Here is a 144,179-nt window from a genome sequence, read left to right as displayed (position 1 = left end):
GTCTAGTGCATGGAAGAGAGTCATAAAACCATTTTCCTTATAGAATAAACAAAATTAAACTTAGAACTACAGATGTAATGTAATTCCAATTAAAATCTAATGATGTTCCTCATAGAAATAGAGAAAGCAATTATGAAAGTCTTCTGGAAGAATAAGAAACCCAGAATAGCCAAAACAATTCTGAGCAGGAAGAGTGAAGCAGGAGGTATCACAATAACAGACCTTAAACAATACGACAAAACAGTAGTAACAAAAATGGCATGGTATTGGCACCAAAATAGACAGGTAGAACATTGGTAGAGAATAGAAGACACAGAGACAAACACACATCAATACAGTTACTTCATACTAGATAAAGGTGCCAAAAACATACAATGGAGAAAAGATAACCTTTTCAACAAATGATGCTGTGAAAACTGGATATCCATATGCTGTAAATTGAAATTAAACCCCTATCTCTCACCCTGTACAAAACTCAACTCAAAATGGATCAAAGACCTAGGAATTAGACCAGAGACCCTGCAAAAAAAGAAGACAAAGTAGACCTGAATCTTCATCATGTTGGCTCAGGACCGGACTTCCTTAATACGATTCCCAAAGTGCAATGAAAGCAAGGATCAATAAATGGAATGGATTCAAACTAAAAAGCTTTTTCTCAGCAAAGGAAACAATCAATAATGTCAAAAAAGAGCGTACAGAGTGGGAGAAATCTTTTCCATGTGCACTTCAGATAGAGCACTAATCTCCAAACTTTGTAAAAACTTAAAATTTTTACACCAAGAATACAAATAACCCAATCAATAAATGGGCTAAGGAACCGGGCAGACACTTCACAGAAGAGGATCTACAAGCAATCAACAGATATATGAAAAAATGTTCAACATCTCTAGTAATTAGAGAAATGCAAATTAAAACAACTCTAAGATTTCATCTTACTTCAACTAGAATGGTTAATCCTTTTTAATGTGCATTTTCTTTATTTTTGTTCTCCATTATGGGCTGTAATCCCCCCCTTGGATTTCAGATCTGTGTAATTTTTGTTTTAATCTGTAGATGGTTATCAACATAAAAGGCTGAGGACATTCTCTCCTGACATCTTTCTCACTTCATTCTCAAAACATTAATTGTAACACAACTTGTTCTCAAGAGAACTTAAAATATAAATGCGTGTCATACATTTGCATATATATATATATATATTTTAAAATATTCACATCAGTTACTGTTTATTTCAAATTATTTAGGTTCTTTTTTATTGTGATTCAGCTCGGATATAATCTTTTTACCACACCATCTAACTTCTTAGTATGCCACAGATTATTCTCAGTGTTCTTTCCGTTCTGTAAGTATACTCACAATTATTCTAACACAAATTACACTATATCATACTTTTATCTGAATCACAGTTTCTCTCTACTAAAATGCAATTTTCTTAAGGACAGTCATGCTTTATTGCTTGTAATTTATTTTAAGTTTCTAGGATATATTAAGCTCAAGTAAAATCTTTGTATGAATGATTGAACAGAAATAAAATGGAATGCATTCAATGTCTTTTAGTATGTAGCATTAATATCTATACCTTCTGGCTAATGAATTGTATGAAATAAAAAAAACAAAGGTCACATTTGAATTGAATTTATGATTTGATTTCCAAATATTATATTTCATTTTAATACATGTGTACTCATATAGATGTATATGTAGTCAATTAAGATAATAACTAGAGATAATATAATAGTGATTGTGAAAATCAGTTTGAAATTCTAATGAGTTTGGGTTTTTTTCTATCCAAAATATTGGAAAATTAATAAAATTTCTCTTAACTAGATTTTAGGCTAGGTTTGTTAGGAGTATATTAATTCTTTATTGTTGAAATCCTTTCTGCAATGCTACCAGTAGTTTTAACATCAAAAAGAAGAAGAACAAAGCTATTTTTATTTCTTTTGGACCAAAGAGGTGAACTATAAAAAACAGGATCAGGAATTTGAGTCTCTTGATTTCTGTTGTGGTCTTACTTAATCCTTAGCATTTGAAAAGATACCTTCTATCCTTCTCCATCTTCCATACCACTTTAGAAATGTTCACTACCCCTGCAAATGTTGGAAGGCCCCCTCTCCAAGAGGGCATGTGTTTGAGGCAACTGTTATCTGTGTTGAATTGAAAGAAATGAAAGCTTTAAAACTAGACAAATATCATACTGGACACCATGCTAGCAAGTATTGGTTACAATGCCTAACTCATAGATTAAGTATAAAATTAAGTAGGGTCACATGAGAGGATGAAGAATACCATCAGCAATTTATCAATTGTTCATTGTATTCCTTGCTTGACGATATCAAATAGTCATTATGCATTAAATGATTTAGAGTTAGATTAGGTGTGCTAAAATATGAAAGTAATATTTAATCTTTTGATCAAAATCATAATATTTAGAAGAGTACATAAAAAAAAAAAAACTGAGAGTACCATGGCAGAATCACTAGGGATTTAAGAACTTACCTTAGGAAAAATATATCTGCCTATGAATGTTAAGTAAATACACTGAATTTTTAGTTTTAAGTTGTTTTTTAAAATTTTTAATTATTTATTTTTTAATTTTTACAGACTGAATTTTGGTTCATTGCATGCAAATGGGGTACAACTTTTTGTTTCTATAGTTGTACACAATGTAGTTTCAAACCATTCCTGTAATCATACATGTACATAAGGTAATGATGTTTGTCTCATTCCACCATCTTTCCTACCCCAACTACCCCCTCTCCTTTCCCTCTACACAATCCAAAGTTCCTCCATTCTTCTCTTATCCCCTATTATATTCCACCCCTATTATGTATCATTTTCTACTTATCAAAGAAAACAGGGTGAGAGATAGGGGTTTAATTTCATTTTACTGCATTTGGATTTCCAGTTTTCCCAGAGCCATTTGTTGAACATGCTATCTTTTCTCCATTGATGTGGGGGAAAAAGCAGGCTTTTACATTGCTGGTGGAATTGCAAATTGGTGTAGCCACTCTGGAAAGCAGTATGGAGATTCCTCAGAAAACTTGGAGTTGACCCAACTTTTGACAAGTTATCCCACTCCTGGTTTTACACCCAAAGACTTAAAATTAGTATAGTATAGTAACACAGCCACATCAATGTTTATAGAAGCTCAATTCATAATAGCTAAATTGTGGAACCAACCTAGATACCCTTCAACAGATGAATAGATAAATAAAATGTGGTATATATACATAATGGAATATTATTCAGTCATAAAGAAGAATAATATTATGGCATTTGCAGATAAATAGATGGAATTGGAGAATATCATACTAAGTAAAATAAGCCAATCCCAAAAAACCAAAGGCCAAGTATTTTACCTGATAAGTGGATGAGGATATATAATGAGGGTGGGGGGTGGGGGGTGAGAGAAGAATGGAGGAACTTTAGATTACATAGAGGAAAATGAGAGGGAGGAGGGATGGGGTTATGAAAAATGGTGAAATGAGATAGACATCACTACCCTGTGTACATGTATGATTACAGGATTGGTAAGTATGAATCTACACCGTGCACAACCATAGAAATGAAAAGATGTACCCCATTTGTGTACAATGAATCAAAATGCAGTCTGTAAAAAAGTAAAAGCTAAATAAAAAAAATTATTTAAAAAAAAATACCCATACCATTCAAAGTAAAATACAGATTCACTGCAATCACTATCAAAAACCCAAGGGATATTTTATTTGAAAAAAATAATTTTAAAAGCTATACTAAAATTCACTAGAAATCACAAAAGAGCCTGAATAGTCACAGCAATTTTGAGGATTAAAATAAAACTTCTGATGTAATATTTTATTTTAAAATATCTTACAATCTATTGGAATCAAAATAGCATGGTCCAGACATAATTACAAGCATACAGACAAATGTAAGAGAATAAACAGCTCAGAAATAAGCCATGTTTATATATGATATGGTCCACTGATTTTCCACAAGGGTGTCAAGATTACATAATTGGGGAAGTGTAGTCTTTTCAAAAATTGGTCTTGGTAAAACTGGATATCCACCCACAAAGGGTTGAAATTGGACTGTTATCAACATCATGCAAGTTAATTAAAAAGATATTGAAGACTTAAAATCTGAAGCCATAAAATTCTTTAAAAAAAAAACTTGGGGGAAAACCTCCTTAAAAATTAGACTTGCCAATGATTCTTAGATATAACACCAAAAGCATGAGCAATACAAATAGAAATAGGCACATGGAATTACATCAAACTAAAATGATTCTGCACAGCAAAGGAAACAATCCACGAAATACAAAGTCTCAAAATAGGATCAAAATATTTGCAAATCATATATGTGACAAAGGCTTGACATATAGAATATGTAAGGAATTCATAGAACTCAATACCTAAAAGAACAACAAAACAAAATTCAAATGATTCAATTAAAACTGGGCTAAGAACTGGAACTGACATTTTCCTGTACAACACATATGATAATCAGCAGTTACATGAATATGAACTCAACATCACTAATCATCATGAAACACAAACCAAAAGCTTAAGGAGACATAATCTCCTACCTGTTAGCGGGGTTATTATCAATAGTAATAAAAACAACAACAACAATAAATTAAAACCAAGATATAACAAGGGCTAGGAAGAATATTAAGAACAGAAAACCCTTTACACAGTTAGTCGGAATGTAAACTGGTGACACTCATAAAGGAAATAGAATGGAGGCATTTAAAAAAAAAATAGAACTACCTTTAATATAACAACTCCAATTCTGGGCATATATACACAAGAGTTGAAATCAGGATTTTGATGAGATGATTTCATGGGTACCTATTTATCTTCCCAAATTTATCAAGGTTTTTTTTATTAGTTACATAGTATAGCTTTCTGCATGTCAATTATACTATTAGAAAGTGGTTTGAATTATACTACTCTGAAACAAAGTATAAACTTTGTGTTAAGAGTACCAAAATCAAGTAATTTTCAAAGTTCAGTTTGAGTTATATAGAAGCATATTAACAGATCTGTACAACTAGACTACCCTTATATTTTCAGAATATAATGTGCATGGAATTAAATTTATGATAAACAGAATTTGTCAGAATACCTCTTTGGATATCTCACATGTTTATTAATTAGGTTTAAAATAACTTTTTTTCTGATTACATTATGTGTTTACCATTAGATAAAGATAATGTGTGATTTAAGATAAAAACACAATATTGTTTGAAGCAAGGTCTTGAATACATATAACTTAGGAGCTAAAATTTTATTAAAATAACATTACATTATATCTTGGTTTAAAGAAATTTAGGATCATTTGAGCAAGTACCCTTTCTATGCAAATTTGCAATATACCTACCTTTGTTTTAATATATTTTTTAAAAACTTCAGAGGACCATACTTAGCTATAGGGAATCATGGCTATGGGTAGAAATTCTCTAGGAGCTATTCCTGATGAGTGAGTTCAGTTCTGATGATGTTTTATGCTTTTATTCCTCTGTTAGAGCTAAATATTAACATTTCTACCAAACGTTGCAAACTTCATAAGTTATTACAATTGTGAAAGGATGTTAATTAATCATTTCTGACTCATATTGTTGGTTCTGATTTGACTTGGTCATTAATATATAATTTGTCCGTTATAGGGTTTTAGCAGAAAGTAGGTCATTCTCCCTTATGTATTTGATTTAAATCATATTTTTGTTTCTCCTCCTATTCTATAACTGACTAATCCCTTGTTATTATCCATTTTTTTCATTCTATTTTAATATTCATATGTTCAGGCTTTATATTTTCTAATGCATGGTTGCCTAAATATATATTTTCAGTAAAAATAACAATCTAAAGAGACTTCCAGTTTACAATTCCTTTTATGTATTACTAGAAATATCTGCTTATATTTTGTGGTAGACTTTTAATCTGTGTACATAGCAGACATTGGTCTATAGTTATTTTTGTCGTAATGTGATTTTGGTGTAAGTGTAATGCTATATTCACAGAAATGAGTTAGAAAGTCTTCCCCTCTGCTTCTATTTTCTGGAATAGACTGGATAGATTAATATCATGGCTTCTTAAAAGTTTGGGAGAATTTACCAGTGAAATAATCTTGGTCTGGAACTTCCTTTTGGGGAAACGTAGTATTTATTTAATTGATTTTTAATAAATTTACCCTTATGCAAATTTATCAATTTCTCCTTGTAATTTTGATAATTTGTCTTTCAAATAATTGGTCCATTTCATCTATTTTTAGATGTCTACATGTTAAGTATATTCATTTCTTCTTGGATATTCGATCCCATAGTGATTTACATTATTATGTAATGCCCTTCTCTCCATCCGTTAATTTTCTTTGTCCCAAAGTCCATTTTCTCTGAAATCAAAATCTTGGCAGGAAATCATAAAGAGCTGATACCAGCAACAAAATATTTTTTTTTCCATTCTTTTTTTTTTATTGTAAACAAATGGGATACATGTTGTTTCTCTGTTTGTACATGGAGTAAAGGCATATCATTTGTGTAATCATAAATTTATATAGGGTAATGTTTGATTCATTCTGTTATTTTTTCCCTTCCCCCCACCCCTCCCACCCCTCTTTTTCCTCTATACCGTCCTTCCTTCCTCCATTCTTGCCCCCTCCATAACCCTAACTCTAACCCTAACACTAACTCCTCCCTCCCCCCATTATGTGTCATCATCCACTTATTAGCGATATCATTCGTCCTTTGGTTTTTTGAGATTGGCTTATCTCACTTAGCATGATATTCTCCAGTTTCATCCATTTGCCTGCAAATGCCACAATTTTATCATTCTTTATGGCTGAGTAATATTCCATTGTATATATATATATACCACAGTTTCTTTATCCACTCATCAATTGAAGGGCATCTAGGTTGGTTCCACAATCTGGCTATTGTGAATTGAGCAGCTATGAACATTGATGTAGCTGTATCTCTGTAGTATGCTGATTTTAAGTCCTTTGGGTATAGGCCGAGGAGTGGGATAGCTGGGTCAAATGGTGGTTCCATTCTAAGTTTTCTAAGGAATCTCCACAATGCTTTCCAGAGTGGCTGCACTAATTTGCAATCCCACCAGCAATGTATGAGTGTACCTTTCTCCCCACATCCTCGCCAACACCTGTTGTTGCTTGTATTCTTGATAATTGTCATTCTAATTGGGGTGAGATGGAATCTTAGGGTGGTTTTGATTTGCATTTCTCTTATTACTAGAGTTGTTGAACATCTTTCCATATGTTTGTTGATTGCTTGTAGATCTTCTTCTGTGAAGTGTCTATTCATTTCCTTAGCCCATTTGTTGATTGGGTTATTTGTATTCTTGGTGGAGAGTTTTTTGAGTTCTTTATAGATTCTGGAGATTAGTGCTCTATCTGAAGTGTGATTGGCAAAGATATTCTTCCACTCTGTAGGCTCTTTCTTCACATTGCTGACGTACCTTACAAAAATAGAGCAAGCAATTATGAAATTAATCTGGAAGAATAAGAAACCCAGAATAGCTAAAGCAATCCTTAGCAGGAAGAGTGAAACAGGGGGTATCACAATACCAGATCTTCAACTTTACTACAAAGCAATAGTAACAAAAACAGCATGGTATTGTTACCAAAATAGAAAGGTAGATCAATGGTACAGAATAGAGGACATGGACACAAACCTAAATAAATACAATTTTCTCATACTAGACAAAGGGGCCAAAAATATGCAATGGAGAAAAGATAGCCTCTTCAACAAATGGTGCTGGGAGAATTGGAAATCCATATGCAACAGAATGAAACTAAACCCATATCTCTCACCATGCAGGAAACTAAACTCACAATGGATTAAGGACCTCAGAATCAACCAGAGACCCTGCAGATTATAGAAGAAAAAGTAGGTCCGGATCTTCAACATGTCAGCTTAGGACCAGACTTCCATAGCACAAGAAATAAAAGCAAGAATCAATAACTGGGATAGATTCAAACTAAAAAGCTTTCTCTCAGCAAAGGAAAATATTTGGTTTTAATAAAAAATTGTAGGAAGGTGTCAGGATGTACAATAACATACAAAAATTAATTGCTTTTACATATTATAATAATGGACTACTAGGAATTGAAATGCAATTTAAATTTGAAGCTTAAAATGCATTGCCATTTATTATAAGCAACAAAAATGAAAACACCTTAAACTAATGTATAAGTCTATCAAAATATGGAAATGATTCTATGGGGAAAAGTACCGAACTCTTGTTAAAGTTATCAAGGAAGAACTAATTACATAAAAGGATAAGGATATTCCATTCGTGAATTAGAATATTTCATATTGTTTAGATGTGAATTTTTAATTCGTTCTTTACATACAAGTCAATTCCAACAAAATTCCAAGGTAATTTTGTATATATTAATAAACTCATTCTAAACTTACTGGAAAGATAGAATACCTAGAATACCAAGAAATACACTAGAAATACCTAGAATACCAAGACACTAAAAAAAACGTTATGGGGTTAACTCACTTCATGATTTACCAAAAAACTGAGGTCAAGACAGCATAGTACTTGAGAAAGAATAGGGACACAGATCAATGGAATACAATAAAGAAACCATAAATAGACTTCACAAATAAACTGAAATTTGACGGTAGCCCTAAGTCAAAGTCAATTCAAGAGAAAAGGGTTTATTCAACAAATTGGGCTGAAATAAATTGTCTTTATTATTTTTTTTTTTTTTATGAAGCAAGTCACAAACCTTACATCTTCATGGGAAAATAATTAAAAGTTGATTATAAATCTAAACACAATACAGAAAATCCCAAGACTCTGGAAGGAAACACAAGATAAAAATCTGAAGTGACTTCAGGTTTGGTGATGAAATCTTAGATAAAACACTAGATGCACAATTCATAAAACAAAAGCATCCATATACTTTTTTTTTAATTGGAAAAGTACTGCTTTGTGGAAAATAGTGATAAAGAATGAAAAGGAAATCAATTTTCGGCCCTTTGGCTGTTATTCAGAATAAAAACCAAACTGCAGAATGGAAGAAAGTATTGGCAAAATGCAGGCCTAATAAAGGATCATATGCAAAATATATAAGAATATCTGAGATTATACAATAAGAAAATTAACAATTCAACTGAAAAAAAAATGGGCAAAGGATGAAAATAAACACCTCACCAAAGACAATATGCAAATTGCAAGTTAGCTTGTAAAATTGTATGCACAATAACGGTCACTAAAAAATTCCAAACCAAAACTATAACGGGGTACATTATATTTATTAGAATGTTTAAAATACAGAAAACAGAGAGTGCCTCAGTTTGGCAAGGATGTGGATCAACAGAAACTTTCATCATTGCTGGGAAAAAATGCAAGAGAACACTATGGAAAAGTTTAATATCTCTTACAAAGTTGAAATATTTTCAGCATATGTTCCTGGGTTCAAGCTCATAATTTTTGGCTTATTTTTTTGTTATTATTTACCCAACTGATTTTAAAATTACATCCATGCAAAAATGTGAATATTTATTATGACTTAAATTATAATTGTTAAAATTTGAAAACAATGAAGACATTCTTCAACAGGTGAATGAATAAATAAAATATGGAGCATCTTTACAATGGAAAATTATTCAGTGATAAAAATAATGAGGTACCAAGCCATGAGAGACATAAATGAATATTAACAGCATAATGTAAAATGAAAGAATCCAGTCTGCAATAGTAGTTACATACTACAGTATTTCAGGTACAATAATTCTTTGTAAAACTAAAACTATAGAGATGTTATAAAAGTTGTGTGTTTGTCATAGGTTCAGGTGGGAGGGGTAAGGATTGACAGGTGAAGGACATAGGAAACTGAACAACAGGGGATTTTATGTTTTATAATATCTGAATGATATCATAAGCCCAGATGTATAATACTATACACATGTTAAAACCTACATAACTTTACAGCATGATGAGCAGATCTTAATTTGTACTATTAAATAGGAATTATTTAGGAGCTCAGGGGTCCTGAGACCAAATTCAGACTGTGAGATGAGAATCTAACTTCATTAGATTTATTGGAGAGGAACCTGTAAGAGTAAAGGCAACTGCCAACTCACATAAGCACCATCCTTTCTTAGATAAAGTCGTATTGTAGAGATGTGGTATTAACAGATCTGTCACTGCTATATATGGATCTTGAAATTGAAAAATTAAGTAAACAGTTTCCAGATTTCTTACTGTCTGTCTGGAGTTGCATTTCTCCTTTTGGAGTGGGAATCTGCATAGAAACAATGGATGCTCTCTTTGTGGTAATGGAATCAACTTGAAGATTTCACATAAAATTTTTTTAACAGCATGTAAGAACTATTAATAAACATGTACGTACAGTGGTGAGTATATATTTATGTATTTCTCTGCCCCATCAGTTTAAAAGAAACAAGATGGCAGGAGCAACAGTCCATATGGCATCCAGATCTTTGTTTTCTATGTCATTATGAAAACAGGGTATAGCAGAGAAATAGCTGATGATAGGTTTGGGGAATGAAGTGTATGAGGTGAGGCTGGAACATCTTGTAATGCCAGGAATTAAGGAGATGTCAAAATCAATACAAATAGACGAACGAAACAAACAACAGAAGATCTCATAATGATGTAATATGTCAATGGGACAAAAGAGACAGCTAAGAGATCACGATGGCCAAAGCTGGAACAATTGGAGCAACAAATATTGATATGTACACAAGTAAAGGGGAGAGAAAAGACACAGTTCCTGTGTCAAATTCCAAATAATTTCTGTACATGCTCTGTCCTCAAGGTTCCACAGTCTAAATCATCCTTTTTTGGAAATTTTTCTTTAAATTGCTACCACTTTATTCAGACACTGTTAATCAATCTGAATTATCTGACCTTGTTATCAATGATATCACTTATAACTTTACCCTGAACTTAAAGATACAAAATATCTACAATCTGCTACTTTCCATTTATCATCCATTTTCTTAAACATTGAAAGTTTGAGTTTTTGTTTTTTTATTAAACATGGAGTTGTTTTTGTTATGTTTTAATAATCATGCTGGTTAATCACAAAATGAAAGAATGAGTTCCTAAATAATGACATAGTAGATTTAAATGCATACTACACAATAAATGGCATAACCATTGTGTTATCAGTGTCCCTTTGTGCTCAACATTCAAGGGTAGCTCATCTTCTGTTTCAAGCACATGTGTATATATCAATGTGAAATGCCATTTCCCAAGGACTGGCCACGTAGTGGTCCTGAGGTCTCATTGATTTTGTAGGTCTCTACCCAAGTTAAGGCCTAACTTTCATTAAATACATTAAACATATTAAATACACCTCGCACCATCCTGAGACAAGAGGAGTTCTTTCTCACTGACTGCTCATCTCTCAAGCACACTTCAATACTTTTAACAAATGCTCTACACCTTTTATTGAAAATGACATCTAATTATGTTGAGTATGAAATGATCAAGAGAAACATGACTGTCTATCATATTTAGTCAAATACTATTGGGAATATACACTGTTTTATACATGTGCATTTTACACATTATAATAGGGGAAACCAGAAGAAGAAAGAGAAAATATCAGTCTTCCCAAACTCGCCTTGTGTATTTTTATTCAATGATTAATAGTAATATAAACAATATTTCACTGAAATATCCAAGACAAATATTAAACCAGAAGAGACAGCATGAGAACAGGAATAAATCATCATAATTCTAGGAAAATAAGAGCATAATTCTATTCTGTGTGTATGCCTTCTTTTCATTATTATTTTTCATTTTATATCTGAATGTTTTTGTTTCCTTCTAGAATTTTATTTTCTGACCATTTTTCATTGGTATAATAATTTTTAATGAAATTTATTTTAAATATGTTTTTATTTGTGCATATACAGTTTTAAACATTAAATTTACCAAACTTTATTCTAAGATTTGTTTCCAGGTAACTTTGTATTCTCCTTTCACTTAAAAATATCTTGGCACCATAATTTTTAAAGATTTTAAAAAATTTATCAGAGTATTATAAAGAATACTAATATCTATTAAAAGAACAAATTCAACAAGGAGTGTCAAGATAACATATAAATCTGTATAGAAAATTAAATTAAATCTTTACCCTGAAGATATGCAACAGTCCAATTTAGATTCATCATTTTTAAATATTTATTTTGTCTTTTTAGTTAACTATGCAAAATATTCACGTCCTTTCTCTTAGTAAACAACATGTCTTTTTTTTTTTCTTTCCTAAGCTATGCCAAAATGATGAAAGTATAAGTCCCTGCCTGTCTTATTTAGGTTTAGTTTCTCCACTGGGTGCAGATCTTAGATTTCTGTCCCTTGAGAGTCTCTAGTACCTGTCAGAGTTGTGGAGATGTTCTTTAGGCAATTAAGCTGATGGAGTTTTCCAGTGATATCCAATTGAACTTAGTTTCTGACTATAGAATTAAAACACTGAAAGGCTTTACTTTTATAAGAAAAGGTTACAGAAAGAGAAAATAAAACTTTTCTTCCCTTTTTATATCTTCTTGCAAACCAGGAAGATTTAGCGATAACGAGGTTATTGCCTGTCACTAGGTGGGAATATTTGACAGATTCCTTCAGTACTCTTTCATTCCAGCAGTGCTAGAATAGAAAATAAAGTATAGAATTTCAGGACAGCACTGAAAGAAATTGCTGAATGGCCTTAAAATGGGAAAAGTAGAAATGAGTTCACAGATAAGCACTACTTGTTGCAACTGAAAATTATAGTTAAAAAAAAAAAAAAACTATTATTCAAATATTCCGAATAAAATGTTTGATAGCAAGATAAAGGATAGGACCTGCTGTGTAGAATTTCAAATAAATATAATATTACTAAAGTAGAATTATTGAAACTATAAAAATTTATGTTTAAAAGATTATGATGAGGCAAATTGTATTTTTTTATATTTCCACAATGAAAAACATCATATGCTTTGTTCTTCCTGGACTACCCTTCTCCCTCCATAAGATGTTTACTTAATGATTCAGATGACTTTTGGACACTGAAAAATATAAGATTAAAATAAAGACTGCCATTCACTGGATAGAACACTTGACAACATTATTTTCTTATTTTAAGTTTCAGCTTAAATTTAAAATAGAAAACAAAGCCTACTACATAGAAGTGATATGTGGGCCACATGGAATTTTATGTGAAAATGCTTGATGCATTAAAATTATAGATGGAGTTAGAATAAAAATTATGAGACCGAATCAGTAGAATATAGATCAGTTATAAGATTTAAAACATATAGTCAGCTGTAAAATATCGTACCAGTTATTTTGTGTGGATACCTGCTCCACCCCAAAATCACATGTTGATGTCCCATCCCTGGTACCACTGAATGTGATCTTATTTGTCCAGAGGGTTTTTGTAGGTGGATTTAGTTAATATGAGGCTGTACATGAGTAAGGCAGGACCTAATGCAATATGATCAGTAGTCTCATGAAAAGGGGACTTTGGGACACACACACATATACGCACAGGAAAAATGCTATCTGATGACATATCTAGGTGAGGTTTCTACAAGCCAAGGAATGCCAGTGGTGTTCAGCAAGCCATCAAAACCTACGAGTAAGTCATGGAACAGATTTTCTCCCACAATTCTCAGAAAGTATCAGCATTACCAAGAGCTCCATCTTGGGTTTCTTATTCCCAGAATTATCATATAAAAAAAATTCTGTTGATTTTTGTCACTGCCATGGTTTGACTATGGTTCATTCCACCAGGGCTTGTGTGTTGGAAGCTTGGTACTTAATGTGATGATGGGAGGTGGTAGACCTTTAAGAGGTGGGATGTAGTGTGAAGTCCTTGGTTCATTGTGGGTGCTAACCTCTAAAGGGATTAGGTACTTCTTCTGGGACCCTGAGTTAGTTCTAGCTAGAAGTAGTTACCAAAGTGAGTCAGATCCCTAAACCACTCTCTGTCTGCCTAGCTTGTGATATGATCTCTCACTAGCAAATACGGTGCTGCCATGAGGTCATCTACATTTTGGCACTCATCAGAGGTCAAACCTAAAGGGGCTCAGGATCTTGACCTTTTCAACTTCCACAGATGTGAGCTAAACAAACCTTTTTTTCTTTTTTTTTTTTTTTTTCAAATTTATGAACTTACCCATCTTTAGGTATTTTATTTTTATAAAGAAAAATGGACTAATTGACCAACCCATTTGTGGTAAATTGTTTGGGCAACTCTGCCAAATTAATACAATTTGTCTATTGCAAATGTGTGATCTTCTTTAGAGACAAGTTGACCTTATTTTAAATTTATATACATTGTTAAAGTTTATCTAATCCATCTGTTGAATTGTGATCGCTTTTTATCATTTTTGACCTATCTTCATAAATATTTAGCTTCTAAGGTCTACCCCTCTATGATCACTACTGCACACTTATCTTTTTGATAACTTGATTATGAGGACAAATTTAATCAGCACATTATTTACTAACATGTAATCTATTTCTAATAATCTTTTCTAAGTATATACTCTTTCAGGGTATTTATTTTTTCTATCAATCAAACTTCTCTAACTTTTCCATTCCAAGTAACTAAAACTGATGTTTCATTCTACAGATATATTTTTTTTAAAAAACATGGATGAAATCAACCAAATTATTATACATGCATGTATGAATATATAACAATCAATCCCACTTGTATGTATAATTTTAATGTCCGATTTAAAAAAAAAATGAGAAAGGAAATCAATTAGAGTAAAAAGAAGAAAATAGTGGAGGAAAGAGTGGAGAAAGAAAGAAAGTGCCAGGGAATGAATTTAATCAAATTAAGTTATGGGCATGGATGGATGAATATTTCTCAATGAATCCCACTTTCTTGTAGGATCAAACACAACAATAAAATATTTAAAAATTAGTAAGATCATAGTGGGTCATGCTACTCTCAAGTTCAAAACAATTTCAATGAATTTTCTTCACATTTAAATGAAAATCATCAATCAATTGATGAAAATCATCAATCAGTCATTAATCAATGCCTTAAAATTGTTCTCAGGGTCTGCCCTGTTGTATTCACTGTCTTCCTTGCTAGTTTTATTACTTCCCTTTTCTTGCACCTCTGTATCCATTTCACCGAGCCATACTTCACAGGCATGAGGTGCACAACACCTCAGTATAGCATTGCCACATTGATCTAAAACAAACAGCTTTCCTTTTTGCACTTGACATTCAGAATAAACCATGAATTATGTGCAATACCATATTTGGGAAGTATTTAAACTGAAACAAATGCTGTTTTCCTGAAATTCATACATAGCAGTGTCCCATCTTTGACTTGTCAACCACCTTATTTGAGCTTTTGCACCAGTCCTGTCTCCAACCAGAAGCTGCTTTCTCAGATACAACTTGACTTGCTACCTTTCTTTCTTCCAGGCCTCTTCTTAATCCTCACTTTTTGTACAAGGCTAATTTTTGTTATTGTTGTTTTTGCCCAGCTACTTAAAATAGAAATCTAGTCAAACAAGGGTTTGCCATACTTTATGGTTTGTCTTTATAGGACTTATATTTAATATGCATGAGCTCATTTTGATCTCATCTTTTTTAAATGAAGTTTTAAGAGGACAAGATATTTTTGTTTATTTAGTTTTATTACTAGCACCCACAGCCAGGATCATTGGTATTTGCCTTCAAAATCATCTCTGTAGCCCATCTGTGACCTCAAAAAATGTTCAGTAAATTATTTTATAAGAAATGCATGAATGTTTGAGAACAATCATAGAATACAGGGCATTCTGTAGAGTAATACACATGACAAAGAAAAAAAAACATGGTTATGATTTACAGGAGATTGTAGTTTGGCAGGGAAATACACTGTGTATGTACAATTTCAAAATAAATACACTATATCACAATTAAGATAAGTGTTTAACTGGGGACTTCTAATGTTTTATAAGATATGATAAAGTAGGTGATTTATTCTCCTCAGGAGGGTAGGAAAGATTTCTGCTGCAAAGAGTTTTGAACCAAAATGTTTCTGAGAAATTCAAATTAGGTGTTTCAAGATGAGGGAAAATCATATGTAGTTTTACAGAACAGAGGACTGAAGAAAGCTCAGAATAACTAGGATAGAAAAAAGATTTTAAAAAATGCATTGAAATGAAGCTAACGAATTGTAAGGTATGTTACAAAGATTTGTATTTATCCTGAGAAAGATAAAAATATTTGATATTTAAAGTATTTGGAGAAGCTTAGATAATCAGATAATTTGGAGGAAAAAATGATTACCGGACCTGATGTGTCAAGGGCAGATGGTAAGGTGAATGCAAATGGACCACTGGAAGGATACTGTAAATGTCCCAAGGGGAGGTGTTGGTTTGAACTAGATGACAGAGGAAGAGAGGAGTAGTTTCAAGGAAGAAAAGTAGAGAGAACTTAGTGATAAATTAAATATTATGGTTGAAGGAAATATACATGTCAGAGTTCATTACTACTTCTTCAGCCTGCAAAACATAATGATAATAATGGTGCATGTCTATGTTTGTGCATGAAGTTTATAGAATCGTTAGTCAAAAAATAATTGTGCATACCAGAGTTTTATATCCAATCTCCATATAGTAAATACATATAAGTCTCATTTTTTATTCTTTTGTCTTAAAATTCTAAGAAGATGTTAAACTTTATGACCAATGCATTATTGTGAGTTTTTCTCTCAATGAATATATTGTGTGTGTTTCTATGTGGTATATTTTAAAAATAAGTATGTGTAAGTATATATTAAAACAGACATTAAAATAGAATCATGTCTAAATAGTTGATAAAGCTTAATCATAAGTTTCAATTGATTGAATCATATAGTTTCAATTGAACAGATTTCCTCAATAAAACATTTCCTCAATAAAACATTCCTCATACACAATTTCCACAATTTGTTTACTAAATACATTTTAAAATCCAAACTACACCATTCCTTGTTTGCTTCAACATTCAATAAGAATAGAGAAAATTAATCATTTCAACATTAAAGTAGTTTTTTTTCCTAATAATATTTCTCAAGAAAATTATTAGGATTTTGGTTTATGTTAGTGTTATTTTGAGAAATTTGCTCTCAGTAAACTTCTTGTTTACAATTTAAAACATTCCACCTAGATGTTCAAATGATTCATGGAAGTGTAGATTTAAAATAGTTGTTCTGATGTTCAGTTATGCATTCTTTGCACAAGATTTAATAAATCCATTAGTGGTTTATTAATTTTCAGAGCTTCCCTAACAAAGTGGCATGAACTGAGTGGATTAAAATAACAGAAATGCGTTGTTTTATGGTCCTTAATGCTGAAAGACCAAAATCAAAATGTCAGCATGACCATGTTTTCTTTGTAACCTGCCAGAGAATCCTTCCTTGACTCTTACTAGATTCCAGTGGTTTGAGCCAGTGTTGGGCATTTCTCAACTTGCATTCACATAACTCCAATCCTTGTATTTACTCTCACATGATTTTAACCTCTGGCAGTCTTCCTGTGGCCTTCTTTTTAGTGGAATATCAGTTGTTTTCGATTAGGGTCTACCCTAATGTTAACTAATTACATCTGCCCTGACTATTTCCAAATGAAGGCACAGTCTGAGGTGTGTCTGAGACATTACAGGAAAAAATCACTTATAACTGCACTTACACATCAAGTATATGTAATCTAAGTATTAAAAATACAAGTTTTGAACTAAATAAAAATACCAGACAAGGAATGGTCCCTGCTCTGATGCCCAGCCAGGCAAAGGTTAATCTTCTATGGTGGAAATTATCATAAAATTACAAGTTAAAGATGAAGATTCTCCAAAATAATTTCCTAAGAGAGAATATACTTGAAATTTTAAAAAAAGGAAGAAAGTAGTACATGCAATCATCCACACAGTGTAGAAACAGACTCATAAATATTTATATACTCAGAACAATAAGATGCAGAAAACAAATTATGCTTATTGTTCTCATGGAGACAGACAGACATGCACACATACTCAAATAGCATAAATTTTGAAATATTTTCAGGAAACAATTCGATACAATAAAACGCAAAAATTCTAAGTGTATAAAAATCTGAAAAACAAAAGGGATATATTGGCAGTTAGAATTCCAGCAACCCCACAACAGATCTTCAAAGTATGTGAAGCAAAAGCCAAAAGAACAGAAAAACAAAGTCACAAAAGACAAAGCCAGAATCACAGTTGAAGACATCAGAATTCACATCTAAGTTACTGATGGAAGAAATGAGATCAAGTAAATACCAGTAGAGAAGACATACTGTTTTAGAAAGCTTTTTTGCTATTATGACTAAAAGATCTGATCAGAATAATCATAGAAGAGGAAAAGTTTATGTGGGAGCTCATGGTTTCAGAAGTCTCAGTCCATAGACCACTGGTTCCTATCCTTGGGGCTCAAGGTGAGGCTAAACATCATGGCGGAAGAGAGTGGCGGAGGGAAGCAGCTCACATGATGATCAGGAAGCAGTTGGAGAGATGTCACAAATACATACCCCAAAACCACAGTCCTATGCCTTTAGTTACCACTTAATTAATCCCATCGGGTGATTAATCCACTGATTAAGGCTCTCCTAATCCAATCATTTCTTCTTTGAGCCTTCTTGCAATATCTCACAAATTAACTTTTGGTGAGGCCAACATCCAAACCATAACACATACATACCATTTACAATTTACTTCAGGTATTTGATATTTATAGAAACTCAACCAACCAAAGAATACACAGGAGTATCCCTAAAAATAGCCCATAAAACAAACAAAATAAGTTCTGGTGTGTTTTGGTAGGATAACAGCATTAAACTTGAAGGAATTATCAGAATGGTATCTGAAAGTTGTCAACAATTTGACAATTAAACACACTTCCATAAAACCCTACAGTCCAAAAATGATTGTATAAGTAAATTAGAATATTCCATATTTTGAATTGAATGAAAATGAAAAAAAACCACATCCCTACATTTGGGAAATGCCAATAGACAGTCTTCTGAGGGAAATGTATCACATTAAATGCTCATGTTACAAAAGAAGAAACATTTCAAACCAATCTTATGAGCTTCTACCTTAAGGCACATGGATCAAAAAAAAAAAAAAAAAAAAAGAGTAAAAGAAAAATATTAAAACAGACAGAGGTAGGAACAAATGAAAAGTAGTAGGAATAAAATAATACACATTATAGAAAAAATTCATGAACTTGAGAATACAAAAATAATTGAAGGAGTGAGGCTGTGGCTCAGTGGTCAAGCACTTGCCTAGCAAGTGTGAAGCACTGGGTTCTACATGATCTTATTTACCTTTCAATTGCAAAATCAGCTCTTTTTAATGGTTTTATTAGTACATTATAGTTATACATAATATTGGAGCTTTTGTACATTTTAAAAAATATGATCCTTTGACTTGAGCTTCCAGTCTAATCAAATTATAGTAGATTTTTTTCCTGTTGACAGATTCAGCATTTAAGAATTTGAGAACTGCTTACTACAGTTACTTCAAAATAAATACATGAGAATTTTTGTGGTCATTTGCAGACAAACAGAGACCAACAAAACACTTGAGTCAAGCATTCTCTGCTCAAGGCCACAATCTACCATATTTGCTTATTTATTTTTTTAGTTGTAATTCTTTAAAGAAAGTGTTCTATTGGCAATCTATTTAGTGCCACATCTGTCACATTTTTTGCCTTTTTAAAAAATTTTTGTCATTTCAATGTTGAAAATGACCCTCAAACACAGTGTTAAAGTGCTGTCTAGTGTCCCTAAGCACAAGGCTGCGATGTGCCTTAACAAGAAAATAACATATGTTAGGTAAGTCTCCTCTGTACATGAGTTATAGCATTGTTGGCCAAAAGCTCAGTTCATGAATCAACAATATGATACATCCAGCTAAAGGAGAAGTGAATGTGTTCTGTTCACGAGGCCACTCTGAAAGGGACAAAGCTGACATCTACAGGCTATGATAAAGCTATGGAAAATTTGGAAAAGTGGCTGCATTTATAGATTCATGAGCTGGTGACCAATAAAAAAGGCTTAGTGGACAATGTTGCTGTGAGATGGAAAAGCTAAAGAAATCTATGGTTATATCACCAAGGATCAGGAAAATGTTAGGCCATTCTCTCTAGTGCTAACTGGTTTGTAGTTTTCAAAATTTTTTTGTCAAAGTGTTGCAATTTATTATGCTATTTAACACCTTTTTAAGATTAGAGCCAACATAGCTGGACTCAGAATAGATCAAGAGTTTGCATAAACTTTTAAAGACTGACAATAAATTGAAAAATAATATCCAAATACAAAATTGTACTGTGTGTTATGGTTTGAGGGGAAAAGAATGTTCCCTTACTTGATAATTTTATCAGTTCCAAACATTTGATCATGTTATATACCAGATATACTAAGAATTATCTTAGAAGATTAACTGTTTTCTAAGTAATCTGCTAATTTCTGACCCACTGTCAGAAATTATTACATGTAAGAGCTCTGCTGCACTTGATTGCTGTGTTAAACTATTTGCAAAGTACAACCTTCAGATTTCTTTTGTTGAATCTTTTATTTTGGTCTTGACATTAGTTAATGCTCTAACTGCTTTTCTAAATACCTGTCATTAACAAAATAATGTGTTTTTGTTCGACTCCAAACTAATTTCATGGATATCATAAACCCCCAGATTATTTAAGGATCCACAATGCTTAGCTTCTTTCTTAATGCATCTGCATGAAATTTTCATTCTTTCCAACAAATACAACCCGAAGCTATTTTATCCATCAGTAGTTTCTGTCTACAGAAAATAAGATTGTTTTGTTTCACAGATTTAAATAAGACAGACAAACAAGACATGGTCAAAAGACTGGGGCACAATGCAGTTGCCTCTGCCTCACACTCATCAACAGACAGCAGAGTGACACCCTGCCCTCAAAAGCCTTGGACAGAGGCACTTTGCAAGTAGTTACTCTGTAGATCTGTTCTGAGAAGTGACTATCCTCCCACACTCCCACTCTCAGACTTTAAAAAAGAAACAAACATTTCAAAATTATACTATAGGTTGGGGTTCCTCTATTAATAGTCTAACTTGCTCTTTTCTTATTCATTCCAGAAGAGTAGGGCAGCCTGAAGGTTATTAGATGCTCATTAAGAAAAACCTTTAATGCAATCAACCAGGGGCAGAAAATAATGATACTCAGAGTTGTGACACAATATTTAGTGATCTTAGTCCACAAGTTGAGGTTAAGCAAGAGTTTTTAAAGCATTATGGTCCATCAAGATATCAGACAGTAATTAAAAGACAGTTAAAGTAGTGTCAATTTTTTACTTCTCAAGAGATCATGGAGAAATTAAAAAGAAGAGGAAGTGAAGTGGTTTTTAGACTTAAATTTAAGCTACATAAATCAAAGACTAAATTTGCAATCCCTAAACTTTCTCACTAGCACTTGATATTCTGTCTCTAAAATATCTGCATCTCATTGGTTTTCTGAAGGGTCAAAATTCTTTTGGTCTTGATTTTAGACCAAGGCTGATTATAAGTGGGCAGCATAAAAACCACAATATCAACTATTTAATGTATCATGCGTAAAACCATAGAAAAGAAACTAACATCCCACAGTTTTGCTTTCTATCTATTGAAACTAAAGGAAAGGAGGTAGCATTTGGAAAGCAGTAAGTCTTAATATGGACTGGGATTCACCATAGAGAGGACCTTTCCCTCCGAGGAGGGAGGTTGATGAGTTATACCATATTGAGGATGGATCTCTAGTTACTCTCCAGTTAATGCCCGTACTGTATAACTCCATGGTCCCCTCCCTTGCCATATTCCAAACCCACACCTTCAGAGTCCATTTACTCATTATAAAAGGACAATCGGGACAAAACTGCTACTCTGGTGCTCCCTTTATTTTGAGAGCACAACTAGTGTTTCTGTATTTCAGCTTCTGTTTTATTACTAGATTCACAGTTTAGAGGCAGTCTGTTAATTCTATATTTCTTGAATTACCTTTTTTGAGATATTCATTGTATCCTGATTATTAGGATATTCTTCATTTAAGCAACACAACTTAAGACTACAGTTTAACAATCCCCAAAGACACTTATATGCATAAGTAATAAGTGAAGTATTGCCAGTTGAAGAATTTCTGAAGGACTAAAGCTCTAAAATGCAATTTCTTAGTGTCTTATAAGTGGATGATAAAATGATTAAGGATAAAAAGTAATATATTAGTCCCCAGTAACTATTTATACATGTCACATGTGGCTTCTAAAATTAACTATGATTAGAGTTAACATTTCTCCTCTTAAGACAAAAATAGTTTAAGGTGCTTATAATACATACCATTAGCAGTGCTAAAGACAAATCCAAAAATAATTCGATTTGTTTGTAATTTGTTTCAAGCACTTTCTTTCTATAACTGATCTGATATCATATATCTATATGCTTTGTGTGAAATTCAGTGATATTATTTTTTAGCTTCTGGGATCAATAAGCTAAAATTAGATGGTCTGAGATGGAAAGAAAATCAGTACTCTGATAACAGACTGGAAACATTGCTTACAAAAGTACTGTGAGGGAATTATGAAGATCCTATACCTCTTAATGCTTTGAATGGTTGACCTTCAATTGCATATACATGAGAGTTGTTTTGCTAAATTTAAAAAATATTATTGAAATTAATTATATGATGCCATTGCAAACAAATCACTACTCTATGGTCATATTGAAATAGAGCAAAACCTCTGCTCCTGTTTCATTAAAGTGAGTTAGAAATCTTATACTAATTTGTTAGTAAAATGCTTAATATTTATCATATTTGAGGACCAAAAAACAAAACAAAACAAAAACCACAGCCCCCACTGAAACACAAAGCATACATGTTTCTTGTGAAAGTAGAGGGTATAATAATATACCCCAAAACTCATGTTCACCCAGAACCATATTAAGAATGGATCACCTGTGACCTTATTTGGAAATATGGCTTTCACAGAGGCCATTTAGGTAAGGATTGAGATGAAATCATAATGGATTAATGTAGAGGAAAGGGCACAGAAACACAGCAGGAGAGGAAGGGAATATGCAGACAGAGGCAGAGTTTGGGATGTGGTTCTGAAAGCAAAGTTTCACCTGGGGACCCAGAGTCTGACAGAGGCAGCAGAGATTCCCCTAGAGTTCTCTCTGAGGGAGCAGGGTTCTGCTGACCCTGATTTCTGACTTGGAACCTCCCATAGTGGAAGGGAATATATTCTTATTGTTTTAAGCCTCTGGATTTGTCATAACATATTATGGTAACCCTGGGGATCTAATACAAGTAGTTACTCAGTAGCAATTTTCCACTCCTTATTAGCCAAAAGGGGTTGATATCTTGGAGACAAAAGCGAAATTTTTAAAAAATTGATTCGAAAATAAAGCCATTAAAATAAGGTTAAGTTGATTTATAAAATAAGGTTGAGTTATAAATTGAATATTTATAAATATATACAGAATATGCAAAATAAAAAGGGTATGAAAAATGCAAGTATCATTGTGAATAGGAGAAAAATGAGAATAGTTTTTGAAGACAGTAGTGAATTTTCTAGTTTGTTTTTTAAAAGTCAAAGAATTCTCCATTGCAAAAAACGGTTAACCGTTATCTCATTTCCTATTTCAGTATCTAATCAGATACTTCAATCTCATCTTTAAAATTCTTTTGAAAATTTCTTCAACTTCCTTTTGCACAATTTAATCATAGAAAAATCATTCCATTTTTAGACAAACTTGTCAGTATTTTTTTTTTTTTTTCATTATAAAAATTCCCAACCCTGTTCTGCATTGGAAGTTCTTCAAATACTCATGGCTAAATCAGGTAAAAATTCACATTTCCTTCTAAAATTCTGATATGATATGATTCATTTTCTAGACTTCTCTTCAACTGGATCAAAATCTTAGGGAAACAATGTGACTCATCTGTGGATTTCTTAAAATAGGAATTCCAAAATTAAGCATTTTTCTTTGGATGCTTCCAATCAAAGTAGTAAAATTAGCTTGGCTTCAGTATATAGTATCTTTATATTACTTCAAATTAAATTGCATTAGTATTGTTGACAGCAAAGTTATTTCCATAATGCCAACACCACCACTAGTGTTCATTGTTTCATATGACTTTCTAAGTTATTTTTCCTCTAAATATTGCTTTTCAAACTTAAGGGCAACACTTCACATTTACCTTATTTTTTGTTTTGTGTGATTCTAAGGAATTTCCATATCTTCTTTTAACCTTACCAATTTTGTAATGCAAAATGTCTGTTGCTGGCTTTCTTATTTTATCAAATGGTAGAAGCATGTCTTCTACTTTAAACATAGCTATAATGTTATTAATTTTCCAATAACATTTCCATTTAGCTAGACTCTAGATTAATCTGGAAATACTAATGGGATGAGAATCTGAACTTTTTTTTTTAATGTAAACAGTTCTGAAACAAAAATAATTGAGAATTGCTGCATTGGTACAATATCTAATGATATATGTAATATTGAAAAATTTGGTGGTTTTGTTTCTCTTTTAGAAGAAACAACAGAATTAAAACTTGAATTAAATCACAGTATTATTCATTGTTTTATTGCTTATTTAGTTCCTCATGCCTGCCAGTTTCAAAATAAATTTCCAAATCATAGAAATATGGGAACAATCCATGTGCCCCCAAATTTGTGAAGAAATGTATAACCAAGTCAATGACTCCCAGCACTGAAAATTGGGGGAAAGATTGAAATGGAGCACAGATATTTCTTACTATTCCACAATGAGATAAATGGAGCTCATCAACTTGTTTATCACAGTTATCCATCAAATTACCTAATTTGTTCTCTCCATATATTTCTAACTTCAGGTTAAATATTTTCTAGAAAATCTTCATTCATAAACAAAAGAAATTTGGAATATCTTCAGAATTAATAGGGATTTTAGTGGTATACTAAAATAACAGTAATAATGATAATATTAAACCATCATTTCAATAAATAATAAATATATTAATCACATAAACCCTCCATGATCGAGGACTAGTTTTAGTAGTTCTGAGTTATCGTTCCTCATTAATTATCTCAGAAGCATGAAGTTTTCCTCAATTAAGGCAGCACAGTCCTGCTCCTAAATGCCCCTGAGAGAGAGCTATTATATTTAACCAGACTAAAAACAGTCCCCATTACCTGCTAACTGAATTCTAGGAGCATCCCTGTCTACTTCTGTAATGGCCCTAAAGTTGGTCTGGTATAATGTTCTATAGTCTAAAGGATGAGGAAGACCATCTTAATTAGAGTATAACATTCATCTGGGTTTGTTTAAAATTAATGCCTTATTAAAGATTTTAAGTCACCTGGGTATACATGTATTACTATAGTATGCTGACTTTGTTTTGGACAAATACCAAGGCATGGTATAGTTGGGTCTTATGGTATTTCCATTCCTAGTCCTTTGAAGAATTTCATAGTGTTCGTACTAATTCATAGTATGTGTTTCATCATATGCAGAAGATAGAAGAAAGGAAATAAAAGCAACCTCATAAAAATAGAAGAAAGACCAGTAATATGGAAGAAGGTAGTCAGGGATAGGGAAGATATGGGGAATGGAAAGCTATATATATATCTTAACATACTATAATGAATCCCACTAGTATGTATAATTATATTGTATCAGTTTAAATATACTAAAAGATTTTCAATCTTAAATTGTAATGAAGAAAACAACCTTGAACATAATCTTCTTATGAGGAAGATTCTCCTAAACTCTCAGTCATCTTAGGACATGAAATTCTACGTTTAGGGTTCTAAATTATTCCACTTCTGATTATCATAGCATCCTTTGACAAAACATTACCGCATTTGTGAACTAATAAACTTATATATCTTGGTGTAAAAAAGATCTGACAAAATTAGAACCTGAGACCCCATATTTGGGAACCTAGAGTCCTGGAAACCCCTTGTTCTCAGGACTTTCTAGACCTATATATAAAATTATTTTCATTAACCAGGTTCAATTAGAGATGAGCATTTACTGATCATTCAGGCATTTTTCCCCAAAAAATGTTTTGTAAATTATGTAATTTTATTCTTTTAGTTTAATTCTTTTTTTCCTTTTTTTTATTAAAAATCATAAATGTACATAGGGCAATGTTGTTTGATTCATTCTGCTATTTTTTCCCTTCCCCCCACCCCTCCCACGCCTCTTTTCCCTCTATACAGTCCTTCCTTCCTCCATTCTTACCACCCTCCTTATCCCTAACCCTAAACCTAACCCTAACCCTAACACTAACCCCTCCTATCGCCCCCATTATATGTCCTCATCCGCTTAATTCTCTGCCTTATGTCTTATTATTATTCCATTTCACTGAACCACAGGAAGTCAAATGGTTTGCCCAAGGTCATCCAGCACATAATCAACAATACATTCAATTTCTTTTCTACCAAGGGGAAGGGAATCCATCCTGGAAAACACAAAGAGGGAATTTCTTAGATTTTTTTGAGTGTTTGTTTGCTGTGATCATTCAGCTTTACCAGTGTCCAGGCCCTTTCACACTGCTTTTGTTAGTTCCTCCCTTTAGGAGGCAGAAAACATCTCCATGGCCCTAGAGTCTGTTTGCCTGAATCATGTGTTCTGACCAATAAGATGATAGTAGAGGTTCTGCAAGCAGAGATGTAAAAATGCAAATGTGCCATTTGATGTGCTCTTCTGCATCCTTGCACTGCCATAAAAAGGACATCCTCATGTGGGCCAACTTATCACAGAAGAGGATGAGATTCCTATACAGCAGAGCTGCCCCAATGAAGGTTCCCCAGCCAGGTCCAACTTAGAGCCCCAAGCCCTAGATGAATGAGCTCAGCTGAAAACAGCCATGCCTAGGCAAGAGAAGCCCTCCATCTCATCTTGCTCCCAGCTGAGCATGGATTCAAGAGCTATCATAAAGTAATATTTATCAAGTCTACTCAGTAACACAGCAAAGATGTTTGGTGAACTTGTTTTATATGCAACTCGGAAGGGTCATTCCAAGGATTTAAAAAAACAAGTCCTGTTATTTCTTTAGATTTTGATAGTAAACTGTTGGCAAATTTTGATTGATCACTAGTGGTTATTTTTCATTCAATTTTATCTAACCTAGACAACTAATTTATACAAAAATGGTGAAAATAAGTATTTTCACTATTACATATGCTAAACAGTTCACAGGTTATCTACCATCTAAGTCACATATTCCCCAAAGATATAGCATTAAGGTCCAGGTTAAGTTTTATAATCCTTGATATACATAGGCAAGGAAATTGAGGTATTGAAGGGTTAAGTTTCTTGCCCACAGCCAAATAACTGAAAAGTGAGAAAGTGAGAATTTAAAGCTAGGAAAGACTGACTCAAAGATGATATGATATTGCTTTAAAGAAAGTATGTAATTTTTATGCATACAGTGTGGGGTTTGGAATTCTAGTTCTTGGACATAAATAGCTAAAATATGTATTTTACTCCATTGAGTCTCATTTCCCTTGTCTGTAACATAGATATTATTATAACTATCTCGTGATTTTGAGTCAGTTTTTCCCATTACTTTAGCTGGCTTTGCAATATTTACCCTACAAATTGCATCTTCTCCTGGGAGGCAATGTGTCATGATGTTCTAATTAGGAGCATGATATGCTATTTCTGGATGGATTTCAAGTTTTGGAGAAATGAGAGAAATGAATAATGTTCATCATCACCCTCACCTAGAATTCCCATCACTTACATAACAGGTACAATATCCTCAGACAGCCTGTACCCGGGAAGTTGTGTACACTTGATTCCTAGAACCATTGCACTGGAATCACACTTCGGGTTACAAATCCCCTCTTATATTACTATCTTCCCACCACCACCATTTTATGCACATCAATCAATTGGTCTTTTTTTTTCCCCCTCTCTCTCACTCTCATATTATTATATTTCCAAAACCCAATCTTACTTGGCAGGCAGGAGTTGAGGGTGAAGTGCCCAGCCTAGACAGATTTCTATGTCTTGAGGAAAAAAAAAAAAAGAAGAAGAAGAAGAAGAAGAAGAAGGAAAACTTAATGTCCCTTCCTGCTGCTTTTCTCTAAAAGCTAATCTTTTCAAGAAAGCATAGCATTGGGTAGAAGAGAAGGAATACACAAAGAATAGTGCCAGGGTCCAGCCCTAGCAGGAGTCCATGGGTTCCACACTGGTAAACGGGGCGTGGGGAGAAGCGTCGGCGATGGATGGAGAATGAAAGGCACAGACTCTAGCTCTGGTGCAATCAATCCCACTTTATTCTGGGGAAGGCTGGGTTTATATACACTTTTCTTCAGGCCATGATGACAGGCTTGTGACTAATAAAATCAAAGAAGTTTCCAAAGCATAGGCAGAAATTGTTTTTACCGAAAGATTATGAGAAAACTGTAACCGTACAGATTATCCTTACTAAATCACAATTATTTTAAGAATATCTAACTATGTCAATGAGCTAATACAATGTTTATTTCCTTAATATCTAAACTCTATGTAACCTAAGATTATTCTTATTACTTTTGCAGTAAAGCGATAGACAAATAATGTCATGTGACCATCTCTACTAGGTCCATCTGGTTAATATCTAAATTGCTGAATTAAGGGTTACAGGAGGGCAGTGGTCCCAATGGTTATTATGTACCAATGTTTATTATAGGGGTGACATATTTTTTGTAGGAAGGAAGGAATGTTATGAAACCTTATCCTTTTACCTCACCACCACACATAAACAAAACCATCATCTGGATTAAACCACCCTGTAGGAGTCAGGGGGAGATCTATATCTGCCTTCTCTAAGGGCTTGCCTTTAAGGGGGTACCAGGGCTTGCCATTGATAAAATAAGCTGGTCCATATCTAGTAGCTACTGTGGGAGATGCTTTGTGCTTAGAACTTGGGGAAACATTGTTATCTATAAGTTTCTGTGCCCCAACAGGTTCTGGCTGTGTCAGTAAATGCAGTGTTTGATTTTTAACATAATAAAAACATTCTCCTGAAGTGAGGTTAACATCACAGGGTTTCAACATGTGTTTTGTCTCCGTGATGTTTTTCTGGAAATTTGTAGAATTATTCCCATCACCTCTAGCAAGATCCTCAAACTGAAGTGAGTAATATATTATTAGGTAAACTCCACAGAATAACATCCAAGCTAGGGAGGCATACATCTGGCTACAATCCTTTTAGGATGAGTCTCTGCAATCATCCTTGAGTGGAACTCTGTCAGCACTGCAAAGAGAGCCAGGTGCCCCCGCAGAGGTAGAGATGTATATGGGAAGAACAAGACGAGCCTAGAAAGAGATAAAGAAATAAGAGCAAAGAAGCAACAATGGTGTGTGCATCAGGGAGTGAGATATTGAGTGCTGGAAGGAAGAGGTCAGTGAGCTGTGCTGGTGGAGCTAATAGGATAGGATGGGAAGGTTGTTACACCACAGCCCATTCCTATGACGCAGGAATGGCAAAGAACTGTTCTCAAGGCACTTCATTATATTTTCCTAACTACTTAGATTGTTTCATACGCACACCATTATTTTCTATATATCTGATTTTCAAGTCATTCTTTTCTTTCTAGAGAATAACCCAAAGTACGATTAGTTTCTTACTGTTTAGGTGGAGTGTGGGCTCAGAGGCAGACCCTGTGTGAGTATCCAGGCATCTGCTGAGACCTCACCCCTTACACTGTCTTATTTTGTGCTGCTTTATTGAGACACTTGGTAAACGTCTGGGTTTTGTATGTTTTTTGACAATATCTTTCATTAGAATAGAAGCTTCTTGAGACCATGTGCTTTGCTAGGGTTAATGTATTTTCTGACTCAAAGAACACATTATTAAATACATACTGGTCAACTCACAGGACTGTGGAGTGAAGCATGCGCAGGTGATCTTTCTTCATCCTGCTCTCTCCCTCGTCCTCTAATTCATCCATGTGTAATATAAGAAAAAAACATGTCATGCAATTGTGTAGAAAAACGTATTTTTCCTTTTTAGTTTGAGGAAACATTTTGTTCAGCACATACGAGGGGGCATCAGCAGAACTTGTTACTAATTTGGAGTGAGATGAGACAGTATTTTGTACGATTATTAGATTGCACTGAGACTCACTATCTCACTGTTGTATCTCCTCTACCACTACAGTGAGGCCCTTCAATCATTGAAATAATGGAAATTGCTAGAAGATTGACAGAACAATCCCTGTGTGGGTCTCAGAACACCTCCAGTAAAGAATCAAACAATAAAGCAGTATTATCTGAGTCTCTGGGACTATGTCCATTCTCCCTGACATCTCATCAATATCAAAGCTAATATCGCTTAGTGTATAATATAATTTCCCTGTCTTTTATTTGTTTCTTTTTTTTTTTTCTCGTGTTGGCTTGAATAGCCTGAGGTTGAAACTGCATATTATGATAAACATTCCAGATTTCATCTGCCTTTATGACTGAAGACCCGTGACATTTCTCCATAATCAACTTAATTGGTCACAGTACTTTGAACAGAAGCAGCAATATCGGTTAATTAAAAAATAGAAATATGTTCATGGATTGTTGTCATTATATAAATGTTCACTTTTATCTAACAAACCTGAAATTATGTTGTTATAACTCAGGCCGTTATTGCAATATTCAGAAAACAGAATCAGAACATAGAATATTAGAAAGCTAGATTAAAGACTGAAAAATTGTTTTTTATAAAAGTTCATTTTCACTGAGTTCATTTTTTTTTCCTGAAATCACATTTTTTTGTAAGTATAGGAAGGAAGTACAATATCCAGCACTGAGTTCTAAATAGTAACTCACACTGTTACGTGTATTTCAATGTACACATAGAATATTAAGGATTACTGATGTAAAGGAGGAGACCTGTGGAGCTGTAGTGATTGGGGAAATCTGCAAGCCACCAGTTCTTCGGTCCTGGCAGGAAGGATTTTCGGCAAGTCATACATAATAGCAGTCAAAAGTTTATTAGATGGAAAAGGGAGAGGAAAAGGGGTACAGTCTCTAAGGAGAAAGGGAGAGAGTGGGTCCTCTCAGAGAAGAAAGAGACAACACCACCCCCACCTTCCAGTTTTATTGGGGGTTCCAGAGAATTTTCTAGAGAGTACCACCCGGGTCCACCTCTTCACTTTTGACAGGATTACATCAGACTTCCATGTCCCCCACTGCCCATGATCTTACTCAGAGGTTCCAAAGCACAACCCAAGGTGTCTGTGGGGGTACTATTACAATGACATGCTAAAGATCCAAAAGTTACTTGGGTCACCTTGACCAGTGCATCGTTCATACAGATTTTATGGTCAGTGGGTTTTATTTCTAATTATCTTGTCTTCCTAATTCCTGGAATCTTTAGTTTGTATAAGGTCAGACAAAGCTCCCTCCTGGGCTCCACCTCTTGCTCCTCTTATTGGCAAGGAAGATCTTTAAGCCTGCACTCCTCCTGCCCAAAGACTTGGGTTGTTTACTGAGGGTTGTAGCACATCCTACTGATTACAGCCAGGGCAGGGTCAGAGTGGCCTGAGGTAAAGAGCTTTACAAAAGAAAAGCTGGGGGATCAGCCCAGCTGCCCATAAACAAGAGGAAGTAGGCTGTGAACAGCTAGCCAAACTATGCCACATGGAATTCAGTATCAAATTGTGACTATAATTTAAGAAACTTTGAAATCTACACTATATTATACATATGTTGACTTAAATATTAAGTATTTTACTAAAATGTCCATTCAATTAGACATGAATTTGAATACCAATGACTCAACTGTTTATCATTTATCATTGTATGCTGCTGAATTCACAAAGGAAGTGTGAGATAATTTATTTAGCTAAAATTAAAATACTTATGGCAACGTGGGTCTATCCCAAGGAACTTTTTGAAGGTGTTTTTTTTTTTCTTTCCCTTTCTTTCTCTTTTTTTCTTCTTTTCTTCCCCCGCCACCTTCTCTTCTTCCTCCTCTTTCTTTGTGTGCTGTATTACAATCAGTGCTGCAATGAATATCCAACGAATGTGGCTCAGATTAGAGACTTCTCTTCAGGGGTAGCTTGTGCATGGGAATCCTCCCTCTCTTCAGAAGGATCCCACATCCTACTTAATATCTGCGAAGCTCAGAGCTGTACTTTCTCTGCTATCCTTGGATTCGAGGTTTGAGTAGTCAAAATGGTTCCTTCAACTTGGAATCAAAAGAAAAGAGCGACAAAGAAGGAGGTAGAAGAGAAAGAGGAGAAGGAGAAGAAGGGAAATGAAAAGAAGGAAAAGGAAGAAGACAGGGGAAGGAAAAACAAGGAGATCTTTTCTAAAGATCTACCACATGAAAGAAGACCCATGGAGAAGATTAACATATTTTCCTGAGTACTCAGTCTTTTTCTCCTTACTGGGAAATTCCAAAAATTTTTCTTAAAGGTGACATCAGGTGTCCACCACATTGCATGAGCATTTGAAGCAATCCATTACTTATCTCCCTGAGGCCCTGTTTTGTTCTCACAGTCAATTAAAATTATCCATAATCTTTGTCATTTCTCTTAATTGCTTGACATTCTAGTCATATGACAGAACTGTTAATGAAATTGTCTTCCCCCCCCCCCCCCGAATTGGATAGAAGAGAGCCACAGGCCATGAGCAGTATTTATACCTTGATCCAGTATGTGAATCTGGGTTTTGAGCTATTTTGACACCTACAACACAATTTTTTTTCTTGTAATATTTATAAATACAGAACTCAACTACTTCTGGGACTTCCAGATAGACTTTTGTTGTTCTTGTTTCTGGAGAAAATGCTATTGTTTGTTTTTATATAAAGAATTTAATATTACTTTTCAATGTATGTTCTTTAGTCATAATTATGAAAATGCTTATTTGACTTGTTGATAGTAGAAGTCTCACATGCTATGTGTTTGAACCTGTTCTGTTTGATTTTATTTTACCACCAATACTGGATTCATTTTCTTCAGTGAATGCTTTGTTTTTGTTATATTTATATTCAGCACAGTAGAAACTTTAATTTATCCCAAGTATTCATTACAACTTTTAGATTATCTGGCTATGTAAAACATCAAAATATTGTTTAATACAATGTATTTCAAACTAGACAAATTTATAAAAAGAGTACTCAGGAAAATATGTTAATAAAACATTAGAGGACCAAGATATTAATCAGGGAAATTGAAGGAAGATATTAATTGAAGCTGAGTTTTATTGCTTCTGGGCAAACACAGACTAGTTAGAATGAGGTATAAGTCTTCTGTAAAATGAAATTATACTTTTATAACTTGTCAGACTTCTTTGGAAAAAAATTACTGAATATGATTAATATGATTTTCTCATCTTTAGAAAGCCTGGTTTTAAATTAACATAGAAATCTTTTCCTTTTTTTTTTCCTGGTTATGGTTTGTAATTATGTATTTTCTTTTTTTTTAATTATTTTTTTAATTTGTTCTAATTAGTTGTACATGACAGTAAAATGCATTTATACATTTTGAAAATCAAAAATAAATGGAGTGGAATTTCACATTTTTTCTGATTATACATGTGGTAGGATCACATCAGTCATGCATTCATATATGTATATGAGGTGATAATGTCTGTTTCCCACTACTATCCTTCCTCCACCTCATACTCTTACCCTCCCTTCACTCCCCTCTACTTAATATAAAGTAGTTATTCTTCCCTAGTTCCCCCCGCTGCCTTACCGTGTGTGAATTAGCTTCCTTTGGTTTTGGGGGTTTGGCTTATTTCACTTTGCATGATATTCTCCAACTCCATCCATTTACCACCAAATGCCATAATCCCATTCTTCTTTAAAGCTAAGTCAATATTCTATACACACCATATTTTCTTTTTCCTCTTTTGGGTAGTGAAATTGAAAGCTAAAATAATTGTAAGTATAACTGAATTGGGTCAGGAAATCCAAGAACACTATCATTCATTTTCCTTAATAACATATGTGTCATGTAGAAGTTAAAAAATGTTAAATTATTGGGTGCATGTCCTATAACGGTAATAACTATATTTTAAATGCTTAAAACAGCTAAAATAATACTCCATATAGATATTTTATTTTATATGTATTTTTATTGTTCTATTATTATTTATTTTTGGGTACTGGGGTATAGAACCCAGTGGTGTTTATTAACCACTGAGAAACATCCCCAACCCTCTTTATTTTTTATTTTGAAATAGGGTCGCACTATGTTGCTTAGGATCTTATTAAGTTGCTTAAGCTGGTCTCAAACTTGCAATCCTCCTGCCTCAGCCTCCCAAGTCTCTGGAATAATAGACTTATGCCATGGTGCCTGGCCTATCATTTCTTTTAAATGTTTTATTAAATTACACATGTATATTTATACTTTCAAAGAGTGACTCTGAGGTAAAAATGCATTAACCACTCTTCGGGCTTGAAATACAGAATATTAAATACTCTTTAAAGTTCTACTTTGTCTAGCTGATGTTTCAGCATTTCCTTCTATTTACATTTGTCCTATTTGTATTGAACTATTTTCTCTAATCCTTTTTAGCTCTACCTTTAAAAAATGCTACTGTAACTATACAAGCAAGGTAGTCAATGAATATCTTATACCTAAAATCTAATTTTGTTGAAATACACAATAAATATAAGAATGTAGGCTGGTGTTTTGGCACACACCTATAAGCACGGTGGCTCTGGAGGATAGTGAATTCAAAGCCAACCTCAGCAACAGTGAGGTATTAAGCAACTCAGTGAGACCCTGTCTCTAAATAAAATACAAAATAGGGCTGGGGATGTGGCTCAATGGTTGAGTGCCCCTGGGTTCAATTGCCAGTATGCACCCTCCAAAAAGAGTGTAGTACACTGGAGAACTTTAATTTTAAAACTCCCTTTACACACTTTTTAAGCCAGTATTTGAGGGTTTGTTGGTTCCTGACTGCTCCTTTTCATGAAGACTTGTTCCAGTGAAATTGCATGTTAAATTTTTGTTCTCTGGTATATTCCTCAAAATCTTTTATTTACTTACAAATAAAATTGAGAAATATTCATCTCAGGCCAAAATATTTCCTCACCTAAAAACAAAAATGAATGCCCAAAGCTCTATAAGCTCGACCTGTTTAAAAATATCAACAAAAAACACAGAACCTCTGGTGGCATTCAAGGGCACCAGAGCAGGACTTGAGAGACAGATACTACAAGGAATATAGTGACTAGGGGTCTTCAAGGACCATATTCACTAACTCTCTGAACCAAATTCAAAAAACGTAATATTTACTTGGACTGAGGAGGCAGAATTCAGACTTTAGCAATGACAAAACTGGTGGGATTTGAGGACCCAAAATCCCAGGAATGAGGCAACTTCATTGAGTCTGTTTTGTGAACAATATTTCTTTGAATCTGTAAAATGTCTCCAAGTTTTAATGAGAAATATGAGGCAACCAAAGAAAAGTTTTAAAACACCAAAATTGAGAACCATGGTGCGAAAGACAAGGTTAAAACCAACAACTGAGAAAGTTCTATAGTGGATTCAAATGTTGAAGTTGTCATTCATGGACTGTAAAATAGTAGTAGAAAGACAATATTTCAAAAATTCCAAAAAACTTAAATAAATCCAAAAGAATTAAATATAAATTTCAGAACTAAGGTGTTCTAAAAACTATACTTAAGTATTCAACAAATGAATTAATAAAATATTAGGTACAGTAGAACAGAGAATAATGATCTGGGGATGAGGCTCATAAAAATATTAAGATTGAAAAAGTAGATAAACAACTGGGGATACCGAAAAGGGTAAGAGATAAATGGGACATGTGGAAAATTTTAACATATATATAGAGTATAAAAAAGAATAATAGAAAGGGAATGAGAAAGAAGAAATATCTTAAATAATAATGATGAGGCATTTACCAAAACTGATTAAAGACATCAAATTACATATTAAAGAACTTCCACAAATTCCAAGGAGGATGAATAAAGAGAAAACGTAACCTAATAAATATGTCAGTAGCAAATTGTTAAGAGTTATGAGAGACCATTAAGATAGAAAACAATGTCATCAAATGAGTAACAAGATTGACATCTGATACCAATATCCCCAATAAATATTAAATATTAATTCCACAATAACTCACTTGCTGTTATTAAAGTATAATTGGAGTATACCTGTTGTGTTTAGAGAAGAAAGACAGGAGACCAAAGTGACAGCATGATTGACTGGCATTTACTCTGAGATGGGTAGACATTAGAGGATTTTGAGCAGAGCGGTGACTTGTTCTGAATTAAACAGTATAATTCAACCCTGTGATCTTTCTAATGCAAAGAGAAAGACAAAAGGAGAATGACTCTTTAGAAAACCTTTGCTGCAATCCAGACTGGGTCTGTGTTTCAATAGCAAATGGAAGAAAAGTGGTTGGTTTCTGGCAATATTTGAAGGCAGGTCTCTTAGGATTTGTTGATGCAGATATAGGGATGGAGAAAATGGAGGACTCAATGAATATTTTAGGTGATGGTTGGGAAAAGGAAGAGTCATAAAACAAAACTGAAATTTAGATGAATGCATAGATTTTTATCATACTTGTGTAAAAATAGATAATGGGCAGCTTTCAATTTCTAGAAACAGTATTACACTGTTTCAGGTAATTTTATCTCAATTAAACTCTAAGTTAAAAAGTATCAGAGAACCTCAGTTATTGTGAACTCCTGATAAGGCCTTGTTTGTGTACTTCCTAATAATTTAGAATGTAAATTTTCCAATAATTAAGTTAAAACATTGTTCAAGTTAGATCCTGTTGAATTTCATGACATCAACAAAAGAGGCATTAACTCAAGTTGTCAGCACATAGAGAATTTGATAAGCAGTAATTAAGTGAACTTCAGCATATAAATTAGAAAGGTTGAAAGTAATTGGTATTTCTCTAGCAAAGCTACTTTAATTTATATCTATTTAAATTTATGAAAGTTTCACAGTAATTAAGATAATATGAAAAGGAACAGAATTGTTAATAATCCCTTATTTTACCAATAAGTAACAGTTATCCAGAGACATACATTAATTAAGAATATTAACTCTTACATATTTCCTTGATATATCTCTCCAATAAAATTTTATTTTAATGTTTAATAACTTATCAAAATTATTATGCATTATACTATGCATATTACAGTTGTAATGTATACTGTTAAGAAATAATGATATGTTGAAATTTTATTAACAGATTATAAACAGGTAAACAAAGAATCAAATGGTCTTAGGAAAATAAAAATATTATAATCCAACTTACAATACTTTTAGAGTAGAAGAGTTCAATAAAGACAAAAATACTATGCTATAGATATTTTATACTTGATAACTGAGTATAGATGCATAAAATTCTTTGCAAGAAGTGGCATGAATATTTGAAATGAAGGAGATTTGTAAAGTTTTATATGTATTTTTAAAATAAATATTGTTAGATATGAAATATGTATGGCATTGATTAATTTTAAAGGTTAATACTACAGTCATTGTAAAGTATCATAAACACATATGAAATTATATACTTTGTAGCATCTTAAGTTTTATGGCACATTTCATAATTTTCAGCTCCTTGAAATAACTTGGGGGGTGGGTACAGGGATTGAACCCAAGGTCACTTAACCACTGAGCCACATCCTCAGCCCTTTTTACATTTAATTTAGAGACAGGGTTTCGATGAATTGCTTGGGGCCTCTCCAAGTTGCCCAGGTTGGTTTTAAACTTATGATCCTCCTGCCTCAGCCCCCAGAGCCTCTGAAATTATGAGCCTATGTTACCATGCCTGGCAGGAAATAAAAATTTTTCAAGATTAATTTTGGGTGACTTTAATTACAATCAAAGTTTCTGATTTACTCAAGTTTCATATATTTTTTACTCCCCCTAAAATAACATACCGTATGACTTCAGGAACTGAGATTTTAGATAAAAGTATACTCATTATTACAAATTATTAAAACTAAGTAAGAGAAAAGAATAAAACGTTAAGGTACTAGACATCTCATTTTGGCTAGTGACAGTATATATTTTATCTATTGAGATATCATAATATGAGGAAACTAGATTTAGGTATTGTAGACTGCATTGGAAAAATAAGCACATATTTTCAGTTATCTGCTTTTTATTTTTTTTTAAAGTAGAAAGTGCTCGTTTCTCTTTTTCCAACTTATCAAAATGGCGACTAATAATTTTGTTTTTTAGAAGATGAATCCCAAGATAAAAGCTTTGATGAAATAGGCCCTTTTCTAAACACTTATTCTCTCTTCCATGCAGGGATAAATGCAGAGGTCCCTAGCGTGGTCTCTGTTGAGCCAACGTGGACTAAACGGCTTAGCCAGAGGTGATCCAGGCAAACTGCTGGGTTTTATTTCCTAATATTGCTAAGTAGTCAAGGAAATGATCTGCAAAATGTTTTATGTACTATTTGCTGTACTCACTGAAAACAATGCTATAAATAATATCTTTAGAGGTGCATGTAAAATCATGAATATTAAATGATGTTCCAGCTCCATGAATCTCACATTAGATAGCTTATTGGTAGAAAAAAATTTTTTCTCTAATAAACATAGCTTTGACTTATTTTGTTTATACTAGATCAGATTGTTATTTAAAATTCTCTGCTTATTATACATGAACTTCATAATTTAGATTTTCTTCATATGTAATTATGTGTTATAACATTTTTTAGGATGTTCTCTCGACCCAATTTTGAGGTCCGGGTTAGAAGCTGGTCAGTTCACCTTTGTGAGCAGTTGAATAAACCCACTTTCCTTGTTTGACTGTAATACTCTGTGCCATTATGCATTTACCCTAATAGTCCCAGGGTTGGTACTAGGCAACCAGCAACCATTCCTGAGTCTCAGAGCCTGTGACCTCATTAAAATTAACACACAGGGAGCCCAAGAAAGCTTGGTGACCCCATCCTGCTTGCTATACATAAGCTGCTCCCTAATTGGCCCAGTTGCTGTTGACCTGTCCCCCTGGTACAACCATTACATGACCCTATCTTCTCTCTTTTGGGCTACAAGTAACAAAGAATTCTGCCTTTCATCTACTTGAAGGTCAGTGTGTTACATCCACTATGAAAGGAGTTACTGCATTTAATAAAATATTTTTATAAATACTTAAAGGCATATACCAGTATCAAAAGAGGCAAAGACTAAATCACTTATTAGGGCATGTATTTCATCTATCTTTTGTGTGCATGTAATATTATTTTCTCATACTTTTTTTCTGATATGCAGTTTTGTGAAGAAATAAATCTCATTTTTAAGCAAGAGTAGAACTTTATTGAAAATAAGGTTGATTTAACTGGTAAAAAAAATCAAATAATTTTTTAATAAAATAGCTTTGTATCTTTCAACTTCATCAATAAAGGTGAATGTAGAAATTTGAAGCAAATATCTGATGTATAAATGAGGACTAAGTTAATACATCTCCAAAAACATATTAATTGAAAATAGATTCCTGTAGAGTGCACTTCTGAGGTAATTTTCATCAGTCTTAGTGAAGTGTAATTTATGTACATTAAGCTGCATCCATATAGAGTTCAAAATGCAATTAGTTCTGGCAGACATATACCACCATGAAACAGCCACCTCAGTTAGTGTGCACGACATTTATAACCCACCGAAAATGTTCTCATTCCTTCTGATCTCCCCTTCCTGTCTTCCTCCCTGGGACGACTCAAACACTAACTTGCTTTGTGTCAAAGGATGCTCATTTTTACCACTTATATTCAATATAGAACTGGAAATCTTTGTCTGAAATCCATTTATCATTTCTTCTAGTTCATATATTCTCTTCACAGGACTCGATTCTTATTCATTGGAAAACATCCTTTTCAATTCAAATTTTTTTGAACGAAAATATGACTTGGTGCAGAATTCTTGAGTTTATTTTTCTTCAGCACTTTGAATACTTATTTTAATGTTTTCTAGCTTCCATAATTTTTGGTATAAAGTTTACCATTAATCTTATCATTCAAATTAGCATCCTTTGCCTTAGATTCTTTTGCAGAAAGAGAATGATTTTCTAGGTATGATTGATACTTTATATTCTTTGACTTCCTCTAGCAATATGAAATCTGAATATTCTAGGTGAATTGGTCTCTCTTCAATGCTCCAAGAGGCCCTTCAAATTGTGGGTTGCTTCCCAGGAGGTAAAAGGTATAGGGGGATATATTCAATTCAGAAATACTGGCATTTGATTTTCATTCCATCATTCAGTTCATAATTTGGGTCTTCCTAAAATCTTCCTTCAAGTGTTCAATGCTATGTTAAGTAATCCTCTGCCTCCATTTGCATGATCTATTGTTTTCTATGTAACTTTCTGGCCCATCGATCTTCTTACATTGCAAAGCTCCAGTGTTATAATCCTGTTCAATATTTCTTTGGCTTTCATATTTTTTTTTACTGCAGTATACTCTTCACCCCAAACTGTCATAATTAGAATGTAAGCTCTACCAATGTTCACATCCTACATGCCCCATTACCGATGTATCCTTCTCTCTCCTTACCAACATTTTGAAACGTGGGATTTGCTAAGGACAACAAGGGAGCATGGGATGAGGAAAGGAAGGGAAAGGAGAGGTTACTGGGGTCCCAATTAGAACAAGATGTATTTCATGCTTGTATAAGTCTGTCAAAATGGATTCTACTGTCATGTATAACTAAAAAAGAATCAATACAAAAATAAACAGTACGAGAGGATAAAGACTTAGGGGATTGTCTATTTTAAGTAAGTGGTATAAGTTATGGAAAGATCTGGACAAAAGAGTATTCTTGACAATGGAAGAAAAATGAGCGTGGTAAATCTCCTTACAAAGTAATAAGGTTTGAGTATATGTAAGGAACAGGAAGAGATCCCTACCCAACCTCAAGAGGTGGATTTTTCTCTTTGTCAATTCACAATTTTCTCTTTGTGTGAGATCATCGCACAAACTAGGATAATAATTAAGCATCTTGTAGCGATGATAATAAATTGATGCATACTGTCTATTTAACTTCTGACATTTGATGTGATTACATCAATTCTATGTGAGGCATTGATGAAAGATTAGAGGTCATGCTCAACAGTATTGCCACTTTTACATGAAATATTATCATATGGATTCTGTTACAAGGCAGATAAAATCATTGCCAATATGTAGCAAAATCCAGTGTGAAGTCTCTGGATATAATATTGTTATACTACAATATCTGTGCATTCATGTTTTTGCAATTATTTGTTGAACCTGTTTTCAGGTCACAGGAATTTAAATATTAAGTATTTTTGCTAAAGCATATTTTTTGATATAAAGTAAAATCAATTTTATTGTATAGCAGTATAGCTCACATTAATAATAATTACAACCCAGCATCAGATCTTCAAATAAATCTTGGTTAAATTTCAAGGAAATACAAGGACTGTTATAAGGTTTTGGGAAATAGTCTTATTTGCCTTTTTTTTTTTTTGCAAATACTGTATCATACACATTCTTATGCACAGACACAATGATCTTTTTCATTGAGCAATACTACATAAATTTATGATATTACCATTGTTTATTTAATAGTAGCATATATGCATGCTTTTACATAGTGGCTGAAATTATGCCAAAGAGCAAGCTCTTTCTCATAGAATCTGTAAGTGGAAAAGAAATAGCAAATAAAGCTATGAGTATTATATATACGGGTTCTTTTTCTTTTAAATGAGGACCTTGTTCTTTTTTTAAAACTTTAATTGTAGATGGACACAATCTTTATTGACTTATTTATTTTTATGCGTTGCTGAGGATAGAACCCAGTGCCTCACATGAGTGAGGCAAGTATTCTACCACTGAGCTACAACCCCAGCCCTATAAGGTTCTTGTGTATGCTTTTGTAAACTTCCAGAGGTTATAATATTTGGTAATTATTACTATATTAATTTTCTTTAATAAACAATTCTAGAAAGCAAAGATTTTATTTATTTACATATAATTTTGATGCAAAAGAAATATCCTGAGACCCTACACCAAATAGAAGACAAAGTAGGCCCGAATCTTCATCATGTTGGCTTAGGAGCAGACTTCCTTAACAAGACTCCCAAAGCACAAGAAATCAAGCAAGGATCAATAAATAGGATGGACTCAAACTAAAAAGCTTATTTCTCAGGATACAATTAATAATGTGAAAAGAGAGCCTACAGAGCAGGAGAAAATCTTTTCCACACACACTTCAGATACAGCACTAATCTCAAAATTTTATGAAGAACTTACAAAACTTTACCCCCAAAATACAAAGAACCCAATCAATAAATGGGCCAAGGAATAGTACAGACACTTTACAGAAGAAGATAATTAGGTGATTAATAAATAAATTAAAAAGTGTTCAATATCTCTAGTAATTAGAGAAATGCAAATTAAAACAACTCTAAGATTTCATCTAATTAGAATGGCTATTATCAAGAACACAAACAAAAATAGATGTTGGCATGGATGTGGGGAAAAAGACACACTTTTACATTGCTGGTGGAGTTGCAAATTGGTGCAGTCACTCTAGAAAGCAGTATGGAGCTACCTCAGAAAACTTGGAATGGTCCCACCATTTGACCCAGTAATCCCACTCCTTGGTTTATACGCAAAGACTTAAAATTAGCATAGTACAGTAACATAGCCACATCAATGTTTATAGCAACTCAATTCACAATAGCTAGATTGCAGAATTAACCTAGATGCCCTTCAACAGATGAATGGATAAAGAAATTGTGTTATATATATACAATGGAATATTATTCAGCCATAAAGAAGAATAATATGATATTTACAGATAAATGGGTGGATTTAGAGAATATTGTACTAAGTGAAATAAGCCAATCCCAAAAACCCAAAGGCCAAATGTTTTCCTTGATAAGTGGATGATGATACATAATCCAGGTGAGGGTGTGAGGGAAGAATGGAGGAACTTTAGATTATGTAGAGGGAAATGAGAGGGATGAGGGGCAGTGTATGAAAGATGGTGAAATGAGACACACATCATTGCCCTATGTACATGTATGATTACAAGAATGGTATGAATGTACATTGTTCACAACCATAGAAATGAAAAGTTGTACCCCATTTCTGTACAATTAATCAAAATACAGTCTGTAAAAATAAAAATAAATAAATAAATATCCTGTCTTAAAATGAAATGAAAAGAACTAAATGCTTCAAGTACCCAAAGAAAATTGTTAAATTATTTTAAATCATTAAACTTTTTTACTAAATGTGTTTGAATTCTATGTGGAAAATTCCATTTAAGAGAAAGCCCTTATTTATTTATTTATTTTTTGCAAATTATGTTGGGCTATTTCTCATGTTTGTTTGAACCTAGCAAAATGTGCATGTGTGTTTCATAAGTGCTAGCCTAAAAACATCATATAGGCACTTCATACTGAATATTAAAATTCATTATCTGTATTGTTGATGCTTGAAACTGGTGTGAAGATTACATATGAATACACATGCAGTTGTATGTAAATGCTTTTCTTCATCACTAATGGTACGATGTGGTTTTTTTTTTTTCTAAATGTACTACCTTTCTCACTGTGAATCTGAAATATGAGATGAAATTATATTATTGAAAATATTAATTTCAGTACAGCATAAGAGAAAGGATATAGTATGTTTAAATTGGAATGTTTCTAATAGCACTTCAAGTCATAAAAACAAATTATACATTTGGTAAGAGGAATTTATCACATATAGAAATGCCTGTTTAAAGTGATAATGGGAACAAAATAATCTGTAATTCAACTAAAGAATAGCTGAAGGCTAACAAACATACTAAAGTGAATCTGTAGATATAGGAGATAGAAACACATAACTTTAAATAGTGATAGAAATCAGAACATTACAATAATATGGTACTTGTTTTTGAACTGTCTAAATGACATTGTTATTAACATACCCATAAAGTAATCAGTAAATTACCATAAGGATAGGTGTCTGAGATTCTGCAATTGATACATCCTTCTGGCACAAAGTTAAAATTAAAACAAAAATGATTTTTTTTTTTTTTTTGAAATTCAGGTAACACATTGTCTGCCAAACAGCTATCTGACTGCTTTAAAAATAATCAAATCTGGAGGGAAGAGGAACGATTGTGAATGGAAAATTGTTTAAAGAGCTGTATTCCAGTAGGACTAAGCAGGAAAATAAAATAAATGGGAAAGGAAGTAATCAAGTCTCTAATAGCTGGGAAACTAATAACCCAAGGATGCCCTTGCGACTCATTAGAGTGAGCAAGAGGAAATGAAAACCTGTATATAGATAGTCCAGTCAACATTTTTAATCCATGGGAATTAAAGCTACAGAGATATTGTAAAATAAATTCAGAGGAAATCCTGACATATCACTTTAGATTTTCATGTCTTCAATTTTCTTATATCTCATTTGCCTGGTTATCTCCCTGCTACCATCTAATATTAATATGCAAAAGAAAATTGAAAAAGAATCATGAAATCAACATTTGTAGAAATGTATAATGTAGAAATGTAGAACAAATAATCTCCAAGTAAAAATTTTGCTAGAAGCCTTGTATTTTGGTCTCTATTTCTGATTACTTAGGCATTCATTCAACAATCACCATTTTGAAATTCAGACTTGTTATTTCCATATTACCATGTGTCATCCATCCTTTTTTGATTAGTAAATGACCAATAATTCTCAGGGAAATTATATTAATCTTAAATGGTTGCTATTTCATTTTATTGTATTATACTCAATTGCTTATACATTTCTTTCATTCTTTCCTCTAAAATAATATAACTTACCTACTGTCCCTCCTATTATTTTCCTTATCTTAGCTAATATTTAACTAAACACTAGATGTTTATGTTTTGTTCTGTTTAAACTGCAAATATAATGTTTTGACAAAAGAAAGGTGTTCAGAATGCATTCGATTGATTTAAGGATATGCCACAGAATTATGAACCACACAGTAATAGATTTGGTTCAAAATCTTATTTTGATATATGTTTAAAATGCTTGGCATTATTCATCTTTTTAAAACCATTGATGCTAAAGCAATTAATATGGAACAAAAAGCAATTTTACTGATTACCTGACTGTATTAAAAGAACTCTAGCATTCAGGTTTATATATTTAAAGATGTGTGTCTCATAGGATGCATACCTTTATAAAAACAAAAAAATATGAACCACCAGGGATGTAAATGTACTCCAGAACTCTTAAAATTAGCCTCAAAGCTGAATAAATTCACTTTAGCAAAATTAATCACACTAGGCCAACATTTTTTCCTGGCTCCTGTCTACTCTCTCTGCTTGCTTCCTCTGTCTGCCTGTGTTTTTGATCACTGATTCTTATTCAGCTCTTGGTGATTTGTTGTGATTGACCTTGGTTTCCTTCCGGTATTCCATCTTTGGCATTGCTACTATATCATTTTTCCCTCTCTAATTCTATTACTGATCTCATTTGGAAGTTCCTTGTGTGATTATTTTATTACACTCTGCACCAATGTGTGTGAAAAAAATAATATCAGAAACAAATTAAATGAAAGATAGTTTGGAGATGTGTAAATAAGCTTATTTACAGAGGAACAAATTACATAATTGTGAATATATTTTCACACACCCCCGTAGACAGAGCAAGGGACACATGTTTACATCAGCCACACAGCCAGCTCTCTGTGGCAGCAGCAGAACCCTCTCTCCCATTTCATTACCTGAGTACACAGACCTTAGACAGTGGAAAGTGGTAGCCAGATGGGACTTTTTTCCTGGTAGGATATAAGCGATTTTAATGAGGCTTGAAAATTGTCACCTTCATAGGTGAATGTATTTAACATTTTTCCTACTTATTCCCTTGTAACTAGCTCTAAATCAGACAGTGCCTCTTGTCCTTCTGATGGTGTTCTTAATGATATTTTATACCTATATTATTCTATGTAGTTTTAAAAGAATGTCCTTATTTTCCAATCTTATTTTCCTAACATTCTGAAATAATATTTATACGAAATAGAATCATTATGATATTCAACAGTGGGAGAAAATCTATATCTACTATGTCAGGAAAAAGATCAGATGTTCACATTTTTGGTTCAGTGAATTTAAAAATATTATATATTGTTTCTCATTAAAATGCTTCAGATCATTCTTTTCTTATTGATTAGTCTTACTTAAATTTCAAAACCTGTTTTTAGATATTCTACTTGCTGGCCTGAATTCCAGCTGAATTCTTATTCTATGTTTTGCCCAATAATTTGATTTGTCATAAAGAAAAATTAATATATATTAGAAGTATAAATGTTACTTTATTGTAATAGTGCTCTAATATGAGATATAATGCTTTCAAGTGACAGTATTGTCACTTAATATTTCAGATTTTCATTCCTTTGCATACAAATGTATTATATTTATTGCCTAATTGTGCCTGTAACTGATATTCATGTATACTTTGTTCTCTTCTGCTCCTTTGTCTAGAGGAGTCTTGGCAAACTACAGAAACTCAATAAATTTTTTTTAAATGGAATAAAAAGAATGTACATCAATATCTCGTGCAATGAAACTTAAAATAATTAAGCATGTCAGCTTAAGAAATTTATAAAATTGAAAAGTACAATAAGGATATAAGAAGTTACTTATAAAAGACAAGTTTAAAGAGTAAGATCATTGACACACTTGTTGCACATTAAACTAGTTGATATGATGCTTATCATTAACAAGCATTCATTCAAAGACAATCCCTTTTTATGGTTTTCAGATAGTTGCACATTTTACATTCCTTTATAACAGCACCAGTACCCAGTCCTAGGTTTCTTTCTTAGAGATAATCTAACCCTTTTAGAAGTCCTTAGATCTCTCTCCTCATGTCACTCTGGGCCAAGACTGGACACATGCTCAATTTCCCAAGAAATATTGGAAGAAATAAATTAAAAAACGAGTACTCAAATCATCACAGAAACCTTTGTTTTTTTTTTTTTTAATGCTATGAGTTTTATAAGAGTAAAAAATGAGCAGTATATTTTTTAATAATAAATATATAGTGGACTTCATTACAAACAAGGTGATAGTCCTCTGTCCACTTCTTAAAGGATTAAGAGCGATTGGAGGATTATCTGTCATTTATTAAGCTTGTTCAAAAAATAGTCCTTTTCAATGTTTTTATATGAAAAATATTTGGATTTCAAAATAATATTACATTTAGTGATCAAGATTTTGTTCTCTGCATTAGAGCTCAATGGAAATCCAACTTTTGTAAAAATTTTAAAGAAAATAGCAAGTTATCTATCTTTTTAGAAAATATACACCATTGACAAGTAACATAAATAGTTCATCTTCACAGATCTACATGCTTTAAAAGAATGAAGAAAAAGTCAAAAGGTATTTCTATTAAGTCACTTGAATTCATCACATAGGCAACTGAATTTCCGAGGGGTCCCTTACTCTGTTCTAATTTATTCAGAGACTTTTTAGAAATGATTACACCCAAAAACATATCGCATAGAAATGATAATTTTGCTACATAAAGATCTCTTTCCTTGTAGAGAAAATAAATTACATAGGAAAATAGGTATATATTTCTTTAGATCTTTTGGTAGGGCAAGGAACTTTTATAAATCACCAGTTATAAGACTGAAAAATTAACATATAGATAATAGTAATATCTCTGCCTCTCACAGTATTGAATCTGAAAAAAAAATCAGTCAACACAAATCATTTTATTATTTTACCAGTACAATTATAATAAAGTTATTCTCAATGGACAAAATAACATATCATAAAACTATGTAGTTTCTAAAGACCATACTAGGTAGAAAGAGTAGTTACAAACTCTGTGAAGACAGAGACTCTAACTCTTCACTGCTAAGTCTTGATTGCTTACAATCACACTTGACCATCATAGCAAACTTCAAAAATAAGTGTTATATGAAGGGATGTGGAAAAAATTTCCCATCATAAGTCAATACTCCTACCAAATAACTACATGGAAATTAAATAAGAACAACATACATTGAATAACATACTCATTATGAATGACTTTTAAAGACAGCATTTTTTTTGCCCAATATAATAACTTTTGTTTTTAAATACAGCTAACCTATAGGAAATTATATCAAAATAATTATATACTTTAATTTTTATAATGCGAGCATTCATAAAATCTTCACTCTAAGAAACTCTTCATAAAATATGTTCAACCACAAGAATTTCCATTTGTTTCCTCCTAGCAATATTCTTTCCTTACTAAATTAACTATTATACTAATTTATGTTGACTATGCTTTTTTACTTTTAGGGTTAATTCACTTAAGTATGCATCTCTAAAACTGGTCTTTAGTTTTGTCTGTTTTTGAACTTTGTAGTTGTTGGAAATATTATCATCATGCATATTCTTGCATATGTCTTCTAATATATATATGTCCAAAGAGTTCAGTTTAATATATACCTAAAAATGAAATTGTTATATCATAGGCCACAGGTAGTTCAATATTAGTGATGTTTACTAAATAGTTTCTGCAATGGTTTATCAATATTCACTCATATTAGCAATGTATTAGCAATGCACAACCTGGACTCCAAGCTCATCCCTTGTGATACTAGTAATTTTACCTGTAAGGATATCTTTGTGTTTCATCATCTTTATTTCATTTGATTACTAATGCAAATACTTTTTCTACATGCTTATTTACAATTTGTATTTATAATTAAATGACTTCAGGACTTTTCCACTCTTTCACATCCTAAAAGTTAGAGCAACAAAATGTGATCCTTCAGTTAATTTTCTGCAATACTTACTTTGCTTCTTTGTGGTTCAAAGAAGAAAAAGAAAAATACAAATCACCAAGAACAACAAAAGTACAGAGATCACAGAAGAACAAATCTTTTAACAGTCCAATATATATAAAAGGTTATACCTACTTAGATCTTCCCAAACAAAATTGTACTCTTTAGCCTAATAGAGCATATAACTTTAGCCTTTGCTGTAGGATATATATTTTTTTTAATTCTATTTTGATAGACTAAATTTTGATTCATTATACACAAATGGGATACAACTTTTCATTTATATGGTGTGGATTCACACCGTTTGTGTAATCATACATGCACATAAGGTAATGATGTCTGTCTCATTCCACTATTTTTCCTCCTCTTCCTCCTCCCCCCTTATTTCCTGCTACACAATCCAAAGTTCCTCCATTCTTCTCTTACAGCCCTGCCCCTAAACAATCTTAAGAAAAGAGACAAATGTGGAGAAAAGAAAGTCTTGAGTTTCTACAGAATATTGAATATATATTCAAAATTAATAGCAACAATATGAAATACAAAATTAACATGCCCATAATCCTTGCCCCATAATGCCATTCTAGATTCATATTTTATTGATGAATGAGAAAGCTGATAATGTTTTATATAAAAATATATTCAGCATACTGTATCAGGTTGTTTTTTCTGATAATGAAAAATTAAAAACTACTTTGGTACAATATGAAACAAATGATTAACCAAATAATGGCATATCCATATGATGTTTATTGAGATATTATAAAATATTTGAAAAATAATTGCATTAATAAGCCAAATAAAAACAGAATTTTGCATTTTAGGATTATAGTAATATGAAGAAACTAATGGATAAACATATGGATTTTAATAGTCAATTTGTTTAGATTGTTTTCCCCAGCTGAATAATCTAAGTGCTGCTATGAAAATAATATATAGAGTTCAAATTTTAGTTGTGTTTAAGAAAATTTTTCTGAATGTGCTTAACTGAATCATGTGAAAGGTTTTATAAACCATGCTAAATTTTTGTCAACACATAAAAAGAAGAAAATTCCACCAGTGGACAACAACTTTGGGCGCCATCAATGGAATTCCAGCCTACTTGGCATATTTTCTTTCCAGGAATCTTTCCTTTATATAATTTGGGTTTCTTTAGTTCTACAGTTGTGTCAGCCAGCTCCCTATGATTCATCCTTCAAGAGAGTATCTTACTGGTTCACCTTCTTTGATTACATATTTACTGATAAAATAGTTAATAGATGTACCATAAAGTAAGAGAATATAAAGTAAGAAAGCATTCCAAAATTTTCATTATAGATGTTTTGGGGTTGTTCAATAAGGTTTGGGGTTTTTATTGAAGTACTTCTACTAAGTATGTAGATATACTAGACTATCATAGTTAGATAACATAAATTTTTAAACTCTTAAATATAACTCACCCCATCTTACTCCACTGTCAATAAGCAACTTAATATGACTCAGTTTGAAGAGAAAACTATACAAATAAATATGATAATTGTTATAAATGACTGAAAGCCAAACATAGGAAAATTTTTTTAAATTATAAATTGATAACACCAGTGAATTGTTCTTGTGATTTCAAAAATATATCCTTTTTGCAAGTTATACTCTGTGTCTATTCACTGTTCCTCTTAAGTCAATTAGACTAGTCTGCAGCTTAAATCTTCATGCCCTTACTGGCAATTGGGTCTCACCTCTATTGACAGTATACCTTGTGATTATAAGTTCAGATTAGTGCTTTGAAATGATCTTATATTGGGGAAAGCATATTATTAATTTGCTTAACCAAAATATTATTAAATGCCATTTTACGTCTAGGGAATTTAAAAGTACTGGAAGGATTTGTACAAAAGCATAATTGAATAAACTACTTTAAAATAAGGGAAGTGTGTGATTAATGCTTGTAAATATTAGTAACCTAACACAACTAATTTTATCCAGAGTAAAATTACTGTAGTAATTTTCTAAAATTGCTGCATCCCATTGTGATATGGCTTCATATTATACTATAGGAAATATAATAATTATTCTTATATTCTTATATTGCAACAAAGCAGTAGAAGTATATAGCAACTGTCCTATTTAAGAAGAATATGTAGAGGAAAAGATTTAATGTAGATAATTTTAGATATTAAAAAATAATAGATAATAATATAGTGATACCTAAAATAGTAAAACACAGCTGGTCTTTTGAACCAGAGTATCTGAAAAAATAATAAATATTTTACAATGAGTTGAAGAGTACATATAAAAATATGTTCCTATGTACACATATGTTAAATAAGATATTTAAGTCTTTATATACTTATCCAATAGTTTTATTTCAGTAAAACATGAATAAGTTTGCTATGTTCTCAAAAAAAAAAAAAGATAAACATGCACAATTGATGGTTAGCTTAAATTATGAGCTAAAATTTTAGCTGGACCTGTAAAATATAATATATTCATGGGGAATTGGTCAAAACCCAAAACTACAGAAAAGGCTAATTTTATCTATCTAATTTTATTGGCAAAAGTCTTCACTGTCCATGTCCTATAAAATTAATCTTTATTTTGTGTTTAAACTGTGGACCAGGAATATTGTCAATCCATATTCATTTCTCTGTCATGCATGTTCTTATTCTAATCTCTCCATACACTATAATAGTCATGACCTTTATAATTATTACTGTACTATTATTCATTTATTTGAAAAAACATTTGTCTTTGGTAAAATAAAGTATCTAATTTGACTGAATATTCAATGACTACATACTGATAGTATATTTAGTAGTTGTATGCTATCATAATTCATAATGTAATGTTTTTACTTATAATACCTTAAACAGAGAGAATATTTGTTGTAGTCCCCTGTAAATAGCTTTGCTAAAACTGAGTAAATACAGAATAAAATTTTATTGAGTTTCAATACCTGTGATATGTCAGTTTATTTTTTTCCAACAAACTAATACACAAACTAAACTATGACTATTTTATTTAAACACAAACTACCTTAGTGATTATTTACATGTTATTATTTATTTGTTCTTTTTAAGGTAATGTACCTAATGTACATTTGATAATGAACTTTCAAAGAAATTTGAAAATACTTATGAAGCTAAAATTTCTAATATTAAATAGTAAAGTAAGAGAAATTTCAAATATCAATAGAATTTCACATATATATATAAATCAACAATGGGTAACAAACTTAAGGAAAATTGGAATGTAAGTAGGGTAATATTTAGATGAACAGCAGTAAGAAATAATCTAATATGTAAAAAGAAAAGGATGATTATTATTTTTTAAATGTTTATGAGACAATGACTAAAAAATCTTCACCATATTATAAGATATACATGAATGATAAGAAGCACAGAAAAGAAAAAGCAATTATTAGTGAGAAAAGTGAAGCAGGAGTCATCAAAATACTGGACTTTAAATTACATTACAGAGCTATAGTAACAAAAATGGCATGCCAAGCACCAAAACAGACATGAAGACCAATGGAATAGAATAGAAGACACAAGGACAAACTCACATATATACATTTAACATATACTAGACAAAGACTCCATAAACATACATCGGAGAAAAGATAGCTTGTACAACAAATGGTGGTAGAAAAACTGGAAACTCATATGTAGTAGAATGAAATTGAATTCTTATCTCTCAACCTGTACAAAACTCAAAGTGAATCAATGACCCAGGCGTTAGACCAGACACCCTGTTCTTACAGGAAGAAAATGTAGGCCCAACTCTCCATCATGCCATCTTAGGAACCTACTTCCTCAATAAGACTTCTAACATAAGTAGTAAAATCAAGAATCAATAAATGGGATGATTACACACTAAAAAGTTTCTTAACAGAAAAGGAAACAATCAAGAATGTGAAAAAAGAGCCTACAGAATGGGAGACAATCTTTGCCACCTGCACCACAGATAGAGCATTAATATTCAGGATATACAAAGAACTCAAAAAACTTAACACCAAAAGTCAAATAACCCAATCAATAAATGGCAAAGGAACTGAATAGTCACTCACAGAAGAAACACAGTTAGTCAACAAAACTATGAAAAAATGTTTAACATCTCTAGCAATTAGAGAAATGCAAATTAAAACCATACTGAGATTCAATCTCACTCCAGTAAAATGGCAATTATCAAGAATACAAGTAAAAATAAATTTCTGGTAGGACTGCAAACCACTCTGGAAAACAATATGGAGATTCCTAAGAAAACTTGGAATGGAATCACCTTTTGACCTACTTATCCCATTCCTTGGTATATACACAAAGGACTTAAAATTAGCATACTACAGTTACACAGTCACATCAATGTTTATAGCAACTCAATTCACAATATGAAAGCTATGGAACCAATGTAGGTATGTAGGTGCCTTTCAACAGATGAATGGACAAAAAAATGCAGTATACACACACACACACACACACACACAACACACACACATACACACACACACACAATAGAATATTACTGTGCCACAAAGAAGAATGGAATTATGGCATTTGCCAGCAGGTGGATGGAACTAAAGACTATCATGCTAAGTGAAATAAGCCAGCCCCCAAAATCCTAAGGTCAAATGTTCTGTCTGATATGTGAATGCCAACACACAATGAGGGGCAGAAGAGTTAAGTGTAGAAAGATCATTGGATTAGACAAAAGGAAGGGAGGGAAGGAGAGAAGGGAATAAGAAAAGTAGTAGGATTAATTGAACATAACTTTTCTATGTTCATATATGAATAAACAACTAGTAAAATTCCACATCAAGTACAACCACAAGAATGGGATTCTAACTACAGTAAGTTACACTCCATGTATGGATAATTTGTCAAAATACACTTTACTGTCTTGTATATCTAAAAAAGAACAAACAAAATAAAAGAAAAAGAAAAAGAAAAAGAAAGAAATGACTTACAACTTATCTGTAATTATTTCTACAACAATCCCAAATTTCAAAGTTTATATTCAGTCAATTTGGTAAAGACAATAAAGATAATATATTTTTCATGCACGTGTGACATATTTTAAAAAATAAACAAGTATATGAGACTCGTGGAATTGACTTTTAAAAAGTCAGGTTTGCCTTGATCCAAGAATCAGAATCATGTTGACCTGATATCATTTTAAGAAAGTGTATGTTAGGTCAGACCCAGTGTCACAGATAGATCTGTAATTCCAGAGGCTCTGGAGGATGAGATGGGAGGATCACAAGTTCAAAGCCAGCCTCAAAGTAGAAATTAAAATTAGGATGGGGATGACTTAGTGGTTAATTACCCTGGGTTCAATCTCTGTATCAAAAATTATATATTTTATAAATATATAAATAAAATATGTATTATGTATATATATGTGTGTGTGTGTGTTAGCTTACAATGAACAGCTTACTTTGAATCTTGATAATTATTCTAATTACTTACCTGTGTTTTGGGGGAAATTATGTAAGTCACAAAAGCTTAGTATATAGCTTAATTTACATTAGTTCTAAGCTTTCAATTCTTTGAGGTAATTTTAAAATAAAAAAGAAGGAATAACAAACACTACATCTACAGATAAGGGGATAAATGATAGTAATTTTATAGATTAAATATAAAGAAGAGGTAATTTTGCATATTTCAACTTCATCTATATTTTAATTCTTTTGCCGTAAATGTGCAGCAACAATTATGTTTTTGAAAACATATAAAAATTATTCAGTAAATTCAAGTTGATAATAAAATGCTGACTGAAAATATTGTTGGCAAGATCTTTGTGTCCAATGTTTGGTTTCATTTTCATAGATGTAGAAATGTTTACATCACAAAACTAACCCTTTAATGACACTGCAAGCAAAGGGTATTAAAATAGAAAGGGAGACTGGTTTAATTTAACAAAGTTAAATATTTGAGTAAGGAAAAAAATGTTTCCAGAATCAGTTTCTGAAGGCCCCTCTTACTATCTTGTGAGCTACCTTTATAACCAGAAATACAGGAAAAAAGAGAGAAATTTCCTGACTGGCTCACTTTGGCAGTTGACTTATTGGCCTTTATTTACCAGCTTTAGCAAATTGGCTGAAGGGTTGACTGTTGTGATTGACTGAAACTCAGTTGCTTAGCTCAAAGAGCATACTTTTGTTTGATTACATTCTACTTGCACATTAAGCTAAGCTGTAGATCACTCTATGTGGAGGCCCTTTGGAGCAAACTCAGTTCGAGTAAGGAGGTTGGTTTAGCTTAATTTTGTCTGGTTCAACAGCACTTTGTAAAAAATATTATATAGCATTTATTTTCATTTATTCAGTTTCAAAGGCTATTACTATTCAAGAATACAATTGAACTACAAAGAGATTAACATGCCAAAAAGAATTATACTGTGAATTCAAACCTCATGTGACTACAAGTAATTTAAAATTTCAAATTATGATAAAAAAACACAAATTTTAACTCAGCCATGAGAGGCAAAGATATGCAGTTTTATATACACAAATAAAAATGGTAAAATGGAAATAAAATTCAGTTGAACCCATTGAGCTTATTGATACTATCAAACAAATGAACTACTCCTGTCATGTTAGTTCCCATCACAATATCTTGGCATTTGAAAAAATGGTGCATAGTAGCATTTTGCTAAAAAATAAAGACACATTATTGTAACAAGTAAGGGTAATAATTTCAAGAAAAACACATTAGAAAACAAATTTTGATAAACTTGTCCCCAAAATGATGTTAAAAAAATTATAGTTTGAAACTGGTATAGAGTTTGTTGATATAACATGCATTATACTTTTTTCACTATTTTTAGATAATATCTGTATGATATAAAAATTATTCATGCAATGGTGACTTGTGATGTGTAAAGTATTTATTTTATTGAACAAATGCTTAGGGCAACAATCACTTGTGCATAAAATTAAGTTGAGATTGAGCAAGGTAAAATGATGTACATCAATTTAAAAAGTTGCCCTAACATTAAACTGCACTGTATTCCTAATTTTTATTTGATATTTCAAGTGGATAAACAAAATAATAAAACTTAAAAATAATTGTTGATATTATATGCAAGTCATTTATCTAGGCAATACAAGTACAGCAGAAATATGATCCTATTCATTAAAACCTTAATGTATCTTTAGGTGCAATCACAAAACATGAGAAATTTTAAATGAAATAAACACAAACACAATACAAACGACAATCATATTTCCTTAAAATTTTATGTGTTTATTTTCATCACCAAAATATATCAAAAAAATCCCCATATTTTTTATAGAGGTCTAGCACATAAAATGTAACAACTGTATAATATTCTGTGTTAGGTGTCTATATAAATATATATCAGTTTATATTGTTATAAACTGATATATTGTTGTAAACAGTTATATTGTCTGTGTTATAAAGACACACTGCTATACAATTTCACTGCATAAAACTTTATTTTTATATTCGACTGTAGCTGTAGAAACTTTCATAGAAGTTAATACTTTTAGTAAAAGAAAATAGGAATTTTGAATTTGATATAACTTTCTCTAAAATAATTCTGATTTATTTTTGGTATACTTTAGTAAGTATATTCTAGTTAGTGCTTACAAATTATAATATATTTTTATTTATTACTAATGGGTTTCTGTATACCCTTGCTAGCATTATGTGTTGCCAAACTTTTTGTGCTTTCTTTTTTTATTAGGTTTCTGGCATAGCTAGAAGACTAGTTCACATGAGCTATCTCTTCTTGTATGAATTTTGGTAAATTTTGACTTTCAAGGAAGTGGTATTTTTTTTTCATTTAAATTTTTTTTTTATTTTTACAGATTGCATTTTGATTCTTTGTACACAAATGGGATACATCTTTTCGTTTCTATGGTTGTGCATGATGTAGATTCATACCATTCATGTAATCATACATGTATACTGGGTAATGACAACCTAGATGCCCTTCAACAGATGAATGGATAAAGGAACTGAGGTATTTTAACTTCCTTTGTGTAAGCATTTGTTTTTCCATTAGTTATTTTTATTTAGATGCCTAGTCAAATTACTTATATATGATAAAATTAAAATGAATTTGAATTATTAATGCTCAATATTTTAGCATATAATGTAATTATCAAAAATAAATGATGTTATCAACTTCTGTCCATTTTGTTTAGTTTTCATTTTTCTTGCCTAAAATCATAACACTACACAATATTGATACCATTTTCTTCTTGCTGTCTTTAAAATAATTGTTTCTAGATGTTCAACTTATAAGCATTATATTCTATTTCTGTAGGTATAGATACATATAGATGTAAAAACATAGCTAAAATATTTGAATTTTCAGAAAATACAAACTTTATTATGTATTTCCCTGGACCAATTCTATACAAACTCAAAACATTAAAGTATTGGAGAAAATCACTATCTATATGCTCTTAGCCAAATAAATTGCCTACCATCCTACTTTGTCTACAAGAAAATTCACAATTTTGTTCAAGATTCAATGAGCCCTTCCCTGGGGTGTGAATCATGATTAACCTAGTAGTCCATGTTCTTCATACTAAATTCCCAACCTCTTCTCCATGAAAGGTTGTGTTCAATGGGATTTGAGGGGAAGTTATTTAAGGTACTTCTGGTAATGACTTTTCTTGAAGTTGAAGAGTGTTCTCTCTTCCTTTTCTGTCATTGCTGCACTTAGTTGAAAACACTGGAGATTCAATAACTCTAAACTATCAGAAGAGAGTCAAGAGAAATTCACAGATTTTCATATTTTTTCTCTGCCTTGACCATTCATAGTTTCACTAATAAAAGAAGTATTTTAATATTTGTCCAGCTTTTACAGTAGTTCTGTGCAAGATAACTGGACCAAAACCCCAATCTATCATTTCCAGTAACATATATACACTGAATTTCATATTAAATAATGTGAGGGAGGAGGAAACTATATAGAAATTTGACACAAGTCCAGAGATTTGAAATAGAAAATAAATATAAAGAGAAATCTTTAAATTTGGGATTCCAAATATAGCAAAACTGTATTTATTCTTTGTCTATGTTTTAAGAATAATAGATAACTTATATTTCTATTCAAATAGATTATAATGAAATATTTTGAAAAAATCTTTAGGATTCAATTTTTCATGTTTCTTATTTCAATAAAATGGATTTTGGTCAAATAACTTCTCTAAATCAAGAAGACACAAATAGGTAATTGAGATCACCTGAAGATCTGGGTGATGAGCAGTATCTCATTTTGACTGGCTATAAAAATGTTGCATCCTATTATCAGTGAGATCATTTGTCCTTTGGTTTTTAGAAATTGGAACAAACAGAGAAACAACATGTATCCCATTTGTTTACAATAAAAACAAAATGTTGCATCCTAGACCCATTTAATAGAGATAAATTATGAAAGATAATTTTAACCTTTTGCACTTTACAAAGAGACTAAGTAAACGATAGTTTTGCTACTTTTCTTGTTGATAGTCTAAAGGATTCCTTAATACTAATCACAGTAATAGTTAAAAATAATAGTAGTAACAGTAATATAGGGAATTGTTTATATTTTTCTAACAAATTATGCTTAAAATATTTGTTCATAATGTAGAAATATATATTTAATACTTAATCTTTGTATTAAACCTTTATTTTAATGGATCAAAGCTATTTATATTTATGATTATCAACATGGAGCGCAGTTTGAGGGGTAGGATATCTAAGCAACAGACATTTTTAAGGATATCCAGCTTCTAATCTCTGGAATCCATGAATGTTACTTACACAGAAAACAGAACTGTAGATATGATAGAAAATCTTAGGAATATTTTATCCTGGCTATTTGGCTGTGTCCTGAATGTAGTCACAAATTTCCTTACAAGGAAGGCAGAATCTGGAGGGATGAGACGCAAGCTAAGAAATGAAGGCCACCACAGAATCAGGAAAATGTGAAAGAAATCCTCTCTGGGAGGCTTCTGATGGAAGGAGCCCTTCTGAAACCTTGAATGTAGCCCTGTAAGATTCATTTCAAACTCAGAGTCTCAAGAACTATGAGAACTAAGCTGCTATAAACATTGATGTGACTGTGTTACTGTAGTGTGCTGATTTTAAGTCCTTTGGGTATAAATGGAGGAGTGGGATAACTGGTTCAAAAGGTGGGTTCATTCCAAGTATTCTGAGGATTCTCTACACTGCTTTCCAGAGTGACTGCACCAATTTGCAACTTCACCAGCAATGTAAAAGTGTGCCTTTTCCCCCACATCCATGCCAACATTTATTATTGTTTGTGTGCTTGATAATAGCCATTCTAATTGGAGTTAGATGAAATCTTAGAGTTGTCTTAATTTGCCAATCCCAAAAAACCAAAGGTCAAATTTTCTTCCTGTTAAGTGGAGAATGATATATGATGGAGGTGGGGGATGGGGTGAGAGAAGAATGGAGGAACTTTAGATTATGCAGAAGGAAATGAGAGGGAGGGGAGTATGAAAAATGGTGGAATGAGACAGACATCATCACCCTATGTACATGTATGATTACATGAATGGTATGAATCTACATCATGTACAGCCATAGAAACGAAATGACGTACCCCATTTGTGTACAATGAATCAAAATGCAGTTTGTAAAAAATTAAAAAATAAATAAAAAAATTTAAAAAGAACAATGAGTGAGAAAACAATTTCTACTGTTTTTAACCCAACATCTTTGTGTAATTTATTTATTTTTTGAAGCAACAAAAGGAAATTAATACAGTTGTCTTGATTGCGAAAACAGTAACTTATGTTACTTTATAGAAAACAGTGACAGAGCCAGATGTGATGGTGCAGTGCAGGCCTCTAATCCCAGTGACTTGAAAGACTGAGGCAGGGGGATTGCAAGTTCAAGACCAGCCTCAGCAACTTAGCAACACCCTAAATAACTGATTGAGACTCTATTAAAAAAATAATAAAGTTCTGGGATATGGCTCAGTAGTTAAGTGCCCATAGTTTCAATCTATAGTACCAAATAAATAAATAAATAAATAAATAAAAAATAAAACAGTGATGAATTTTAGAATTTAGACAAGTGGAATATAAATCCAGGCCAAGGGACGAAAATATAAAAGTAAAGTATTAAACTAAAATATGTATTTTAGTTTTCTTCAGAGAAATTTATATTTGCATCTACATATAGATATAATAAATATATAGATACATTTAGAATCAAAATTATAGATATATATGAAAAGATTTTATTTTAAGAAGTTGATTTATGCGATTCCAGAAGCAAGTAAAGCAAAATGCTGAAGGAAAGGTCAGCAGGCTAATGATGCAAGAAGGAAACTCGGTTGCAGTTCAAGTCCAAAGGTGGTGTGCTGCAGAGTTCCTTCTTGCTTGGCAATATCAGTCTTTTGTTCCATTCAGGTCTTCAAACTTATCTGAGGTCTACCCACATTATGAAAGGCAATCTGCTTCTTACCTCAAACGCTACCTATTTCAATATAAGTCTCATCCAAATACACCCCACAAAAATATACAGAATAGTGTCTAATCAAATGCCTGCGCACCATGGCCTAGCCAAGTTGATACAAATTTGATTATTACAACAGGTAATTCTGAATCTCAGTCACTAACACTCTGTTTATACCACATTGTTAAAACTTGACACATTCTGTATAAAATTATTTTTTTGATCTTTGATCCTTTATTTTTTTTGATCAGGGATTAAAATCTGGGGTCCTTAACCACTGAGTCCCAAACCTAGGCTTTTTTATTTTTTATTTTGAGACAGGGTCTTACTAAGTTGCTTAAGCCCTTGCTAAGTTGCAGAGGCTAGCTTTGAACATGTGATCCTCCTGCCTCAGTCTCCCGAGCTGTGTGTACCACCACACCTGGTTACTTCTTTATTCTTTCTTACTGTGATACAACTTCCTTAATAGCAAGAACTGAGTATATTTATCCTAACATCCCTTATGCAATTGGACCGATTAGCTCAAATAGTATAGATGCATTCAAATAGACTCCTGATTCTTAGTCTTAGCTTCATCACTTACCAAGTATGAAACCATTATGACTCACCTAAAATTACTTGAAATTTATAATCTAGCATGGGGATAATGTTTGACATTTAAATTATTGATTATTTTATCTTGAAAATAAAAGAATATACTTGATTTATATGGGGTACAAAAGTGCTGGAAGGCTTGTTGGGCAATTTCATACACTCACTCAAGAACATGTGGAATAGTTTCTAAAGTGATATAGGGTATTCACACCAGAAGACTTAATGACCCAAGATCATTGCCTGTAAATCAACTGCAGTAAAGTGCTTAAATAACTGTTAATATAGGAGTATAAGGGATATTTCTTATCAAGATTAAGGATATCTACATTTTAAAATTCCCTACAGCTAGTATCTTGTATTCAATGATGAAAGATAACTGCTACTGGGAATTGTTTTGGTGTTTCCTTTTCAGTATCAGTTCTAATAATAATTACTATATAGCATAGATCAAACAATTGTTTTTTTTTAAACATTGATTTCATGTTTAACAAATAATTACAACATGCACATATAAAACAATATTGTCACCAGTGGCAAGAAAAGAAAAAGAAAGGGTAATAGATAAATGTGATTTAGAGTTCCCAAGACTGCACTTATATTCAGTGATTTTGCTATAAAGATTCACATCACTCAGAAAAGCTGTGATATTCATGCTTATGATCTACTTCAGTGAAAGGTTTTTAGGATTTGTGAGAGGCCTGCCACAAGCTTCCAATTGTCCTCTCCAACTGGAATCACAGAGATAGTGCTAAGTTGAATAATTGAGTATGAAGATGATAGAACATTGCCAACCAAGGAAGTCCACCAAGTCTTGAAGTCCAAGGATATACTGGGGATCAGTCTCATAGGCATGGTTGGTTTTCCAAATCATTCATCTTCAGTGTACAGCCTCTCCAAAGGTCAAACTGATACCTCATAAAATCCAAGGTTCCACTTTTGCTAACATAAACTAGAATGGTGAAAGAAACCTTCCATAAACCCTATTATTGCCACAAATTAACTGGCTTTGCCTATGGCCTCAGGCGAAAAGACTCTGCTGCTATTCAGGAAATTTCAAGAGCTAAGAGATTATATCCAAGGCCCACACAAGAATAAAAATTTCTTGTAGTGTACAACATTTGGATAACCCAAGTTTGCTTAGTTAATCCTTTTCTGAACAATAGAGGACCCAAAATAGTGTGGATTAGTATTCCAGAAAAATTGCTTAGTGATATTTTACAACCTTCTCCTTTTCTTATTTATAAATCAAACTGTTTTATACAGCTGAAGGATAGCAGTTTGACCTTGGTTGTTGCACTAATTGTCATGCAATATCTTGAGACTCATTAACATTATCTTACCTTTCCAGACCATCTGGTATTCAGTACAACTAAAAACAAAAGTACAAAAAATAGAAAAAAGAAGATCCTTCTTTATTTCTAGGTCACTCTGACATGATGGTCTAGTCTATTCTCATGTTTTTGCATATGCACTAAAAGCAAGTTCATGAAAAAAGACTTTTTAAAAAATTTGAAATGAGAGTAAATTTTATTTATTGATACAGAGTAACATGGGGAATCGGGAAATTTTTACTTTGGTAATGAAAATTCCTCACATCTAGTTCATCTTTAATGTTACATTTTTTCAACCAAACATCTGACTCAATGAAAATGTTGAAGAGAAATAGCAAAGGTACAAGGTCATCTTGAGAAATCAGTGTTGTAAAACCATAGGTATATTTTGTTTCTCTAATTTAGATTAAAGAAAAATTAAATATTAGTCTTTAAAAATGAATGATTACTTTTGAAAATTTAAAATAGGATCCTGTTTTTTTGCAAGAGAAACCTGAAAGCTATCAAGAAGCTCTTCATGATGGTATCGGTCTGATGAATTCTAGGTTTGTCCATCATTGTTGAATTTCTAAAGCTTTGTTTTATCAGGGAAGACCATACTTTCCAATTTGATGGAGATAATAATTTTTGCAAATTACAATATTTGTAGTCACAGTGTTATGGTTTGGAAATAAGTTATACCTCCAAAGCTCCTGTATTAATGCTGGGATGTTAAGAGTTAAATAATTAGATCATAAGAACTATAAACTAACAAGTCCATCCTACTTTGAATATACTGGGTGTTAACTTTAGGGAGGTAGGGCATAGCTGGTGGACATAGGTTAAACAAAGCAATTTTTAAAAGTGGATAGAATCTAAAATTTTGTTGGGAATAATCTTTATTTTTTGACATTTTACTGTCCCACAAATATGGAACCTTTAAAATCTCTGGCATTTATACACAGCATGCAAGTAGCTCTGTTCAGCTACAGAAAGTATCCCCACCAATTTCCAAATACCATTGAAGGAGTTGAAAATTCCAGTGAAAGAAGATACTAGTTTCCATGAAGTATGAGATACTCATTACCAATTTGCTCTGGTTAATTGTGTGGGGTTTTTTTGTTTGTATTTTGCATTATAGTTCCATCCGTACACCCATACATTAGGTTGAATTTCCGATAAGAATGAAATATTTGAACTAAAAGAGAAAAATAAAATAACTGCTAGTTTAAAATGATAGGATAAAGAAAATGTGGCTCTATGGTACAAATTAAAATAGGTTGTTTTTCTTGAAATATTTCAGATAGCTAGTGTTATCTCATAAAAAATGCCTGTGCTCATTTAAAAAATTCCTTCCCATCTAACCTAACCGGAAAGGGATAAACTAGAAACAGTAAATTTACAATTCACTTAAACTTCTATTTGCTTAATGATAAATCCAGCTCTGAAAAATATATTGATGAAGTGAGAGAAAAATTATCCAAAACAAAGAGTCAAAGGAATATAATACAAGTATTATCCAAGGAAACAGAAAATGTCTGTAAATCACAGCATCTATAGACAGCTATGTCTGCAACATCTTTTAACCATGCCATGATATTTGCTAGCCATGATTTTGCTATTTGTTCTTATTACAGACACAGATGGCCCCGGTTGATTTTTAATTTGTTAGGCTCAAAGTAAAATATTGTCTTCTCCAGAGGTTGGCCAACTTTAGAGTTTAAGGTCTTCCAAATAAATCTGTTTCGCACTTCAATTTAACCAAAGACTGGACACAAAAGTTAGCACATTCTCCTAGGTCTTCCAAGTTGCTCAGGCTTATATACCCATATTGCTTTGCCAGTCTTTTTTCCTTCTTGTAGTCTTCTTTCTTGAATCATTGAGGGATTGTGTGTGCATATGTGTGTGTGTGTGTGTGTTCTGTGTTGTTTAACATTTTCTTAGAAGCTCTTCATAACTCTGACAGAATGTTTTAATAGGAAAAGTGGAATGTATATCCTTTCTGCAAAGAAAAAAAAAACAAGCTTCCCTTTCTATTCCCCCTCTACAGTATTGATTTATTTCAAATGCTGCTTCTATTTGGAAAGATTTTTGCTGTCCTTAAGTATTATTTCAGTTTTTCTTTAAACATTTTTTAATATTGTGGGGTAGAGGCTTAGCCCTTTCACAATGAAGTATCACATTAGTGTAAATCCTTTGGCACTATACTGCAAGTTTTCAATGAAATGATAAAATTATTTCAACTATTAATAAATACTTTTAAAATGTTAAAACAATAAGGGAAGTAGGTTTTCTGCTTTGTGGACATGTCTGTGCTGGGGTACTATTTTAGTAGTACTGTTTGTCACCTGTGTCTACTTGTAAATATGTAATGGCATTGCACTGATTTATTTAATATGTTTTTTGTTGAAAGTCTGTTATGTTCCAGAAACTTTTGAGGTGTGGATAATAAGTAAAGAGCAGTGTTGAAATATTTGAACAAAAATAACTTAGTATCTTAAGACATAATACATAAGAAATAGACTGGTACAAAATAAAAAAAACTGTTGAATTCAAAATCATTCTACAGATGATTAAAATGATATTAAGAAATATAGGAGGGACAAACAGGCAAGAGAAGCTAACTTATACTTTTGATATGCAAGAGAAAAGTGCTTTTCTCATTTTATTTAGCAAATGAATGCACAAGTTTTTGATAACATATTTTCTTACTTTTGATTTATCTTATATTCAGTTGTGGAGAAGCTTCCTTTATAAAAATTTTTTTCCTTTGATATCTCTTTCAGTGTAAACTGTCATCTGCAATTACCTACTGATGAACAAATATATGCTAAAAAAACACAGGAACATGATCAAAGCTCAGTAGCTGTTGATATAAAACCTGATGTCAGTCACAGAGTAAATTGACAGAAAAAGGTAATTGTCTCACTCCTCAAAGTCTCCTGTAATACCTACCCTCCCACCACTGGTTTTGCCATTGAAATTCCACTTCAGATGGATTACAATGTCAGTAGTGCCCTCTAGAGTATGTGCTGGACCACCAACTACATATATGGTGACTGGCACATATATGTACATTAGGAATTAGCAGGACTGGTTCAGTGGCCCTAATATAGGTCTTTCTCATTTCCAAAGCTATCCTTAAAGTAGCTCTCCTCTCCACTGGACAAAATTGGAACAATTTAAGCAACAAACTAATCAAATAATATCAGACATAGGCAAAACAAATACCAAAAATATACTGATAAAAATAAATGATTGAATAAATTGGAGACGAATGTCTCATGCAAAAGAATCCCATCAGGCAGGGAAAAAAATCTACAACTTGGATCTGATGAACCTCACTCTTAACCCATGTGCTGTTTCTTCGGGCAAAAGGAAAAGGGAGAGTGAAAACTTATTTTCAATTTTGACTTCTTGCTTATACTATTATAAGAAGTGATTAACGTAGTGGCTCTTACTTTCATTTTGGCTAGTGGTTTTAATTTCCAACTCTGACATCTGGTGGCTCAGCTATCTTTACTTCAGTTGACTCCATGATTCACTTTTGTATTGTCCATATTCAAAGATATCCCTGCCTCATGGAAAAAAAATTGAACAAATTTCAAAAGATTAGTGTTTTATAAAACACCTAACTAATACTTCTTCAAAACTGTTAAGATTATCAAAAGCAAGGAAAGTCAAAGAAATTGTCACATAAGCCTAAAAGGACATGACAACTCAATGACATATGGTATTCAATCCCCTGTACTTGAAGAAATTTAGATAGGGCTTTTTTCAACACATGGAGTCTAATTAATATGATTATTTTACCATTTAAGTTCTGAGTGTTTAATTTGAAAACTCCTCTGTGTGATGAATTGATTACACTGTTTTTGTCAGTTTGTGGTCACTATAATGAAATACCTGAAGCAGGCTACTTAACGGAAAAAAAGAAAGAAGTTTATTTAGCTCAGAGTTCTGGAGGTTCAAAGTTCAAACAGGATAGGGCCAGTTCTGCAGTGAGGATCACCCTGTGACTGTATCACCTCATGGAACAGAAAGCAAGGATCAGAGTACATGTGAACACAGGCAAGAAATGTGCCTTTCACAGGAGCAGAGAGAAGACAGGAGGGGCAGAGCAAATGAAAACCCTGCAATACTCCAATGGCTTAGGGACCTCCTACCATGTTCCATCTCTTACAGGTCCTCCCAACGACCCCCACCCAGGGGACCAAGTTCCAACATGTGGACTTTTGGGGACACAAACCATATTCTTGCCTCAATACATGAGCCTTATCTGAAAATTAAGTAAAATTTATCCAATGAAATATTGAAAAATGACACATCAAGAAAAGTGTTTTTGCTTTGATTTTGGTCTGTTTTGTTTTGTTTCTAAGAAATGACGATATTCTGATTTAAGACCTATTTTAGTTATTGCTGCTTTTGAAAACATTTATTTCCTACAACAAACAAGCATACTTTCAACAAAAATTCTAAAAACTCATTTTTTGGGCATCATAATAGAACATAGAGAATGATATGAATCAATAAGTTTGTAAGGAGATGATTAAATAATTACTGATAAAGTGAAAGGTGAAAATTGCATATCTTATGACTCTCTCCATACTGAATATGTATATAGAGCTACAGATCAGCACAATTATTCTGAAGAAACTCCTATTTATCCATCTCATAGACTTCATAGAGTACAGATTGGAAAACTTTCTTATTTTTTTTTCCAGAGAATGAAGTTGAAAGCATAAAAGACAAAGTTTTTGTTACCCAGTGTCACAAAAATAAGGAATAGATATTTTCTTAAAGATTTCCTAGGAAATTGACCTCCACACTGGTAAATTTATAAACACCTAAGTGAAATGTAACCATATGAATATGTCTTCAACCTTATCTAGATTTAAAAATACAACTATTATTTTCTCTATATTAGTGAGATAGGATTAAATGAACAAATGTATGTATTTTATAATTTATGCATTTTTATAATTTTAATTAATTATAAAAAAATTGTACTCAACTCAAAATGGATCAAGGACCTTGTAATTAGACCAGAGACCCTGCATCTTATAGAAGAAAAAGTAGATCCAAATCTTCATCATGGCTTAGGACCAGACTTCCTTAACATGAATTTCAATCTTGATTGACATAAATCTCTCTCTCTTTTTTTTTTTTTCCAAAAGTGAGTCATACAATGAATAATTCTGGATACTATTACATATAGACTCTGAGACTTGGACATTTTCTGTCATCAAAATAAGTAGTAGATCCACTTTTAAATTCTTTTCTTCACTCTAGATTCTGCATATGAGAGAAAGCATTTACCCTTGACTTTCTGAGTCTGGCTTATGTCATTTGGTATAATGTTTTTAGTTCTATACATTTATCAGCAAATGACATAATTCCATTCTTTATGGCTAAGTAGAACTACATTGTGTACATATACCACATTTTCTGTGTCCATTCATCTTCTGATAGACACCTAGGCTGGTTCCACAACGAGGCTATCAGGAATTGTACTGCTATGAATTGGAATTCATATATTACTACAGCATGCTGATTTGATTTCCTTTGGATAAATATCAAGGAGTTTTGAGAAATCCTATTCCTAGTCTTTTGAGGAATCACTATACTGATCTCCATAGTGGTTGTACTTACTTTGAAGTATATGTTCTCTCACATGTAGAAGCTAGAAAGATAAAAGGAAAGAGAGGGTTATGAAAATAGAAAAGAGACCAGTAGAGTAGAAAAAGGGGATCTGGGGAGGGAAGAGGAAAGATAAAGGGGAAGTACAGGGGAATAAAATCAACTAAATTTAAGCTATATGCATGCATGAATATATAACAGTGGATTCCACTTTTCTGTATAATTACTATATACCAATGGGAAAAAATATATGTAAATAAATAGAAAGAATACAAGAATAGTAGAGGAAGGAGATCAGGGAAGAAGAGGAGGGAAAGGAAAGAGGAAGGAGTGCTGAATGAAGTGGAAAAATTATGTGATGTGCATATATGAGTATCACAAAGAACACTAGCATTTTGTATAATTAAAATGCACTAATAGAGGCTGGGGATATAGCTCAGTTGGTAGAGTGCTTGCCTCAAAAGCATAAGGCCCTGGGTTCAATTCCCCAGCACCACAAAACAAAAGGAAAAAAAAAAAAAAAAAAAAAAAAAAACCAAAAAAAATTGAAAGAAAGAAAAAAAAAGAAAGAAAATGCCTAATAAAAACAAACATCATACAGCAAAATAAAATAAGAAAAATAGATACAAAAGAGACACAATGGATATCAATGTACAAAAATTAAGAGTATTACAAAAAAGAAAGAGTAGAAACTGATTAAGGCTTAACTTACACACAAGTTGCTGAGCCATAATAACTTGAAGTTGCCAGTTTTTTCTTGAAACTGATCACAGTTTCATGTTGCAATTTGCTTTTGGTTGAAATCGAAGCATCATTAAAAAACTTTCTTTCAACATTTGGATTTATTTCATCATCATTTTGTCAGAAATGTAGCCATTGAGTTTTGTGTAAAAATTAAGACAAAATGTGTATTTCTTATTTTCAAAGTCCTTCTCTGTGAAATACAGAAATTCTGGAAGAAAAAATAAAGCAAAATATTTGGTACATATTTAAAAATATGCTTTTTCTGGATAGAGAATTTGTTCCTTTAAATATGTTTCTTAAAGTAAGCAAGAGGACAAAAAGATAAATAACACTGATCTATATTTTCGTCAGGACTTGGGGTTTTTAACTAAAATTTAATTACATAATCATATTTACTCAAGTTTAACTATATCACTTCATAAATGATAAGGTAGATGAAAATAACTAAATATGGGAAGATATGGTGCACATTCATCTTATGACTTTCCATGACTAGTGCATTGTTTTCTGAGGATATCTGTTCCATAGCCAGAGACAGGGCAAACTTCAAACCGGCAACTTTTTCTCCATCTCTGACCACTTTGTTCTGTTTCTTCTATTTTCTTCTATTATCATTTGCAGTTTCTCAGGGTTCAGAAAATCACTATTTCTTTTGACCTTTAATAACCCCACTAAAACATCTCATAGACCCTTTCAGTTGTTTTCACGAATTTTCTCTTAACGTGTGCCATTCTTCTTTAGTTTCAAGGTACATTTTATTTTCTGCTCTGCAGTTGGCTTTGTTCTGCTCTCTTGTATTTCTCATGAGGCTGCTCATTGAATTCCCTTATAACCCCGGCTTTCTTCTTGCGGACGCTGTCTAATCCCCTAGTACTACCTCTGCTCCTCCATGGAGAGCCTGTTGTGCTCTCACTTCTAGATGCACTAGTTCCCTTCATGCTATTTTTAAGGCCTTCACTGAAAGGTGCACCTGATGTTTGGTTTAGTGTGCTGCAATTCTTCCTCTAATATTTGGAAAGTATTCATACTTTAGAGGAGAAAGATAAGGAGATAAGGTCCTCTGGAAAACAAACAGCCCCCCAAAAAAAAAGCATATAGAACCAGAGGTAAAAGCAAATCCTTCAATAATACTGTCCCAGGTACACATAAAGTTATTGGAAGAATATTTTCTGTAGTAAAGACACAATGAGAAGGCGGTTTGGGTATTCTTTTTACTTTGATCTCCCTAGCCATTTTGGGTGGATCTCACTTGACAACCTCCTTCTAGCCCTTCCTAGAAGGACCTATGTGGCCATTCCACCTGGCAATTCTAACCCCACTTCCAGACTATCTTAAAAGTAATTTGTTACATGAGCCTATTTTTAGGTTAGTAGTGCTCTTGGTTATTTTTAACCCACACAATACTGATAAAAATCTGTGTTTTCCCTCAAGAAATGAACCAATGACATCAAAAAGGAAGACATATTCAAGTTATACGGATGCATACAGGTATTCTTGATGAGATACCATATTTATGAAAGCTAACTATAGCCATGAAAGAGAAAAAGAATATAGATGAATGAATTTTTATATAAACAGGATGAAATGATGTATATGATACACTTTTATTTGTCAAAAATGTATTTAGTGTTGAACACGTGTACAGCCATGTACCACATAATGAGGGGAACATTTTCTGAGAGATGCATTGTTAGACAGTTTCATTATTAAGCATATGATAGTGTATTTTCATAAATTACAATAACCAAGACAGGTGATATAATCTCATGGGATTATTATCATTTATGTAGTAATTCCTTGACCAAAATATCATTATTCAGAGCATGACTATATTTTCACTGTTTTATTGCAAAAGTTAAAACATATTACACATATCCATAAATTATATAGACCATTTCAAAATATTTAGCATATTTACATAAGAACAATGATAATTCCTTCTCTATTGTTAGAAATTTTAGAACATGTGCTGCTAAAGAAAAAGATTTTGGCAGTTTTCCTGTTTTTATACGTAACACTACACCAAGAAAGTTTGAATACCATTAAATATTCTACAAAGACATTAATACTATGATGGGAATTCCATCGCCTTTACCTTTTCCTTGCAGGGTTGTACTGGGGATTGAACTCAGGGGTACTCGGCCACTGAGACACATCCCCAGCCCTATTTTGTATTTTATTTAGAGACAGGGGCTCACTGAGTTGCTTAGTGCCTCACTTTTGTTGAGGCTGGCTTTGAATGCTCAAGCTTCCTGCCTCAGTCTCCGAAGCTACTTTGATGAATACATTTTGTTGTTTTTTATCAGCGAAGGGAGAAAGAGTTTGGGATATGTGAAGATAATTATAGACTTGGGAGAATTCCCATAACCTTTCAAAATTCCCATTATTTTATCATTTCTCTCTCAAACTCCCCATCTAAACCCTTCCCTTGCCTTCCCATCTCTTCTTATCCCTTCTTTTCCATCTTTGCTCTTTCACCCTGTTTTGCTCCCATGAGCAAAACATGTTTTTCACCATGTTTTGCTCTCTTATGATAAATAGAATAACATATAAGATACTCCCCCTAAGACTTTCAATCCCCCTGTTTTTCCTTCTATCACCTTCTGTATCTTGCACGTGAGTTACAGTGTCTCTGTACAGATACCATGAAGGATATTTTACTTTCATGAACTAAAGTAGAAATTTTTTCTTGTACCACACAACCATCAGCATGACTACATAGACACATTCGTAATCATTCATAAAGTTGTGGAGAACCAATGCGTCAGAAGATTAGGCTTACCACTACACAACAAAATCAAGAACAAATTTTTTTTTTAAGATATCATAAGGCTCCTCCCTGTTATCCATGCAGTTGAATACCTGCACGTATCTTTTACTTCCTGGCAACAAGAGATAAAGCAATGTAAAAAATGAAGGTGATTTGTATTTTGTAATATATAATACTTGAGCAAATCTGAAGGTTTTTCCCTATTACACAAAATAAAATCTTCCTTTGCTGACCTATGTTATACATGGTTCAAGTTTGGTCTTATTATTACATTTGGTTGATCTTATGTCAGCACTACTTAAATAGGGCAGAGAAAAGTAGCACTGGAAATGGAAGTTAAGTGAGTTGTACTCATTCTGGGTTTACCACAAGGTTTTATTTTACTTTGTATTTATTCATACTTTAATTATCAAAACAGAAGTTTATGTTAGAAGCAAATGTCGCTGTGGTCTATTGAACATTAGAATTTTGTCCTTTGCCTAATATTCAACAAGATGATTTTGTGTATATACAGAGACATATATTCTAATATTAGTGCTTAGATCTCCAATTTCTGAACTTTAGCTGACAAATTATGCTAATAATACATTTTAGTATGAAGACTGTGTGACTCTGTTCTTCCTGATGCCAGCATTTGAAATTTATATAGAAGTAGTAGTATGATCTTCTAGAATTCAGAATTTAAGAACTGAAAATAAGAGCTAGATTAAATTGAATGGACTCTAGGTCACTCTAGTTGTGAAATTTGAGAATTAGAATTGGTAGTGTAAGAAACAAAGTAGTCATGTTCAAACTCAAGGAAGTGTCAGATGTAACTCTATAATTCCTTAATTCTATAACTCTGGCAGTTATGGAACATGACAAGAAATGACCTGTTTTGTTTAAAAAATTAAGCATAATAATTAAAGAGTTGATATAGACAATTCTTTCTAAAAATGTGAATATACTTTTTAAACAACAATTTTATCATATTTTTGAATTTCCCCAAGATTTCAAATTAATTCAATATTTGAATAAAAACATTTTGTTTTATATCAATCTACCCATCCAAATATGTTAATTTATTCCAATTTTCTTAAAGACTTTCTTTCAGATATTCTAATCTATGTAAAATACAAATTTCAAGAAAAGTTCTAATGGTTAGCATGATGTCCTGTAGGCTTAATTTTTATTGCACTTTAGAGACTATCCAAAGAAAAATCAATGCAGAAGATCAATTATGGAATAAACCCTTTTATCCCCACCCATTTTTCTGCATCTATGAAAACATATATTTATTTATTCATTCATAGCTATTAAGTACATACCATATGTCAGTCAGTTTTTCAAGAAACCATATGACAAATTTAACACAACAGAAAAGGTATCTCTTCTCATGGACCTTATATTCTAGGTTGAGGAACTCAAGAAGAAAATATAAAATATTTCTCAAAAACATAATTTCTAAGAACAATAAAATACTACAGCAAACATTAATGGTGGGAAAGTATCAAAGGATATTTTCAAAGGATTCAAAGTTGCAAAGGATGAGGAACCACCCGGCTCCTCCTTCACTGCTAGTTGGAGCATAAGTAGGGAAATCATTTGGCAAACTGTTAGGCATTCTCTACCAAAGTTGAACATGAGTGAATTGGACAACCCAATAACTCCATTCCCAGGTAACACCTCCCAGAGATATGCATTCATATCTTTACCAAAAGATATATAAGAAAACAATCATAGCAGCATGACATGCAACAGCCCCTCAAAGGAGAACAAACAAATGCCCATTTATAGTATAATAAATAAATAAATTGTGGTTATTCACATCAGGGGGTATTATACAGTGATAAGAATGACTGATAAACAACTGTATTACCCAAAGGACACCACAACAAATGATCCTATTTATATGAAATACTAGGTAGGTAAGTCTAAACTGTACTGTTAAATGACAGGACAGTATCATGTTGGAAGTGGTAAATTCTGAGTTAAAAGGAAATCATTTGTTTGTTGGATTGCCGATAATGTTTAGCTTCTTCATTTGGATGCTGGTTTCTGGATTTGGGTGCTTCATTTATCCCTGACCATGATCTTGCTGAAAGCTGACTTTCTGCTTTCTTCCATAGTGCATTGTCAATAACATTCAAAAGTTATGTATCAGTGAGTTATGAAATATCTCTGCTTCATAATGTTTTAGGAGGTGATTTGGTCTCATTAGTTCTCACAACAGGGTGTAAATAGAAAGTGCTATTGAATAATGAAGCAAGTGAGATTGAGATTGCATCCCCAAAACATGAGCTGGTAACATGAATAACAAAAATAGCTTCTGGTGTTCCTCAATTCTAGTCTTTGAATTTGTAAAATTCACTGAATTATTGGTGTCCACATCTTATAGGTTTGTGTCTTTTAGTACCACATTTAACTTCAACCTAACATCAGTTTATATTTGAAATTTAGTCTAAGTATTGACATAAAAAAGTGGAATTGTCTATCTACTGCTTGTAATAATCTATAATATAAAGTATATTAAAGGATGTTTCTTTCAATATCACCAACAAAAATTATTTCTAACATTTCCCTGGTTGGATATATTGAGACTATGCTCCTATTGCTATGAGATTTTCCTCATTTTTTTTTTTTTTTGCAAAACTATATATGTCAAAGTCAAGTCTTATCAAGTGGAAACAGTTTTGCTTTTCAAGATTATTTTTTACAACTAAAATTATTTAATGTTCTCAATTCTTATGAAAATAAAATTATGAGTATCTGAAGATGACTTGAAAGAAATATAACTAAAATTAAGAGATTATGGTTCCAAAAATTTGAATTCATGCCACTCCTTGTAAAGCCTGATACAAGAACATGTGCATATAATATTGTAATCAGATTACACTTGAGGATATTTCTAAAGATAGTAAAAATATTTCTAATATGTTGAAAAATATTTATTGTCATAATTGATCATTGCAATTAATAGTTTAACATTTCAATGTATTTGAAAAATATTATACGCCCGAATATTGAAGTAATTGTTCATTGTAACAAAAAGACACAGTCAGAATCTTTGTGTGAAATTTGTGCATACATATTTTGTATTTTGATATTCTTAGGCCTGTGCAGAGTAATTCAAAGATAACTGGTTGTATTGCTATTAAATATGCACCCATCACAGCCAGTGCTATACTGTTCTCAAGTCTTTATCTTTACAGCCTCCAACACTTTCTACCCAAAATAAGTAGTTGACAAATGTTTGGTGAATAAATATAGCTGTACAAATGATTTAATACAACGACATGTGAAGTAGAATGATTTCTTATACAATAACTTTGATTAGGTTAACTGACCCTACTCAATTTTGAAAATAGTAGTCTCTTACATGATAGCACAAGAAATTTAGATTTTTTTATTCTCCTAACAGTGTCATAAAGATCATAGATGAAAAAATTAGATGCTCCTTAAATTATGTCATTAGCCAAAGTAACTTTCAGCTAGATTAAATTTTAAGGGGCAAAAAATTAGGGCTATGTAGAATATAATATGAATAAATACTTATCTAGAAATATGAGAGAAAAAAAAATCCCGTAATGAATAGCAAAGTAGTTCCACAAAAATAGATTGATTACCATAATTATATTTAAGTTAAAGGAATCCCACACTTCTCTACATTGTCAAATTTTATAAATGAATTTGGGAAATATGATTAAGAACATATATTAGAAAGTAAAGATTACTATCCTTATGAATTTCCATTGTAAAGAATTGTATGAAAAACTTGCCCTTGATAGAAGTATCAGAGAGGTAAATACATGAATAACATACAGAATTGTTTAAAGAAAAAGAAAAAAGAAAAAAAATGTAATAAGATTTTTTAAAAATTAAAAAGCAATGTATCTATTGTTTGTTTCTGTTTTCCTCTTTTCCCCCAGGTGTGTAAACTAAGAATATTTATTGCAACTTTTAAATATCATTCCATATCTTTAGTACACTGCTATTAAAATTTGCTGTCCTGGGATTTAATGAAATAGAATAATTCTTTATTGTTATTATATGTATTTGGCAAACTATAGTCAGAACACATGATTATTGTTAGAACAAGAGTTGTGAGAAAGATTAGTGAAAAGACCTGGAGGTGAATTGTTTAATACATGTAAAAAATACCAATCTTCACTCCTTTAGACACACACAGTGTATGTGTATATGTATGAAAATTTGAAATGCAAATGAATAAATCTGCAAAATTTACTTCCTGAAATTACATAACACTATTGGAATAAATTTTATGTCTTTATAAAAAATGAAAACTTTTATGACAAAATGATATGCTATGTTTTTCCTGGAAATCGTACACTTTACTCATTGTAAAACAACAAATAAAAAATGGTCAGTATAAAGAAACAAACAGAGTAAGTGAAAAGAATTCCCATCAGCTTCTTAATCTGAGAAAAGGGACATATTGCCTTAGCATATACACAGAACTGCATTTCCAGAGAAAGGAAAAGTAGTTTGATTACTTGTGAATTTGAAGGAAACATTATAAAAATGAAACAAATATAGGTTTGAAAATTTTGTAATTTCCTTATGAGACTAGGAAATCCATTGGCTGAATTGTTAGACAGCATTTGGAATGTTGAAACATTTTCTTGAAGAAGATCGTAGCGGTAACTATGATTGCAGGCATCTAGTCATAGAAGACCAGTGATTACTCTGAGTCTTGAGACAAACCATTTAGGCAGAAACGACTTCTACTAAAGAGAAAAAGATAGTATATACTGAAGCAATATCCCAGCTCTTATATCTGAGCACATTAAATTTGTGACAGGGTATAAATCAATACATAAAAATTAGAATGAAGTAGAAAAGCAGGGGTAGGGATGCTCAAGTCATAAATATTAGGAAATTAATGATGTGTATGCTTTTGTATATTTTTCTTGCTATACTTTGACAACCATAGTAATTTCTGCCCAGTATTCTTTTGAAAAAAAATTTTAAGAATGAGATTAAACATACAAAGTTATGTTTTTCCAATAATTGTTAATACTTTTCTAATGTAGTTCTCAATAAATATTAAATAGAAGCATAGGTAGTATTCACATAACATGATTTCATATATGGGTTTGAAATTCAAGTGAATGTATTAATGTCAAAATGGGCCAATTTAGTGAATGATGGTGACCTGAGAATAATTTCCTGGGACTTTTTTCCTACTCAACATTGTATTGTCAATTGAAACAAAATGAACTAGTGGTGAAAATATGAAAGAATCTACAGTCATTGAAGTCCTTAGTTACATGTAGGAGAAATCCATTATCCATTCACCTGTTAATGAGTACCTGAACTAGTTCCATAAGTTAACAATTGTGAACTACAATGTTATAAACACTGATATATCTCTATCACTATACTACAGGGATTTTAGTATTTGGGGATAAATACCAAGTTGTGGGATAGCTGGATCATATGGTAGATCCATTTCTAGTCTTTTGAGAAGTCTGCATACCGCTCTCCAAAGTGTTTCTACTAATTTTCAGTCCAATCAATAATGTATAAATGTACCTTTTCCCCCACATCCAAACCAGCACTTGTTACCATCTGTATTCTTGATAATTGCCATTCTAAATGGAGTGAGATAAAATCTCAATGGAGTTTTGATTTTCATTTTCCTGATTGCTGGAGATGTTGAACATTTTTTTTGTGTATTTATTGGCCATTTGTGTTTCTTCTTTTGAGACATGTCTATGTAGTCCTTTTGCCCATTTATCGACTGATTTATTTGTGTTTTTGGTGTTTGGGGAGTTCTTTAAATATTCTGAATACACACATATTTTTGCCAGGAGCAGCTGGCAAAAATCTTCTCCCATTCTGAAAACTCTCTCCTCATCCTCTTGTTTCCTTTGCTGTATAGAAGCTTTCAATTTGATGCTATCACAATAATTGATTTTTGGCTTTATTTCTTGAGCTTTAGGGGTCTTGTTAAGGAAATCCATGCCTGTTGCAATCTGCTGAAGTGTTGAGTCTAGGTTTTCTTTTAGCAGTTTCAAATTTTCTAGTCTAATTTCTAGATCTTTCATCTACTTTGTGTTGACTTTTTCACATGGTGAGTAATAGGGGTCTAATTTCATTTTTCTACATATGGATATCCAGTTTTCTTAGCTCAATTTGAAAAGTACTTTATTTGTTCATTTTGTTTGCTTTTATTTCACTTCCCAGCACTAAACTTAAGATAGCCAGTTTCATATTACAAGTTACATTTATTTCTCATTCACAATTACATGGAGAATCTTATATTTGTGGGAACAAAATTCATGTGCATATTAGATGTCTTGCATGGGAACGGGGCTCTACCATAAATCTTCTACAGTTCATGCAATCATGAAAAGTGAATTTCAAGTCAGGCATCAGGGTGCACACTTCTAATGCCAGCTACTAAGAAGGCTGAGGCAAGAGGATTGCAAATTCAAAGGCAGCCTTGGCGACATAGCTAAACCCTGCTTCAAAATTAAAAAAAATAAATAAATAAAAATTATAAAGGGCTGGGGATGTATCTCAGTGGTAGGGTGCGACTGAGTTCATTTCTCAGGATTGTAAAAAAGCCCAACCCAAACCAACCAAGCAATCTACCAACAAGTAACACACAACTATTTGTTGGGTTCTATTGATTGAATGCAGCATTCCCCTCAAAATTTGTATGTTGAAACCTCCTCCCCAATGTGTTGGTGAAAAATCTTTGGAAGGTCATGAGGGTATAACCAAGGAGTGCAATTAGTGCCCTTGTAAGAAGAGCTGTGAGGGAAATTCATTCTCTTTCTCTTTTTCTCTCTTTCTTTCTCTCTCCTCTCTTCCCTTTCTTCTCTCTCTCCCTCTCTCCCTCCCTCCTCTCTCTCCAGTGTGGGGATACAGCAAGTAGATGGCTTTTTACAAGCCAGGAAATGGGCTTTCACCAGACACTGCATCTGCCAGCTCCTTAGGCATGCATGGACTTCTCACCATTCCAAAGGGTCACAAATTAATGTTCATTATTTAAGCTACCTCCCAGCTTTGTTACAGCAACTCAAACTGAGACATGGAGTCAGTAGGAAGTTTGGTAAAAGCTGTCTGTTGATTGATGATCTCCCAGTACTGCTACTTTTGCATTAATTCTAGCCTCTGCAAATTCCTTCTTTATGACAACATAAACTTTGTTCTAAGTGTTCTCAGTGAAAGGTTATTCATGATTTACCCTCTACCATATGGTCACTAATGGTTAATTCATTCTCATATAATCTGTAGGATCATCTAATGCATGATAGAAACCACTGGTTTCCTCCATTGTCTTTGGCTTCTCATATGTTGACTAGGTGCATCAGGTTTTGTCTTGAATCAAATAATTAGCATGTTTAGTTCATCCAGATAATTACACATTTGTGATCATTTAATGCATGGACACTTTGGACCATAGAGTTATGGAAGGCTCAACTCTTCTAAATCTCAGGTCACTTGCGATGATGATTGAAAAGCCAACATTCTAATCAATCATTTTATTTAATAACTTTTATATAGGAATCTTCCTAAATATGGAAGATAAATGAACAGAGAGAAACTGAAGACATACATTAATTAGCTTAACTATTTTGCTTGGGGCTGGCCCTGCATGTAGCAGTGTATATTTTTCATTAAATAGAATAATAAAAAATCAAATGCAATTAACTGAACTAATATGAAGGGACAAGATAAATGCTATATCCTAATAGAATTCCAATGCTAACAACTTCAAGCCATAGCTGTCTTATTTGTGGACTAGAGCAAATAACGTTAAGCTAAAGAGCCAACTAATGGATGATTAATGTTCCTTATTAAATTAGATGAAGGAAAATAACAATGTTTAGTTGTTAGCAAGTCACTATAGTGGAGGAAAAAAAGAAACTTTGACAAGGATAATTTTTCTGGAGTTTTATTTTATAAAGATGGTGAATATAATTACCCAGAGAAATGGAAACTATTATTGACTGTACATTTTCCTTTAATTTTATATTAAAGTACAGCTTATTACTTAGGGTTGCCTTTGGAAATGACTAGCAGGTATACCCAGGTTAAATACTTATGTGTACATAATACACATTACACTTAAGATTTGATTTCAAGATTTTATGTTTATGGTAGTTTTATAGCTTTTGTAGATAACTATTAAAGGAAAATATGTGTCATAGTTTTATCCAAAGAGTTTGTTCTCATTATTTAATATAACCATTTTACATAACTCTTTTCTTTTTGATAGTGACCATATAACCAGATATAGAAAACTAAAACTTCCTCAATACTGTATCTGAGAATCTACTTTTATGCATAATTATATAATTTTAAAAAATGATGAGGAAAGTGTCCCAGATGAAGGCTAAAATGTCTTGATGCTAGAGGAATTTCTATGTTTATAACATCAAACAGTCCTTATAATATACACTAAATAAAATGAAATAAGTATATGCCAGTACTTCAATGTTAACAGACTCCTCTGTTTCCCTTTTCCCCCAATCTTCTGGATGTTATTTAAACAATGGGACTAGGAAATAGAAGTTGCCACTTTTTCTATTTAAGATGAGCTGACTAACCTCTTAAATTATATTGTCTATATCATTTTAAATATAATATGAGAGAGACTAACCAATTACTATTATTACTACTGTTACTATTATTATTATTACCTCATGACTCAATTCTCTCAACTAATATCATTACCATGGGTACTTCAAAAGCACTTATCTTTAAATAATCTTGAGAATTATAAAGCAAGTTATCTTTAAGTGTACTATTATATACATATGATAAATATATACATATATAGAAAAATATTTGCTTATATGTATATATGTATGTGTGTGTGTGCGTGCATGCGTGTGTGTGTATGTGTGTGTGTGTGTGTGTATATATATATATATATATACAAACACAAAAATCACATATACCTAAAGTTTCACTTATTCTATTCCAAATGTTTTTCATTTCTCTGCAAAGGTCTTTTCTAAAGGTATAAATATCATTTTGTCTGCAGAGTTTAACATATTTTGTAAGGTCAATATGTTGGAAATTACCACTTTTTTAAATAAAAAAGTATTTAATTCTCTATTTTTAAAAGATAATTTCTCTAGGTATACATCACTGGGTTGACAGATTTCTGTTTATCTGTTTCCTTTAGCAATCCATTGTTTTAGATCTAGTGAGATTGCTAACAGGAAATGTACCATAATTTTTATTTTTGACCATGTGTAGATAAGTTACCATCCTATCTTACCGAACATGAAAATTTATATTTCTTGTCCAAAGTTTTACTATAATATGCCTATGTTTAATTTACTGTTTTTGTTTTTCAATCTACTTTTCCTAATTTATGTTCTTGAAGGTTCTTGGATCCGTGCTTTGGCATCTGTTGCTAATTTTGATGACATTTTAGTCATTTTTCCATAATATTTCCTATGTTTCATTCTTCTTTTCTTTCCAGGATTCTAATTTCACATATGTTATAACATTTGATATTATCAGTGATGGTGACCTTTTTCTTTGCTTTTCATAGGTTTACTCTGATTTTCTTGAGTTTTAATTTGAAAAATTTCTACTGACCTGTCTTCAGATTTATTTTCTTCAGTTTTGCTTAATCTCCTGATGAAACTATTGGAAAGTGTTTTTTACTTCTTACGAAAACATGTATTTTTATATCTGGTACTTTATTTATTCAATCTGATAGCTTCCCTCTCTTTGCTTAAGTAGTCTATTTGATTTTGCATGTGGCTTACCTGCTCTATTGGTCTTTAACATACTAAAGTCTTGCCATTCCAACACATGTTTCATTATCGAGTCTGATTATAGTAATTGCTTTGTCTTTTCAGACAGAGTTTTGTTTGTTTTCTTGCCTTTTGGCATATTTTACACTAATCTATCAGAGGTCATAATGCTGCATGGGACCTCATGTATGGAGGAGGCAAAGAAGATTCTAGATGGAAAGTCAGAGGTAAAAGATGAACAGAGAACAAGATCTGTGGTAAATATGTGTGCACATTTTATGGCTACTGACTACTGCTGACATTAAAAGTAACATTGTATTTTTGCTTTAAAAGGTTAAGATTACACTATACAATAAAATTACATAGGGTAATAGATACAAAAGGAAAGGGTAAGAAGCTGATGTTGTTGAGGACATGAAATGATATTGCTTAAATGGATAAATTGATATCATGATATGTTATATGAGCTTGTTGTCATTTCTTTTGTAATTGTTACAACAGAAACAGAGTATAAACAGTCTGGCTGGTAAGTAGGAGAAGGAGAAAGAGAAAAAATTTATTTGACCCATAAAAGGGATAAGAAAATAGGGAAAGTTAAATAGAACATGTGAAACAAGTGAAAAGATCAAACGATTTTGGTCAATATAACCCCCAAATATCTATTTAAGTACCTATAGAAGGACTAAAACTCTAGTTAAAAGCCTAAATGTACAACCTACTGAAAATCTGACTGAGTCATCTGCACCAACACACACTTAATTCTTAAGGACAGAGAAGAGTTGAGAGTAAAAGAGAAATAGGGCGTCATGCAAAAACACTAGCTTTAAGAAAACTCGGCATAGATTTAATAATAGCAAGCAAAATAGAATTGTGTACTATTAATCCACACTAGAAAAAAAGCTGCATTTCACAAAACAGACATTGCAAATAGGTAGCAAATATATGAAACACACACACATAAAGACACACACACATTTTCAAGCTCATGAGTAAGAAAAATGTAAATTGTCACCACTACGAGAAACCATTTCAAACCTAGAAACAAAATTTAAAATTCTGAAAATGTTTTTGAGGCTCTGAAGAAAAGGATGATATTCTCTTTGTCTATAAGCTGGTGTTTAAATCACTATGACCTTTTATAGGAAACAGCCTTTCTATACTTTGAAAAATTGAAGGCTAATTTTATTACTATAATTGTGTGACCCATCAATTCTACAGCTAGCTATATACTGCAGACAACTTGAAAGAAGCACGTGGAATTAAAATGTCATTATAAGTAGACTTGTTCATATGAGCAAAAAATTGAAAATACCCAAATATGCATTCATGGATGGAAGGAATAAATGATCTGAGGGAAAATACTGTAAAGAAATGCAAACGGACAAATCATAGTCATGTTTCAAATTAGCACCTCTCAACTGGGGACCTGGGAGCCTCTGTAGATTCCTGAGATTCTTCCAGATGTCCAAGAGAGAAAAGAGAACTATTTTCTTGATAATACTTATGGATATCAATAATATTTTGTCCCTCATCTTCTAATAAACATATAGAATGTTTTTTAAGTACATGCCATGTGAGTACTTCATTTCTTCAAAGGTGAATGGATGTGTACTCATGTATTGGTGATATTTTGAAATTTTCAGCTTTTATTTTCAATATGATTATGGATAAGAAGCTCGTGTCAAATTTGTGTTTCTTATACTGGATTGGCATGTGAGCCTTGACTGCTACTTTCTCTCTCTATGACTGACATCCACATTTCATCTTGTAATGGGGAAGATAAAATGTACAGTCATCACACTGAATGCTCTACACATGAAATTGATGATTATTACTCAAATTCAGAAAAGTGAGTAAAGTTTGTTTTAAACTATTTGACCCTAAACATGTTTGCATTGTTTCTAGCAACTAAGATGTACTTAACTTATGGCAAACAAACACCTTAGAATTATTTATATAACATAGTAACATTGAGTTCATCCAAAGGTTTATTCTACTATGTGAATATTGTTAGGGTCTCAATCTAATAATGCATTCAAGCTAAATTTTCACTAAAACTCACTAGCTTGCAAATTAATGTTTGTTTTCCACAAACCAACTCTTTCTTCTGTTGGTTGTTCAGTCTATGGGCTCCTGACATTTCTTAGCTAAAATGTTTCTGGCATACTTATGTGGCTTTAGCTTAGGTACAGATAAAAAGAAAGAAATAACTCTTTGATGTGTTACTTAGTTGAAGACAGAGGATTTAAAGGTGGGTACAGACATATAAATAATACATTTTAAACATGGGGATTTTGTGATAAGCATGCTTATGATTTCTAAACATTATTCCTAAACTGTGTCATATGGATCAACTTCACATGACTGTAACCATCTAGAGTTGTAACTGTCAAGACCCTCTTCTGTCATTAAGTCCCCTGATGACTTATATTCTGTGCAATGCCAGATCTGTCGGCCTCTCCTTTCTCAGTATTACAGCACCTCAAAATTGTTTGTTATACATTAGGTATTGTTTGTTCTAGAACAAGCACAAATCACATACATTTTACTGCCTTACTTTAATTAGAACCTTGAATCTTACAGTAGGTTCATTAATATAATTTCAAATTAATTAAGGGAACATATAAAAGAATTTAGCATAATTCCTAGAACACATAGGAGCTTAAGAATGTTCTGTAAAAATCAATATTAAATTCATGATAATTTAAAAAAGAAAGATATCAAAGACCTATTAATTCTTCTTAAGTATTTATTTTTTTTACCTGTATTTACTTATTTACTGAAAGAGTTCACAAGATCTCTATTAAAGAATAGATTATTACTCATGCAGCTGCTTAGTGCCAGTTCCCTGGGCTCTAATCCCCAAGGGGTGATTGATAAAAGTCTGATGCTAAACTACACATGCACTGAGTCTGAATCCAGAGGAACCCCAAAGTTAGGAGAGGGAAGGCCTATTTAGAGACACTGTCACTGTGTCTCTTCTTCTGTTTAGAGAGAAAGGGACCTCAGATTTAAATACAAATAAATCCTCTAGAGGAAAGGTAAGAAATTCCCAGGTTTTTCTTACCTTTCCAGAGGTAGGAGAGATAATAATTGATAGCTATCTGGAAGAATTTGCTGCATCTTACTTCCAAGGCATTTTCTTTAAACGTATTCTCACATGCATTTTAGTCAGTCCTAATTGTACAAAAGATGAAAATATTAGTGTCGTATTTTCTCCTCCCCAAAATTATAATACAAAATAATTAGAAATGCATAACCACATTTATGGACCTGGATCTTTCCAGAGCATTATTGAGTCATTCATAGTAAATTGAAGCATTTTATGATCTAGATGAACAGTAAAACTGCTCAATTTAGCCCCATAGTTCACATGAAAACTCTGATGTCCAGAGATACATAAAAACACAAAAATTTGAATAGTCCCAAGTTAAATATTTATAAGGAAAATTCACATAATGCAAAAGTCTGCATTCTTATAATTACCAATTCAGAAATATGTATTGAATTTACATTTACAACTTAAAATCATGAAGGTCATCTTATTCTAGAAAGATCTTCTACCCCTTCAGAGCTTAACAACTAATGCACTGAAATTTTCTGAAATTAAGTGTGCCGATACATGCAATATGAACATTTGCATTTCTCATGTTGGAAAAGTACTACTGTAAAGAGAATTTCCATATTAGTCGATAAATTTTCTAGCTTTTTTTTTTTTTTGTCAGTGGTAGGTATTGTGCTCAGGGTCTTCCACATACTATTTGAGTTCTCTAACTGAAACTAATATTTTGTATCAATGTAAATCAGTTGAATCACAAATGTAATATAGGCTTAAGATTAGAGAAATTTTTTGACCAAATGCATTTTGTCAAGCTTAAAAATGTGTTAAAAATGTTTATATTTTATAGACTAGCATTTTCATTTTGTGAATTTATTTAGTGTTATGGTTTGGGTATGAGGTGTCCCCCAAAATTCATGTGTAAGATAATGCAAGAAGATTCAAAGGAGAAATGATTGGGTTGTGAGAGTCTTAATCAGTGATTTAATCCCCTGATAGGGATTAACTGAGTGGTAAGTTAAGTGGTAGGGTGGTGGCTGGAGGAGGTGGGTATTGGGGTGTGGCTTTGGGATATATATTTTGTATCTGGAGATTGGAGACTCTCTCTCCTTCCTGATGCTGCAAGCTGCTTCCCTCTGCCATGCTCTTCCACCAAGATATTCTGCCTCACCTGGAGCCCTGAGGAATGGATCCAGCTTTTTATGGGCTAAGGCCTCTGAAACTGTGAGTCCTCAAATAAACTTTTCCTCCTTAAAATTGTTCTTGTCAGACCTATTAGTCGTCTCAGCAAAAAAAAAAAAAAAAAAAAAAAAAAAAAAAAAAAAAAACTGACTAAAACATGTAGTATTTCTTTGGAATATTATTTTCCTACAACAAAATAATATTTACTGTTTAATGCATTTAAAGTTTGTAAATTTCTTCTGAATCATCACAAATGCTTAATTAATACACAATGTTAGTATGAAAAATCATTCTCATTGTACATTTATATTTAATATATGATGCAAATATTTGATTAATTAGATATCTAAATATCTAACAAGACAAGATTAAATAAAAGAACTTGCAAAAAGCATTTCTCTTTTCAATATTAACATGGTTTCTTAATTTTAATTATATGGAGAAGCTCATGATACAAAGTGATATTTTATTTTGTCCTGATGTTTAGAATTCCATCAGTTTACTTTTTAACTTTTTCAATATTGTGCTTTTGTCTTCTCTACATCTTATACTGGGAATGTACTTTTGGTGCTTATCTATCACAAAAATGGTGGGCTTTTTAAACCTAATTAGTCTGGCTCTGTATATTATTTTCCATAGGACATAACAATGTATCCTTCTGAGACACATTCTCCAAGTTTATCTTTTATCTCTTACACCTGTAGGGACTCTGTGGGAGCCAGTTTAATTCTATCATTCCCATAAAATCAGAGAGCTTCCATCCCTTAGGTTAAATATTAAGTAAATCATTAAAAGGATAAAGACACAGAGCTTGTGCTTACTAGAGTCAGTGCATAAATAAACATGAGGAACTTAAATGGAAAATCCTCAGGGTTCAGGATGTTAGGAGGTATTTAACAGTAAAAACCTGTTATTAACAAAGAAAAGTTCTTTAGAACAGCAGGGTAGCCTATTTTAGTCACTGAACTGAAAATTGTTCTCTACTAGTCAAAACCACCGTTCCTACAACCAGAGACATGCTTTAAGGAATAGGAGAGGAAGTAGAAGCCAGGAATGTACATCTCTCAGGAGGTGAAGCAGGTATTGGATAGGTCATGGCACGGAGAAGAGCTATAATCTTCTTAACTTTAACACTTATGTGAATCTGTGCAGTGGTAGTTGACACAGAAATATCAGAGCAATTTTTTTTTTCGAATTCAATGGAGAATATCACTTTCTACTTAGAGTTCTGATGCTTTAGGAACAGGGTGGGACAGAGTTACAATTTGCATATAGTGAGTCATTTTGTAATTACAACATTCTTAAAGGTGGGCATTTATTTATTTATTTATTTATTTATTTATTTTATTTATCCTTCATTTTTTACAGACTGCATTTTGATTCATTGTACACAAATGGGGTACATCTTTACATTTCTATGGTTGTGCACAAGGTAGATTCATACCATTTGTGTAATCATACATGTACATAGGATAATGATGTCTGACTCATTCCGCCATTTTTCATAACCCCCTCCCTCTCACCCTCTCATTCCCTCTACATAATCTAAAGTTCCTCTATTCTTCTCTCCATTTTAGAGATGAGAAACCCCAGACAAAAGTACATTTTCTTGTGTCACACAATGAGAAGTAGAAAAGAAAGATATCTATATTTGGCACTATTATGGGATAAATATACAGTGTTCTCATTGTGAGGAACAAGTTGAGTCTGGTAAAGTATGATTTAAAGTTTTGATGTGCTACTATTGACCTATAATAATTTTAAACCAAAAATTAATAATCAAATTAAAATAATTAAAAATAGCCATTTAAAAACCCAGGAAGGACCACCTTCCCCCACACCAAGCTAAGAAACTAGTCTCAAAAAACCTAAGTAGAAACTGGAGCCATTATCTATCTGAAATAAGAAAACACTGAAGCAGGGTTTTCTTGAAGACAAAGGCTAATATCAAAAATGGTCAGAGGTTCTTTAAATTATACTTTAATCATTCAATATTATAAAAGAATTCAAATTTGGGAAACAAAGAAAATGTCAAAAGTAAGAACTGACACATTCTATAGGACGTATTCTATTTGAATAAATCTGAAGGAGAAATATTAATCAGAATGTAAGTACTATAAAATAAAGGAAGTATTATAAGTAGGATTACTAAGTTATTATGCAATTTGTCAAGAAAAATTTATAACACTTAGCTAACAGGTATATATTAAGGAAGCTTCAAAATATAAAGCAACAACTGATTGAGCTAAAGGGGAAAAGTGTAATTTCACAGGATAGCAAATGTTCAACATGATTTCTCACTCATTGATGGATAATTTGGAAAAATATAGGCTCCTGAACTCAAATATTTGAGACTTCATATGTTTATGTGCATAGGGAATATATAAGAGCAAAACATTTATTTCAAATATCAGATACTAGTTATCCTCAAAAACATATTCTTAGACCACTAGAAACATCAAATAATAACTAAAATATATCAATTGAATAATATTAAAGAGATTTTAAGTACTCATATATGAAAAAAGAACTATTGAAATTTGAACTAATTAATCATGATTTGATGAATTCATATTTGATTCAGAAAAGGCAATACTCTGAATGTATTAAGTTTTAAAAGAGAAGAAAGGATGGCAGTTGACAAGGAAGATTCTAAATTACAATATTAAGAACAAATAAAACCCATTTCCCTGTCATAGAAGAAAAGAAATATGTACAGATGTCAAACTGCAGTAAGGAAAAACACAAAAGCAAAAGCACAAAGGCTTGTTTTTGAAAGGAAACAAAGGCTTGTTTTTGAAAAGGAATAAAAAATATTGCTTAGTTGACCATGAAAGAAAGAGCAAAGGTCCAAACAGAAATAATAGATTTTTTTTTTCCTAGTTCTCCAGCTTTCCTCTTCTATTCTGTTCCAAACTACCTCAGCCACTTCATTGTTGTACCCAGAAGTGGCTCTATTTTTTTTTAATATACTCAATGGAAAGATAATAGAATTGCTAGGATAGATATGCATATACAAACATTCACCCAGGGGTGTGTGTATGTGTGTATGGTGTGTGTGTGTATTAAAAAATCTTCCATTAAAAACACTCTCAACAACAACATACAAGCAATGCAATCTTAAAAATGGGCCAAACACCCTAACAGACACCTTAATAAGAAAGATATGTAGATGATACATAAACATATAAAAATAGACTCTCCACATATCATTGGAAATGCAAACTAAAACAATGTGATACTGCTACATACATATAAGAATGACCAATGGCCAAAATCTGGAATACTGACAATATCAAATGCTGGTAAAGATGTGAAAAACCATGAATGAGTGCTCTCTCACTCTTCCTCGCTCTCTCTCTCTGTCTCTCTCTCTCTCTCTCCCCTCTCTCTCTCTCTCTCTCTCTCTCTCTCTCTCTCTCTCTCTCTCTCTGGTACAAATGTAAAATGGTGCAATCACTTTGGAAGACAGTTTGGCAATTCATATAAAACTAAACATACCAACAGACCATTACAATATGACCCACAATTGTGCTACTTGGTATTTATCTAAAGAAGTTGAAAACTTATATGAACATGAGACACTGAACATGGATGCTTATAACAGTTTTATTCGTAATTGCCAAAAGTTAGAAGCAATCTAGATGTCCTTTAGTAGGTTAGTAGATAAATAAATTGGTATATCTGGACAGTGGAATATTATTTAGCACTAAATAACTAGAAGTTATCAATCCATGAAAAAGCATGTACAATTCTTAAATGCATACTTTATGGGACAGAAATCAATCCCAAAAGGCTATGTATTGTGTGATCCCAACTAAGGGGCCTCCCAGAAAAGATAAACTTCGGAGAGAGCAAAAAGGTAAGAGGTTGTAGGGGCTGCAGTCAGGGGAGGGAGGCAGGGGACAGAAGTCTTAAGGTATGGAAGCTACTGTTTCTAGAACCATAATGTTGGATACATGTTATTATTTATGTATTCAAACTCATAGAATACACAACACCAAGAGTGAGCCCTAATGTAAATGTTGTACTCAATCATTTTATGATTTGTCAATATGGCTTCATTAATTGTAACAAATATGGAGGCAGCTTTACAAGTGCAAGGAAACAGAGTCTATGGAAAATTCCTTGTTTCCTTTTCATTTTGCCATGTATCTAAAATTGCTCCTTAATAATGCCTTTATAAAAAATAAAAAATACCCTCTTACTCATAATATTTATAATGGGCTAAATATTTTCTCTTCTATTATATTCCATTTTACTTTTTAAAAATACTACCTATGACCCACTAAGCTGATCTGAAAACATGCAAATATGTAGTCACCCTTATTTGTAATCCTTCTAAAATCTCAGTTGCAAATATTTTACTCTAGAACCTTCACTCCTGTCTCTCCAGCTCATTCCCTTTATATTCACCCCTCCAACATGTATTTATTTATTTCTCCCAAGTAGAGGAGATTTCCACTATTGATTCAAACCTTCACATCTTCGTATCCACATAAGATCAAATTTAATTGCACAATCTCTCTAATCATATTCCTGTATGTGTGATAAACTATCTGTTCTTCTCTGTTCCCTGTATCTATCTGGAAGGATCCCAAGTTTTGCCAGATAAAAATTTTAACTTATTCTGTGCCTGTACCTATGCATATGTATTTGCTGAAACAAAAACACATAAATATTCTTAGATTCATGTTCAATTCTAAAGCATTAACTTTGAACATTATTACTACATTACCAAATGATAACCTTTTTTCTTAATTAATCAAGACAACAGAAAACCTCTGATGAGGACACCCCAAAACTGCCATCACCATGTCTACTTGCTTAAAAACTCTGCATTCTTCCTAATGTTATCTATAAACACCATATTTCTTATCTGTTTGCCAAACTTGACTCATATGCACTAACTATTCTTACTCCAATCAATTATAGATTTTAGAATTTTTTCCTTTCCTCTACTAAAGAAGTGTCAGAGTCTTGTTAGTCTTACAATTAATACTTTGAGTAAATCAATAAATTGTTATTGGCAATAATCTGCAATTAATAAAGTGAATAGAAGAGGAATTAACATTTATTGATCAGTTTTCAAAGTGTGTATATGCTGAGATTTTCAACACAAAATATGTTACTTAAATATGAATAGCATGGCTTAAAGATTAAATAGCCTAATTTTAGAAAGGATGAATTTGTTCAGTGAAATGCTCACTTTATTTGAACATTTTACTCCAGAGCTCTCTCATCAGTTCATTTTAATAATGTCACGGCAAGCAATCAATATGTTGTCTCTATGTTAATGGATAGAAAACTTGTCCCACCTCAGAATGCAAGCATATGATTTTATGATTTGGAATCTACTGAGAAATTGCAGTAAAATTATTGATGTTCCCATCAGTTTGGGTCTAAACCTATAATTAATAGCTTGTTTCCTGTCATTTCGATGGAGATAATCAAATTCTAAGCTAATTAGAGATAAGATATAAATTAGTATTCAACATAAAATAAAATCTGGTTTTAGAACAAAAGACTTTCAGAAGTTAAAAAAATAAGTTCACAGACTGGGACTGTAGCTCAGTGGCAAAGCACTTGCCTAACATGGGTGAGGCAGTGGGTTTGATCTTTAGCACCACATAAAAAAATAAACAAATAAAGGCATGTTGTTCATCTACAATTACTAAAAAAATTTTTTGAAAAAAGCGTGTTCACAATACTTGAGTTATGATTTAGGAAAGTTTCCCGTGAAAGTATGAAACATATTGCTTACTTTCTTATACTAACATGAAGCACAAGAAAACACAATTTATTATCCATTAAAATAACCATTAACTAGTGATGTAATCTCTCAGCAATCACAATCAGTGCTTTGGTGACTTTTAATTTTCACTTTGGATAATTTTGTGGTTTCACTGGCAATACATTCATTTCACGACTGGAAAATTTTGTGTTCTGTCTTAAAGCCTTGTCTGTTCTGTATGCTATGACAACAATTTCTAATACGTTTAATATCAGTTTTCACTTTGATTTAATTTGATATCTTATTTATATATATCTGTTCAGTGAAATGCTCACTTTATTTGAACATTTATCTCTAATATATAAATAAGATATCAAATTAAATATATATAATTACTTAAACTCATTAAAACATTTAAATTAAGCTACTTGGCATTATTTCACTTTTTAAATATGCTATATTTCTTTGTTTCCCTTTCTTCTAAATGTTAGCTTTAAAAAAAATTTTCAAGCTTGACAGACAAAATATGTGTGTTTTATCCTTCTTTCACTATCTTATGGGGATTATTGACTTCAATGATATTTAAGTGAAAAGATGTATATATACTTTAAACAATGAAACAGTGTTTTGTATTTGTTCTATATTACTATTTTGTTCCTAATTTGTCTGTAAGAAAAAAATAATTTGAAAAGAAGAAACCAAGGAGGCAAGTTCTTGATTTGTACCTACTGAACAACCTGATAACTGATTAAATACACATACATCTAACAGCACAAACAACAGAACACACACACAGCACAAACAACAGAACACAAACACACACACACACACAACACACTACCCTGATGCCTTCTACCTAATAAATACTGCAATTAATGTTTGACTGTTGCATGGGTGACATGAGATTATAGTTCATCTCTTTCTGATCCTCTAGATAGTGTGAAAACACTCTTTTTGGAGGTCTAGCTGGAGGATGCAGGTGGGAGCACAGCTGAAGGTAGGCTGTTTTTCACTTGCCTGGTAAATATAATAATCATATTGGTTAATGAGAGATGAAGTAATATGATTAGGGAGCTTAAATTTGGACTTTGTTGAAGTTAATGCATTAAGTATCTGCAAAATTGAATGTTAAATGTGATCTGTTTATAAACTTGTTACTGTATTGACCAACAAGATTTATTTACATGATTATTAAACCAAGTACATGTTTTGTCCCTCTCTTACGTATAGTTTTATTTAAAAGTTTGTTTTGTTTTTTCCAACACAGAGACTTTCTCAGAAAGTCTTCAGTAAACAACACACACCCACACAGACTCTCATCAATGACCCATACATATATATGAACATATATATATTTTTTCAAGCAATAGGATGGCTGTATGCAGGCATCAATGTGTGTTTTTGTATGGCCAGTGTAATTCTATATATTGCTTTAACCAATAATTTTAGAGAACTAAGTTAAAGTTTGAGTTATTAATTTCTCCTTGTTATATAGTAAAAAATATTTTATTAAAGAAAAAATGAGTTGTAGAGAAAGAGCTTAGTTGTTAAACTCATAAACTACTTGTGATTTTAGGCTAGATGCTTTATAGGAATTCAGAATTTTTTCATGGAATATTTATTCGTCATTCATATCATCTTTATAATCCATCTTAATATCATGAGCTGTTTTTATTGTTATTTTAAAAATAGGAAATATTTATTTTTCTGTGCAAGTAATTGCTATCACCCTAAATTTCTGAACTGTCATTTTAAACAATCAACACATAACATTATCTCTTGAATATGCCATAAGTCATTTGAAAACATACTTAATGACTCCTCTTCATTTTCTGCTATGTTATTAACATAAGCATCTGTCCAGATACTGCCTGTTGCCTGAACTGAAAGGCGCAGATAATCCTAAACACAGTTATGTTAAGTTCATATTTATTCCTCTGCTAAGTATTTTTTTTTTTTTTGCTACCTTTTGATGTGATCTTGGTAGGTAGGTAGGTAAGTAGATGATAGATAGATAGATACAGAGCTAGATACAGAGATTCTCTTCCTTGTCTTGAAACATATTTACAAACTCCAATACTCCAATTTCAGAACACTTATCCTTAGCCTTAAACTTGTTAGGTAGTAGTGAGTAGTTCTGTTAAAAATTTTTAATCTGTAAACTTTTCCTCCAGTTTTCTTCACTTTTGTGTTTCCTTCAGAACTACTTTTCAGAAGTTTTCCTGAAAAGATAACATGAAGATGAGACAACATTTTTAGGAACTATCTCTGTGAAATTGTATAGCTTTTTCATAATCAAATATTGCTTTTTCTGTTTATCATTTCCCCTCTTAATCCATCCAGACTGCTGTAGTAAAATACCATAGACTGGGTAGCTGATAAACAGTAAAAATTTGTTTCTCACATTTCTGGAAGCTGAAAATTACAAGATCAAGGTATGAGCAGATTTGATATCTGCTGAGGGATAGCTCACTGTAACCTCACATGGCAGACAAAGGATAAGGTAAATTCTGAGGCTCTTTTATAAGGGAGCTAATCATTTTACTAAGAGTTCCACTCTCATGACTCCACCACTTCCCAAGAGTAATATCATTACATTGTATTATCACATAATACCATCACATTGGTGATAAGGTGAATATATGAATTTGGGGTACACATGGCATTCAGACTATAGCAGCCATACCTCCACTTTTAGTGTTACTGACTACTCATTACAGAAGTTACAACATATCTTGAAACAGAAATGTAGCTTACATTTTAAATATCTGAAAACAAATATGCACTCAATTCAATCTATTAACTGGAACCTAAATTTTTAGGTCCAGAGTTAGAATTTCAGATGTTTAAATATTCATCACAAACATTTCCAATATTCATAATTTTTATTTAACAAGCCTGTTTTGTATAAATTGTTTTAATTTGTTCAACAAATACGTACAGACATACTGCATTTTGTTGTGCTTTGCCTTGTTGTACTTCATAGTGACTGTGCTTTTGACAAATTGAAGATTTGTAATGAGTATGTTGAACATACATATTGGTGAGTTTTTCCAATAGCATGTGCTCACTTTATGTCTCTATGTCACATTTTGGTAATTTTAATAATGTTTTAAAACTTTTCCCTTATCACCATGTCTGTTATGATTATTCATGATCAGCAATCTTTGATCTCATTATTGTAATTGTTTTAGTTACTCAAATCACAATAATCAAAGGTGGAAAACTTAACCAAAAATAAATGTTATAACTGCTTTACCAACTAGTCATTCAACTATCTCTTTAGATTTTCCTAGGGTTTCCTTATTCTGAGACCTGACACTATTGAAATGAGACTGATTAATTACTACATAATGGCTTCTAGGTGTTTAACTGAAAGCAAGGGTTGTACATATCTTACTTTAAACCAAAAGCTATACATAGATTAAACCTAGAGTTATAGGCACATCAAAAGCAAAAACAGGCTGGAAGGTGTGTCTCCTGTGAAATGATTAGTAAAGTTATGAATGCAAAGGAAAAGTTCTTGAAGGAAATTTCAAGTGCTGTTGTGAAGAACACCTGAATGATAAGAAAGCATAACTGCCTTATTGCTGATATGAAGAAAATTGTAGTGAACTGGATGGAAGATCAAAGGAGCCACAACCTTTCCTTAATCCTATGCCTATACTACAGCAGAACCCTAACTGTCTTCAATTCTGTGAAGGCAAAGAGAGGCGAGGAAGCTAGAGGAAAGGTCATAGGCTAGCACAGGTTGGTTCATGAGCTATAAGGAAAAACACCATTTTCTTAATATGAAACTGTAAGAGGAAGTGTCAAGTGCTGGAGAAGCTGCAGCAAGCTATCCAGAAGATCAGCTAGGATAACTGATGAAAGTGGGTGTGCTGATCATTAGATTTCCAATGTTGACAGAACAAACTTCTACTGGGAGAAGAAACCATCTAAGACTTTCATAGCTAGAGAAGTCAGTGCTGAGCTTCGAAACCTCAAAGGACAGGCCAACTCTCTGATTAGGAGCTACTGGAGCTGGTGACTTTAAGCTGAAGCCATTACCCCTTTACCACTGTGAAAACTGTAGGGTCTTTAAAATTATATTAAATCCACTCTGCTTGTGCATTATAAATGCAACCACACAGCCTGGATGACAGCACATCTGTTTACATATGGTTTACTGAATATTTTAATCCTACTGTTGGGACCTACTTCTCAGAGAAAGAAAAGGTTATTTTTAAAATATTACTGCCCACTGGCAATGTACCTGGTCATAGAAAGAGCTCTGATGGGGATGTACAGTGAAATTAATGTTTTCCTGCCTACTAACACAATATCCATTCTGAAGCTGTGGGTCAAGGAGTAATTCTGACTTTCAAGTCTTATTTAAGAATTACATTTCATAAAGATATAACTGCCATAAATACTGATTCCTCTGATGGGCCCAAGCAAAGTAAATTGAAGATTATTCTAGAAGTCATGAAGAGCCCTTAAAATTCCTAAGAGTAGCCAAAATACCTACATGAATACATTTTTGGAAGAAGCTGATTCTCATCCTCATGAGTGATTTGGAAGGGTTCTAACTGCATAGGAAATAACTTCAGATGTGGTAGAAATAGCAAGACAATTAATATTAAAAGCAGAGCCTGAAGATGTGACTGAGTTGATACAATTTCAAGAAAAAAATCTAACGATGAGGATTTGCTTCTTATAAATGAAGAAAATGACTTCTTGGGATGGAATGTACTACTGGTGAAAATGCTATGAACATTGTTGAAATGCAAATAAAGAAATTAGAATATTCCATATACGTAGTTGATGAAACAGCAGCAGGATTTGAGAGGATTCATTCCGATAATGAAAGAACTTATGTAGTAGGTAAAATAAGATCAAATACCAACACATGTGACAGAAGAAAATCTTTCATTAAAGGGAGTCAACCAATGGCACAAACTTGTTGTGATTTTGTTTTAACAAATAGTCATTACCATCCTGAACTTCAGCAATAACCACCCACCCTGGGCAGTCAATAGCTGTCTAAAACATAGCTAGATTCTCCACCAGCAAGAAGATTACCACTCACTGAAGGCTCAGATCATCATTAGCATTTTTTAGCAATAAATTATTTTAATTAAGGCATATGAATTTTTAGACATAATGAGGTGCACACTAAATAGACTACATATAGTGTAGTTTTATATACAGTGGTAAACCAAAAAAAATGTGTGACTTGCTTTATTGCCATGTTTGTTATATTAGGTGGTTTCAAACCAAATCTAAAATATCTCTTGAGCCTGTTTGAATTTCTTTTATATCCCAGTCACTGTTGTTGTTTATTGTGAATAAACATAAATGTGTTTCCTTCATGCAATTCCCATATTAAAAGGAGAAATGGACAACAAATGAATTTCAAAGTAAATATGTAATATGTCACATGGGGATAATTTTTATGATGAAAAATAAAACAAGGCACTTATGATTCATGGTAATTACTATTTTTTAACAGATGGCAAGGCAAGGCCTGTCTAAGAAGATGTAATTTTAGCAGGACATAAATAAATGAAAAATATAAACTAGGCAAAATTTTAATAGTGTACCAGATCAAGTAAGTAACAAACATAAATGATATGATGTAGGAATAAGTTTCTCATGATAGATGAATACCAATGTCATTGTGACTAAAATATAATAAATTAGTAAAACCAAAGGAGATAATGAAGTCAAGATATTTTTGTGGTTGCAATTGGCATTAAAGATAGGATGTTTTCCTATTGGAGCACTTATTCTATACTGGAGCATATTTATTATCTGAAATCCTTCTCACTGAATGCTAGCAAAGGACTTGTGGGTTCATATAAATATCTCCACACATTTCTAAACATAGCATGGCTTATTAGTTCTGCTTTCTATTGACACCCAATAAATCATCTTTAAAATAACCATAATAGTATGATAGCTTTGCATTTGAAATTTTGTGTTATATGAAATAAAGTCATTTTGGGTCTTTCAGGGCTGTGTAGAAATTTGTATATATATTTCTATTTTATAATTATCAATTCAGTAAATTTACATGTATTTGTTATATTTTGAAAAAAATAAACCAAGTCGTTTTGTAGAGAAGAGTCTAATGGAGAAAGAGTGAAAAGAGAGTAAAAGTTGAGAAGTAAATGCCATGATGCAGGGAAGAAAAAATTGAACTTACATGGAAGCATTGGCAGTATTAAGAAGAAAAGTACTAGAGAAAAAGCAAACAAATTTCCTGAGCATCAGAATATTGATGTAGAATGACCAGTGTAATGTCTTAGTGTTTGAACACAGAAGGTAAGTAATACCATCACTTACTGATATTACCATATGAGAAACTGTTTGGTAGAGAAATCAGGAGTTAATATTACATTGAAATGCTTATATATCTTGTAGTAACATCAAGTTGTTTTGTGTGTATGAGCCTGGTATTCCAAGGAAAGATCAAGAGGGAGAAATAATCTTAGAAATTTCAAATAATAATTGGTATATATAAATCCATGCAACCAGGGAAGTACAGGGTTAAACTCCTTAAGGAGTTATGAGATAGTGCAATCACATGCACCTGGGGAATGAGTCTCTAAATGAAAGCAGGTACAAATCCCTTGCATTATAGATGTAAAGGCAGAATACATAGCTACAGATAGAGGTAGGTTGGTAACATCTGGAAGGTAAAAAGAAAAAGTAGAATTACCTTTGAGGTTTTCTTAAATAACTCTTCAAAAAAAAAAAGTTGTCATTAAGCCTTACAAAATGGGAGAAGAGGAACATCAGAAGTCTAAAGAGAAAGAAGAAATGGTGAAAGCCATCCAGAAGAGTGAGAAATCCTCCAGCTATGAAAAAATGTTTATTTAAGAGCACATGGCAATTATTTGAATTTGGTGTAATTTATTTCAAAAAAGGTATCATGCATATTTTTCTTCAGTCATGATCATGTGCTTGCAAAAAGTCTACAGTTGATTGACAGTACATTTTAAACTGGAATTGGGGTTTTGGCAAGCAAGTATGGATATAAGGGAAAAAGGGCAAAAGATCTAAGGATTTAATGCAAGGTATTGATTATATAATGACTGGTTATACATTTTAAGCTGTATGATCATTAAATGAGAAATTGTATAATATGCACTGTGCAGAGGGTGGGGAAATCAATCATCTGGGTGTCTTGATGGGGAAGATTTGCTGAATTGAAAGTACTTAGAAGTGAGCAAGAAAGAAGGCAGATAATGGTCAGAGAATGAAATACTTGAAAATAAGCTCTGGGAATAGGCATAGTTAACAGTCATCATGGCTAAATATGAAAAGTGAACTAGGTCACATGGGTGAATAAACAATGAAGGGAAAGGCTTTCAGGAAGTGGAAGGGTTGAACTTTTTAGATGTAGATAAGAAGGGAAACCCACACATGCACACACTCCTTCACACACATTTGCATTTTGAGCCAATGCTTTAGAATTTAATAACAATAGAGAAATACTAACTACAGAAAACAATAACCAAAAAAAGTAACTAAGATAAAATACAAAGTCATGTGCCTTTAGAAGAATTGCTTTTATGGGTCAAAGGGAAGAACAATATTGCTAAAAAAAGGGGCCAATGCATGCAGCAACTTGGATGGATCTCAAAAAAGTAATTCAGAATGAGAGAAGACAGACCTTCAATCCTCCCACCCCAAAAGTTAAGTGATTAGTGTTTATTCCGATTCTATAAGATTCTAGAAAATAATAATAAATAAATATAGTGACAGAAATTTGATCAGTTTTGCCTGTGACAGAAAGGGTTGGGAGGCAGAAATTGTATAGGTTCAGAAAGTTTCAGAGGCAAAAGTTGTGCATTTTCTAAATGTAGGGGATGTCTCAGGGGTGTATATATTTATATATACCAACACCTACACATACATACTTTTGCTTTTTAATTAAAATATAGCATGTCTATTTTCCAGATCATTTATCTCATCATGTTTAATAGCCTCTTACAACACTTGATATTATATAATTTATTGAGGAGGTTATCTTGAGTCCAGAGTTTTGCTGCCACCTCCAACACTGATTATAATACCCTTTTTGATATATTTTCATACATTTTATTTCATTATTTTTGGTTTGTTCAGTTTGGGTTTTGGAATTATATTAAGGCAAAGCTAGATCATACAACACATGAATTACATATATTAGTGACTTAACCAAACTGTAGTTAATATTTCATTCAGTTAATTATACTGAGTGGGGGAACAAAATAGAGGGAAACTCCCTTCGTTGTCATTTAGAAGCTTTTGGTGACAAAAATCTCTGTTATCATGAATCTATCTATCTATCTATCTCTTTCAAAATTTCTTTAAGAATGTCTTTTGTTATGGATTGACCAGAAGGTGAAAGAGCATGGAGGACCACTGTATTATTCAAGATTCTTTAAAGGAACAGAATCAACAGGAAGTATGATTATAAAAGGGTATTTATTAGATTGGCTTACACAACCAGAAGCTGGATAGTCCACAATGGCTGTCTGCAGTTGAAGAGCTGGAAGGACCAGCAGCTGTGAAGTTCAAGACACAGAAGTTCCTAGAACAAGAAGGATCAACAGTGCTATCCTAGGCTGAGTCCAAGGCTTCTGGAACTACCTGGAGAACCACTGCTAGAGTCTACTTTGGAAGAGTGAAGAAGGAAGAGTCTGATATCCTCAGATGATGGAAGCAGCAATCAAGAACCTGTTCAAGAAGAGCCAAGCTTACATCTGCATCTGCTTCCTTTTCCCAACTTCTATTCCATCCTGTTGGGCAGTGCTGTTCATGCTTAGGGAGGGTCTCCACTTCAGTTTACTATCCCACATTCCTAGATACACCCTCACTGACACACCAGAAGCCTCTTAATCATGAGCATCTCTAATCCCAATCAAGTTGACAATTCAAATTAACCATTACAACAACCTACTTGTAAGAGATATTTACAGATGAGACCTGAATAGCTCATTCTTCCACAGCCAGATCTCAGGCATATAAACACCTACGAATAAGGGGACAGGGAAATAAGGTCTGTGGCAGCAAATCTAAACAACTCCAAACTACAAAAAAAATATACAAATCTGTAAATATTTCTCACAGTTGATACAAATTTTGGTAGGCGGTTAGTCAAAGTTTAATATATATATTCTAAAAATGTTTAATAAGTATTATTCCTTTTATCAACCTGAGTACCTATTCTACCATATATTTTAATTAGCACTGGATATTTTTAATAGCTTAAATTTTTATCAAATATGCAATATGGGTTAAAAGTATCATGCTCATTTTCATTTGAATTTTCAGTCAACTAGTAAGTTTGTGTATGTTTTGCCTTTTAAAGAACATTTGCATTTCTTATTCTGGAATTTACCTTCATGCCTTTTGTATATTTTTTTCAATTTTAACTTTTTTCTTTGAATTAACTGATACATATAAACATAAAAATTGTACTTATAATTGGGTATCACATAAAGTTTGATACATGTATACATTTATAATGCTTAAGTCAGACTCAAACATTTGTCATTTCTTTTTTTGTTTCTTTTTTGTTTTTGCGGTGCTGGGGATTGAACCCAGGGCCTTGCACTCACAAGGCAAGCACCCTACCAACTGAGCTATATTCCCAGCCCTGTCATTTCTTTATGATAAAAACTTTCTAAATTTTTTCTTCTAGCCCAATTTTGATATTTATGTATGTTTTTCTCAATATGTGACCAAACAAGATGTAATGGGAATATTTATCCATTGTTTATCATGCATAATGAGAATATTTGAAGTCCATTTTATTGGATCTACTTCATTTAATTTATATATTCTGTTTCTATTATATTTCCATTAAATTTATCAACTTTCAAAATATCAGAAAATGTAATTTCATTAGAATTATTCATTCATTGCTGTGAAATGTGCTCCTGGTAAAAAAAATTTTGCCAGGAGATGACGTGCCATCAGTAATTTTATGCTTTTTCATGTCCAAGGCTTAATGACCAAGGAATACTGAAACCTTACGGATGATTAAAGAGAAACAAAATCTGGAAATAAGAGATGGTGAATCTCTCCAGTGCCAATTGCTATTATTTAATTGTAATAGAGTTTAAAGAAATCTCTATTGTGCCCTCTAGTGTCCAAGGCTTACACTGCAGGGAAGACACCCTTTCTTCCGTCCTCAATGGCAATTTCCTTTACATTATGTAGTAGAGGATGAGGTCTCTATCTTTTCAGGGAAGTAAGTGCATGTTTCAGCAGCTTCTACATGAGCTCAAGAGGGTCCCATTCCAGGGTCCCTCTTCTCTGGTGATTGAGTGGGCATGTATCGCCTGGCTCTTAGCATATCCTGAGGTTGATACTTGGATTTGGAATTTGGGGACGCGACTCAAGCTGTTTTGTGACTAAGAGGGTCTTCTCTGATGGTGGTGATGGCCATCGTGGGGATTGTGCCCATCTGTGGCAGGCCAACCTCTTAGGTTGCAAGTAAAGCAATGTCTCCTCACCTGTATAGTATCACCTTGATCAGTCACTCTCTTTCTTTTTAGAAACTAAAGTGGTATAAAGAACATCACGTCAATATTACCGTAATAGATATGTGTACGTCTTACTAGTACTGTGCAATAAAAAAAAAAAAATACATAACATTATAATAGCAGATTTTGACCTGAAGAGGGTTACATAATTTTTTTAAAAATAAAAAATAAAAATAAGCATAGATGTGAGTTTGGAGATTGTCATGACAATAAACTTTAGTAAAAGTTTCACTTAATTTTGCTGTATTCTTTTTCTTAGACATTTTTGTTGTTTTTTGCATTTATATAAGGATTATGTAATTTTTATACTTCAAAATTTAGGTACCCAACATAACAATGCCATCTGGAATATTCTTTTTCTATTCCTTGAAAACATTTTCTTGGAGTATAATCAGAAACTTGAACCATAGCTAAATCTGTGCCTACATACCTATACAAATGCACAATGCCTAGATTTTAGAACAATGTAAGATATTCTTATCTCCTGTGAACTTTAAAGAAAAAAAATTGCCTAGTTATCCAAACTGAAACTTAGTTCATTCTTTGCAAATAATGAGTCTTCAAATACTTCAGGTAACTTAAAAGTGAAGTCACATTAGGTTCAATTAGTCTAATATCTTCTTGGGTAGTGAATGAATTTTCTTTGAACACACATGATGGTCATAAATGGAACATACCTGCTATCAGCAAACTTGAGTGTTTGAAATCTATATTTATTCCTTTTGAGATCTCATCAATATAAAAAAATAGGATGAGGATAAGAAACTAATTTACAAGAAATGAATAAGTTAGATAGACAGCAAAGAGAGAAAACGGACATTGCTTCCAATGCAACATATGAGATCCCTGGACACAGTAGACTGTCTTATATCATGTATTTTTACCCTTACACTCTTATTATATGGGTTATCTTTGAAAAGTTCATTTTTCATTGCCCCATACAAGGCAAAAATTGCCTTGTGATGTTTTTCCAGTGTATTATGTTTAAAGAAGATACAGTGTTGAATATTTCCTATTGATAATTACTGATAAATACCAAATACAGTTTAATAGAACATACTAAAACTGGTGCCAGTTTGCAGCATTATAGCCATGACATAATGACATTCCAAATTAATGTAACCATGTCACCTTGAAAGGTTTATAAAGTAGTAAGAAGTACTTGTCAGGTGAGAAGATATTTTTTTAAAGCTAAATATCTCTAATGCCCAGCCTTTCTGTCAGTAAGTTAATAATAACAGAATGTATCTGTTCTTTGTCAATCTTCAAAAAGTAATGTTTTGTTTTCTATTTCTTTTACAATATCTCTAATGTTCAAATATTGAAAGACAGGAAGACTTAAAATATTTAAAAATATTTAAACCCTATATTCCATCTATCTTTATGAAAATTTTGTTATGAAATGTTTGAGAGAGATTTTACCATGAGTGACCTAAAAAGATGCATTCTATGATTTGAATTGATGCACTGTGTTCTAGGAAATCTGGACAATTTCTTGTCCTGTTGCTAAAGTGCTATTAAAACTGAGTGATGGGCAGTAGTACATAATGCTAAATTTGATAAAATATTTGTATTGTAAAATTGTTGCTCAACCAATAATGCTATAAAATTTTAGAATTTGATATCTATAATACCTAGCTACCTAGGCACCTGAATAACAAATTTTGTAGCAAAAAGATTAATAAAACTTTAAAGTATTATAAAAAATTTGACTCTACTTGTTATTAATAAGGTCCATGTTATTTGATTTAGATGATAAGTATTTGCTTTCATGGTAGCTGAGTTAGATGCTAAAAATATTTAGTAGATAATAGGCCTTCTGTCAAAACTCATCAGATATTCTTTGAACCTATGAATTTCCAATTCATATCACCTCCTCCTGGGCTGATTAATTGAAAACCATTCAACTGAAATATTGTTGCTCTTCCCCCTGTACCACTGTTTTATACACATGATTTAACTTCATAAGGTAAAAAAATTCACTGCACATACTATTTCAAAAGTAGAGTATATAAAGTAAGTCCATATATTGAAGACCTAATTAATCAACTAAACAATCCAGCTATCTTAGTAAACATATAAAAAAGGCTTTCTCCGTTTTTCCTTAAAATAATCTCAAGATTTATATTTATGCATTGTCTGATCTAATAGCTTATAGAATATATAGAATTCCTGCAGATCAATATAACAATTTACAGACCTGTCAGAGTATATAAAAGAAACTCATTTAAATTACTCAAGTACTCTTGTAGGAAGATTCCTAGCAAAAGGGAAGTTTGTCAAAGGCACATTAAAAACACTTAATGACAATTTCCAATGAATTACAAAACAAGGTAGAAAACTCTTTTTTATAATAAAAGCAATATTCACATGAAAGTATTTCAGGTATTTAAGTTCCCAGACCTGTTAAAATTTCTATAGCTGATTCATGTAAAAGCCAATAAAGGTATGTACTAAGCCTCATTTTATAAATTATTGATATGTTTCATGGTTTCAATAACTTTCCCAAATGGCAAATGGAACTGATAACCAGGGTTCCTCATTGCCTATTCAGTAATCCTTTTGCTATACTATGTAAAATACTTTTGTCACATTGTACCTGTGACACATTAAATAGAATGTATGCTGGTCATCCTGAATAGAGAAAATGAACTTGAGCAGGAAACTAGGAGTGCAATGCCTGGTAAGGGCGGTTGACCAAAAACCATAGCAAAGAAGTAGCAGTTGTGTGGACAATTTAAGAAGGAAGAAGAAAAAGTGAATAGAAGAAAGGAACAAAAGAGAACCCTGCAGCTTAGTCATTTACTGTAATAATTTGGTACTTTGTCCATTTTGTAAGAAACCCAATACTCTCAGCTTGTTACAATTTCTCTCTATATACAAGACCATAATTACCATCTTTGTATAACAATGCCAAAAGTCAGCAATAATAAATTCTAGGGTACAGCTTTTTAGAATAAATTGGCTTCTGTTCAAAGATAAAAAGCTAGCCAACTAGATTTATTACTTTTAACTCCCAAGATTCTGCCAGGGTACCATTAGTGAAGAATAAACAAAAAGAATGAATGGAAGGAGAAGAAAGAGAGAGAAGAGAAAGAAAGGTGGCAAAGAAGGAAGGAAAGAATAATTAGAATGGGTGTGAGATCAACAGTAGACTGGAGTATGTCAACACATGGGATTCTTGCAGAAAGATTTTGGAAGATTGGTGATAGACGGAGAAGAATGAATGGAATCTCACATTACACATGAGGAGATGAGAGGGGAGCTGACCTGAAATCTCCCTATACTCAGGACTCACTCACAGCAGGCCATGGGGACAGTGGGAGTTGTGGGTCTGCAGGAGGCTTAACAGGTCATACAGAAAAGGATCTAGGAATAAACTACCTTGCAATCCCACCAGCTGCATATTTCCAAGAAGGGAATGAATGAGAGAAGAAAGAAAATTAAAGGCAGAGAGAAAGAGGATAATCAATTTTTTTTTAAATTTAAGATGCAATAATCATTAAGGTGACTATTAAATACACAGAAGAAGTATTGCTAAATTTATACCACTGATGTACAGACACTTAACAAAAATTTTACAGTAAAATGTGTTACCTGCACAAGACCATGATTGCGTTAGAGTTCTTAGCATCAAAGCTAGCCGATTGAATAATATCCTCACATTTCTAAATGGGAGTAACTTTTAGCTAATTTTTTTCAAACAAACGGATCAGAATGATCAGATATTTTTATATGGGAGGACTTAGAGGATTAGAGCAACAGTCAGCAGGGACCTTCAGTATAAAACAAGGCACAACTAAATGGTTCAATAAATTATCTGGTCATACTAGCCTATGAAGGACATACTGGCTATATGCAAAATAAAGTGAATTTGCACATAGGAATCATTCTCCATTTAAGGAAATTTAACTTTTGTCTGTAAATACCATGTATATAAAGATATTTTCTAAAAACTGTTGATTTGGTTCTACAATTTAAATATGAACTACAACCAATAGTTGTTAACCTTGACTGAAAGGATTTAAACTAGAATGTCTGGTATCAAGGTCCAGGCCTGGGTCTCTTTGTAAAAGTGTTCTATGCTGTTATAGCCAACTCTAAGAAACAAAATAAAACATAAACTATTAACAAAATATGGCTATTCATGTTAAAGCATTCAGAAGACGAGGGAAAAATCCATCAATTTTAAATGATAAAGAGTAAAAGGGAGATGACAGAGGCTGGGGATTTGAAAGTGAAGAGTTGTGTCACAAAAGAGGGTCGAAGTGTGCACTTTATGTCTGTCTTGATTGGACAAGAGTTTAGAGTTCATTTGGAATAGGACCCTTCTCTACATGTTTGTGCTAGTCAGCTTTTCATTACCGTTATAAAATACCTGAGATAAACAATATGAAAAAAGGAAAAGTTTATTTTGGTTGAAGGTTTCAGAGGTTTCAACTAGGTTACTTAGCCCTATGCCTCTGGGCCTGTAGTGGTACAGTATACCACTGTGGGGAATACATGACAGAGGAAGCTAGTCATCTCATGGTGGCAGGGAAGCAAAAGAGAGTCAGGGTCCCCATATTCCCTTCAAAGACATGGCCCCAATGACCTAGCATCCACCAACTAGGACCCACTTCCTAAAGATTCCACCACTGCCAATAGTGCTGCAGGAGGCTTCTTAACCCAAAGCCTTTAGCATATGGCCTATGGGGGCCATTTAAGATCTAAACCATAACATGATTTTTACATATTGTGAACACTAACCTCATATTAATATCCTTCTTGAAAAAAATAAAGATCTAATATGTTCTCTTCATGCTTGATAGGACCAAAAATTAAAAAACACCACTAAGTAAAGTCAAAAATTTTAGTGACCTTTAAAACTAAAATTCATTATAACTATATTAGAAAGATGTGTAAAGAGTAAGAAAGTAGTTTAATTGGTATTGTCAAAAATATTCAACCAAACAATTCTTGTAATGTAGGTATCATTTGATTTAGATTTAAAAATTAGCTACCGTTTAAACATGACTGTCCCTTAAAAAAAATGGGACTGAAGTTGAAAAAAGGGCTGTTACTTTTCATAGTAAGTCTACATCATTAGCTGTTTAACCATGTGCATATATTAATTACATGGAAAATAAACAAAATGTAGTTTAAATAATAATTACATGTTGAACTCCATTTGTAGCTTGAAAAATAGGAACAGTCATTTGAAATTTAATTACTTTTTATATAAGGAGTCTGAATGTAAATTTCATGCAGAAATGTTGTAGCAGATGTGGGCAGAAACAGATAGAAGCTCTTCTGATCCACTCAGCATGAACAATAGCTGATCATCCTTCCCAAGTGCACAGCTATTTTTTGTGAGTGATTTCTCTGCATGCCTATTACTAACCCACAATAAAATATGCTTCCTCTGCTGGGAGAATTCAACTCCAAGAATTACAAAAGGTTTATGGATTCTTCATGTTATTTGTATCCTCCTTCAGTTCCTGGTTCTCTAATCAAGGAAAAAATATTTCATGAAAAGCAAAGATATCTTCTATAAGACTGTGTAATAATCTCTCTCATTTTCTTCTCAGTTGTGATTTCAATTAGACTAAAGTTATACATGATGAAATTGTTTGCTTATGGATGCTTTGGTAGCAGAAAATATTATATTATAAAAATATTATGACTTCTAACATAGTATAATTACTTTCACTACTAACAGGAATAGAGTGCAGCAGGGATGTATAATAGGACAGAGGCTTAGAAGAATAGTTTCATTAAAATAACTTTCAAAAATTAGGTACAGGATAAAACTTAGGAGTAGGATAGCTGGTTTTTGTGGTCATTCCATTCCTGGTTTTTGAGGACTCTCCATATTGCATTCCTGAGTGGTTATATTTGCAGTCCTACCCCAATTGTATGTGTGTACCCGTTAGTCCCCATCCTCACCAGAATTTATAAATATTTTTATTCTTCATAATTGTCAAGACAGTAGTGAGATAAAATCTCAATGTGGTTTTGATTTGTAGTTCTCTGATTGCTAGGGATATTGAATATCCTTCTATATATTTATTGACCATTTGCATTTCTTCATTTGAGAAGTATCTGTTTATTTCTTTTGCCCAATTGTTAATTGGGTTATTTGTTTTTTGTTTGTTGATTGGTTGGCATTTTTGGAGTTCTTTATATATTCTAGATATTAATCCCCTGTCAGAGGAGCAGCTGACAATTACTTCTCCCACTTTAGAGGCTCTGTCTTCACATTCTTGTTTTCTTTGCCTTACAGAAGTTTTTTTTAATTTGATGTCATCCCATTTACTGAATTTTAGTTTTATTTGTTGCACTTTAGGCGTCTTTTTGAGGAAGTTGGTCCTGTGTTAAACATGTTGGAGAGTTGAGCCTACGTTTTCTTCTAGCAATTATAAAATTTCTGGTCTAATTCCTCGATATTAGATCCACTTTGAGTTGACTTTTGTGGAGGATGAAAGATAGGGATCTAGTTTCATTCTCCTACATATTGATATCCGGGTTTCCCAGCACCATTTGTTTAAAAGGCCACATTTTCTCCAACATGTCTTTTTAGCATCTCTGTCAAGCGTCAGATGACTTCTCTATGTTCTTTCTCTGCATCTTCTACTCTTTTCCACGGATCTTTGTGTCTGCTTTGTTGCAAATACTATGCTATTTTTTGTGATTATTGCTCTGTAGTATATAATTTGAGGTCCAGTATCGTGATGCCTCCAGCGTTGATCTTCTTGCACAGGTTTGCTCTGGCTATTTGGAATCTCTTATTCTTTTAAATGAATTTTAGGGTGATTTTTCTACTTCTATGAAGCATGTCATTAGTATTTTGTTGGGGATTTAGTGGAACCTGAATAATGCTATTAATGTTATGATCATTTTGACAATATTAATTGTTGGAAGCCACAAATGAACTGGGGGCATGTCTAAGCTCTCTCCAAGAGGAGGTCTCCCCTTCAGGAGCTCTCCGTGTAACCTCACCAATCTGAAACTGCTTCATTGCCCTGGCAAACATCTGCTCAAAGAGAATTCTGTGATATCACAGAATTTATTGGCTCAGACAGTCCTAGGTTCAAACAAAATTCCCCATAAGTGGAGAGAGATACATGTGCCCCAGCTAGCCTTGTGGCACCTGCTGTTTGGAGAAGAATTACCGCACAAGGGATAAGTCCCCAACCAGATCAACTTCCCCACAGCCTCTGGCTTCTTGTTTACCTCCTTACAATGAATTCCTTTGGTGTGTTTCACTATAAATAAAGCATTCATGGACATTTTCCCTTTGTTAGGATCAGACCTGTCAGGTTTTTTCCACCCATTTAGACCTGCTTTAAAAAATATTTTCCATTGTCTTTTGCTTTATTTCTCGATATTACTTTTTCAAACTTTTATTTCCAGCTGGCCCACACATCCAAGGGTTACTTATTCCCTCCCCACACAGGCCACGGCTGAGAATTCATTCAGCCTATCCAAGCACTTGGGAGATCTTTCCATCTTATCAGGTCTTCTTCAATTTATTTCTTCAGTGTTATATAGTTTTTGGTGTAGAGGTCTTTTATCACTTCTATGGTTAGATTTATTCCCAAGTTGATTTTTTTTTTTTAGTTATTGTGAATGGAGTAGTTTTCTGATTCTTTTCCCATAAAATTCCTTATTAAGAAAGCTACTCATTTTTAAATCTTGATCTTACATATTACTACTTTATTTATTTATCAACTCTAGAAATCTTCTTGTGGAGTTTTTTGGGTCTTTTAGGATTAGGTCATCAACAACTAGAGATAATTTCACCTCTTCTTTTCCTATTTTGTATCCCTTTCATTTATTTTTCTTGTTTGATTGTTCTGGCAAGAGTTTCAAGAACTGTATTGAATAGGAGTGGTGAGAGTGGACAACTTTGTCTGAATGGAGGAAGAAAATGTGGTTTATACACACAATGGAGTTTTACTCAGCCATAAAGAAGAATGGAATCACGGCATTTGCTAGTAAATGGGTGGAACTAGACAACATTATGCTAAGTAAAATAAGTCAGACTCAGAAAGTCGAGGGCAAAATGTTTTCTCTCATATACAGAAAGTTAGAACAAAATGTGGGGGTGGGGATGGCAGGGAGAATCCCACAAATGTAGAGGGAAGATCAATGGAGAAAATAAAAGGGATTGAGGGGAAGGGATAAAGGACGGGAAAATATGCTATGTACTTATATGAATATGCCACAGGGGATTTCATCTTTGTGTATAGCTATAGCTAATTTTTAAAAACTATAAATAAATAGAAGGAAGATCAATAGAATAGAAGAAGAGGAACAGGGAGAGGGAGAAAAAAGGTGAAGTGTTGGGGACTGAAGTGGAGCAAATTATATTCCATGCTTGTATGATTATGTGAAAATGAGCCCCAATAATGCATACAGCTATAATGCACTAATAAAAAATAGCTAGAGGAAAAAATGACTAACTCAAGTAAGAATTGATCTTTTGACCAAATAATGAAAACCCATAAGGAAATAAAAGGAGATGACAAACTAGTTATTTACCTTAAATGAGTAAAATTTACATCTAGGTCAAAAATGTGGAAGAAAGGTGAGGACATTCAATTTTAAATCTCTTCTGCAAAACAAAGCATAACACTTAAGATTTTTTAAATTTCTGTAAAAATTTAATTTCAGTCTTCTTTGTTTACTCCAATTATCCATTTATCATTCATTTTTCCTTCTAGGCAATCATTTCTCTAGTTTTAATTCACAAGTAGCTGTCTGTTAAAATATAAATAACTGCCAGGTGCAGTGGAACATGCTCATAATCCCAGCAGCTCAGGAGGCTGAGGCAGGAGGACCACAGGTTCAAAGACAGCCTTAGCAACTTGGCAAGACTGTAAGCAGCCTAGTGAGATTCTGTCTCTAAATAAAAATAAAAGACCTTAGGGATGTGGCTCAGTGGTTAAGCATCCCTCCGTTCAATCTCCAATACCAAAACAATAACAACAACAACAACCACCAAGATGTAATACATTAGATTATCTGTGTTTTGGGGCTCCAGGGTCTTCATATTTAACCAGTGTATAAAATGAATTTTATAAGCACTAAGGTTTAAGCAAAACTATTCTAGACATTTGTTATTTAAAATGCAATTCTTGGTAAACAGCACTATTCTTACCTGGAACCTTAGAAATCACAATATCAGATACTTCACAGAAGGAGAAATATGATTGGTCAACAATATAAGAAAAAATATTCAACATTACTAGCAATTAAAGAAATGCAATTTAAAACTACACTGAGATTTGATCTTACTCCAGTCAGAATGGAAATTATCAAGAATACAAGTAACAATAAATGTTAGCGAGGTCGTGGAGGGAAAAGTCACACTCATACATTGCTGGTTGGACTGCAAATTGGTGCAACCAGTTTGGAAAGCAGTATGGAGATTTCTCAGAAAACTTGGAATGGAACAATCATTTGACCCAATTATCCCATTCCTTGGCATATACCCAAAGGACTTTAAGTCAGCATACTATAGTGACACAGCCACATCTAATGCTTATAGTCACTCAATTAATTAACAATAGCTAAGCTATGGAACCAACCTATATGCTCTTCAACAGATGAATGGATAAAGAAAATATAGCATATATATACACAATAGAATGTTACTCAGCATTTGCCCGTGACTCTCATGATAAGTGAAATATGCCAATCCCAAATAACCAAAGGCCAATGTTCTCTCTGCTATGCAGATGCTGACTCACAATAGGTAAGGGGAAAGGAGAAGTGAATGTTTGAGGGACTGGACAGGGGGATTGGGGGGAAGTGAGCAGGGATAAATGGGAATGGAGTAAAATGAATCTGACATAACTTTCCTATGTTCATATGTGAATACACCACCAGTGTAACTCCACATCATGTACAACCACAAAGTGGGAAGTTATCCTCCATGTGTGCATGATATGTCAAAACATGTTCTACTATCATTTATAACTAAAAAGAACAAATAAAAATAAATATATAAATAAGAAATGACAATACCAGGGGACCATCCCATAAGTGTTGTATCAAAAACAGCATTTTAATAAATCAGTATGCTCATTAAATTTGACAAATGATGATTTAGATGATAATTTAATTCCATTCAGCTCCAATGTTCATTTGGAGATATCAGGACCTGAAATTTTTGTTAAAGCTCTGAAACTTTAGGGCCTGTGAAATGATAATAAAGGTGTCTGAGTTACTAAATAGACACAAGGGGTTCAATATGTCTGGTTTATTACCCAGGTTTAGAAAAAAATGAATCTTGAATGCACATGCTTACCCATATAAATCCATAAATAACCTAAAAATATGTGTAGATTTGAGCTGAAAGCAATGAAGAGTTAGTGGAAGAATTTTCCCCCTGCAACTGAGAATTGAAAATCAAATTAACTTTAAGACCCTGAACTAGAGGAAAAGTAGGAGAACGGAGATCAGTCAACAAAATATTTAAATCATTTAGGGAGGAGAAAATGGAGGTTTGAATTAAGTCAGGAGTGGGATGTAGGAGAAAATTTCAATTCACAAATGACAAATTGGTGACAGACAAAGACTAATTGTTCAGAGCAGTACCTGAATATAACAAATTTCTCACTGGAAGGATTAATTTTATGGTATGGTTGAAATAGCAGCAGAAGGCATGGGAGGAAATAATGACTTTGGCATTGGCCATGTTTATTTGAACCACCTCTGGTAAATTCAAAGTGCAGTGAAATTTAGGTTAGATACTCAAGAGGAGAAATAGATCTGAAAGAACAGGTTTGGCAGCTATTGGAATTTTGGCAATAGATGAAGTCATGGATGCTTTCCTTCAGAAGGAATGTGTTAACTGAGAACACTAAAAGTAGAACCTTGAGGAATACCAACAAATAAAGCATTGCTAGAAGAACAGATATAGAATGAGGAGACTGAATATGATAAGCTAAGGGGTGAGTGACAAGTTAGTATTAGTCAATAATATCAAAGTCTTCAAAGAGAGTAATTAAAATTAAAATGGGCCAGAAGGTTTTTGTTTTGTTTTGTTTTTTTCATTTCCTTTTGTGTACCACAGGAGAAAATTCAGCTTGCTTAGGTGAATAAGGATGGAAGTTTTGTGGTCTGTACACTGAATTTACTGATGACAAAGAAAGAGGTAGAGAAATACATTTAGAAAGTGCCTGCAGGTAGAATTTTTCCCTGAAAGTTGATTGTAGTTTTTCCTGATTAGAGTCCTGTGGCTGGTTACCTGTTGAGTATGCCCAATTCTTGATGCTCACCCACCGTTACACCTAGACTTATTCAACTGAAGAATTTTTCTATTTTCATTTCTCTTTTTGCAAAAAGTCAGCAATTAGGATTTGATATCAAACAACATCTCCATTTTAAAATATGAAGTTACAATTTCTGATGTAAATAGCTTCAGTAAAAATCCTGATCCTTGGAACATTGGACCCCTAATTGTCCTGTGATCCACTTCATTGAATGAGGACTTTCATTACATACCATTTTGGCCAGAATAGTTTCATACACCTGTTTTCCAACATTTTCAACAAGCCATAGAATAAACACTGCTAAGTACATTTTATACTGTTATGTATTTCCTCACAAAAGTGAGAAGATTTTATGAGACAATACATTAGGCTGACATTACATTTCTGTAAAGTTGCATTTCATATTCACAACTTTGTTTATCTGTGTTTGTGGATACTAGCCAAATACCCCTTTAACAATAGAAAAATATGAATATTTTATTAGATCCTGCAGTCTTCATTTTTCTGTGTTCCCACTATTCAGTCCATTTAAGAAAAGATAATATGGTAAATTATTTGAGCAACAGAAAAAATGACAAAGTGCAATCTTTTTTGTCAATCATTTTGCTAAAATATGAATCAGAAAAAAATACCTCTGAATGAATTACAACAAATTTAATTACATAACCTCATTTATTTCCCTTGATATCATATTATATGGTACTAAAACAATATGGCAAATCTTAATCAATTACCTAGCTCACTAGAAATTTTCTCTTTTCTAATTCCTTTATGATTCTATATTCTGCTAGAGATCCTTCATAATTCATGAGAATATTCTTAGAGTTTCTCAAACAGAAATGTTTGAGAGCACATCATGAACATGGGGAAAGAAAGTGCAAATATCCAGGGACAGAGGGAAATCAGCATGTCTCTCCTACTTCCTGAAACACTGAGTAAAGCCCTCTTCTAGGGTCACATACTTCAATACCAACGTGTCTTCTCCTCAAGTATAAAGTCAGAATTGTTTAGTATGGGAGTCAAAAATATAATTCTCCATTTATGGGGAAGATCTTTTAACCACAAGCCTCAAAACATCAGTTGCAAGTATCCTTATCTGTGAATACGGTTGAACAAAACCCAGAGAAGGGAAATATTTAAGAAAGACAGAATTTATTTTAAATGTTGCAGTGAGTTTTATAAATGGAAAGGTACGATTTGACTACTGGTGATGAAGATATTCAGGTCATCGTAGGATCAGATTTTTTAAAAACATGGAAATATGATTGGTCTTCTGAGAGAAGAATGGCTGGCATTGTCCATGGGAAATGTAAAAAGTGATAATACCAAGTTTTTAAAAGAAAGTTATCTTAACAAATCTTGTGAAGATTTCAAAAATTGGGGCTGGGGAGATAGCTCAGTCGGTAGAGTGCTTACCTTGTAAGCACAAGGCGCTGGGTTCGATCCCCAGCACCCAAAAAAAAAAAAAAAAAAAAAAAAAAAAAAAGAAAAAAAAAAGAAAAAAAGATTTCAAAAATTAATAGATCAACTCATCCGAATGCCCTTGAATGAAGAAATTATCTTCTTCTCACTCTTTCTCTCTCTGTGTCTGCCTGTCTCAGTCTCTCTTGCCCTCAGACTTTTCTGGAAAGAACTGAATTAGGGCCTACTGCTCTTAGAAGGAACTATTGCTATCTTATCTTCTTCAAGAAAAGGACAAATACAGCAAAACTTCTCCCTTCTGTCTATTTGGGAAGAAAAGCATTCTCCTTGGCACTAATCAAGTGAAAAACTTCAGGTTGAGATTGTTCTAACTGCTACAGTCCCAGTAGCCACCAAAAGAATGATATACTCTGCAGTGGCCATTCTGAAAGTTATTCACACGAAGATACTTAATGAGACATGGTCACATTGCCTGAGTTATTTCATTGGCTTGTGACTATGGCAGCAGCAGTAAGGTAAGTATATACACAGGATCAAGAATTTGTTATGCTTACAGGTTGAGTTTATGACAAACGTGTAAAAATCAGAAATCCTGCTTCTATTCTCTCTCTCTAATTCACCCAAGAGCCGATCCATCAATTTCTTGATTGGGGTCTGCTGTTCTGGACCAGACAAGAACTATTTGTATTTATTATTCTTTCTACTGGCATGTGGCTTTTTGGTGGGTTGGTTGTGGACAACTTAATTTGAAAACTGAGGTGTCCTTTTTCTAAAAGAATGGATATCATATTTGCTTTATCTGATAAAAGCAACACGTCCTCCTCTCTTATTTTACATTTAATGCTAGTAAGATTAAGCTGACCTCTTTGATTTCTTCTCAGTCCTTTGACATTTAGGTCTCAAGTTGACTGAGAATATTTTTCTCCAACTATTCTTTGCTTATCACTAAGAATTTCTAAAATAGTATTCATCTACTTAATTATACTCCTTTCTGTCAGAAGTATTTTAATGCCATTATTATGGCATTTCAAAGTCAACTACTGCTCTGAACAACTTCTTTTACAGAATTATAACAGAAATTAAACCAGCTTTTGTTTTTGTAATATCATAATATGCACACTTTTGTCATCACTTATCACTTGATGAAGGAATTGGTCCATGCCATTGGATTATAATCTGCTGGAGGGTTGTGACCTGGTTACTTTTATTTCTCTACAGAATTAGCACAAGTTTTTAATACATACTACTTTTCTTTTCTGTTGTGCAGATCATAGGAAAGAATCAGCTAATATTTAATAAGTATCTGAATGTTTTATAAATGAAGATTTTTGTAAATCAGATCTTTTAAAATTTTCTTAAAATTTTTTAAAGTTTAATTGCAATTATTAAAATTTAGCATTTTAATGTATATAATTTAGTTGGGGCTTCACTTATTTTAAATAGAGTTGGAAAAATCATCACTAATAGCTATGTACCATTTTTAACACTATTTCCTCTATAAAATCCTATAAAGCATTTAATTTACATTCATGGTCAATAATTAGATGACTATGAAAGACCATTTTTATAAGGTGGTTTATTTTCATCCTTTTAAAGATGTGGCTTCCTAAGGCAAACAGTTTCTTATAGCAGTGACAATTTATGCGATTAGATGTTTTCTTATACTAGGTCATGAAATTAATTTTCATCTTAATTAGTGCCCACAGCAATGATTATATTAATAATCCATTTAGCTAATTGCATTTTGCTAAGTTAGTTGTGCTGTATTTTGGGCACTGCTGTTATGCCAAGGTCAGTGTATGTCCTCATCAGGATTCAATAACTTATGTAAGGCATAGTGAATAAAAAAGCTTATATTTGCAAATCCTAGGTTACCTACATGCTATATTTCCTTTGGTGACCCATAACATTGTTCTTATGGGTCTCCGTTTCAAGTCCTTTTTTCTATGACTGAAGTCTTTATTAGGCCCTAATAGCCTGACATAGGCTAACCAAATTCACAGAACACTAATTTGTTAAAGAGGTCAATAGATTCATTTTACATGGGAATTATAACTACCTAGATAACCTTCGACTTGTTTCCCATGGATGTATTTCTGTCTCTTTGGAAAAAAAGTATTTAGGAAGCCAAGTAAAGGTCAGGACATTACTTTGAAGAGCACAAAGTGAAAAAGAATGTGATAGAAGAGACTTAAGTGAATTTCATAAAAAACATAATTTTTCAAAGGGCTTAAGTAGCTTAGGTCCTATTTCCCACTTCAGATCAACTATGTAATTATTATAAAACTCTTTAAAAGGCCCCAGTTTTTATTCTTCTAGAAGACATTTAGGAATCAAAGCGCCACCTTTCATTTAATAGCCTGTATCATGGTTTTGTAACCTCAGGTCCAGGTTATAAATGATCACCTCCAAATGAAAGAATCGACATCTTTGTAGCTTTCACCATGGGCTCTACTGCCCATCTATTTAATAACCTCTGGTGATTTTCTTCAAAACCCATCTTATGCACACATACACACACACACACACACACACACACACAAACACACTTTTTTTTTTTTAACTTTGTGTGGGTAGAGTGGCAAAGAAGGGCACAATACACTAATGAGTTTCAGCCTGAAAAGCCCACAGAGAAGTTAGTAAACCTGTGTACCTATAGACAAGTTTGAAGAGGATTGTTCACACGGTCTCAAAGGTAATATGTGCCAAATTTTGTTTGTTCAACCCAGGGCTGCAAAAGCCCAGCATGTTGTTTATAGACCCAAACAAAGAACTTGGAGGAGTCAATGGAAAGGGTTTAGAGATTTTATTACTGACATGCTTCTCCTCAGTGGCAGCAGGCAGGAACAAAATGCAGGGCTGCCACACTCCCACAAGCCAGGGGAACATATAGGATAGTTTGCGTGCCCACTGTGCAGATAGATTCCTTCAGCTTTTTAAGAGTACATTCATCTACTTTACAACATAGACTGCTCTGATTTGATACCCACCTAAAATGGAGACAAGGGAGGTGATCAGTTTCCCTTCCTTTAACCTTCCTTATCCCATTTTTTGGACTCCTTATCTCACCACCAAGAAACAGAAGACTTCCTAGGCACTGATTAGTGTTCACCCCAACAGGAGTGATTTCTAGAAATCAAAATAAGATGAAAGAGGATGGTTGATTCAAAGGAGTGAAAGGAAACACAAATATTTTTAAATGTAGAAGAAAGATTGGCAGGAAAGATATGTTATCTCTAAAGAAAATGTCAATTTGAAATCTTTTGTGAATGTGGGGACCTCATTTTCTCCCTTAATTTTTGAATATCTGAAGAATATTATTCACTGTTCAATATATTGACAATACAGAAATATAAAAATGGGTAAATTCTAGCATGACTAGCATGACTTCAGCCTTCTTCTTTCAGTTTCAACATGCACAGTGCTTGGAAGTTATCACTATGACCTTAAGGCAGGAAAGAGCTGCATGAACTGAATATTAAAAAGTTTTTCTTAAAGCATCAACTAACTGAAGGTCACAGAGAAAACTACCACCCAAACTCCACTATAAACTGGAGAGAAAAGTGTCCCCAAAGAGAGTCACAATGAAACCTGCTTAATTAAAGCTGTAAGAGCCATGAACTGGTGGAAGCGGTGGTAGCATCTGAGGGGTGATTTTGATGGATTGCTGGAGACTAAGTTTGCACTAGCTTTAGAGCGTGAAATTCCTAAAGGCTGCTTTCTCAGGATGAGTGGGGAGCTGGATACACCTTTGTGTGCTTGACCTCCCAGAAACCAACCAGGTTCTTACAGTGTCAATTTGAGACAAATCTTGCTTCTGGCAGAGGAAGGGCAAGAAAGTCTTTGTACAATATTTTCATGGACTTTTCCATAACCAGGAACTATTTTCTAGGAGGAGAGATTTTTTTCTCCTGTGGATTCAACTAAAGGAAGAGAAAAAAATTAGTTTTTATGGTTTTGATATGAGATATCTCCCAAAAGCTCCTTTTCATGCAGCAATATGCAGAAGTGAAATGCTTAGATTATGAGAGCGATAATCTATTTAATCTATCCCAAACTGAACGAACTGACTGGTTGGTAACTGTAGATATGGCTGAAGGAATGGGATAGCAGGACCTGCCCTGTAAGGGTGGGTCTTCCCTGTACCTGCCTCCCCAGGCTTTCTGATCCCACCATGAGCTGTGTGGCTTTCTTTTGCTGGTTGTTCACCCAAGATGTTCTGCATTCCCTTGGAAGCAATGGAGTCAGTCATCTATGGACTAAGACCTCTGAAACCATGCATCCCAAATAAACTTTTCCTTTTAAATTTGTTCTTGTAGGGAATTTTGGTCACAGTGATGAAAAGCTGACTAAAACAGAAATTGATACCAAGAAATGGAGGTCATTGCTATGACTACACTGACCATATGGTTCAAAAGGCTTTGAAGCTGATTTGTGTGAAATATTTTGAAAAGTTTAGAGATGCAATCTGGAAAAGCTTTAGAATGTTGTAAGTGGAGTTTAATGGGTGATACTAGTTGGAGCTCAGAAGACCAAAACACAAATAGGAGAGTCAACTGTGCTTATGAAGTTTCAGAAGTAATTGGGGACTCTACTGGGAGTTGGTTAAGGCTATTCATGTTATTTTTTTTACAAAGGAATTAGGTTCATTTTCTCCATATCTTGAAACATCTTATGAAGTCTATTTTAAAAGTGATGGACTAGCTAAACTGGTGGAGGATATTTGAAGGCAACACAATATGAAATATGTGGCATGAATATTGCTTGTAGCTTTTAGCTGAGTTTAAAGTGAGAATCAGAAGCAGAAAACAGAATTAAGAATAAATGATTGCAGTTTAGCAAGAAAAGTGCTGGGGGGCCAAGAAAGGTGTGTTTTTGAAGAGATTACAGCTTTTAAAGAGATTCTAAGTACTTTAAACAGAGGCAATAATAAAAATACCTCAAAGACATCTCAGAAATTTGTAAGAGGGCCCCACAATAGACTCCAGGGAACACAAGAGAAAATTCCTTTGAGGAGAGATCATGGGTGCTCTGCTTCTATCAAAGGACCCAGGAAGTTGTTTCACCATACTGAGCCATGCCAGAACTGAGGCTGCTGTAGCTATGATTCCAGGGGACCCAGGTATTTTGTGAGCAGGCAGCACACATTATTTTGAACTATGTGGTGGTAGTTCTGCAAGACTAGAGAAAGTTTAAGGAGGCTACCATCAAGACTTCAAAGGAAGGCCAGAAAAACTATATGAGGATTAAAGTCACTGCAGGTTTCCCAAAGAAGGTGATATTCCACACCCCAAAAACTGCTAGCATCTGTGATCCACCAACCTCATTCTCCTGAGAAGCTAGGATTGCAAGCTAGGATTGCAAGGTGAGAAAACAGTGAGGCAGACCTTAACGGAAATTCAAACTCGAAGGACCAAACAATAGCATCAGTACTTTTCCAAACTCTGATTACTATAAATCTGGACAAATAACATTGATCCAAGTGCTATATTAACTAAACTATTACACTAAAATGATAACCTCTCAGGCCCCCTCTCACCCTCTGGGAGTTTTGTTTCTAATTATTCTACTCAATCCTACTCTCACATTCACTCACCCTCACCTGTGGATCTCATTGAATTCACAAGACAAGAACCCAGAAAGAAGAAATTGGTGGTTCACTGCTGGAGTCTCCTGCCACACTGGAGGGCAGCCCTTTGTTAAGAGCTGCAACAGATTTCTCAGCTTCAGAGGCCTGCAACTTACGCAGACCTCACCTGCCAGCAGAAGCGAAGAAATTCTAGTTTCACTATAAGTCAAGTTACTGGACCTGGGTATGGCTTTGGCCCCATGCCTTCTTTCTGGATCCCTATTCCTCCCTTTTGAGAAGGGAATATTTATTCTGAGCCATCATATACTGGATATATTTAACTTGCTTTAGATTTGTACAGTGCTCACAGTCAAGACTTTGCCTTGGGTCTCAGAAGATATTTTAGATTTGAACTTTTGGACAATGCTAAAATTTTTAAGAGTATGTAACTCTTGTGGATACACTAAATGAGTTTTGCATTGTTAGATGGATATAAGCTCTTGGGGGTCAGGCAAAATGTTGTGGTTTGTATATGCCATGTCTCCCAAAAACTCCTGTTAGGGTAGGAATATTCAGAGTTAAAATGATTCAGTCACAAGACCTATAATCTCACTGGTCCATCCTGATTTGAAAAGACCAACTGGGTGGTAACTGTAGGCAGGTTGGGTCACCCCTAGAAGGGTTCACCTTGCCTGTGGTCCCTTTCTCCTTCTCACTCTCTCTGCCTCCTGATCTTGCCATGAGCTGAACAGTTTTCCTTTGATGGGCACTTTGCCCATATATGGACTGCCTCATCTTAGGCCCGGAGCAATGAAGTTAGTCATCTGTGGACCGAGATCTCTGAAGTCATGAATACCAAGTAAACTTTTCATTCTGAGATTTTCTTGTTGGGTATTTTGGACACAGCCTTGAAAATGCTGACTAAAACTATAGTCATCCAGGTTTCAAAGAAATAGACTAGGAATACTGTAGCCAGAGTCATTGGCTGTCCCAAACATAGTGTTTAATTTTGATTTTCCCTGAAAAAATATTAACAGAAGTTTTACAATGAAGGAAAATGATAAGTTACAAACTTAAGTCTACAAAAGGAAGGAATAAGCATTAGATAAATAAAGGTAAAATAATTTTTTTATTTGTGTTTTATTTATACAGAGTGCATTTTTTTATTCATTGTACACAAATGGGGTACAACTTTTCGTTTCTATGGTTGTGCACAATGCAGATTCATGCCATTTGAGCAATCATACATGTACATAGGGTAATGATGTTAATGGCATTAAAATATCCCTATTGGTTTAATACTAATGCACTATTACCCATAACGATTATCACATATATAAAGTATACCAAACTAAAACTTCATTGCTTTTGATTTGGATCATTAGAGCATATGTATGATTGTGGTTTTCCTAGGGCAAACTTTGTGGTTATTTCCTCCAGAAATTACAAAACACATCTGTCTACAATTTTCAGTTTCACTACAGTTTTTGAATATCAGGCACCAATAATAATTTTGAATATTTTATTGCGGCTTCTTTAAAGATAATTATTTCACATGCATTTTCATATAATCTTCAAAGACTTTTAATTCAGATGCATGATGAACATACTTTATCATCATTTTAAATTTCTATATCATGTTTTCTATATTATCGAATCTAACCTTCAATAAAAAAAATAACTTCAATATAAGAAAATTCTACATAAAATTAAGAGTTCATATGTTGGTTAGATTCCAATATGACACCCTTTGGAATCATCCTTTAATGTCCTTCCACTGTTTCTCTACATCATGGGACAGTCATAAACTCTTATGCACCTATGAAGAATTGATTTGTTCTTTCCTCCTGACTGTATCATTCAAGTAGCAACCATACAAGGAACAATAGTAAAATCTGTATCCTTACTTTTCCAGAATCTCTATATTGCCACTCTTAGTCCGTAAATGGGCTCAAGGCTTAAGTGATTGGAAATAGAATATGGCCCTGATGTCCCTTGTAGTTTATATCATATCCATTAGAATCTCTATGTAGAGCTGTTATACTGAAATTAATTTTAAATTTCAAGTCATATCTTATGGACCTGATATTTTGCAGCAATTTTTTCCTGGATACTGACAGAAGACATATGATTCCTGGATCAGAGACAAAGTTATTTGTTATTCATAATATAATAAGCAGCATTAGTTTCATGTTCACACATTCCTCTGGTGTCCCTTGTCTCATAGCAGCAACAGAGAAAGGCCAAAGTGAATACTATTCACACAATGTGTCTATGACACTGATGAGCAGTCTCAAACTTAGGAAACTCATATCTTTTATACTTGATTTCAAGATAAACTGTCCTAAGTTTTCCCCAAATGGAAACATCATCTTTATTTGTAGAGGACAGTAAACAAATTTGCCTTTTGGTACACAGAAATCCTTGAAAATACAATCTCACGAAGAGGTTGTTAGGGACTATAGTTGAAAGACATCTGGAAACTCAAGAGTCTCATGAATAACTGTCTCTCAATAGCATACCATCAGACAAAGAACATGTACTTAAATTCAAACACACTATTCATCTGAGTAGCCAGATTTACAATCCTTTTCATCAGCCTGTTCTTCTGATAAGAATGTACGGTTCCTCAGATCTCTTACCTTGGCAATGCTGACAGATCCAAGCAAGTGTTTATAACATTCCATAAATGCCTTCTAGTAAGTTGGCAGTGCTGGCGGCTGCCTTTCAGATTACCAAGAGACACCTGAAAATAGGCTGGCTGCACTACTACAGAATTTTTAGGCAGTGTTTACAAAAGACCTTCGGAATGTCTCTCAGTAGGATTTCTTTCTTGTCACTTTCCTGTAGAATGGAATGTGACACCTAGTATACAATAATGAAAAGGAAATCCATATTCTGTACAACATATCCTTCCACCATATCTTTCATGAATAACCACCAATAGTTATTACATATTCAGCCTCCTACTAGATTACCTCTTATTCTAAAACAGTCCCAGTTTCTCAGCTTTGAAATCCAGGCACTCAGTATCATTCTACCAAAAGTAAAACACACGAAGGAAAATTATTATCATCCTATGAGGGAAAAATCCTATAAAATGACTACTTAAGAAAGTCAACAAACAGCTCAATATTTTTAAGAGAATTTTCTCAAAACATCCTTGCCATTATACCTACAGGTAATAGGTAATCAAAAAAGAGGCCCACTACTCAATAAGATTTGCTTATTCAACTGATCTAAGATGTGAGGACTCTCAGTGAGGGTCACAAGCTGGAATTTTATGTATACAGATTACTCACTCATTTAATAGGAAAAAGGAAAACATACACAAGAACAAACATATCTCCTCTCTCTCATTCACTGTGTGTGTGTGTGTGTGTGTGTGTGTGTGTGTACATAATGAGACAAAAACAGAGATGACAAGTAAGTTAAAAGTGTCTCCATAAATCCAACTAGCACCTCCCTCAGTACATATATTTGAGAAAGCCTGTATAAAACTGCATGCTTTTGTATATTTATAGTGGCTTTTGAAATTACCTTCTTTCTGAAGATTTCTTCCTCAATAAGATGTGAAATCATGCTGATACTACAATTTCAGATATTAGTATTTATAGGACTTGTTGCCCATTCCTTGGAGGAAAGAATGATTGCTTTAGGAGGATATCGGTAGGATTATATCACCAAAGATGGTCCAGATATGATGATGTGAATGGATGGAAGATTCCAGGCATGGGTTAGATGTTGCTTGATTTCTTAGGTTGAATTATGCTACTCAGAATACGATCTGTTTGCATGACATACATTTCTTTGCATTTATAATATCTCATTAAAAATTAGTCCAAGGAGGTAAAATTTAGAGTAAAAGGTTAGAAATACAAATGACTGCTATAACCCATAGACAGAGAGCAATGAGGTCAACTGCATACCTCAAGATTCTGAAAAGAGAACAAAAACTGGAGCAACCCATGGCAAAGTGTGAAAACAATGTCCAAGATGCCAGATTAGAAAGGAGAAGATAATTAGAAGATTGGAGGCCCTGGGGAACTTGAGACCAGCTGGGAAGATTGAATGAAGATTAGGAAATACTGCAAAAGTAAGTGACTCAAGTTGTGGAAATTGGAAAGGCATACATTTTCCAGTGGGATAGCCTGTTCTCAAGGCACATTGCCCTGCTCCTAAAGCATGTGGAGCCGATTCTGCTTGACACTTCAACTAATGGAACCATCATAGCTGCATCTCCAGCTATCATGTGAAATCTGGCAACGTGATGGATGTTCTTTTGTTCTTGTTCTCCTTCTCTTTACATCTATCCAGAGCTTATGTAAGCACTTGAAAACTGCTCATATGGCATCTAGGGAATGGCTCCCCGTAGCACTACAGTTGCTAGACCGTGCTTCCCAGTAAGGGGCAATGTCTTTCCTCCTTGAGGAAACTGTTTTCCCCTGACTGCCCCACCCTGAACTCTTTTTCCTTTGAGGTGTACCAGTCACCTTCTAGGACCCAAGGCTATTAATATTCCTCTGATATTTCAGAATCACCTTTAGAACAGTTAGATCCAGGCTAAAGTGACGCAGACTCCTTTATCCGAGTTCAATGGGGTCTAATTTAACCTCTGAAATCTTGAGTCCCTTTGAATCATAGCCCTTTGCTCTTTGATTCTAAAGAACTCTATTATTTGTCTCCCATCATATCTAGAGATAAAAATGTTTGCAATACCATGATTTATCCTTCATTTAAAGTACTAAAATTGTATTTTTTCACATTTCATAAATGTTATATAAGTTCCTCATACACACAAACAACTTGTACATGTACACACACACACACACACACACACACACACACACACACTCAGTTAAACTACGTCTAATGCATTTATTCTATTATCTTTTGTTTCTTAAAAGAAATCCTATATTTCAGCCCACTAACTTGATTTGCTATCCAATAATGATACCTCATCTGACATTTGAGAAACACTCAGTTAAGTGTCATGGAATTTTTCTTTTCTCAGAGGCACTGTTTCAGATACAGCCTCATTTATAAGAACTAAGTTGTCAATGCTAAAACCCTTCAATGATATTTGGCATTTGGACTTCTGCTGCTTTCATGCAGATTGTTCTGTCCAAGTAAACATTTTTTTCCACATTTCTATTATTTCTTTTAAAATAAAATGCATCTCTGTGTGCACACAGGAAACTACAATCTGTCTTTATTAGATGGATATGTAATTTATACATAAGGTAAAAGAGGAAGGGTTTTGAAGGAATGCAATAGCGAATGCACATCTGACTTTATGACGTAGCCTTACTGTGGCCCAAATTAGAGTCAACATTTGAAATCATATGAAGGAAAAAAGAGAAAAGAAGAGAAAGGAAGGAAGGAAGGAAGGAAGGAAGGAAGGAAGGAAGGAAGGAAGGAAGGAACTGACCCAAATTCACAAACTCAACAGAAGGAATGTCACTATTCAACCTGTCAGATTTTTACCCTCCAATAACCTAAGGGGCAGAGGAATAAATTTTCATTGGTTGCCATATTTCCTACATTAATTTGGCACTGTTGCTAGAGTAGGAAGAACACACACCTCCTAAGAGACATGTAGACCATTTTATTTCACTGTTAGATAAGAGAAATCAAGTAAGGCTTCTAACCATTTACTATTAAATACAGTGAGTTTGCAAAGACATGTATTAAATATCACATAATTATGAATATTGCTTAAAATAATTGTTGATAATTAACTTTGTGTCCTTAGCTTTTAAAAATTTCCTGAAATTTTTGATTTATTTGTTCAATTAATAGTAATACCTAAAATAATATTCAAATAAGAATCATGAAAATTATTAAATATAAATTCTATTTAAAATATCATTCTTACTAATTATTATTTTTTGGTAAACTTTCTGGCCAACTTCCTTTCAAATATGATTATAATTGTTTTATTTTATTACTGAAGACAAACATATAATGAGGAAAGAGCTTACCACTGTTTCATTCTGTTAAGGTTATTAATATTATTTTCAAAACCTTGTTTATCTAAACAGATTACATTATTTCAAGCTATTTATGCATTTTGTGAAAATTAGCTTAGACAATTTAGCTATTTTAAATGTATATCTGTTGATTCCCAACCAGGACCAAGTTAACTGATAAACATTGCAATAGATTACCAATCAGTACTTGAGACTGCCATTTTGATGCTTCCTTATTTGGGGACTTTGGGGCCTCTTTCAGAGTTGTTCTTCATATACTGTATAATATACTTTATTTCCTACCATATAAACCAGTGAAGGCATAAAATTTGATATATATATTCAATATAAGTAAAGGCATTAACTGAAAATAATATATGTATCAGTTGTCTAGGGCAGCATAAAAATACTACATAATATGGTAGTTTGCCTCAATAACAAATTATTTTACTCATGATCTTACAATTTGGACAGAGTATGGTGAAGACAGTGTTTCCCTTCTCCATGTGAAGTCAACTGGGGTGGCTCAATAGGGGCTGGCAGATCAAACTCCAAGATGGTTCGGTAAATGTCTTGTACATTTTTGCTACCTGACAGATCTTTCTGCATGAGTCCCTCCACAGACATGGCAGCTACATTCAAGAGCAAACATTCCAAGAGACAGGTACCGGAAAGGCCAATCTCTGAAGTCCTGGGCCTGAGAACTGTCAATGTGCATTTCCACACATGCAAGTGATGAAAATCATAGGTTCCAGGTTCAGGGAGAGCTGTCATAAGTCCCAACTCTCAATGACAATGGTGGCAAAGAATCTGAAGCCATGGTAAAACTGCCCCAGAAATTAGAATGTTCTTGTTCTTTATTGGATCTTTAAGCATAATCTATTTTATAAATTAGATAGAGAGGACTGATGGAATCAGATACTGTTAGAAAGCAAGAAACCAATTCATGCTATAGTGCATACAGAATAATGATGGTGATATGGGGATAAAGAATTAGTGGCAATACACAGATATTTAGGAGTCAAATTCACAGGATTCAGTGATATATTATACAGTAAAGGGGAAATAATTTAGAGTTCCAAATCTAGGTGAACTGAAAGGGAGTATCATTCATGATTCTAGATATATTGTACAGGACAAACACGAGTTGGGAAACAAGAACACTAGGTAGTAAGTCAGTAATGAACTTAGTTTGAAGTAGTTTTGGTAAATTTGCATGGAAATATCTAAGGCAAAATTAGAAAATAGGTGTATAACTTAAGAACTAAGTGTTTGCATCAAGGAATCATTAGTGTTCAGGTTGTAGATAAATTTCTGTGTGCAAAGTTTTTCTTGATGAAGATATACTCTGAGGAGAAAATAAGATTTAAATCAAAAAATTTGAGAATCACAGTGATTTAAAGATATGACACCCCCCTGCAAAAAGAAAGAAAGAAAGAGAGAGAGAGAGAAAGAGAGAGAAGAGAGAGTGAGAGAAAGAAAGAAAGAAAGAAAGAAAGAAAGAAAGAAAGAAAGAAAGAAAGAAAGAAAGAAAGAAAGAAAGAAAGAAAGAAAGAAAGAAAGAAAGAATCCACTGATGGATACTGTGAAGATACTGTGAAGAGATCAAGTCAAACAGGACAGGGAGAGGGGTGCCACATCACAACAGCTGGGACTGGAAAAATATAGAAGTAGCAGTCACTGGCTGTTCATATTGAATTTTTTACTGCGAAAAGTGGAAGGTATGTACGAGCTCACAGAACATTCACACTAGGTTCCTTAAAACTGTCAGTGGAAGAAGAATATATCAGCAAGTACAGGAAGAAGTGGACCCCATGATTCCTTCCTTGTTTTCCAAGATTCACCTCTTCTGCCACCATTTAAACTGTCTTTAAGAAAGTGTTTCCACAATCCTGTAAATAAGATATTTCTTCTTACCGTATCCAGTTAAAATTAGACCAGTTAAAATTAGAGCAAATTGTACTAAGTTTTGTGGATGGAAAAGGTAAATAGGCACAATGAACAATTAGCAATTATTTAATTTGAATTTCAGTTTGTAACCCACAACAGGGTGCCTTCCCTACTACCACTCTGCTTTTGTGTAGCAAAGAATATTTTTATCCCTAATAATAGAAACAATTTCAAAGGTATCCTTCTCTCAAAGCCTCAGAGATCTTTTACTCTTACTAACATTCCAAGACCAGGTTTCCTGTACCAGGATCCTCTTAATGAATGATACAGCAGCTCAGGGAGCTCCAGGCATAAGTCCATTCTGTTGTAACCCTGGCCATAGCACTCATCCTCAATGCAATCTCCTATAACAAAAGGTACTCTGTAAAACTCTCTGTGCCTTTATAAATTAAAATTTAAAAGTGCATGGCTTACTTGCCTATATGCCTTTTAAAAATCAATACAATTCCAAAACTATTATATATGAATTACAAAATTTGTTACAATAAACTTATATGTATTTCCCTAAATAAATGTTCAGAAAAGGATGGCTAGATTAGAAGACATACTGAAGTATCATTTGCTTGCACCTGTGTGTAGAATCACCACAATCATGACAGCTACAAATGCAGATTTATTCAGATGTGTGTTGTATGTGACATGCTGTATCACAAATAGTGTTCTTATCGGTGACTCAATTTATGAAAGGGTGAATAACTTGGAAATGCTGAATATAGCAACTAGAATCTTCCCAAATACACTTATGATATTCTTTAAAGTTTTAGTCTATACTGAAAACACAGTTCATATCTTAAAAAAGAGGTTCTAAGTTTACACTTTGAAGAAGTTTTTCACACACACAAGTAAATATCTAGTAGGATAGGTAAGCTCAGTTGTTGACAATCCTATCATGTGAAGGATAATTCTGGTTCACAAAATCCAGCACGTACTCTTTTATTAACTGCCAACACTATTCTCAAGTTATTATAATGACATTAATACCTCCTAAATTACTAAAATGTTCTTTAGGGAACTATGTTATCTCATGATGAAGAACCTATGCCTCAGAACTTCAGAAAACACAATGTCTATTATAACTAGAAATGTGTTCTCAATTCATAACTTCTTCATGATAACTGTACTATAATGTAGCAAGACAAGTTTAATATTAATTTAAGGGATGAGCAAATACAGTAAAAAGTAGGAAGGTTTTCTGATTGATGGCATGGATGATCTTGGCAAGAGGACCTTCAACAGAATAGTGGGAGAAAAAGTGTTTTGTAGGTTAAATAATTTTCTGGAAGGCTGATTAAGTTCAGCCAATAAGAAAGTTCATAACTCATATATATAGGTTGGTTGCTAAGCATGTAGAAAGATTACAACAGATATGTTCAGGTCTGTTAGGGAAATTTAATAGAATTACGTAAATTTAAAATAATAATGTAAACATTCCTGGAAAATGCATACTTAACAGATTTAAACCCCCAAATATTAAATTGCTATAACACTTTAACTGCTTAACTTTGGCTTTAGCTCTTTTCTTCTGTTTTTGTCTAACATTCACATCTTCATGTTTGTTCAGCTCTCTAGTTCAAATATAAAAGGGATCACAAATGTATTATTTACTTAAGCTTTAGGAAAAATCTCATTTACAATTTGTCAAATTCATTTAAAATCACACTTCTCACTCTCAGAGTCATTAACAGGCTTTTCTAATTTAGTATTATCTGAAAAACTGATGAGCAGATTTTCAACTGCTTTGTTTAGATTATTAATAACCATAGAACTCTAAGAATAGATTAATTCTCAGAAATGATTTTTCTGTAACTTCACCCTATAAGAAAAAAAAAATCATCAATAACTCTCCTGAGTTCTCCCTCATCTCAGTTGTTCACCAAAAAGTGAGGTTGTAGATAAATAAGATTAAATTATGACTAAATGAAAAGCTACCCACTGAATCTTTAATAGCACTCTTAAAAGTAAACAATAACAGCAACAAAACACTCATATGTAAACCACATATGTATTACATTTTGTATTTATTGCTTAAAACCTGTTAGTGATCAATATTTTACTTGGAATAACTTACTCATCCTCTACAACTTCATGAGCTAGTCACCTCTATTATTCCTCTAAGTATACTTTACAAATAGAGCTGAAACCTAGTCTGCCTGAATTCTGAATATAAATTAATTTTTAAGATGGCTTCATAAATAAATGCAACTTAAATTATACTTTTTCAGATGCTATCCCCAGATTTTTAATCTCTTTCAATACCTCCCTTTTTGTTTGTTTCAAAATTTTGATAAATGAAAAAGCACAAAGGAAAAAAAGCTAAAATTAGTATATACCTAGTATATTGCAGGTATATAAATATATTACATTTTGATAAATGAAAAAGTAAAAAAGAAAGCACAAAGGAAAAAAGCTAAAATTAATATATACATACTATACTACAGGTATCTTAAATAACTGTGGATTCAATATTCACTACAGTCAAGCCTGAAAACAATGATAAATACGGGAGAGGATGTAGAGAAAAAGAAGCACTTTTATACTGTTGGTGAGATTATAAATTAGTACAGCTGCTATGAAATCAGCATGGAAGTTCCTCAAAAGACTAGAAATGAGGCTGGACACAGCAGCACACTCCTGTAATCCTAGAAGTTCAGGAAGCTGGGGCAGGAGAATGGAAATTTCAAAGCCCCTCAGCAACTTAGTGAGAACTTGTCTTAAAATAAAATATAAAAATGACTGGGAATGTGGCTTAATGGTTAAGTACCCCTGGGTTCAATCCCCAGTACGAAAAGAAAAAAGGAAAAAAGAAAGACTAGGAATGGAACGACCATATGATTCAGCTATACTACTTTTTAATATTTATCCTAAAGAATTAAAGTCACCATACTACAATGATAAATGCATACCCACATTTATAGCAGCACAATTCACAGTAGACCATGAAACCAAGTAGGTGTCCATCAATAGATGAAGGCATAAAGAAAATGTGATATATGTAAAGGTTTATTCAGCCACAAAGAAAAATTAAATTATGTCATTTGCAGAAAAATGAATGGAACTTGAGACTCTGTTAACCTAAGTAAGCCAAATTCAGAAGGTCAAAGGTTGTAAGTTTTCTCTCATATGTGGAATCTAGAAAGTAAAAAGGAAAGGAAAGGTATGGGGCAGGGTTAGATCTCATGAAAATCAAAGGGAGATCAGTAGAATAGAGAAAAGGGACCAGGACAAATGAAGAAGGAAGAAGACAGAAGTGTTGGAAAAGGATATTGGCCAAATTAAATTTTAATATTTTATGGTGCACAAATATGTAACAGCAAATCCCAACATTATGTACAACTAAAATGTACCAATTAAAATGCAGGAAAAAAAAAAATTGAAGAATCCTGTTGCTTGGCTGACTAAGCAAGCCTTCTCTCTTTGTTACCCAATGGATACCTCCATGAAATGTGACCTACTTTTTCAGGCCCACTTGCTGATGGGGGTCCCCATGAGGTCCAGAGCTATTAAATGAAGTCAGCATTGATGTGTTGGAGAGAGTGATTGTGGTTGTATTTTTAGAAAAATCTTTGCCCCCTACCCCCTAGTTAAAAGATATTTCATAAGATTAATCTTTTCTATAACTTCTCCCAGTGAATTCCATTTCTTTCTTTCTTTCTCTCTTTCTCTCTCTGCTCCTCCCCTCCCCTCCCTGCTTCCCATTCGCTTTGGGAAAGCCTTCTAAAAGTGTTTTAATTTACTTTTTTTTTCTCTTATGAACATAGAAATGAATCTGTAAAGGGATATAGAATAATACAATTTGCTCCTGAAGGGAATTATAAATTAAGAGAATGAGAACAACTTCCCTAATCACATTTTCCTTTCAATTAATTGTATGTTATTGAGTTGTTAGGAGTATGGTGGAACTATGTACAGACCAGGGAGAGCTTACAATTGCCAAGCATCTGTCTCTTTCTGTTGTTAAATTAGGAACAATGAGAGGGTGGGTGTCTATTTGCTTTAAATTTTCTCCATGAAATTTTCTACCCATGGGAGTAGAAAATTGGAAATTGAAATGAAACTTGTTTTAGTGTAAAATAAAGTAAGTCTCAAGCAACATGCCACAATAAAACCAAAGCAGTGAATTTAAACTCATTAGATAAACGGGAAAAATAGAAAATTTATTATTCTTCTGTAAAAATGGAATAAAAATTAGACACATTTGCTATTTGCAAGTAGAATAAAATATGTCTTTTTTAATATCCCAAAATAAATTTAACATTCTTATATCTAGAGATGCAAATTTTTCAAATAACTTATTAATTCTACTTTCAGTGACATATTGATGTTTGCATTAATATTTAATTGTTGAAAAGGATGTTTAAAATAGTCCTTTGTGATGACTTAAGATTGAAGAAAAACTTACAATATATGATAGCCCTTTACCATCTATTTTATGCATTGTGAATGCTTGCTTAGCACACAAAAGAATCTCTGAATTTAATGTAATGTACCTAAAGTTTTAAAGCTCATAGAGCTTCCTAAACCCATTGTTTCTGGAGGCATCATACAATACATGAAATGAAATTGTTAGCACAGTTCTAGAACATATTTGGCAAATGTGCTTTAAACAAAAAACAAAATAGTGGGTCTAGACATAGGGTGAGCATTATATTTGTTCCATTCATTTATTGGTTTTTTGAAATGTTTTTTAACACCCCCAAACACATTTTAGACATAAGGAACATATTTTGATACCTGTTGTGTGGAAAAATACCATTTTTTATCTACTCAGTATTTAGTGAACTATCAATGAACTAAATGGAATATATTGAAGTATACTTCTAGTTGGCTTACTTTAAAATTGATACCATCTGAAAAATTATTAAATCAAATTTTGGTGCTGTGTCATGTTTAAACACAATAAAATTTTAGAATTTATTGTACTGTTCGTGAACTTGAATGCCCTGATAAGAAAATAATTACAGTATCTTATATTACTACTAAATATAGTGTTTTCACATGTTTTTAATATAACTACTCCATTCCAATTTTAAAATCAATTCTTTTACTTAGATTCCAATTAAACTGTGTACTTATCTGATGAATGTTTCTTATCAGTCTCTAGCTAAGTTCTCTTGCTTGTTACTTATTAGAAAAAATCCATAAAGAAAATAAAATCAAGATTTTAAACAATCTTAAGCATGAAAAACTTATATAAATCATCAAATTTTTTGCTTAAAAAACCTGGAAATAACACATTTACCTCTAGTTATACATAGGGATGTAATGCAGTAATTATCAGGATATTCAAATTTTTATTTTGCTCCAAATCAAGATGGGAGCAACTTTAAAAGTCACCCAGTAGAACTCTCAGATATGTGAATCGTGTTTTTGATTATATACCTCTGCAGTCTTTATTCTATGACACAAAAATTATAAATAAGAATTTTCTAGCCATATTTTTGGGAGATAGCAGTGCATTTTTAAAAAACAGACAAGCTTCCATATTAAAGAAAAGTTAATCATGATTCTAACCAATGGTCAAAATTCAATAGTTTTAACTATCCCCAAACTTACTTAATATTACTTTCTCTCCAGAGCTTAATTTTACAACTTTTGACAAACTACATATACTGTTTCTACCAAATTTTGAAGTTAAGTTTCAGATTCTCATCAAAACCCTGAATCAAAAACTTTCTTATCTCACATTAGATGCAGTTATATGCTACAGCTTGGGACAAGAAAAAGTCAAGTTATTCAACTTCTCAGACATTATGAGCCTGACTAGGGTGCCATAGAAAGTCCTGAAAAATTTCCACTCAGGCATAAGGACAAAATTTCCTTCACTAAGGAAATTCGAAAATACTAAAATACAAATTTTGACATGCAAAATACCAACATTCTCTACTTCCCATAAATATTCTCCTGGGATAATTACCCAGTAGTTCTCTCAAAATGTCCTGCTCAACTATAGAAAAGTGAAATCTGTATGACACAACATGGACAGGGGTGCTAAACCCCTCCACATCTAGACATACCAGGGAGACATCACTGTTCTGTCCTTTTCTTTCTTTTTTTTTTTTTTTTTCCCCTCACTCAAAAATAGGTAAGATCCCTAAGGAAATATAAAGGGCAATTGTTTGGACATTGATTTGAAGGTTTAGTAGGGTGAACGCATAGAATCCTGGTGGATCATGGATACAGTGCAGAACATTGAGTTGCTTTTTTGTTCTTATTTTGATTTCAAGAAACAGAGACACAGAACACCTGTGCTTACAAAAGGTAACGGTTGGAAATGAGACTCCAGAAAAGGGGCAGAATCCTTGAAAGTTTACTCCAGTGGGGAAAAAATTCATAATGACCCTTAAACTAAAAGAAAGATCAGTCATTATTATGAGTTTTGGGTAGGATTTTGCCAGGGAAATTATCTATATGAGATAGCAAAACATTAAGACTTTTGAAGTAAAAATTTACATTACTCTTACGATATAGAAAGCCAAAAAGTGAAATTTGTATTTTTATAAAAACTGCTCATAGATGGAGAGTTGAGAAGCCTGCCCCAGTGCAAGTCTGATATGGGGTGTGTGGTACAACTCCTCTGCCATTAGAGGTGGCAGGAGTGGAGTACAGAAAGGAGTAACTAACCCAATTGGCTACAGTTTTCAAAATTAACATGGTCTAGAGCCAAGAATATGCTAAAGCTGACAAAGCTCAATTACCAGATATAAAGTGTGGGGGGAAGTAACATGCTTTATACTGAATCTTTAGAAATATTTTCTTTAAACTTCACAGAGAACCTTATACCAGCTTTAATTACGTCTTAGATGTCAAGAGCAAATGGCAAAACCATGAGCAACAGATGGTATCATATATGCTAAATTTTCAAACACAGAACTTTAAAGCATGTAATTGTATTAATACTTAAGTATGTAGTGAAATTATGAAACTATGCATAGAATTTATTTATTCCAAATTTAGGAGAATGCTCCAAGGAGTAAAAAAGAAGAGAGGATGAGGTGTAAGTTTCAACTGTATCTGTTAAATTTCAGTTAATTTTTTGAAACAGAGATCTGATGCAAATAGGGAAACATATCACCCTCACTTTCTTCTTTCCAGTATTCTCATGGGTGTCTGTTACAAAATATCTATAAATCTATTCTACGATAGAATGTTTAAAACTTGAAAATTTAAAAGAAACTTTGGTTTAAACATTTTACTTTGTTGGGAGAAATCCTAGTTCTTGGCTGGCAGCAGTGAACATCTCAAGTGTGTAAGGAAAATCTTCGCACATACAGGCCTGACAGGAAAACCTGCGGGGAGGAGCGTTCTGCTCTGGCCATCTAGGAAAGTACACAACTTCCCCAAAATGACATCAGTGTTACCAAGGGAACCAAAGGGCAGGGCTTGAGAGACCTAACGAAAGGATGCCAATTAGGATAGGACAAAGGTATAACCATAGCAAATGATGATTGGTCAAGAGAACTAACTATAAGTCTTGTGTGCTTCCACAATAAATGAGTTTGCTGGCTGCTCACCACATGCCTGCTTCCACCCAACTCCCAGAGTCTGAGTCTTGACTCCGTGCCACTTACCCCACGACCAAGTTAGCCCAGCACAAGAAAAGCAACATTACTTAATCACTGATCATTTAAATTTGGAGGACCATAAGTTCTGACCTCTAAAAAGAAAAAAAAAAAAAAAAAAAGTAAGTAAGAAAATCAATTTCAATATCAGAAGTCATATACATGATTATGCATTGGTCAAGCTGAAGTTGTTTTTGTTTTGTTTAATTTTTTTAGGAACTAACACCAGTTAAAAGTTGTAACTTATTAATGAAATTGTCAATATGGCAAAAGCTTTTATATCTATGTTTTATGGAAATAAATAGAACCATAAAAACTGCTCATTAAAAGTGTTAACAAGTTGTTGATATACAAATTAAAAGAGAGAAGGCTGTGAGGATCTAGAATCTATACCTCATTTCTATCTCTGGAATTTAGTATCTATTTATCCTACCCAAAAATGAGTAAATGGGGGAAAAGTAAAACGTTAAATATTTTAAGGGTAAATGTTTTTATGGTTATCACTATTTAGAGCAATTGTAGAAGTTCATGAATTTTTATTAGCTGCATAGTTCTTATTCAGTCAATGGACAGATTATAACCATTTGGGATCTTTAGAATAAGGGTTAGTTTTCATTGGTTGTTAAATATTTGGAATGTCACTCTTGTCCATAACTTACATCTTTTCTTTAAGGCAACTTTCTAGTAGACTGTAATAAGATCAACACTTCTTCTTCATAATTTTTTTCCCAAATACATCTGAGGAGCATGAGTTCTGGAACATGGTTAAAGAGCTCTGCCTGAGAACTTCCTGCCATTCTGGTAAACTTGGAAGAAAATAACCAGAATGTTGTTTGTCAGTACTTTACTCTAGACAGAGAGTATCAAACTTGAACACACAATTATAAGCAAATAGGCAACTTTGAAAGAACAGTTTCAGAAAAAAACTTAAATAGTTCTGAAAATCAAAATTCTATTTATAATATATTTAGTACTTTTAAGCTTTGAACTTTAAATATTTTGCTAAATATCAAAGGGAAAGATGTCCATACAAGTTTATTAAATTAATTTATTGTGTTATTTGCATGCACATATAAAACATTATTTAAAATAGTGCATTATTATTCTATTAGTTGATGTATCTATTCTATAATAGATAAAAGACAATTGAAAAATTATTGCTGTAATTTTCTTCAACAAGAGCCACCTGGTACAGAGAAGACGGGCAAAGATATTTGTTCCTTATTGCTTCATGCATATGTCTTTAAGACTTTTTATCATTTGGTACTGGAAATTGAACCCAGGGTTCTCTGCTACTGGAATATATCCCAAATCCTTTTTATTTTTTATTTTGAGACAGGATCTTGCTAATATCCTGAGACTGGTCTTCAACTTGTACTCCTTCTGCCTCTGCCTCCTACATCTCTGGGATTGCAGTTGTGTGACATTGGACCCAGCTAAGACTGTTATAAGTATGAATTCTATGCTGTCCTAAAATACATTAATTTGGAAAATACTCTTTGGACTATGAACTGACCAATTACTTATTCTATATGTAATGTCTTATTAACTTGATTTAATATTATATACTTTAATATTTGGAACTCAATTTCTCAGAACTCTAATAAAACCATACTTCAATATAGCATATTTATTTGCTATTTATTTATAATCACCAAATCTGCACTTTTATTAAAACATATTCTATTTCACTGACAGTGCAAACCTACAATACATACTAAATAAGTATTTTAACACTGAAATTTAGTTTTCAAGTAATAAAGGTTTAAACATTTTCCTTACCTAAAAGTAACTTCAGACTTTAATAGTATAATTAACCAATGTCAGGTATATTAACATTGACTGCTTCACATATGAAGATGTAGTTCTCACTAAATGACACATTATTATAAAGTATTTGACATTAGTTACATACAGACTTTTTATTAAAACTTGGATTTTACTCTTTTCAAAATCTAATTTCTATCACTTATATCTCTGACTTCTTGAGGCCATGGTTAATTATTGTACTACAAGTGGAATAAGATCAACTTAAAGGTTATATAGTGATGTTTTTATAGGAAACTTTGGCTTTACTCTGAAAATCTATTTAGGGAAAACTAATGAGCTTGTAGAAAGAAGGACTAGCTCAGAAGGAATTAGGACCATGTAAGTAACTTTTTCCCTGCAAAGAAAAATACTTGCATGAAAGAGATTCATGACAAGATTTAAGATGACAAATGTTTATGAATAACATTCTAAATGGCTGAAGTCAACTGTGCTATAAACCATCTGGCAGATTTAAGTCCTAACTGGAATACATATGAATTATTGCCACTTAATGAACTATTTAATGGACCTATGAAAAAATTATTTGGCAAAACAACAGGTTTTCAGTAAAAAGAATCAATCTTCCTAAGAATCAAACCTAGAGAATATTTCCTCACCCAAATATGAATAATATACTGGACCAAATGACAACTTCTTTGAATTTCAGAAACTAAAAGCCATATTTATAATGTGTGAATAAAAGATATACATGCTGGTGTCAAAGATAACATTTAGCAATGTGACAGAGTAGCATCCAAATCCATAGCCATCAATCACTGAGATGAATAAAGACTCCCAAAAGGAAAGAAAAATTATACTGCATGAGAGTTTGGCAATAGCAGTAAAATAATTTTGAAACATGGATTTTAAAAGTAAATTAGTTTAACTTGGATTGCACTCAAATTTTCATATGATATTTAATGTTTCAGTCCAATGATAACATTGACTATTAGAAAAAAATAAAAACTCTTGCTTCCTCAGATTTTCAATTATGTTTTCTTTTATTATTTTTATTTCATCAAACAGAAGTTAGTAATTCTCTAAGTGAAGCTTCATATTGCTTGAGTCACTGATGTGTTGTTCTCTAATGAACTAAAATACTTTTGTCAATTATTTCATAGTTTTCTGTTACTTTATCAAGCTTGATTTTTTAAAAAAAACAAACCTTGAAACTAGGTAGGACACAAATAAATTAATACAAGATGATTATTTATGTGAAGGAAAATTTATGTAAGCTAAGGATATGACATACCATTGATGTTCTATGAATGATCCTATTGAAGCTGTGATTTTAATGCTGAAATCTATCAGTTTATGTAAATAATCATTCTAAACTGCAATAACTGTAACATAATATTTTTAAAAACTTTCCTACTAGGTAGGGTAGGAGCACTTGCAGTAGAGGGAATAACAATGGAATGATGTTTAAATGTCCATTTGTAAATGATTAGCTCACTAATTAAAATGTTCTATTTATGAAAGCACATATCATATTCCTTTATAAGACTCAGAATCCATTTCACAGAATCAGCCATCTAAACATAAAATTTAGATATTTTTGGTTATTGGAATAGGATGAAATAAAATGAGGCTAATAATTGATTCATCAGGTGCAGATTTATCTCAGCTATTGAAGATGAGTCTGTGCTTAATTGCACATATGCAGAAGTCAGAGCATCTTTTCTATTTCCTACAACTGGGTTTGGCAAACATTGGGTCGCTATTTGTTTCTGTAAGTGAAGTTTTATCAAAACAGTCAAGTCACAATAGAACTGATTAGTTATGAGGGAAACCCTAATCCTTCAAAGACCAAAACACTTACCATCTTATTCTTCACCAAACAGTATTTGCTAAACAGGGCACAAGTTCATTTATGTTTCACAATTTGTCAAACTGTAGTGTGGCTCTGCTTTTTTATATAAGTAACTAAAATAGAAATTCATCCTTGTCTATAACTATGTATTCATTTTCACAAGCAAGACTGATTCTGTGGAGTCTACCTTCTAATCTTGGAAACAAAAAATAAACAAGCAGACATAATTCAGACAAGAATATTTCAGGCAGGTATTTGCAGAACACAGACATTTTCAAAAGGACCACATGATGGAAACTTTGTGGTGGAACTGGAGGGGTGCCATGGTGTTAAATCATCATGCTTTGCTCAAGAAGTGATTTCTGATTGTTGACCTCAGTGCTGTGTGCCTCTCACCCACATAGACGTTGGGGAAAGGACTCTCAGTAGAGAGAGCAGCAACATGACAGACCTGAATATTGGAACTATCTTGAGAGGAAAGCAGTGTGGATGAAGTGCCATGAGTGAGGAAATCATGGTGGCATTTGAGGAGATGTAGCCAGGGTATATCAGTCCCTTCATCAGGAGGTTGGGATAGGTACTAAATGAAGCATTAAAATATACAACATTAGGTAATATGGCTTTAGCAAAAAAAAAAAAAAAAAAAAACACTAACTGTCCTGACATCTCAGTTTTTAATCCTCAGGAGTGATGATGCAATTGTGTTTCTCTTTCCTTTGACTCCTTTAAATAAGAAAATGGACATCGTTTTGTGAGGAGAAATGAAGTAAGGGTAAGGAGAAGAACAGGCAGACTCTTCAAAGGATATCATATTTGATGATTTTTCTGCCCCCTTCCCTTTTCTATAATCCCCACAGTGTCTCCAAGCCAACATGGACCTTCAGCCCAAGTGCACAAAAGTCAGTTTGACCTAAGAACACCTTTGCTCTTCACAGTGCTTCTGCCACTGTGGAGAAGCTCTTTTCATTTTGCTCTGACTGTTCTCCTTTAAATCTTCTTATGATGCAGATTTCTGTTTATGAAAGCTTAATATTATCCCCAAATGAATCATCAGATTCCCTAAATTTAATATATTCAAAAACAATAGTTCTCTACCCAAGGATATGATGGTCCTTCCTGTTCCTTGTTTACTTTGTGTACTAGTTTCACTAAGACATCCCCTTTGGCCAAAACAGACCCAGCATTTAGAGAAAATGGATGAGCTGAGGACTCAATTGTTCATGTTTAACCAATAATTTAAACCAAATTAACTGGCTTTTTCCGATACTCTTCATCTTATGGCATAATCTAAGAGTAACCAGCTTTTCAAATTAGCATGACTTGGGTTTTAACATCAGATTTTCCATTAACTCTATTTATGAACTTGTACAAGGAAAAAGAGATTTGGAGACTTATTTTGCTTACATAAATGATAGAAATAGCAATATTTATTTTCAATAGCATTAGTTTGGATTAAAATTAATTATTATAAAAAGCCTAATGAGGTACCTATAACTTACTAAATCAGGTAGGAAAAAAAAGCTTTACCATTCAGTAAACAGCTACTATTTCTCTCTCTCTCTCCCTCCCTTCCTCCCTCTTGCTGTCTCTCTCTTACTTCTTTTCTCTCTCCCCGCCTCCTCTCTCTCTCTCTCTCTCTCTCTCATACACACACACATGAATTATTAAATAGTCTGAGATACATATGACTGGCCAAAATTAGTAATGAGAGATCTGTTTTAGAGACATTTAGAAGTTAACCAGTCCCTAGTAAATTTGTTATCCATGATTTATGTGCAGTCGGTAATAATGATGCTCTGCTTCCTGTGTGCTTGATTTGTATACTCCCTTTCCTTGCACCTGTGACCTGGCACAGATGTTTGCTTTCCTACATGACATTGGCTCCTCCCCTCTATCATTTGCCCTCTCTCCTTCATAAATGCAATTCTTAACTTGCTCCTGAATGGTCTTCCATGATGAATCTGGATATTCCTTCTGTTAGTGACAATACCATGCATTTTATACTGTCTTTAGCTATCAGACATTGGTTGTGTCATTTCCCTAAAAATAATCTTCCTTTCAAACCCTTATTATGTAACCTGTTTTCTAATCTGATAGAACTTCCCACGTTTCCTCAATTAAATCACAATTAATCACACACAAGGGTTTCTTTTTTAAAAAATCTCTTTTCTGGAATATCCTGGTTTATTATTCCTGTAACTCACAATAAACTGAAATTTTAAGCCATAGAAAAAACAAGTTGTTTCCCCCATTTTAATGTCCACATTGAATTTGTGGCCCAATCTTGAAATTTCTCTGAATGCTTCCTATATAATTCCATCATAGTACTTCATTAAAAGTACTTGTCTCTAATTCACTACAAATTATTTGAATACATGAATTTCCTTTTTTAAAATTTTACATATAGCATATAAATCAGCATGCTTAGTTTTCTTGAAAAATTGTGGGATAAGTAAATTGTATCTATAAGTACTTCCTGCTTTTGGAAGACTTTTATATTTATGATGCACAGTAAACAAGGCCTCCCTTATAGAGTTCTTTCTGCAAGACGCTGAGCTTGGTCATGAAATTTAATTTCATGCATTAAACCTTATTAAGAATGATGTTAACAGAGGCTTGATAGACATATATTTATGCTTTTCATCTTGAAATGTTCTTTCTTAGAAATTGGTCTACAAAGTATAATGAAACTTATACTGGAATAGTAAAAAGGGGAGACCATGCGGTAAGATACCACAGAGGATGATAGGCCACGTGCAGATTCTAGTTCCACTTGAGTTCTATGCTGTTAAAACCATGTGAGCAACTTCAGTTATACTACATCAAGCAGAAGAACTTCCCAGCTGAGCCCTGTCAATCCACAGATGTGAAAAATAAGAATCAGTTGCTGTTTTAAGCTACTATATTTTGGGACTTTGCTATACATTAGTAAACACTGAGCCAATCGTCCAAAATTCTGACTAAGGAATATGTAATCTCTTATATCATGCTTTCTTGTTTTCTTTGCTTGTTAAATTTATTAAAGATAATGCATATTTCTGTAACTTGGGGACATTGCTGCCATGTTGACAGAACCAACATTTTGAAAGGGACTTCTATATTTTTCAGAACCTCAGAACAACCAGAACTTTAATTGTTTTAGTTGATTTTTTTTTTTTTTTTTTTCCTGCTGTGACTAAAGGACCCGACCAGAAAAACTGTGAAGGAGGAAAGTTTAATTGAGGGCTCACAGTTTCAGAGGTGTTAGTCCGTAGAAGGCTGGCTCCATTCCTTGGGGTTCCTCCAGGTAAGGCACAACATCATGGCAGAAGAGTGGCAGAGGGAAGAAGCAGTTTGCATCATGGTAATCAGAAAGCAGAGATCCTCCACTCTCCATATACAAAATATATACCCCAAAAACCACACTACTAATTAACCACTTCCTCCGCCCACACCCCACCTGCCTCCAGGTACCTCTCAGTTAACCCTATAAGGGGTTAATTCACTATTATGTTAGTACTTTCAAAACCCAATCATTTCTCCTCTGAACCTTCTTGCCATTGTCTCACACATGAGCTTCTGGTTATATCCAAACCATAACAAAGATCAAGAAATTTATCTCACTCTTCCAATCAATACCAATCTATAGTGTAGACAGTACCTTCCATTAAGTAAAAGGAAACCAAAATGAAACAAATGCTTTCATTAACAACACCTGCAACAATAAGTCCAAGGAACCAAGGTATTTGGGGATTCACTATATATATCATGACATTTTCCCAAGCAAAATATGTAATTATTTCTGACATGTCTATCTCTTCTCAGTTTCTCAACTATATTGCTTCTCTATTCCTTGTCACTATTTCTCACTGTGCTAATTTCTTTGTTTTGCCCCTTAGACAAAATTCACATTTCCACATTTCTATACACTACTCTGCCCAGGAAGATATCCAAACTAGACTTCATCCATAAGCTTCTCTGCTACATAGGAAAGGAAAGCATACAAGGAAACATGAAGAAGGGGATAGGGTGAGACTAGTAACTTACACACATGACTTATACCCACACACATACCTTCCTTCTCTAGGTATCACTTGAACAGAAATCAATTCTCAGATATCTCTCTCAGTCCATGTTTAGGGAGAGCCCCTTGCTGCTCGAAGTCAAAAGATACTAATGGCATCCTACTGTTAATAGTCTCAGGATATTACAGTTCCTTGAGTTTCAGAAATTTCCCACAACTTTGTAAATGCTCCTGATCACATATGCATCTCAGGTTGCCCAGGTCTGAACATGCCAGCTATTTCTTTCCTGCTGTCTGATTTACTACTTTACTGTGTTTTCCTAAGGGCCCTCCAAACAAATGTTTCAGTCCACCTCCAATCCAACTATCTTTAAGTAGACATACTACTGGGGTTCCCAGTAATATTCAGCCAGTGGGACTGTACTTACATTCTTCTTTGGGACCATTTTACATTGTCCATAATATTTTAGTACTATGAAGTGTTCCATTCATTTGCATGTTATATGGATTCACAAATACATGTTCATTCATTAAAAAAAACAAACTAATAGGGATACTACAGAGTTCATTAATAAAAGAAATTCTTAAAAATCATTTTACTTTTCCTTTTGCCTGCATTTTTCCTTTATTTTCTTCTCTTCCTCTCTTCCCTTTTATGATTTAGGTTAAAAGTACAGAAAAGTGTTCAATTACATGTCTCAGAAATCATTTTTATTTCTGGCATTTTTTTTATTTTTATTTTTTTATTTTTTAGAATTCATTTTTGAATCTGCCAGAGTGGCTTAAATGAACAATGGTTTAGACAGTCATTGCTACTGCTTAGTTGACAAGTTTCTTTCCTTTGACAGTTTCTTTTTGAAAGGATTTATTATCAGGAAAAGTTTATATTTCTTCTCTGTAAAAAGAAAAAAAAATGTATAGAGTGAAGATTCTACAATGAATGTATAACCTATGTATGTTTTATCAACTACAGATTAGCAGGTCAAAGTCACAGCTTCTGAGAATCTGTAAGTTTTAAGAAAATATGTAGAACTTTCCGGAAATGTATTCGTGTGGTTCCTTTGAAGGGTTTTTCACATGTCACCCCAGAGTTGCATTAGGGTAAAGAGCACTGAGAATAGATTACTACCCCCAAAATGGTAGTTTGTCACTTTCTTTTCTGTAGATCTAGATATTTAGAGTTGTATATAGATAAGGACTTTGAAAAAAACATTTAGCAGTATCTGTTATTATTTGTTGGAGGACATTTCTCTGCAGTGTTAGCAAGTCCCTATTGATTATGTTACCACAAGAGTAATAGAAGCAAAAGTAAATGTTCACAGTCCTTGAGCTTTTAATTTCTATATTTATAGACATATAAATTTTTGAAAATGAAAAGTGAGATCAGGAGATTAACA

The 144,179-nt window shown here is 33.0% G+C and overlaps 1 long non-coding RNA gene across 1 annotated transcript; it reads right to left on the bottom strand.

Moving 5' to 3' along the window:
• Positions 1-65,496: 65,496 nt before the first annotated feature.
• On the bottom strand, positions 65,497-127,942 carry LOC306641826. Its single transcript, XR_013758299.1, has 3 exons — positions 127,819-127,942; positions 83,989-84,098; positions 65,497-65,610 (listed from the first exon to the last, which is right to left on the bottom strand). It is a non-coding gene; the product is annotated as an uncharacterized lncRNA (long non-coding RNA).
• Between the last annotated feature and the right edge of the window lie 16,237 nt (positions 127,943-144,179).

This window comes from Sciurus vulgaris (genome assembly GCF_902686455.1).
Source record: "Sciurus vulgaris genome assembly, chromosome: 12".
Lineage (NCBI taxonomy): Eukaryota > Metazoa > Chordata > Mammalia > Rodentia > Sciuridae > Sciurus > Sciurus vulgaris.
The sequence above is the reverse complement of the archived record's forward strand: the minus strand, read 5'-3'. Positions and strand labels throughout refer to the sequence as shown.